This window comes from Camarhynchus parvulus, chromosome 5 (genome assembly GCF_901933205.1).
Source record: "Camarhynchus parvulus chromosome 5, STF_HiC, whole genome shotgun sequence".
Taxonomy (NCBI): Eukaryota; Metazoa; Chordata; class Aves; order Passeriformes; family Thraupidae; genus Camarhynchus; species Camarhynchus parvulus.
Window position 1 is genome coordinate 34,009,391 of NC_044575.1, and position 144,179 is coordinate 34,153,569.

Here is a 144,179-nt window from a genome sequence, read left to right on the forward strand (position 1 = left end):
GGCGGCTGGCCCTGGGAAAAGCTCCCAAGCTGAGCATTTCTGTTGTGTGAAGTGCCCGCATTAGCAGCCCGAACACGTAGGGAAAGGCTGACATCTGCGATTTGGTACGAGGCACCCGAGAAATGACAGACCTCCCGGTTCAGAGGGGCGCCCCCGCCTCGGCTCCCGGCGGGGGAGGGACCCACCGAGCCCCGGCGGCGCCTGCGGGAGAGGCTTGCCCCAGGGAAGGAAACCTCCTCTCCTGAGCTTTCCTCAAATCTGAAAACAGCTATACGACAATCTCTAGATTTGGAACGTTCACGGTCAATGCCCAGAAGTGAAAAGATAGAAGGGGACCTTCAGTATAAACTTTGAGCCTGATTCCTGTAGAAGTACAAATAACAATATTTTCCAGGCTTTTGTCCCCGGTTTACAAAATAACACGTAAAATCGAGGTTGCACCGTGGGTCATTTTCCTCAGCCTTTGTTCCAACGCACCTCTGCTTTTGACTCCCCAGTGTATAGTTTATACACCATCCCCCTACCACTCTCCCAAATTTTTCAAAGCCCATTCACGTCACTGATCTGAAGTAGAAAGAAATCAGAGCTACTTTCTTTTACAAGTGCTGGCGAAAGCCGCCTGGGCTGGAGAGACCCTTGGGAGCCGGCAGTGAAGGCGCGGTGGGACCGAGCTGCCCTCTCCTCACGGCAGGAGGGACCCGCTGGGATCGGCGTGGGGTCCGCCCCGCTGTGAGCATGCACACACACACCAGGAGCAGAAATTTGAAGACTTGTCGGGGCAGGGGAGTGAATAAAATTTGAAAATAAGAAAAGAAAAAAAGAAAAAATCGTTCGGGGTTAAACCCGAAAATAGCAATTTTTAAAAGCCCCCTGAGAGGAGTCCTGAAAGTTTCTGCTAGCTGTCTTCGTATTTTCTGTAGTCTGTAGTTTGTACTGGGCTGTTGGAGTCGCGTCATGGAGGACATATGCCATTCCCATGGATCTGTGTTTGTGTGGTCAAAATAGCAAAGGACACTCTTGTTACTTCGATAGGTTTCCGAGGGCTTGCCGGGCTACGGCTAAATGGCACATTTAAGTACCGAGATACGGGGCAAAGGATGCATTGTAAGAACGGATGGGAGTATGCTTGGCATAGCTGACATTTATTGAACTATCCAAAATTAAGTAAGTTAGATACAGATAAAGAAATGTTAGGTATTCCATGACACAATTGTTGCACGAACTGCCTTCAATTAAGTTGTTTTGTTTTCAGGGCTGTTCTGCAAGCATCTTCCACAAGGTTGGTGGAAAGATCTCATGGGTTGTTCTGCATTTTCAGAGACGATCAAGTCAGTCCTAAGGGGGAAGTCGCTTTAGAAGGAGAAAAACTGCTGCTTCGGAGAGTTCAATGAATTATTTTAAATGCCGTATCTCAGAGAAAAGGCCTCCTATAACAGATTCCTAGATCGTGTCAAACTATAATGAATTGAATCACAAGAAGCAATTACAAAGCAAATATTGTGATCGGTGTTGTGGGTAAAATCGGAGCCGGATTTATAGAGGAATATTAACTCAGATTTTTTTTTTTTTAAATCAACATTGATTAGAATGGTGTTAAGCCTAGAGACCTCTTCCTGTAGATGGCGTCCTTTGGGTACTGAGTAATCAATAATAGTACTGTCATACTCAGGAGACTTTATTAAGCTTTGGATAGTAAAATAATTAATATATTTTTAGTTATATTTTTATTGAAAGTTAAAACCCCTGGATTTATCGTAAGCAAAAGTGTGTTTCTCCTTCACGTGGATGCAAATAAAAACTGTTTGAATAAATAAGTTCTTTCTGAACATTTTGTTGTCAAAGTGTTAAATGTCCCCGTCATTTTTATTCAAACACTAACATGATTACAGCCAATTATATATTCACCACTGTTCTTTATTTTAGAGTAATTGTACTTGTCACTAATAAAACAGAGACATAATGGATCGCTACTGTTCTGAATTTTAAAGCAATTTTCTGTAATTTGATTGAATTATACATCATCTCCACTACTTTTTTATTTCTATATTTTGAAATCCTATTTTCTTGAAAATTGCAGTTCTATTCCTGTTTTGTTGATCCTGAAGTAACAAAACCTCCTGTAACATTTATAAATAGAGCCTCGTCCCTTTTGAAATGTGGAAAATCATTATTTCAGTCCCAACATACTGAAAGCTTTAGATTGAAAATCTGAAAGTCCAGAGAAGTGCCTAAACCAGACCGTTGGCTCAACACGCTGTCCTTGGAAATGAGAAGCAGAACAAGCAGTGAGGAAAAATTCTCCAGTGTGCATAGGAAGGATTGATGAGTTTACTGCAATGATTTGAGTTTCTTGGGGCTCAAACATAGAAACATATCAAGACAAGCAGTTCAGTTGCTAGTATTTACCACGGAAGAAAAAAGACACGGGGAAAATACACCCCAATTACATTCCTCAGGAAATTTAGAGCCACTATACTGTCCATATGTTCTTTTAGGTAGGGGGTTATAGGTGAGAAGCCCAGGATTGACTTGTCTGTCTTTAAGAACAGACAATAGAGAGGCAGAATGATACAGAAGTATATGGAGATCCCGTAAACACATACAAAACACTGCGGTGGGTTATTCTACTGCTCCTCGGGTTGTTTCACTGAGAATGAGCTCTCAGAGGGCTGGAGTTCTGTGGTTGTTTTCCAGAGCCGAAAGCATGCCTTTAATTTAGCAATTGTATCAACCATCAACGCGGAGAGGTATGATCTACGTTGTCGACAAACACAAATCAAAAAAATGATACAAAGGCTTTCACAAGTTAATTTCATCTGACAAAACACGTGCCCACCACAACAGATAAAGTTGAACTATCGTTTGCAAACCGTGCGATTGCATAAAAAGGTGTTTTTTAAGTACAGACAAACACGAACGTTTTCTCCATTATTGTGTAAGGTACAGCTAAGGGAAGGCGCAGCAATGAGCGGGTGGCTCACTGTGAAATGCTTTTAGTGAAGCTCTAGCGGGACACGATACCGACCTTCAGTGAGAACCACGCTTGTTGCTTTTGCGGATTCCCTCTTTAATATAGCCAAAGAAATTAGCTTGAAGTCACCTTGGAAGGCAGAAAAATAATAATAAAAAGAGCTATTTTTCGTTTAATTAATTCCAAAGTGTACAAAGACTTGAGAGACTTTTCTTTGCCCTTTCATTGGTGTTTTGAAATGAATACGAAAATAAAGTGTAATGTCACCCTCTGCAATATTCTGCTAGAAGACAAATGGAAATTACTTATTTGTTGGAGTTTCCGTAGCTACGACATGGCATTTCATTACTCGGTGGCATGTATAGCTCCATTATAATAAACATTGTTTTCTAAAAACTCATAGGAAACATAACCTCAGTGTGTGTGTCTATGCGAGTGCCTCATCTAAAAGATGGAGAGAAGAAATCACACCAGGGGGATGCATTCCGGGAGAAATCTTTCTACATTTTTCTTCTCCGCATTGTCAATGCCGGGAGAGTCTGTCTGCAGCCACTTCATTTTCTTGGTCATATTATTAGCGAGGCAAAACTACAAGCTCCTGGCTTTAGCGAGGCATGGTCCGTGCTCGGTGGGAGGGACACAAATGGGATTTAACTTGTTGCCAGTCATTTTTGTGTGTTTGTTTGTTTGTGCTGGTGCTTTAAAAGCGAAACAAATTCCAGAAACAAAGCGGGGGGGGAAGGGGAGGCCGGGGAGAGAGGGAGGAGGAAAACAAGCTCTATATAAAAGGCATATCATATTAAAATAATACATGGACACACCCACTGGTATCAAGGGTACGATATCAGCCCTTCCCCAAGAAACTTATTTCTAAGTGGTAGCGGTTGTAATCATCCAACAAGCCCCTTGCCATCATTCCCCCCTCCCTCCGCTAAAGAAAGGAAGAATGAAAGAAAGAAAACATGGAGACCACCCTGCCCGATATAAAAAGTGTTCAGAACAAGCTACACAAAGAGGCAGATCCTGCGAGCCCTTCTTGTGCCAGGACACCAAGGAGCGAGCAGGGTCCGCTTCCCGAGCAGCCTCATTGGCGCTAGCGCCAGCCCCACCATCCCGACACCCGCCAAGCGCGGGTCCGACCGCGAGCGAGAGCGGCACCTCGCTCCGACACCGCCTGACGCCTGAACCCCGGCACGGGCAAAGCCAACAGCATCCTTACTCCGGGGCCGCCGAACGCCTACCCTAGAGCGGCGTACGGTCGATTGTGCCTTTCTTTCTACATCGGGCATTTTGCTGTGGTTAGAAGGGAACCCCGGGGTGGGGGAAGATAGGAGGATGGGGAGGATGACGCGCTTTTGTAGGCCCTAAAATATGGATCCGCAGCTGACCCGGCCGAGTCCGAGACCCCGCCGAGCCGAGGGCTGCGGCGGAGGCGCGGTGCGGGGACTGGGCCGCGGAGCACGGAGCAGCGGCGAGTGGGCAGCGGCGGGCGCGGCACGGCCAGGTAGGACGGGCGGATGGGCACCCCCGGGCACCGGCGCCCCCCCGCGCCCGGATGCCTTTGGCGGAGCGAGGGAATGGGAACAGTGCTGGGAGAGAGACCCTATCTGTCCTTCTGCTGAGGAAGGGGTGGAAGCCGGGGAAGGGGGGCGGGTGGAGGGGGGGAAAGGGCGTCTTTTCTCTCGAGTCACCGAAAAACTGCAAAGCCAGATTCATGTGTCATTTGCCAAAGATTACGTTTATAGGAGGCTGAAGAGCTTTAGAACACCATGAAAATATTCCAGCAACAGTTTCTTAGAAGTCAAAGAGCAGCTAGAGGTCTTCTTCAAGCACTACTTGGGGTTTGTTTTGTTGTTTTTCTTTTTTCTCCCCAGGTCCCCCGTATTTTATTTCACATTCTTTGCTTCAATATCACAACGCCGACAAAAGCACCGGCCTAGAACATTTTAACAGTAAACCCAACAGAATATAAAATTATATATTTAGACCTCGAGAACAGAACAAGGTTTTTAACCTGTTCATTTCTCCCTTGCATTTTATTAGTGTTGTCTGCATAACACTGTGGATAACTCCTAAAGGACATTTTATATTTTTGTTTGCTTTCTGAATTAAGGAGAGCTTTCATTACACAGATAGACCTATTGCCTATGCAGGTGTACACCTCTTTTCTGCACACTGGCATATAAAATAATAGCGATATTAAGGATCTAAAAACCCGCAGGTCTTCAAGTTGGCAGTGTGTATAAAAATATTCTGTTCTGAAAAATTCTGGCAGTGGTAGCTGAACACAACAAATCCAGTGGATGCTCTACACCCCCTAGATAGGCTTTCTGCGGATAGCATTCTACAGCTACAGGAATAAATAAATAAAATCTTCAGCTTTTAATTAAGGCAATTTAATTCAGACCTCTCCACTCCGCGTAGTCGCCGTGGGAAATGTATACTCCAATGTTTACTCGGATCTCTTTCTGTCACTATTCTGTCTTGTTTTACACTTACGACATCAGCAAAGCTTTCTGGCCCCTACAGCCATTGTTCCCCACTTCCACGTTCTGCGTTCAACCTCTGCCCGCCCAAGAAACTTCCTAAAGTTCAACAGGAGGGGAACTCAGTGCACTTAGTTTATTAATGTCACTGTTTTAACGCTACCTCTCCTCTGGTTGCTCAGGCTTCTCTAAGGTATACAGTGCCCCGCTGGCCGTTCCTTATGGTACAGTGCAGCTTCTCAAAAGATCATCGGATGGAGAAATTTAGCTCTTTTTGAAACATTTAAGTAACTGAGCAATTACTTCTGAATGGGGTGGGGGGAGGGAAAACTAGAGAGCTTAAATAAGGAGGGTAGGGGGGAGAGACACAATACAGCTAGCCCAAAAACAACAGGGATGTGTACGCATGGGAGGGAAACTTAAAAGGTTTGTATTTAAAGTGTGCTTGCAAGGTCTTCTGCACAATATGTGCCACTCTCCTTAAAGGGGCACCGAGTGCCAATAACCATTAGTCATCCAGTAGGGACCTTTCATTACAGATTTATCTTTCGGGGGAGTTCCCCAAAGGGAACATAGCTGCGGATTTCAAACCCGGTCCAGTTCCAGTTACACAGTGCGTACCTGCTTCAATAGAAGGGAGAGATACTTACCAGAGTTTCGGGAGTGCGCGGATAGCACCAAGGTCTCTGCAGTGTTCCTTTCCTCTGCGGAATACTATCTTGCATCCGAGGCAGTTCCCAGTCTATATTTGATATTAACAGCCTCAAATACGAGGCTCTCCCATAGACATTTTTTTTCCAGGGTTTTCAAGCAAATTTCTCGGTGCCACAATGTTATGATGGAAGGATGCTGAAATGACAGGCCTCGTAGACGCTTGTCTTAATCATCGGCTTCTTAATTTAGTTTTAGTGCTGTGGTTTTGTGTGTGTGCGCGTGTGTGTCTGCGCTTGTGTGCGCGCAAGAGAAGCCTCTGACAACCTGCAGCTTCCTAATGACTGACGAGGCAGGGCTGCTGCAGCAAAGTAACACTTCCCTGGTGTGAAGACCTCTTACTGGGAAGTTTAGTTCACTACTGTTCTCGCAATCCTAATCGTATAACTTGTAACTAAAACCCAAGGAAGTAGGATATAGCATGCTAAATAGACTAACTTCTAATCACTAGAAGCTGTTGAGGATTAACTGGAAGCTGGCTAGAGGTGGACACCTAAACTTAAATCTACAAATTCAGAGAGAAGTCTGGACCATTGAATGCTTCTTCCTCTCCCTCTTTGCCTCCATTCATCCATCCACCTTCAGTCCCATTCACCCCTCTTCAAAATGTTTGACTACCTCTTTCTCTTTGTTAGCGCACTGCTCCGTCCCCATTCGCCATGCCTTAGGAGCAGGGTATCAGTATCTGCTGAGCAGTCCTTACCTTAATTGCCCAGGTAACCTGGAATAAATAAGGCAAGCTTATAGTCAAGGGGGAATAGAATTATATAAGCGTACATGGAGGCATTTACTGTACCGAATGTGATATTACTGATTGTTAAATCAGTGTCCGGACTTGTTTCATGGAAGCATGATGCCATCGAAGCGTGGTTACTAAATACCCTTTCTTCATGGCTGAAAAAAATCTCATTCATTTCTTAAGCTGTCAGTACATTTTAGCAGCTTAACCGCCTTGAAAGAGCCCGAGAGTAGAGCCACTATACCCGTGTGAAGGGGGATTGAAGGTTGAAGCTGAGGCGGGGGGTGGTGCAGGGGAAGTACGCTATATGCATTAAGTGTATATTGGAGAGGGTCTTTTCTTCCTTTGGCCTTAAATTTAAAAACTAAATAAAAATTAAAATTAAAAAAAAAAAAGGTAGGGGGGAGGGCAGGGGCAGAAAAGTATGTGGTTGAAACACTATCCCTATGAGTTATACCCAAGAGCTGCACCGAGATCGCTGTTGAATGGCACTTCAGCCAGGACGTTTCAGCTCAGCTATTCAGCCCCATCCTGACCCCGGAGCTGGATACTCTCAGTCCATCCCCACCGCTCGGTTCGGTGCATCCGCAGCGTCGACGAACGCGCAGGTGAGACACCATTCACACTCTGCAGAGAGCCGGCTCCCCTCTGCACACCCACCCGTATTTCACAGGTCTGGGGCTGTGTGCCTCCGTTCCACGCACCAGCTTCTACTCCAAACACTCCACAAAACCTTCCCTGTTAGAAAATGCTGCCATGAGGGACTTTCTTAAGAGAATTCGGGTTTAGCCAGAGTTGAGCGGCCAAACCTGCCGCTCATGCAGTGCCCCGATGCACAAAGGTACCACTGAAGTGGAGTCGCTTTCGGGCCAGAACTCAGGAAGGAACTGGCGTTAGACTCCCGCATTTCCAAAGTAAATAGTTTTATAAACGGTGCCTTTTCTAATGAAGGAAAAAAAAAAAAGATTCGAAAGTTTAAGTCCAGCAGAAATTATAATTGACGTGGCTTCTCTCACATATCTTTTTTTCTACCGTAAACAATGAATTAATCTTCATGGACGTAGAAAGACATATACCACATATTGGACAAAACATTTCCTTTTTTGGTAGAACTGTATATCCACAGCATTAAAATATATGTATATAAAAATCCTAAGTTTATGCACAGAGTTTTATTCTGCACCCGTGACAAATGACCAAATGTTAAATCTAGATCATCAAATGTTTTTAAAGTGTGCTTCTTGCGGTGTTAGCCTTTTGCTCAGAAATGCAAAAAAGATAAAACTTCATTTTCTTCCCTGCTATATTTTCATGCCTGAGCATAACACAAAGTAAACTCAGCTTTGACCTAAGAAACACCTCAAGGCATTAAAATTTCAACAGGCAATGTCAGTGTTACATTAAACAAGAACTCCTCCAGTTCGCTACAGAGCTGGGATTTGAATAAAACGTTCAATGTTAACAAACAATACACACGTTTGGCACTTTGTGTATTAAATGGATCAAAGAGATTTGATAAGGCACAATACACCATTTGTACAGACCTGATTGAGTTAATATAATATCAGCAAATTTTACAACGAAATGAATCTGTTTCTTCTCTTTGTGTTTAAAACCAGCACAGATTACAAATTTTAATGATCTGAAAATGTTTGGTATACAAAATCATGCTTATTTCAGTATTAGCAAAAACACAAGAAATTTTTCAACACAAACACCCAGCTGTGTCTATTTTAAAAGCAGTTCAATGACAGCTTGCACTTATGAGCATGCAATCAGCTAATTTCGCTTTTTTTTTTCTTCTGTGTTAATCAACACTTTCCTTCCTGCATATCAGAGTACAAATAGTATAGTTACTCCACATCAGTAAATGTTTACGTAACCTGTCCTTTCTCAAGAATCTGGTTACACCGAATCATTACATGCTAGACCGAGTAGGAAAACGCACTGGGCCCAGCTACCCTAATGGGATCCTAGTGCACCATAATGACACATATTAGTTAATGATCATCATAATCATAATAATATGCAGGAAGCTTACCTTTTCTCTTACCCCTTGCCATGGTAGAGTCATATAATATCCTCCTCATTTCACTCTTCGTCAAGAAATCCCATACATTGACTTCAGTGTTGAGAAACGAAATAATTACAAATTGTCATGGTTAAAAAAAAAACAAAAACCAAAACAAACAACCTGAATTTCTAAAAAAAACCCCAAAATCTAAAACTACACCACAAACAAAGGAAAAAAGAGCGGTTGTTGATCATTAACTTGTGTGTGTGTGTCAGTAGCAACCTGTTATGAAATTGGTTAAATAAATACAATTGTGGTAAGGTCATTCGAGGTTAATCCAATGCCCAGAGTTCATGCCATCCCCAATTGCAATTGTTTATTACCGGTCCATTTTACTTGTCCTCGTTATTTACTCTCTCTTTCCCACACTCGCTTTTCCTCCCTCCCTCCTACCAGACACACACAAACACATATATAAAACGCACGTCTGCACAGAACTACGTTCATTGCATTGTGCTCTAACCTGAATTTCCTTAGGATAAGTTGTTTTAGCTGGGGTTGAGCTGCACGTATTGTTTCTACAGAGCATCTTTTCCTCCAGCACAAACGTGAAGCAGCTTAACGCGCTGCTAGAGGTTTACCACAGCTTTGGTCTGAATGCGATCAGCACGCTCTCTGTCCATTACATTTCCCCTTCTCCTTTCCGAGTAAGAAAGCTGCGCGATGTATTTCACTTTGTTTTCCGCTTGATTTTTTTTTTTTTTTTGTTCCCGTGCTGACAGTAAAAAACGATATGCTGTGGACAATTAATACCCAACCCTTTGCTCCCGGCAAAGCGAAACCGTAAGCCCGAGCCTGTATCACCGCGTCTACTTGTGGAAAGCGGCGGTGCCAGACCCTTTCCCTGCCCCAGGAGAACCCGGCCCGCTGCTGCCCGCCCTATCCCTTCTCCCAGCAAAACTAAACCCCGCGGAACTCAGACCCCGCGGCCGGGCCCACGGGCCGAGCCGGCAGGAAACTGCAGTGTCCATTTCATGGGCTACCAATGCTAACATTTATTTTGTACGCCTGGCGCGCGGCCTGCGCTCGGCTGGCTCCGTCCCCCGGCAGCGCGGAGGAGGAGGCGGACGGAGCCGGACGCCTCCCGCCCGGCTCTGGCGGCCGCGCAAGGGAAGCGGCATCCGAGCGGGAGCGGCGCGGGGCTGAGAGGGCGGCGGCGGGCAGGGAAGCGCGAAGCCCGGCTCCGGCCCCGGTGACACGGGGCGAGCGCAGGGGAGGAGATGGGCCGCTCGTTCCCGAGCCTCCCCACTCACAGTCCGGAGAGCGGCGGGCACGGCCCAAGCGGGCCGGAGCAGACCCCGTCTTCCCCCAGCAGGCCGCGGGCAGCGGCGTCCGGCTGCCACAGGCCGGGCCCATCCCGCCGCCTGCGTCCCCTCCGGACGATTGTTTTGTTTTCTGCCTCGGCAAAATAACAAACAGAAATAACCGGGCCTGGGAAAATAAACTCGCCCAGCGACTTCGGCGGATCCGCAAAGTAGTACCTCCGCCGCCACCGGTGTGCCGCGGCAGCTTCACCCACCCGGCCTCCCACCCCGCCTCCTTCGTCGCCAGAGGAAGGGGCAAAGCGGCTCGTGGCAACTTGAGTCCGCCGGAAGAACTAGGGGAGCGGGCGGCCGGGCCAGGCCGGGCCCGCCACCGCGGGACGGGCGCGACTTGTTCGGCGCGGGGGGATTTGTGCTCGCGGCGGCGGCCGGGGGGGCACGGGGCGGGGGGCGCGCGCACCGCGCGGTGATGCGCCTCTGCGCCGGTATCCCTGCGCCGCGGGAGCCGCGGCGGCGGCGAGGGCGGGGCGCGCGGGGCGGGGCGGGGCGGGGCGGCGCGCCGCCATTGGCCGGCGGGCGGGCAGACGCGCGGGCACGCCGCCGGCCCTGATTGGGCGGCCGGTGGGAAAGGTTAAACCAAAAAATGTTTTACAGCCCCGGTGCGTGCCGGCAGCTCTGAAATTAATTGCGGCCGGGGCGGGCTGTATCGCCCGTCTGCCTCGCTCCGCGCCGGCCCGCGGCGGCTGCTGCTCCCTCCTGCCTCCCCCTGCGCTGCCGTGCCGGGGGAACCGGGCACCATGAAGTAGCTTTTTTTTTTTGTGTGTCTGTGTTTGTGTGTTGTTGCCTTTTTTTTTTTTTGTTTTGTTTTTTTTAGGTTTCAGAAGGGTTTTTTCCCTTTTTCACCTTTTTTTTTCTTTCCTCCGCTGCGACTCTGTTCGATTTTTCTCTGATCGGTGATTATTATTACTATTATTTTTTCCCTCCCCGGCGGTTCCTGTCCGTGCTACATGACTTGCCAGCGCTCGAGACTGCGGTCCAACTGCGCTGCCGCCGCCGCCGCCGCCGCCGCCGGTGGTGCCGCCGCCGCCTCGGCCACCGCCACTGCTTCGGCCGCCGCCTCCGCCGCCGCCCCGCGCGCAGCTCCCTCAGCCGCCGCAACTTTCCCCCTCAGACTAGTGTGTGATGTTGGACATGGGAGATAGGAAGGAAGTGAAAATGCTGCCGAAATCCTCCTTTAGCATAAACAGCCTGGTGCCCGAAGCCGTCCAGAGCGACAACAACCACAGCAGCCACAGCCACCACAACAGCCACCACCCCCATCACCACCACCATCACCACCACCACCACCACCACCCGCCGCCGCAGCAGCCCCAGCGAGCGGCCGCAGCCGAGGAGGAGGACGAGGAGAAGGGGCAGCACCTCCTGCCGCCCCCCACCGCCGCCGCCTCCGGCGCCCTGGAGGTGGCCAAGGCGGACATGCTGGCGGGCAAAGGCGAAGCGGGCGCGGCGGCAGCGGCGGCGGAGCTGGAGGAGAAGGAGAAAGCGGCCGAGGAGAAGAAGGGGGCGGCGGAGGGGGCCAAGGACGGGGAGAGCGGGAAGGAGGGGGAGAAGAAGAACGGCAAGTACGAGAAGCCGCCGTTCAGCTACAACGCGCTCATCATGATGGCCATCCGGCAGAGCCCCGAGAAGCGCCTCACGCTCAATGGCATCTACGAGTTCATCATGAAGAACTTCCCCTACTACCGGGAGAACAAGCAGGGCTGGCAGAACTCCATTCGGCACAACCTCTCGCTCAATAAGTGCTTCGTCAAGGTGCCCCGCCACTACGACGACCCGGGCAAAGGGAACTACTGGATGCTGGACCCCTCCAGTGACGACGTCTTCATCGGGGGCACCACCGGCAAGCTCCGCCGGCGCTCCACCACCTCTCGGGCCAAGCTGGCCTTCAAGCGGGGCGCGCGGCTCACCTCTACCGGACTGACATTCATGGATAGGGCAGGATCCTTGTACTGGCCTATGTCCCCCTTCCTCTCCCTGCACCACCCCCGGGCCAGCAGCACTTTGAGTTACAATGGGACCACGTCCGCCTACCCCAGCCACCCCATGCCCTACAGCTCAGTGTTGACTCAAAACTCCTTGGGAAACAACCACTCCTTTTCCACGTCTAATGGGTTAAGTGTTGATAGACTAGTCAATGGAGAGATACCTTATGCCACTCATCACCTCACAGCAGCAGCTCTGGCCGCCTCAGTGCCGTGTGGCTTGTCAGTTCCCTGCTCCGGCACCTATTCCCTAAACCCCTGCTCTGTAAATCTCCTAGCAGGACAGACGAGTTACTTTTTCCCCCATGTTCCTCACCCTTCAATGACTTCTCAAAGCAGCACTTCAATGACGGCCAGGGCAGCCTCCTCCTCCACGTCGCCACAGGCGCCCTCCACTCTCCCCTGTGAGTCCTTAAGACCTTCTTTGCCAAGTTTTACAACGGGACTTTCCGGAGGACTTTCTGATTATTTCACACATCAAAATCAGGGGTCTTCTTCAAACCCTTTAATACATTAACATCCATGGGATCAGACTGTAAGTGAACATTTTACACACATTTGCATTGTAAATGATAATTAAAAGGAAAAAAAAAAGCAAAACAAAAAAGTCCAGGTATTTTTTATTAAGTCCCCCATTTTCTGTACGTTTGTTCAGTCTTTAGGGTTGTTTATTATTCCACCAAGGTGAGGAGTGTCAGCAAGGTGCAATGAGGGGAGATTGCATTGTAGACTATGAAGTTTGGAAGACAAAATTATAGTAGAATGTGTATCTAAATAGTGACTGCTTTTGCAATTTTTTACTCAAATATGATAAGTCTATTACTAAAAGCCGCCCGATTCTCCATGTTTGCAGTATTATAAGTTATCATGGATATGTCGGTGGGTGCAGACCTTGAAAGAAAAAAAAAAAAGCCAAACCACTAAATTTATGAAAACTATAAGAAAACCTTAAAAGATAATTTGTATTTAAGCAGAATTAATACTGAAAAATGCCCAAGATCTACTTTTGGCCATTTGTTATTTTATTATTTTCTTTACCGAATTGCTTTTTTTTTTTTTTGTTCATTTGTTTGTTTGTTTACTTTTAGACCAAAGATTGGGTTTTAGAAAATGCACTCAGTGTACGAAGTAATTTAAAAAAACAGCAACATTATTTCAGTTTTCAGCACTGCCCGTTCAAATTAATCAGAAGGGGACAAAATTAATGATTGCCTTCAGTTTGTGTTGTGTATATTTTGATGTATGTGGTCACTAACAGGTCACCTTTATTTTTTTTCTAAATGTAGTGAAATGTTAATACCTATTGTACTTATAGGTAAACCTTGCAAATATGTAACCTGTGTTGCGCAGAAGCCGCATAAATTTGAGTGATTGTTAATGTCGTCTTAAAATTTCTTGATTGTGATACTGTGGTCATATGCCCGTGTTTGTCACTTACAAAAATGTTTACTATGAACACACAGAAATAAAAAAATAGGCTAAATTCATATATACTTGATAGTTTTTTTGTCTCTTTTATTAACCCTAATGTGGCAGAGGCTTTAAAGTTACAGTGAGATCAGAGCGCTGCTTATTGCACAGTCCACCATTTTTCACATGCTCCTTTCTTTCTCCCCCCGCCCCCTCCCATGCTGTCTTTAACTGCAGTATTTTCAAATGTAAAGGATCAGGATATTTAATCAAACAGCATGGCCACCATTTCGATGTCCATTTTGGGGCAGAACTCTTATAAAGTCTGCTTAAAAATTGTTAGTTGGAGGTATGGTGTTTTACTAAAATCTGACTTAGGCTGAAAATGCTTAACATTGCATATGTATGCAAATATACACACATACATATACAATTTAAGTATATAAGCACACATTGGGAAAAAGGCCAAGGTGCATTATCGTATAGGCACGTGTTCTTCCTGCAATCTCTGAAATGCATTCAAAGACATATTGTACCGAAAGAAATTAATTTCGTCTCTATAATGACTCGAGATATATTAGCAAAGGATGTGTATGTGTGTGTATATACGCACACATATCAGCTATCATATGATCGTTTGACCAAATTTAGCAAGCTATGGTATGTGTGTGTATAAAATATAACCCTTATCTTAAAGGAGCGCTCTTCCGGAAGTACCTAGGCTGTATGTATTTATATACTTTTGGTGCTGCAGACACTTTGGCTGTAGGTGCTGTGAAAGTAGCAGTGTTTTTTGGCAGGCAGCTCTCTGCTGTGCCCCTTGGGCCGGGCAGGGGGGGCAGGAGCCGAGCGCGGCGAGGTGAAGGCGCAGTCCACGGCAGGGAGGCAGGGCGCCGGGGCTCACGTGACACCCTGCCTTGCATACCGATGTTTAAACGTTTTAGGGGGTAAAAACAACCGACCAACCAGACAAACAAAGAAAAAGAATCAACAAACCAAACCTATATGGATGCGCTTACATGTAAAGTTTTGAAAACGAGCTCTTTTTTTCTCTCGGCGCCTGCTGAAGCCCAGTAACTCACGCGGGCGTCCCTAAGAAAGCTGCGTTGCCCGGAGAATCGATCCATTAGTTTTGAGGGGGCAACGCTGCTAGTAATTTTAAGAAGCATTTAATCCTTGAAAGAATTGGTGCCTTGATGAGTTTAGGGAAGCCTATAAAGGCCACAACTCTTGAAAATAATTAGAAAACTTGTGCAAAAGGTTTAGGAACTAATTGGATCCCGCGGTGAGTCCGCAGAGGACAAGTTGTTCATTTGTTACGTTTGTAGCCCAAACTGAGCTCTGCAGCAGCGCAATAAATCGGCGACTTCCTACAATAGGCCGAATGAAAAATAATCTCTAGGTCGGAGATGTTATCGCAAACGCTTTAAAGAGCTTATCTTAGAAAGACAGAAAAGAGGAAGAAAAAGAAAAAAAATGCCGGGGTTGAATAATGAAGCAGTGGAAAATCTGAATTCTTGCAAACTGTGTATTTGTCGTGCTGAAAGAATAAGGGGAGGAAGAGGGAATCTCCCGAAAATAAGTAATATATAAACAGATGCAAAGAGATCTACAGGAAAGAGAGGGAAGTGAAAGGTTATGGATGAGAGATGGGACACCCAGCTTTGCACTGTGTGGGGGAGAAGGAGAGAACTCTCTGATATTCTTAGCTTTCACTCTCACTCCTGCAATTCAAAATTAATCATCACTATGAGAAAACGATTGCTTTGTTTAGGGATGGAGAGATGATACCACCACTTGGAAGCTCCTACCCTCCCCCATTTTCTTGACTCTATTGTCATTAAAACAAGTGATGCAAAAATACAAAAAAAAAAAAGAAAAATCTCTTTTTCAACAAAACTATTGGAAATAATAAAATACAATAGGTGTGATTTAAATTCGTGAAGCTTAGAGACCCCATTCTGTGTACTAGTCCTAAACAACTTAAAAGAGCAGCATCTGCCGCAGCTGACAAAGAAAATGATTTATTATTTACCACTTGCAACTGATTGTATGCTGTAGGAAATCCAATAGCACATACGTAAAGTATTATTTTGTTTGCAATGTAAAAAAAAAAAATCTGCTGTCAGTGTACAGCAGGGAGGAAAGAGACAGATCAGGTTGGAGGAAAGCACAATCTCACCATGTCAGAGTTTGAGGTTGGCTAATAAGCATTAATTAGATAAGCGTGATGCATAATAATTCCTGAAAAGGGTAGCCTTGATGTATGTCTCTCCAGACTTAGTTTAAGCCAACACTCGCTCCCAGAGCTCTCCTTTAGGCTCGGTGCTGCAAAGTATTGCCTAAGGAGTTCAGGTGCCACAGACTTTTCCCTCTTTCTCTTATACCAGGCGCAGGGGTGGTTGCTGAGCTGGTAATTTATTCACGTTTACCATACACGTTACCAGGAATCAGACTAATTTTGTAAAGGAAAAAAAAATAAGTACAACCCAAAACAAAAATAAAATAGCACCAGCAAATCGAGAAAGTTGTCATGGATTGTGTCAGGACTGCTAAGGCCCCAAATATGTCTTTACCTCTGCCTGCTCCTCAGACAGAGAAACCCTTTTGTTCGCTCAGGCTGATCTTTGCCCAGGCTCGTTCGGCACTGAATTCGAGGTGCTGGTTTGTTTGTTTTTCTTTTTGTTGTTGCTTTATTATTGGGGGGTTGGTGGTTTTTTTTGGTGGTGATAGGTTTTTTTGTGGTTTGGTTGGGTTTTTTTTAGGGGGGGTGGTTTAGCATACAGTATTTCTGTTATCTGATACTTGTTTCTGCGGTGGTTTATATGTCAAATCCTCAAGTTAAGCCTTTAGGATTTTTTAAACATGTACATTTCTAGGATGATGCAGTGTCTTAGCGTCGTTTCTTTAGCGCTTCCTAATTTAGAGTGTTTATGGGGGACGGGCGGTCTTTATGGAATTAAGGAGCTATTGTTATATTCTTAGTTGATGTTGGAGGTGATTAACTTTGCTCGCGTAGATCGTAGGAGAAGAAATCTGCTCATCAAGAAACATCCAATTACGACTTTAAGTGTGCCTTCGCAAACATGTTTGAAGCATAATAAACAGTAACTCGAATTCTCAACGCGATATTTGGCCAACAAATTTTTGTCATATTTTAGATATCTTTCTTTTGTTACAGTAAAATATCCCTTATATGGAATGTATTCTTACAAAAGGGTTTAAAAGAAAATGAACAAAAATGTAATTTGGCTTAAATGGCACAAAACTTCTGCTTGGGGGAGTGACATTTTTTAAATCTGATACTTGAAAAAAATAGTTTAACTGGGACGTCATTTTGCTCTTTATAACTTCTTCTGATGATTATTAAGATTTATGTCAGAAATTATGATTCAGGTACACACCCACTCACCACTTGTGTTAATATGAGGTCTCAATCACCATGTATTCAGTATTCACTCAAGCAAAACTCCCACTGAACTCCAGTTACGTTTTGACTGAACCACATCAGAGTTTTGCTTAAGAAAGAACACTGAGCAATACTCCTTTTATTAGCGACTTTATTCTTTAATTGTTGTACTTTCCCTTAGGATGGGAGATAAACAAACAAACAAACAAAAAAGTCTGCCTGTAGATAATCACCGCTATTGCACTTAATTGTGTGATCGCGAATAATACACCCGCCCGAGAAAGTGTATGCGCATACATCTTACGCGACTACAAAATCAGCGATTGGCAATAAATATGTATACACACATAGAGACACACACAGACTGCAGAGGTGTCTATCCATTGCACTAGTGTCTGTAGCAGCTTCTCTGCTTTTCTGTGCACTGAAGTGCTCTTGTTTTTATTAACCCCCCCCTTCCGCCCCGTGGTGAAGGTGCCTGGGTAAATGGGTCAAAAACTGGTGGGCAAATGGGTTAGGAAGAGGTGAAGGTGAAGATCAATAGAGGTTTTAGGGCTGGCTGTATCTGTTGTGCTGGGTCTGTGTGACTGTGCCCAGAGGGCGGAGTTCCTGCACATTCCTACCTCACCGGAGAACCTGCCCTCAACTCCACTTCAGCTACTCCAGAGAGATGGGACCCTCCAGAAGAAACCTGCCCAGCAATCCTTCCCGCCAGAAGGGTAGGTGCACTTCAAGAAAATCTTCCCTACCTCTTATCCCCACAGGCAGATCCATGTGATACGAATGAATGGAGATGACAGACTTCTGTCTAAACGCACAGTTTCCCCATGGCCCCCGATAAGCAGGTCGCCCATGCAACCGAAGCACAGTTTCAAAGCACCGGTTACACCAAAACTGCGTGTGCCTAATGTCAGGATTTTCGCTCTCTCTCTCTTTTTTTTTTCTTTTCGGTCTCTTCCTCAAAGTGTTTCCTCCCCCGGCCTTCCCCCTCCCCCTCGGGCTCTTTCGTTTCAATAGGTAAGTTGGAAGTTTCTTCGCCGATTTAGCAGTTCTTGTGGTTAATCTGTAGATATTTTAGCTTGTTTTGTTAGCGTGCTCTTTGTTTGCTTGTTTACCACCAATGTCAGAGAAAGTCACACAGGCGCAATGTTGTGTTTGCCTTTTTTAAAGATGCCAGGAGAAACTGCCTCTACCTGCAAGAAAGGCGCACGATGGCATTTGGGAATAGGAGTCCTCCGACGGCACCGGGTGAGTGCGGATTTTACTCCTCTTTTACACTCAGGTATCAAGTAACTTCACGCGCGATTTTTGTCCTTTGGTACCAGAAGGAGAGAGAGCGCCATTCCCGCAGATCCCCGAGCGTGCTCTGCCTTTTTGAAATATTACGGGGGCTAGGCAAAATTCCCCTCCACCACTCATGTCGGGAGGAAATTTAGTCCTTTATCCATCTCTGCTATATGAAAGACGATTTTAGCATGGCGAGTATAGGCGGACTCTGTAATGAATTATTTCTAAAAATTCTGAGCTTGTCATTTGAGAAGAAGCTACAGGCTTATCGCACCTTTCGGGGTTGTGTAAAGAGTGCTAATATCCCTAAATTTCCAGGAAAGCGACTCAATGCCAAAAATTTGGGGAGATCGAGGAAAGAGACCTTGTAAAGAGCCTTACTGAGCTGAATTTTGCTATGAGTGCTACAATGGAGAAAATGCGCCCTTAAAAGGGATCACGGGCAGCGTTCATGTCCATGAGAGAGCTGCAGGCACTCTCCCTTTGTCTTCCCACTCTCCAAATTCCACGACTAAGTTCTGTGTACGTTGAGATTTACTCGTCGAAATCTCGGAATAGGGGCAGAAGTTTAAATGACTGATAAAACTGATGTGCTCAGTGTGCTCGTCCTTGCGGGTGGGGGCAGGCGCGCTGCCGCGTGGGCAGGACCCGGGATGGGGCCCTCCGTGGACCGACTTGCTCTTCTTTTGCTCTCCTGATGCGGCGGAGGGGAAGAGCCGCGGCTGGTGTCCCACCCGGCGGATGGCTTTGACCCCTTTACTCCTGCCGTTTTTGACCTCATGAAAATAATTAAATTTTTTAATATACAGCAAGTTGAGTTTTCCGTGACGCTATGCTCGGGACACCTCAGCGCAAGGGGCAGCGGTACTGAGCGCCTGTCTCTTTCGCATCGCAGAAACAGACGCAGGTGCAGGGAGACGAGCGCCCGCACACGCACAGCACACGCCGGCGGTGACTTGTGATAGATCCGCCGGCGGTTGTGTGCCCGGTGCAGACCTGTCCGGGGATGGCCCCGTGGGTGCCGCGGGGCACCGGCGGAGCCGCCCACGCCCTGCGCCGCGGAGAGCGGCATCCGCACTCGCGTATCCTCGGGACGGCAGGGACCGGCGCCGCCGGCCCCCGGCGCCTTCCCGGCTCAAGCGAGCGGCCGTGCCCGCACACGCGTGTCCCGCGGGGCGCGGCGGGGCCCGGCGCGGCGGCGGCGCTGCGCCTCCGGCGGGCTGGGGGCGCTCTCGGCCCGCGGGAGAGCCGCCCCGCCGGGCCCGGGCACCGGCCGCGCTGCGCCTCGCAAACCGCGGCGGCCGCTCCGCGCCTCTCCCGCCGCCCGGCAACCCCCGCCCGGCCGTAAAAGGGCGGCTTGCAGGCGGCGTTTGTGCTCGCAGGGCCTGGGCCCGTGCCGCCTCGCTCCCCTCAGAAAGGAGGAGAGATGTGAAGCGTCCTTCTCCATGCAGACTCAGCGTTGCGTTCTTCTAGTTACCAACAGACAGATGTTGCCCTAGGGAAAGGCGTTTAAAGTCCTCTTCCCAAGAACTAGCCCAGGATGCTTCGATCTAGGAATGGAATTGTTAAACTCACCTCTCGCCCCACTGTAGCAAAACAAATCAGGGAAAACTTGAAAAACAAACAAACAAACAAAAATTAATTAAACTGCCAAAATAAACAAATAACCAAAGCAGCTACCAGCAACCTCCCCTCCTCCCCCGCTTCAATACTGTGTAACAGAATACAGTATCAGGCTAGCGAATTAGACTCAAAGCGAGCGGATTTACTGCTCTCAGTCGAGGAAATGAATGCAAAGTCCATTTCAAAGAATTATCTCTAGGGAGTCCTTCAAGTGTATTTGGGGTTATCCGTGATTTGAGAGGAAAGACTAAACGAGAGGGGGTCTGAGAAAAGCCTGCCATTGTCACCCTACCCTAAGGTGAGTAAAGCATCCCTGTAAAGTTAGCTGCAAAGAACTGCTTAACCTAAGCCCGAGAGGTGAAACCTCTCCTCGCCCGGAGCCGCCTGACCAGGGAGCCTGAATTTCGAACTACAAAGGCGGCACGAAGCCTGGGCTCTCTTGGGTTGATTTTTATTTTTTTCCCCGCGGTGGGGAATTCAGAGCTCTTTACAAATGGTTTAGCAGGGGCATCTTTTACAGAAAAGTAGAAACACGTGAAAGGAGCTCTTCCCCTTCGGGGCGCTCCCGGCAGCTCTCCCTTGACGGTGGCGGAGGAGCCGGGTTTGCCTCGGCCGGCCCGCGGGGGAGACCTCGCCGAGATCCCCATTAACTTGGAGGCCCTCCAGGCTAAGTGTTTGCCCTGCACTGTTCTGTAGTGGAAGGAAAAGAACCCCTCTCCGTCGCCTCTCGATCCCACACCCCACCTCGCTTTCTTTTACTCAGAAATTCTCTCATCTCAAGTATTTAATATTAGCTAGTCTACTAAGTTAGTTATATCCAAGAAGAGACACATACCTGCTGAAGCCTGACTATAGAGTAAAAAATCTCACCGAAGCCTGACTAGAGAGTAAAAAAGAGGAATCCTTTTTCAGCCTCAGAACACAACCAAAAGGAAAAAAAAAAAAAAAAAAAAAAAAAAAAAAAAAGAAAAAAAAAGAGAGAGAGAAAGCATTATCATAAAAAAAAAAAAGCATAATCTCATTGTGAAGCATTGCATGTCTCAAAACGATGCAATCCTTTTATAAATTAAGGAAGGGTAATATCCACTGGTTACCAAACTGTTCTTTTGAATCAAAAATCTTGGCGATGCTATACTATAAGTTGCGTTTCAAATCTTTCTATGATGCTTGCACGCCCAAACACACTTTCATCCCCACACCAACATATTTTCTAATGGGGGTGATGGCTCCGATTAGACTTTTCACTAGACCCCAAACAAAGCAAAGCTGGGACAGATTATTAGAGAGCTCTGCGCCTGGGTAAGGTTAAGCATATCACATAATCGCTTATATATTTAATGCTGTGGCTCATAGGTAACTTCGCAACACGCTGGTGATAAGTAAATCTCCCTTTAGATTTCTGAACTGCAGTTCTGATGGCGAGTGCATCTAGAGGGCTCTAAATGCAGTCTAGAGTTTGTACCACAGTGGTACAAAATGCCAAGTGTGTTTTTATTAGCATATAGTATAAACACACTCATATGGGTTTATGAGAAAACAGATGAGAATTCTGCAAATAAAAATGGCATTGTTGTTTCATCAATGAACATTTCCCTCTATATTTATCTTTCTATAGCTATACATATACACGAGTATACACGTGTGTGTATATGCACGTATATATTTGCCCGATCTTTTCTGACTGTGAAGGTGTCATCTAGCATTCATCAGAAAAGGCAGCTCTTTTCTTGCTTGCTTGTTTATTCTGTTTGAGCAAAGTTGTTTGTTTTGCTGGGAAGCATAAGTTGCTTTAGTTATGTCATCACTATCATTTGTATTTAGATGGAAGGGTAGGACTTATTACCTCTATTTTTATTACTAAATCAGTGGAGGTAAAAGTACTAATAATTAAATACAGATCTCTGATTGCGGGTTGGAACAGCAAAATCGATTGTCTCTTCATCAATAAGACAAGTGTTGAGTAGCTTGCTATTGATTAGTATGTTTATTTATGCAGATCTTTAGGTATTTGCTTACATATTTCGGGTTCTTTGTCTGCTAATTATTATACCAGATTGGCTTGAAAGAAAGAGCTTAGACTGGGAAACACACTTGACAGATCCATTCTTAGCTAACCTGATAGTGGATTATTGCAATCCAATAAGTTTAACAAATTACTTATACGTGCTTGCCTTTCGAGCAATTAGGAAACCGTTTCAGATTAAAATCCCTTGTTGCATTCGGGGTCGGTTCATTTAAATAAAGGGGCATTATGTTTAGATATCTTCCAAATGAAAAATGGGTTTCTGGATCTGCAGAGGCTGAACAGGAGTTGATGTGTGCCTCGCCTTCCGGGCCCTTAGGTTCCTTTGTAAGTGTAAAACACCTTCCCAGCAACAGAGTGGCCCCTGGGGTTTCCTCATAGATGGAAGGTAATCTGAATATCGAAATCAGAAATCGATATATTAAAAGAAAAAAGCCTACCAAAGCAAACCAAACAAAACAAAACAGAGGGATCGGCATCCAAATATCAGAGTGCTCAAAGCAGGCGGTATTTTGTGTTGCTGTTTCGGTTTAATGATTTAATCGGCCCAAAAGGAATCGCCCCAACCTCTCTGCTAAACGGTGTGTTTTCCAGCCATCCCCTGTCAGGACCCCAGAAGGCTGACATTTTGAACTATATTTTAAACACACTTTTCCAGCCGACACCCGCATTTTCTTTCGCAGCCGTTCTGGGGAGGGCTCTGCTTTATCAATACCTTCCCCGCACCGCTTCGGCTGTGCCGGCACAGGCACCTCGGGGCGGGGAGCGAGCTCGGAGCAGGGCTGGCAGGCGGGGGCCGGTGCGAAGCCAGGTGCAGGGAGGGGAGGCCGCTCCGCAGGCCCCGCGCTGCCCCGCGGGGCGCGGCCCCCGCCGTCCCGGCCGCCGCTTGCCCGGGGAGCGGCGCGGCGGGAGCCCGAGCCACGGGCTGGGCAGCGAGAACAGGACCCGCGCGCGGTGCTGAGCCGTGTTGAGCCCACTTCACTTATCTTCCTCGTCTTTTGCTTTCGGCAAGTTTTGTTGGCGGGGGGGAGGGTTTTTTTCCCCTCTTTCTTTTACCTCCAGGAACTGCTGCTTTACAACCTGTAGAGATAAGACAGCCTCGCATCAGATGATCACAGAGATAAGTAATCTCTCCCCTCGGCCAGTGGTATAGCTGACCGTATGCTCTTGAATCTTAGAGCGCTAAGTCTTTCCTGTGAATGAACGAGAAAACACTCGACAGGTCGTGAATAATCGTTTTAATGAGTGTGTAAAAGCGTGCGACGGGGTGCACGGAGCTGTCGGGTTAAACAAACAACTTGTACCCTGACGAAATCCGATTGTTAAAGTGCAAAGTGGTGTCAGTCCAATTTCCATCCCAGTTCTAAAAACCACAGATCTAAGTCGCGGGAGTCCAATTTTCCCCATTAAGAAAAATAACAATATTTTCTGAACGTAAGTGCGATCGTCCCTAATGTTAGCCTTTGGCGAAAAAAGACCAGTTGCATATCAGAGGTACCGAAGCTATTTTTATTATTTTTTGTTATATTTAAAGACGATAGTTAAAAAGTGTGTATTTGACATTTTTCCTACATATTATCAGATCAATGCGGTAAATATTTTCCTTTTTTATGTGTCCGTCGCCTCCCTCTCCGTATGTTTTTTTTTTTTTTTTTTCACAGATCACTGGAGGCAAACATCGAATTAATTGGATCTCAATGACTGAGGTTGGTAACTTTGTATTGAACTAAGGTTATCTCTGTCATAGTGTTCAGGTGTTTACAAGACATTTTAGGGGTTTCTAGAAAAGGTAAATCCAGACAATACATACGATAAAACTAAAAGGGTGTTACAATATTGTATACTTCAAATCCGAGTTATACTACCCATGTGTAGGGAGATAACATTCTACGGGTCTGTAATAATCTATCCAGAGATTATAAATTTTAAAAAATTGAGGTGGTTTTTGGTTTTTCTTTCTTTTTTTTTAAGCCTGACATCAGAATAGCCATGTCTGTTTCCTGTACAACTAGAGGGCCTTCCTTGCAGTATTTTGTAAACGCAAATACCACTCTTCTAAGCCCAGTGATTATTTTTTCAAGGTTAGTAATGACGCATATTCCTAATGTTTATTGTTGCTAAAGACTTTCAGACTGACTGCAGGTCTGGCACTTTCTATGAAGAGTCATTTTCAGATGTGTCCTCCCTTTCTTTGAAAGTACCGGCTTGAGCAAAGTGAGGTGAGGCAAGGCAACCCCAGCTGGAAACCAACGCTTTTCAAAGTTTCTCTGCTCTTCCAATTAATACTCGATTTTTCACAAATAATATGACATTGGAAAATGAACGATATGACAAGATATATTATTAGGCTATAGACATAATGGGGACCCAATGCACTGGCATGAATGTGAAATTTACTTTTGATACTTGTGGAAGTTGAATCTGGCCGCTCATGAACTAGATAGTAGTGTCCATATGGTGTTGGTCTCAAACTGATTTCCAGTGTTCATAGCATTTTGAGTTAAAAGATGGGTTTGGTGTTTTGGGTTTGGTGTGGGGTTGGGTGTTTGGGTTTTGTTTTGGTTTTGATTTTTTTGGGTGGGTTTTTTGTTTTGTTTTGATTTTTTTTTTTTTTTGGTTGGTTGGTTGGTTGGTTTTGGTGGTTTTTTTTCCTCACAAAGACAGTTTTGTGTTGTGCTTTACAAACGACATAGGCATTAAGAACAGATATCAGTGAATTTCGTGTTCCCAAGCGCAGCAGAATCGTCTTTGTATACCTTCCTCTGAGATCAGCAATAGAAAGCAAAGCGAGAAAGAGGCAAAGAGAGGAAGAGAGGGAAAGAAGTGGAAAAAGACAATTCAACCCCGCTGGATTAGGTAGCAAATCTATAACTAATGAACCATGCAATCATATAACAGTATTTAACAAGCATCTGACAAATGTTCTGGGCAATTTCAAACATGGCTTTGTTCAGACTATATGATTTGAAACACATCATTGCCTGGATGAGCGTGAACGGTGGAGACTCAAACCCAAAATATTCCCACCCTTTTCTTCAACTCCCTACGTGGGAAGAAAAGGGACATAGGCTCAATCCCAGGGAGAAAAGAGAGAGGAGAACGAAAGACAAAGCACAAGGAAGTGTGCCTCCGGAGCACAAGAGCACAGAAGTCTGCGCCCTGAGAACCAGGGAACATTTCTCATCCCTCTGAAAGACTAATGCCCTCCTCCTGCAACTGCAATTTCCTTTGCAACAAAACCGTGCATTAAATGGGCATGGTGGATAGTAAGGACCTATCAGTTTCTTGCAGTAGTTCTGCTAATAAATAAAATTCTAAATGTTCAAAACACTCTATCTGTCACATCCACAAGATAGGTACTGTAAATTCCTGTTGAAAATATACAAACAGAGATCCAAGAGGTTGCCTCTGTTTTTGTATCTCTCTCTCACAAGAAATGCACTATCAAAACATTAATTATATTTGAAAGGGAACAGATTATTTGTTTGAGAAAGAATTACATTCTTGAATTTATTTTCCACGCAGACCTCTCCTCCTGTCTGCTGAGAGGGTTGAACTGTAAATCTGTCTCAAATTATTTACCCCTAAAATGTAAGTAGGTGTGTCACATTAGAGTAGTAGAGAGATGAGAGATAATCTGTAGGTGCTTTTAGACACCTCTGTGGGATGGGTCGTTAGGGAATGTCGAAATGAACACGAAATTGCAAATCTAACATGTGAAGAACATACACGCTTATTCTTTGACAATGAAAATACAAACGCACGTAGAGATGCAGAGTTGAATCTAGTTAGTTATTAAACACGATGACTCACGGGAGTTTGGGCCCGCAGTTTCTTTTTGTTTAGTTGGTTTTGCTTTGGTGTTTCTTTCTGTTTTTGTTGGTTTGGGGATTTTTTTTGTTTGTTTTGGTTTTTAATGCTTTCATGCGCATCTTGTGGTAGCCGATAGTTGAAAAGCTATTAACCGTGTGAAGAGTCATCATTTAAGTCAAGAGAAATCTCCTAAGGATTGTACCTTTTTTCATGTTTTTAAAAACATTAATAAAAGCGCTAAATAGGTGCCCTCATACCTTTACCTTTCTTCTGAGGAGAATAGTGGGACTTTATTAGGAGCTCTTGAAAAACTCTCCTCGATGTCTGCTTTTTGCACTCTCCGCTAACCAGACCTTCAGCGTTTCCTAACCTACCTCCAGACGTCGTTAGCTATCTCAGCAGCATCGTTCTCCAGCATTGCTAGTGTTTTGGCAGGAATTGATGTGCACAGTCCGTTCAGAAAGTTTTGGGTGCTGTCGCGTCATGTTTGGGGAAATTTGTCACTGAATCGGTACCCTTAGCTTGGGACTGGGGAAGCTGTGTTAGCACCAGGTCCTGCAGAGCTGAGCCCTTTTCTCTATTCCTGTATTTTTTGAGCCCTGGGAAACCGAAGCCATGGGGCCTGAAGGGCGGTCGCAGGGAGCACGGGAAGGTGGGGGTGGGCGGACTTTTCTGCCTTGGATGTGCCTGGGATGTGCTCTCTCCCTGATTAGGTATCTGTGGAGGAAGAAGGTGACGTGACGAGAAAAACCTGACAGCCAAAGTGGGAACTGTCCAGGAGAAGGATCCGTGATGAATGAGGTCTGCGAAGTCATGATGCACAAGCAGCCCAGGACAGTGTGTTGGCATCAAATGCCGGTTTTTGTTCTCTAGAACCATAAAGAAAAGTGGGAAGGGGGCGGAGGGGGGGGGGGGGTGGGGGGGAGAGATGAAGGCGAGGTGGGGGAGGGGGGATCCTGGGGAGGGGGTCAGTGAGGACTGGGAGTGAGAGATCGGAGAAATCAGTGGCTGAAATGTTAGCATGAGTTCATCGTCTCCCCGGGAGAAGGAGAAGCTGCGTTTGTCAAACGGGCTAGAGCGCTGACGGGAGGCAGAGGCGCCATCGGAGCGCTCCGAGATGCGGCTGTGAAATGCGGATCCCGACCAACTCGAGGGACAGCACTTTGTGTTATAATTATGTTGTATCTATCCCAAAATCTTCCAGGCAGGTGTACAAGGTTAAGTCAGGGTCTTCGATAATCGCCGACTCATCGTAGAGAACAAGTTCTGCCCCGGGGTAGGGGATAGGATGGGAAAAGCGGTTGTGAAGTCGGAAAGACATTACAGCATAAACTAAAATCCTACTAAAATGCAAGCATTATTTTATTCCTGGAGTAATTCGTGCAGGACTGTAGCTTCTTCTTCGGGTTAGGCGGGAAGGGCTGCCCTGGACAAGCCTGTAACTTCTTGAATTGTTTTTGACCGTGCACTGTATTGCCGTAATGCCAATAAACGCTTTAAACGCGTCCTGCTAGCGGCCATCAGACGCCCCGGCCCCTCAGGCCCGGTCTAAAGGAGATCTGGCTCGGTTCGGGACTGCTGGGTCACTCCACACCTTCGGGTGCTCTTGGTGCTCCGGGAAAATGTGGCTGGGTGAGCTGGGGTCTGTTACACTGACCTCCGGGTTTTCTTTCCTCGGAGGGGCCAGTCTTGGCTTGCGAAGGGTCGCAGAGGCAAGCGCTCCCTTCGTGTCAGCGGGTTCAGGATTTCAGGACTTTGAGTTTAGCGGCCGGAGACAACCCTGCCTGATTTGTGCCGGACTTGGTGTCTGCCTGCGAGGAGACACAACTCTCCCAGGCACGGATTCCCTGGGGGGTAGCATGGCCCATATCGCTCACCCTTTCAGTGAATGCCAGCAGATGGATGCAATTAAGCCTCGGCTGTGCTCCCTGGCTGGACACCGATCCAGGGTGTGAGAGGCTTGGCCATTATGCAGCGCCTATGGGCTGGTGTTCACCGCCGACAGCTGTAACAGGGAGGAGGAACGAATCATGGGTGCTCCCAACTTTCCCGTCTCACGGCAGCGACGGGAGCACGGCAGGACCCCAAGGGCTCTTGAGAGAAAAAGCCAGAAAAAAAAAAAAAAGAAAAGAAAAAGAAAAAAAGAAAGCGCTACACACCTATTGGGAGAATTCAAATATCTATGTAATGTTATTAAAAATAATAAAATCCCAGCAAAACAAGGGCTCTCTTTTAAAGGAAATCTGAGGAGCGCAGCGAGCTAAGTGAAAGCTCTGTTTTCAAGGCAAGGCAGGATTAGTTCCCTGCACATAATAGCCAGTGTGTAGGAATTGCAAATGAACATCACCAGCAGTGCTGGAGTTACCCTCTTTAAATTAATATCGAGCTGGCTTCCCTGCACAACGTGTAAATAACAGACATTTCTCAGCTTTCGAGGCGAATGAAGATTGAAACAAATGTATATTTATATTTCCCCGTAGTTTAATCCGAGAAACTCCTTTCCCGGGGTAGCCAGTCAGCAGTGGAGGAATTTGGGGCAACGCCCCCCCGACCTGTTTTGCGGGTTAAAAACCCCATCAACAGAGCAGCACCAGAGCCCCGAGCCGCGCCCGACGGCCGCACAGACAGGGCTAAGGCCGATCCCCGGCTCGGCGGCGGCGGCTCCTGGCCTCGGACGGCCCCGCCGCGGGGAAGCTCCGCGGGCCGGGCGCCGCTGCCTGCCCGGGGCTCCCGCGCTGAGCGGGGCCCCCTGGGCTGCGGGCCGGGCCCCCGCACCCGCTGGACCCGCTCCTCCATCCCGGCATCAGGCGTGCGAGAAGGGAAGGTAATACATCTGATCTCCCGCCGTAAAGAGGGGAGAGAGAGAATGCTGTGAGCTCCAGGGCTCTCAGACACTTCAGAAATTAATGGGGGAGGGGAAGGGGCTAGGAAGGATAGATGCATTGGAAACGGTAAAATAAAAACATGATGTGAAGATATATTTACTGTCAGCTCAGAGCCAAAACATTTATGCTCCCACGCCTTTTTTTTTTCTTTTTCCTTTCTTTTTTTTTTAGCATATCGGAACTTAAGTGATGCATTTTAATTATTTTAGGAAAATAAGCAAGAAGGTTTTTTTTCAGAGTCTAAATAAATAGCAGAGTGTTCTGTGCTGATGATGTCTCCAGCTCGTGATGGCCTCATCTATCCAGCCACTACTGTGAGCTCTGAAAACCGAGGAAGAATGGTGTGTTACTGGCAATTTCTGAAAGGAACTATCCATTATTTTTAGGGTTTTCTGAAACAGAAAATGCAAAGAATTTTCTGATCGTCTGAGAGGTGAAAAGGGAGCAATATTTTCCTAACGCTTCAGCTCAGTATTGCTTAGGCCTTATGGGAATAACAATTTTCCTTATTTTTCAAATAGTTATTTAAACTCCTTGCAAGTAGTAGGAAAAAAGTACACATTGCCCTAAGAGAGAAGGCACTGGATGCCTTGCAGTCTCTGAGATCATCTCAGTGATTTCTTTTTCTCCCCACTCCCCTGTCCCTCGCCAATCCTCAATTTTGATCTAAACCCTGCCAACTTTCTTCCTGCATACGTGTCCCTAATCTTCAAGAGATTGCAGAGATCTTCCTAAAGGAGAGTGATACTCCAAAGAGCCACTTTCTAACTTGGGGAGAGGGGACGAGGATAACCCTACTTCACCTAGAAGTAGTTTGCATTTGATTGTAATTGGAAAAAAACCCAAAGCCCAAAACCCACACCCCAAATCCCAAACCAAGAAAACCAAGCACAAACCAAATCCCAAAGCAAGTGAGAATGCAGTAAAAGTGAGCCTCTTTATGTTAACATTTAAAAAAATAATGAATCAGTGTAGTACAATTGTAGGGAACATCAAAACACACAAGCAGAAAATATCAGTCATAATCTCTGTGGTTAATAAAAATTGAATCAATGATCGGTTTCAGTTCTCTGCAGGAACACCTAAAATATTTATGACCAGCAGGGCTTATTCCACAGTTTTCTTTCCAAAGAGGATATATTTTCTCATCTTTAGTAAAGATTTTCATAATGTTTCTCTTGCTCCTCTCCTCTACACTGACTTCCATTTAGGGTAAATGCTGTCACTCAAACATAGCGTCCTGTTCCTGTCAGCTCAAATGAACTCAGTGAGAAGTTCAGAGTACCTACAGGCAAACTCCTTTTTTTCTCTTCGTGGTGTGTTTGCATCTTCAAGATTCATCTATGGAAAGCCCAGAATTGTGACTTTGGACTCTGTGCCATCACTCTGAGTGGTGCAGAAACTGTAAAAAAAGGGGAGAGCTAGAAAAGTCACAAGTTTTTGTTCCTGATTCAAGCAGAACAGCAGCAACAGCAACACTGAGACTCTATCAAGGAAATAAAGATAGAAGGAAGAAGAAAGAAAGTCTAACAGCAGTGAAAGAAAGCAAGTTGAAGCATTTTGCAGAACAGAATGGTACTACTGATTTCCAGCCTACATGATTCTTACCCCAAAAACAGAACAGACCACAGCTTGCAGTACCCTAAAAGGTGACAAGAGAAAGTAGTGTAGGTCTTTGGGTGTCTGGTCAGTCTGTTTTGCAGCACATGAACCCATCTTTGTTAATGTCTCTAAGAGTTTTTTGACACATGCCCCCACAAGGAAAGCAGAAAAGTGCTCCCTGACTTGTTTTCTTGTAGATCCTGAGGATATCCAGACTTTCTCTGTAAAATTCCACCATGATCCCCATTGAAACTATGACATAGTGTTGTTGGTTTACAGGAAGAAACTTGGGCATCAGGACTTGTATAAGCAGGTGTGTACAAGCAAGCCTGTGTGAGACCTACCTGCCTTATTCCCTCTGAAGAACCACCTCTCTCTCTTCCTACAACACAATAGAATTCCTGACATTTCCATTTTCACTCCTGTTCTGCCAGAGTCCATTGAATCTTTGCCTCCTTGCCTGTTGACCCAGAAATATCACTGCAAGAAGCAGACTAACAATAAAAGCTGTAAAAAAAAAAAAAAGTTTTACATGTACTTGAAATGTTCCTGATTGATGGAAACAGGTGGAAAAGATTTTTGAGATTATTTATGTAAATGTTGGAAGCCCCATGGATCTAATCATTCAGTGCCAAGTTTGCAAAAAACCCCAGAGATTAATGTAATCTGAGCAATGTCCTTTCATTGAAAGAAAATAGATGAACTTCTTCTGTAGATCTTTCTTCTGTAAATTTTTAGAATTGATACTTTCACAAAAACATAAGCCAAGTTATATACTATCTTGGTATGCTCATTTAAAAAAATCAAATATTTCAGATTTATTGGTGGAGCTGGACCTGAAAAAGAAGTATCAAAACCAATGTTGATGATGCTGAACAATGTTGATTTACAGTGTTATCATTACACTTCAGAAATAACAGAGTACTGCCAAGAAAAGTAGTTTTTCAATCTTCCTTTAGGTCTATTGATAGGGAATGACTTTGAAACTTCCTTCTGGCACCTAAAATTCATTCACTCCTATTGAAAACCTGCCTGAAGTTTGGAGGAGCTGAAAATCTCACAATTAATTAATTAATTAGTAATGAACTAGAAGGAACTGCATAAATTACTGAAGTCACGAGACAATCTATTTTTTTTCTTTTTAAGATGTTGATCTAGTATTGAAATATCACGAAAAACACTGTTCTCTTTGCTCATACCAATCTTCATGAAAATAATCCTCAAGTCTGGATGTATGTATTTGGGTTTTATTTATTAGGGATGGGAACTTCTATCCAATTCTATAATTTGTTTTGGTTATTTGCTCATTGATAACAGTAAGTCTTCTGGGGCAGTTTTTGCAAGATACTTGAACTCAGCGCCTTGTAGGAATTTCAGATATTGTCTGGGTATATTATGTGCCTGGTGGGAACTGGTCCTATGTACTGATTAAAAAGTACACTTCAATAACTTGGCCAATGATTTAGAGAATGTTCTGTATAACTGAGTATTTTTCCATAAGTGGGACCACTCTCCATGCCATGTAGAGACTTGATTTCCACACGCGCACTGTGGAACAGGAAGTCTGATGTAAGAATCTATGACACTCCTGTACACAGAAAGAGGAAGAAAATCTGCTCCTGGTGTGTGGCAGTTCTTTAAGACATATATTTTTTGAGGATGAGGAAGATGATCCTGATTTACTACTCTGCACTGAAGTAAAGCCCATGCTATCAGCATGTGGGCTCCACGCCAAGCCCAATCTCAGGCTTGCAGTTTTGCTTTACTGCTCTGCTACTGCAAAGTAAGTTCTTCTGCTCTGGGACTGTGTGTGAAGAAGCAGCCATGTTGAGGCCAATTCTCTTGGAACATGGGCTTGAATTAGCTTTCAGAGCTATTTCAGAAGTAACGTGTCAGGCTAGAGTTTCCAATGTTTAATTTTATCAATGTTTTTCTTCTTGAAGGCATGATTAGGAAAGGACAATTGAAATACTTTATGTCCAGAATACTGCAGAATGTTGCAGCCTAGAAAGCCAACCATTTCAAATCTTCTAAAGCAGAATGTGAAGGTTGAGGGAAGTGATACTGCCCCTCTACCCTGCTTTGGTGAGACCTCAACTTGAGTACTGTATCCATCTCTGGAGTCCCCAGTCCAGGAAACACATTGACCTTTGAGAGCAGGTTCACAGCAAGGTGATTAGAGGGATGGGCACCTATCCAATGTGGAAAGGCTGAGAGAACTTGTTTTTTTTAAGCCTGGAGAAGAGAAAGGTTCAGGGTGACCTAATTGTAGATTTCCAGTACCTGAAGGGAGCCTACAAGAAAACTGGAGGGGGAGGTTTTATGTAAGCATGTAGTGACAGGACAAGGGGAAATGGCTTCAGACTGAATGAGATTAGGACCTCTTTGAACCCAAATCATTCTATGATTCTATTAAGTCCTAAACAATTTTCTGCTGTGATGAATTACTGTAGAAAAGATAGTGTGTCTTAAAAACAAGGCAACAGAGGGAATTCACCATTGCTGGTCTTGTAAATAGGGACCAGAGACCATGACATGGTAGCTCTCCTTTACTGAGCAATCCCCAGATGTGCAGGGCACAGCATTTGTTTTTATTTCAGGTTTTCAAGTTTTGCATGGTCAGTTCACATGGTGAACTTCTCTTCTGGATCTGTAAGTATCTAATATATTTATCTGCAATTTATCTATGAGTGCTCTAACTTGGACTGGTATTTGTCATCCAAAATCCAAACTCCAGTTGTAGGTTGAAGGTTCAGACCTAGAAGTAAAAAACGGACGGCCTGGTGTCTCACTCTAAGAGTTATTTTCACATGTGCACAATACTATTGGCTAAATGGACAAAGAAGCATCTCTGCCTAGGACTTGTATAAAGCTGGCTGGGATGGTCTGCTTTAGGCTGCTGCGTATTTTAGACACTAAACTAGGAGAAGAAGCTTCCAATTTAATAAAAAGTGATTTGAAAGTTGCTAAGCAACTTCTAGAAATCTTGCTTTTTAAGAAGTCCATTTGTTTGCTTAATTTCAGGAAAAGGTTGCATGTTATTATCTAAGTTGCATAAATCAACTCTTCTCAAAAGAGAAAAGCAAAAAGGAAATGTAATAGGACATTTTCTTTGTTTTCTGTCCTTTGCAATTAAAACCCTTTTAATTGTCTTGTGGGGTTTCATCAGCTATTCAACAAATGTTATTTATGTATAAAACTTCAACAATTTATTGACTATGCAAGAACCAAAGGAAAAAAATTAAACAGGTTTGTCATATGGTATGTGTTTATCTTAACCTTTCTTCTTCAAAAATCTTATCTACTAAGTACTTTTATCAGACACTAATTATACTCCCTCTGAAAAGAATTTCTCCAACACCCTTCAGTGCCTACACCCTTTAATCATATCTCATTACATCTACCTAATCCATCTCTTTCTCGCATTGCCAGGGCTCATTAATAGTTTTAAAAGCCAGTCCTGGATATTATCTTTCCTTTCTGTAGAAATATAAATAATACCAGTGCTGTTTTATTCCTAGATTTCATAGCCATTTGTAATTAGATCAAAAATTATTTGAAAATATTGAGATTTTTTTCAGAAAATAACTCTAAAATATGTGACAGAACATCAGTAGAATAAGTCTTTTTGCAATTTTTTATAAGCTATTTTAACAGTGACCACTTTGAAAGGAAGTGATTTTTGACTAAAATTTAACAGATATTGCACTTCGCAGATATTTTATAGGTGAGATATCACATTGTAAACAAAGTGGATGACCCAAAGGGTTTCTACATGATTGTGAAAGTAAAAATAAAAAGAAACTATGAGGACAACAAAAGGCCTTCCATTATTTGTTTGCGCATGCTTTACATCAGTGCTGTTTGAAAAGCTTATGTAGAATGTCTCCAGTGTAGTGTCAGCTGAAGTGAACTGATTGACACAGAATGAATCATTGGTCAGATTTTGTTTTTTTCTGTTCCTCAATTGTTTGCAAACAGGCTACAAAATTCTTTACTACTGTTACACTTCAAAATTATTTGTAAATCACTTCAGTGGGTAATCCTCAATCTATAGACCCTCCTGTTTGTTGTGAGTTTTGACAATTTGTAATCTACATTTTATTAATTCTTTAAGTAACCTAGGTGAATTAGTGCTCCTATTTTCAGGATAGATAAGTCTACATTATGCCAGCTTGCCTTGGCTGAAAATCTGAGCAGAGTACCAGTTAATTTTCAGAAGTTAACATGTCATGATCATGGCTTTGAGGTAAAACCAGCTGCCAAATTTCAACTAGGAAGATTGTTTTCCCCCAGATCTGATTAGAAGAACCACTAAGAGGTTATTTTAATCTCCTTTTGTAATGAATAATATTATAGTGTTCTATGGATTATCTGACAGTTTTATTCAATATATTGCAATTATAATTTCAAGAACCCGTCACATTTGTTCTCATCCTCTGATACACCTTAATTCTAGCTTTTGACTAAATCCTAAATTAAGTTAATACCATGATTAAGGAAGTGATTATTTGTTGTTTGTTTGTTTTTTTGAGAACCATGGTCACAGAATATACATCCATTCACACTGGATTCCTTGGAGGTAGGAAGAGCAAGCATGATTTCCTGAATTTCAGGAAACTTGGGTTGACCAAGGCAATTTTGTATAACTGTTGCATCTATTTAATGCCTAACTGTGGCTATAGGGCAGCCTTATGGATCCTTTCAGCCCCATCTTCTTATCCAGCAATGGAAAATTCAGAATTTATATTTTACTGTGAAATTAAAATATGTTCGCAGGCAATACAACTGGTACATCATACAAATACATTCAGAATAACTGACATTATTCGCAAAGCAAATTAATATAATCTGGAGTGTCATCTGTAAATATGGTACTGGTTTGCTATGTTTGTAATTACTGCTTCTTTTCACTGAAGAGCTGATTTATGTAGGTCAACACAACATATGAAAAAATTGTAGATATAAAAGTTACAGTCAACTGAAACTTGCTTTTGGAACTACTAATGAATTAGAGCTGAAAAATATTTTTGTAAGTATTCCTTATTACAGAACTATTGTATTGCTTTCAGGAAGCAAACAGAAAATGTCATACCTTGAATGAACCTAAGGGCAATGTGTTATTTCCCAATCTGTGAAAATATGTATGGTTTGAGATGTCTTTTTGTTTCACACTGAAAATAAAACAAAACTCTTTGGAGCACTTTTATGTAATAAAATTGCATACATCTGTTTTGGGATCAAACAATTTTTTTTTTTTGTTTGTGTGCATTTCTCTTTCCAATCCTTTGTTTCACTCTCTCATTAGGAAATTACTAAATTGACAAGCCAGGATATTTAGAACATTCCCATTGTAAACATCATTAAATCTGAAACATTTTTATGGAACATTTTGGCTTTAGTGGAAAGCTATATTTAGATGAGAAAAAAAGTCAAATAAATATAAGCGGTTATAGATCCAGTCAAACTGATATTCCTATTCAAATTTGAACTAATATTTACATGATATTTTTTCCAAAGATTCTTCAGACCAAATAATTTGAGTAGACCTGGGTTATGCTAACAGCTCTCTACCCAGGTATCTTGCTGTAAGATAGGTTTGGACTTCACAGGGAACAGGGAGCTGGGAATGTTTCCAATGTGCTCTCTTGTCCATCCAGTCTCTGCCATTGGAGTCACCTTATTGTGGTCACCTCAGTGTCTGTACCTAAATGTTGTTACTGAAGTTTACTAGGGATAGAATTCCTTCACAGTTCACATTGGTGCTTTTCTTTCATTAGCTATCTATTATGTTTTTCTGGTTTTGCTATAGCTAAGCCTAATGTTAACACTGTTTCAGAAAAGTGGAAAACAGTGCATTTTTTTCTTCTAGTCCTGCTTTGATAAGTGTTCGTCAGGGCTCAGAATCTAGCACAGAATCTAGATTTCATTATGGCCGGTGGGATTGTTTAGTGGCCACAGGATTGCTATGGACATCATTATTGTCAGAAATCAGTGCAACGTGTTTACAGTTAGCTTCCTATTTGCTTAGCTGTAGGTGTGGGACACAGAAAATGGCCCATACAGCAGTAATAAATAATTTGGAAATCCTCTCCTTCTAAAATAAGCCATTTTTTGGCAATGGAAGCCTGTGTTAAATAAATGAAAATACTGACCTGTAACAAGGAACCTTTATCCTTACATATTCCAGTAGAGAGCATCTTACCCTCTCCACATTTAGAAATCAAAGACAATCCCTGCTTTTAGGAGAGCATGCTCTACCAACATGAGTGGAATCTTGAATTAAAGAAACATTCCTTATATGTAATTTTTGCAATTTCAGAACAATCACATTTTGTTTTAGACATCAATATTTCTAAAGGATAGCATAAAACATTAGAGCCTAAGCAGAAAAATGATCATTATGTCCAAGATAAAAGCTGAAGTTATAATGTTATGCCAAAGATCTGATTCCACAGTCATTCAGTATTTAGGAGGGTTAAGAAGGCATTCTACTTTTACACAATTATTTGCCTGCTTGCTCTTCAGACACAGGATGAATCAGCCCAGGGACTTGAAAAGTGGAGTTGTCAGATTTGTGAGTGCTGCAGATTACCAGATATTATGTCCATCTTCATTATCTACATCTATTTTCATAGAACAAAGTTATTGGATTTTAGAGTACAGGTTGAAACAGATACAGAATTGTCATGTTTCTTGGAAATGACATTTGCTCAGATGCAAACTAACATTTGGAATGACATATATTGGTTTATTTGGGTTGAAGTAAAGAGGAGAGGTGAAGTAAAGGGATGGAAATTATGGCAGTAGAAGTAGAGTCATTAGTTAAAAGTATTCCTTGAATCAGCAAAGCATTTTACAGATTTAATGGAAGATATTTCTAACTAGAAAGCTACATTGCAGTGAAATATCACAAGTCTACCATGAAAACTCTGGCTGTAAGTTTTGTTGTCTTTTCAATCCCCTGGAAGCCAGTTGTTTTCATTTATCTGTTTAATCCTGTGCATCTGCTCAGATCTCTACAGCAACACAGTAATAAAGTCTGCTTGCCTTTCTGTTCAACAAACTTCACAGCAGACATTAAAAATGTGAGTAGTTGCTTTTGATTTCTTTATATCCCTTGTAGAATGATAAATCTTGATGAGATATGTCACGGAAGACTCTAAGGAAATCATCTATTATCAGGAAAATGAAAAACTCATCTTTGTTAATCCATATACATTTTTCCTCCCAAGTAAATTAACAATTCAAAATCTTGCACTAAACTTCATTAATTTTCTTCATGAATAATTCCACTTACATCTCAGCAATTTCTGTATGAGAGGGTGAGAAGGCTTGTCCTTTTGTATTGCACTTGCTTGTATAAATATAAATAAATCAGAAGCAGCTAGTCTACTGTCCACATTTGACAAAGGAACATAATACTCTTGATGTTTATTGAAGTTTTTAGGTTACTTGAACAATGTTCCTGTTCAACTTAATTGTGACTGTAAATATTCTTAATGAGCATCCTACAAACTGTTATATATATGTTGGATAATGATACACAGAACTGGTATAATATCCTCAAATTAAATCCCCAAGGAGTCTCATTAGCTGCAATAGGAACAAAATACCAAGATTTTGTAAAAGAAGAGAAATACTCCAGTCTCAGACAGTGACATTTTTGCACTTCAGCATAAGCTTCATTTTAAGTCAGTAGTTGAGAAAAAAAAAATCAAGTCTTTAATGATCACAACTTGCCAGTGGACATTACTTAACCCTCGGCTTAATCTCTAGTTATCATAAACCATCTCAAATACCAATACAAGTTGAGAAATACTTATTTGTCAAAACTGTATCTGTTAATGTTTGTTCTTTGGTCATGCACCAGCCAAATAAGCAAGTGTTTTCTTTAGCGCATGAAGTCATGTCATGGGTAACTTCAAAGCTAATTAACATTCATTGGCAAGCCATTTAAAATTGCATGTATGTTGACATAAAGAAATTTTTTCCAAAAAGTTGTTACATTTTTTCCATGTTGCTGCATTGTGGATTTTGTGCTTAGTATCTGACATGTTTTCTCAACTACTGCTTTTTAATGAAAACACGAAAGCACTCAGGGGAATGTGATAAAAGCAAAAATTCTATGATCTCTGCAAGGTAAATGACAGCATGGAATTTGTCACATCTGGATCAAAAATATTTCATCTATTTACCTAAATAAGCATAGCTAAACATGGGTAATTAGGATTGTAATACAATACAAATTTCCTTTAACAGCTTCTCCATTTTCACTGATAATTCCATTTGCTCATAAGCATTTAAACAATGTATGACTTTCTTTTCTCTGTTTCAGATAAATAAAAGATGATTTGAAAAAATTACTTTTTGTGTCTCATCCCTTTTCCTATTAACACTTTGTAACTTATTTTTCTCTTCACAGGAAATCATCATAACTTAAATTTTAAAATTGTATAAATGTAGAAAATAACATAAACTATTTTTGAGACAACAGGATAAAAATCAGAAGCAATGTTGATGGTACTGAAACTTCAAAACCATTTTTTGTTCATGATAGGTGAAATTTTGTTCCTTACTCACACTGGTAAAATCACTTATACTAAATGGACTTCTTATATGAACAAGCCATGTGAGCTTAAGCATTGCTTCTGTATCTAGCTACAAGAATTACCTTATAAATATACAGCAGATTTGCTATCATGCATATGTAGAAACATAGTATTTTAATTCAAAATACTAGTAAGCATGTTAAAACTGGTTCATTTAAAATACACTTCATCAGAGAAATCAATTGGTCTAGGACTTTTATTTAATTGATTTCATTTTTTTAGCCAGCTAATGATTTGAAAGAAGAGTTTTTATGGAAAGATACTTTTTAAATTGCATTTATTCCCTTTGTTTTTCAATGAAACTATTTTTTAATAACTGTAAAGACAGAGACAAACATTTTGTTTCAGTTCTAGTCACACGTCTTGCTTTGAAATTAAGATAATCATACCTCCTTGTTAAGCTGAAAATGTTTTCTTTAAATTTGGTCATAGGTCCTACTATTCAATTAATATAATCATACCTTCTGCTGCTGCTGAAAATAAAGCAGTTGTTTAATTAAACATGCCAGTTGTTTGTAATATAATGTTACAGAAATACTTGTTTGAAAGAAAGGCTAAAGATTTATATCAAACATTTCAATCTGACAAGTAAATTACATTTCCTCTACCATAAAGAAAGGTAAGGCAGGAAAATAGTTTCAATATAAGAGTAACTAAGGTTGTTGCGCTGAGGAAAAGAACACTTGTTCTCATTACTTGGAGATATGATAGTCATCAGTCTACAAAGGTGACCTTTTCCACTCTGGAGATTAAAGCTGAACATTTTACCTTCTTAAAATAAGGAAATAGACATTATTTTGAAATTGTAATTATATTTTAATAGCTAATCAGCTCAGAGATGAGAGAAAAAGTGTGAGACTCTAAATCTAAAAAGTGAACAGAATGAACCTGAAGAGTATCCGTACCAACATCTTTAATAAAAGCAAGAATTAAGTTTTCTCTGAGGGTTTAAAAAGGTCTACTTATCCTCACTTGCTTTCCCAATCTCAAATTATGACATTGTGGGTCTAAGACCTAAAAGATACAGGCAGCAAGAGTGGTCTCTCCAGTACTGAAGCTGGCAGAAGTTGCAGCTTATTCACCCCTGCAGGCAGGTTTTCCCATTGGAAGCTCTGATGCTGGAAATGAAGCACTTCACGGTCTTCAGGATTTTATTGAAGGGGTTCAGTGGTTCTTTAAGTTGACCATATGTGAATTTAATTTTTTAGAAACTAAAATGTGTTTTTGAAGGGAAAAAGATTTTAAGTGATCTCTGTTATTATTATGAGCAGTCAGAGCTTGATGTCTGCCTGTCTGAAATCAGAAAACATCTCTGCTAATAAATGGATCATTTGAAGAGAAGGAGGCAACAGTATCCACCTGTCATATGAATCTTTTTCAAATCCTGAAAGACTACTGCAGTGTGCTTTCATAAACCAGCCTAGGCAAAATGCAAACTTTCTCTTGGTATCTGAAGAAAAAGAAAGCTTAGCTGCTTCCATCAAGTAGGGGCTGAGATAGAAGAGTAAAAAAGTTAGCTGAAATGATGCTTATGCCTAGTCTTCAGCATTCCATGGGCATGGGGAGCTTTTATTTATCCTCATGGGTCACAAGAATGAAGATGGGTATGATTTTTGCAAGGGTGAAATAGGTTGTCTGTCAATTGGGTTTAGGCGACAGTCTGTCTGCAGGCCGTAAGATGATCTGCATAGTGCCAGAGGAAAGCAGGCAGAATTCCTGGCTTGCAAGCACAGATATTGATCTACCTTAGCCACCTAAACAATGCCTCACCTGTTTGCCTTGTCCATACCTTATTTTACGCAGTCTAATGCTTGTTTTGTTTGACTTTTCTTTTATTTCTGTGGATCTGAGCTTTGATACACTTTGGGGAGTACATAAACACAGTGTTGTACTTGAACATCACCATCCTGCAGAGTAATCTAGTGGCTCTGGACCACCCCTCCCTGCATGAGAACAGCAGTGTTATTGAAAATTATGAGTGAGCAACTAAGTAAGTAGGCCACATACACAAGTGTTTGATCTATCGGACTAGTGTCCAATGACATTGAATGTGAGATGCTACTAATTACTGCACTATGTACTCCCAGTTAAAATTTCTTAAATTGGAGCTACTAAAAGGGTCTATTTTTATCATTATTTTTTTTCAGCTGATGGTTACAAGATAAGCCACCACAGAGTTTAGAATCCTATCTACTTATTTTGAAAACAACTATGTTATTGTGTACTGTCTCAAGCAGGAATGAAATAGAAAACGGCATTCATTTTCCCAGTAAAGTATAACATAAATATTTTACCACCATTTATTATTAGTTTGCCATTTCCTGCTGACAGCAATTCCAACTTTGCCAGCAGGCTCTGTGTCTCACAATCATATTATGTTTGGAACAAATTAAGACAAACACAATTTCTTATAAAATAAATGAACAAAATTTGCTACAAAAACCTCTTCTGAAGCTAAATGAGCATTTCTTTTAAGTGCTGACACTTGGTATTATTTAATTTGCATACAGCACATTTCACTTTTACTGGAAAACAATGGAGTTAACGAAGAACTAAGTCATCTGTACTTTCGGGGATAATTGAACATTGCTCGATTTAGAACTGTTTTATATTAATGCTGTGAAGGAGCAGCCTACATCATGGTAAGTTTGTCAGCAGTTTCAAACGCAAGCATACTTTTGGCCCAGTGACATATGAAGTGGATGGATCAAAATGGAATAAGAAATAGATTGTAATGACACTTAATTTGAGCTGATATAGAAATAGTTTAAATACAGGGAGTGACACTGAGCCTTTTTCTTCCTGTGAGACATAATCCTCACTTCATAAGATTAGTTGATGGTTTAAGGTTAATAAAGAGAGAAAATCTTTATTTCTTATAAATGCGCTCTTGTCTCTGTACTTTCTCTTAGGCATTAAAGTGTTTTCCTGGATGAAGCAGGACAAATAAAGAAAGTGATTTATGCTGGGATTGCCTTCCAGTTTTTGTTACAGGTGTGGGAAGGTGCAGTGAACCCATGACTTGGCTTACTCCCCAAAGGCTTTGAAGACACACTCTACCTGTAGTACCTATGGTACTGATCTTGAGAGTGTGAGTTGTTTGACCTTTTTTAGACTTACAGAGTAGAAATAGATAATACCCTTGGATTTCTGGTGTAGAAAATTACAAATAAAACTAATTGCCCAGAAATAAAAAACTTCAGATGTAGAACTGTAATCAGAGGTAGGAATTGGTCCAACTAATTTATGCCTCACTTGAACTTTGATATAGAAGTGCAAACTTTGAACTGTACATTCCCTTTTTGATTTTCCCCCTCTTCGCTGAGTTCACTCTTACTAAAGGCACCCAACTGATAGCATAGATATCAATAATCTTCAGATTTCTATGGACTACATGCAGCATTTCTAAAAGAAATTCCCTGTAAAATTCTGTAGATGTGCTCCAAACTTTAGCTCAAGTAGCCCACCCTTACAGATGAAAGACTGGTTTAACCTCTCCCTGCTGATTCATTCTTTGGCCTCTCAGCTGGGAATATCAATTGTGATAGTAATTTTTCTTCTTTAAATAATTTGGAAGGGTGACAAATTATAGCTGCCTCAGAAATTTTGCAGTCAGGAAAAAAGCACAATTTTAAAATACATTCCTTCAAAAAATTTAAATAAGCAATACAATTAGCCAAGCACTTACATTTTATTAGCAATAGCAAGTAAAATTAATAAGTAAATTCAATGAAAAAATGATTATGTGTCACAGTATATAGTTTTTACATTGACATTTCACATAATCTGACTTTGCTGAGAGGAGAAATCACTCGTCTGTTAAAATTACTTTTTAAAAGCTGTCAAAATTGGAAAACCTGCTGTCAAAAATATGATGAGAAAAGTTTAAAAATGGTAAAGTATGTTGACTTAGACAAAAAATATTACCTTTAGAGTGGAAAACTTGAATATTGTATCATTATCTTCTACACAGAGGAAAAGCGTTATCTTTTTCCAAGCCATCCTTTTTTTTTAACATTTTAAATTTATGTTTTGCATTTACATTTCAATATGAATGGGACTTCAGCCAATTTATGCTGCAGCAGAAGCTGAAAGTAGCAGGTATTTGGACATTTATATTTTAATTGTATGCTTGCATTTTACGATTTTAAAAAATGACAAGATCCACAGGCCTCTAAGGGTGAAGTCCACTGTTCATCTACTCTCTGGTGCTGCAAACCTCTGTGTGCAAGGGCCCGTGGAATGGAGCTTGGCTGCTGGCTGGCTGGCAGTCTGCTAGCAGAGAGAGGTCCATCCTGCTTTCAGTCAGCATTTTGGCATCACCAGTGGTCACATACCCTGCTTCTGCAGCCTGTCTCCACTGTGTTTAAGAAGGACAGTTTCAGAAAAGGTGAAAATTCAGTCTCCACGCACATTCAGTCTTTGGCCTTTTTGTTGAGACTGCCAGCAAGGATGCCAATTAGAGCCATTCAAAAAAGCCCAGATATGCTGTGGTAATAATGAAGTACAGATTTAGAGGGATACAATCCAAAATCATAATTAAATGTAAATGAGAAAAAAACAGAATTTGAAATAAGATTTGACTAAAAGCTACAGAAGTATATCTTCTCTAAGTACATCCCATTTTTGCCAGTTACTTTTTCAGCCATTGCTGCCCTTAATACTATACAGCCCTTAATAATAAATTTTCTGTAAATTGCTGTCCCTGCATGCATGCAGGTAAGACTGACTACATGTGAAGCAGTGAGAGTCACTATGAAAGAAGAGTGCACATGGCAGTAGAAGCTGACTGTGATGCCTTAACCACAGTTATAAACACATACTTCTCAGAAGTCATTAAACTGGACCTGGGGGGTGGAAAGTAATAAAAAGATTATTTTGTTTTTGCTTCACTGGTACTTCACGTGTTCTGGCATTATGTCTGTGATGTCCTTTCACTCTCATTTTTTGCAAAGGGAGTAAAGTACTTTTGCCTTCTAACGCTATTCCTTAAAGTACAGCCTGATTTAATCTTGCTGTTCATCCTGCATTTAATACATCTTGAAATGTACTAATTTTTTCCAGTTTGGAGAATGGCTACTGAAAACTGTTAACGGCAACATGACAAAACATACAGGGAAGCCATTCATACAAATGATATTTCTGCTCAGGTCATGAATCTGAGCAGTCCATGGTGTCTGTTTTGTTTCCTCCAGATCTGAGCAATTCTTTACCTTTCCACATCCAGGTGCCCTTGAAAGATTCTTCTTCCCAGGTTTTCTACACAAATGATGTTTTGCATCTTTTCTCATAGAGTTTTTCTGGCCCACTTGTCTGCTTCTGCTGCTTAGACACGTTGATTCATGTCCTTTTAAAATTAATTTGCACTCTGATGGCTCAAAAAATCTTTTCCAACCTAATCCAGTAAGCAGTATTGTCTGAAGGCTTGAGCATACTTTGCTCTGTCTCACACTGACCACAGAAATGTTTAACAGTCTTTAAATGAATTTGATCAAATGAAAAAATTTTGTTAGCAGAACAAATGGGAATTTAGAGTCAGATGTGGGAGGCTGCATCTCTTGCATTTTATAATCAGCCTGACTCACTTCAGGCTGTGTGGGGGCTGCTCTTTCAGCTCATGAATACCACCACATCAACACAAGATTCTTTGAGGTCCATTTATCTGTCTGTCTATCTGAACTCCCACATTGTTTCTTGAGTGCCTCTGGTGCATGTTGTCCAAGCTCTTGGCACTCATTTACTGCTTTAGGTTGCAGCAAAGGAAGGAGGAATAATTTCACCATAGCCTAACACACCTAACAAGGACTCTACTTTTGATTCTGCTTTGAATTCTAATGATGATAAAAACAGAGATAACTTACCTCTAGTAGTTACTTTGGTGCAATACAAAATGATATGTCATTGCTCCAGGGAAGACAAGGAGATATACAATTTGATGAAAATTATGTGAATCTATTCTGAAGAGAAGTCACAAGGGAAGTATATATAAGGACATAAGGCATTTTGGACGACTAATAAAATTACTGCAAAATCTGACCATACATGGCAAGATAAAACATTAGGATCTGAAGCTGAGACAGGATAAGAAAGGAAATTAATCAAAATCAAGAGACAAATGAGGAAACATTCTTTGTAAACTGAGAATAATTGGATTTCTTTGGAGGAGGTTGTCCAGTATTTAAAGAGCATGTGTATAGCACTCTTTTATTAGAAACCTAGTGAACCCTTCCCTTATATCAGAGCTGATCAGGTATCAGAAGAGTCTCAAGTACCCCTGTGCAAAATAACAATCTTGCTAGTGATTCTTTGGAAGGGTTGGGCTATGCTGAATATAATTCTAGTGAGCCATGAAAAAAGGCATATACAGGTACAAGAAGATATTGGAAAATATGATTGAGAGGCTCTTATGTGATTGGAATAATTTGTTGAGGAGGCAAACAGATGAAAATAGAGGATAAAAGGAAAATTTCACACAGGCTTCTGAAACTCACCCCTGCCCTTTGTAGCTGGCCTTTATGTGGCAAAAATACAGATTTTAATACAACTTTTCCATAGTAGAAGACTTAGTGATTAATTTATATAATCTCTTTTGTTAATTTAAACAGCTGATTGTAGCCATCTTCTATAACTAACTGCTGAGATTTAAATTAAGATTACTTTAGTTAGGGAGCTATTAGAGACAAAAACACCATTAGTGTCTCTAAATCTGACAGTTTGGAGAAATAAAGGAGTTTATTCTAATGTGTCTATATTATTGCTATTACTATTATTACCACCTTCCATCAGATTTCATTTACCTGAGAGCCATATCAGCAGACTGCAGGTTCTGTTTTTTCATCATCCTGATCAGCCATCATATACAGCAAGAAAGAGGAATTCATGCTTATAAAGCCAGTCTGTACTCTCAGTAGAGTAGACCATCAGATTAGCCAGAAAGCACTTCTAAAGAGTAGAGAAGCTAATTAAGAAACAAGTAAGATCTATAGTACCTCCATGGAAACTCAGGCTCATTTATGAACTGCTGCTGTTTTTATGCTTGTTATGTGTTTTAGGTTAAACAGTGTTTTTAATGGCAGGTTTGTTCATCACGGAGGAAATTGCACAGACTCATCAGCATTAACGCACCAAGGAAGAAAATACGGGCAGAAATGTAGTATGAATGTATTGCCAAAATATGAAAAAAGCATTCTTAGAGACAGAAATAAAACACACATGCTCAGCTAAAAGTGACATCTCAAACAGTTTCATATAGTGTACAAAGAAGCTGGTCTTTGGCCTGACCATTCTGTGTCAAACCAAGGTATGTAAAGGCTGAGAAATCCCTGATCCCCTAGATTATGTGGCACCAAGGAAGTTGATGGAAGGCATACAGCAAATCATTTTCCTTTCTGGCACAAATGATGCTAAACAGTACTTGTGGTGTTCACATAACTTTCTTTTACTTTAAACGCTTGAGCGGAAGTAATTTTGCAATACAATTAGCATAATTATTGATTTATCATGCATCAGCTGCTCCAGGTTAAACGTTTGAGCCTTGACGTTTACTGTGAAGTTAATTCAAAGTACCTCATGATCTTTATCATGTATGCTGTGGGATTTCTCAGACAATCTTTGCCACAGAGCAGAGCATATCTGATAACTCATTACTCTGTAATAATTTTTTGTGTTTCAAAGTCCTTTGGATTCAGAAGTATTACGCAAATATTTGAAATATTCAAGAGCTATGTAGTGGGTGCATAAATCATGACATTGCCTTAAAAACTGAGACATACTTGAACAGAGTGAGAAAGAATGGAGACATAACTAGAGAGAAAGGTAGTAATAGAGGCAGGGGCAGACACAGAATTAGAGGTAGATATATTTATGGTTCTTTTTGCTCACATTGATTCAGGCCTAATTTTCCAGATCTTTCACCCAACTATTTTCATAGAATATAGATGTGAATTTTAAAAAAATAAATAAGATTTAATTAAATTAATAACTTTAATTCTCATTTCTAATAAACCATGAAATTGTCTTGACTGTTTGCAACAAAATTACAGCATTCAGCAATTCTGTGTTTTTTTTACACAACAGGTCTTCAGATTGCTCTTGACTCTAAAACTGACTTCATGTTTAACATGTTTTGAAAAATGAAGGCTGTTTTGCACAGATTCTTTGAGAATGGAATCTTCCTCTAAGCAGCATTGCAACAAACCTACTGTTGATGGAAAGAATTATTTTCATCTCACCTTCCCATATGGTGCTCAAAAAGAAACTCGATAATCCAATCTTAAAAGAGAATTCTCTACATTCAGATATTAAAAATATAAAAATGGTGTGGAATAGAGGATGGGGCTCGCCATTGGAATGATTAGAACATGTGTAAACATTGTTTTTCTTGTAAGAGATATGAAAAAAGGAGGTTGAATTGATCTGAAAGATTTTAAGATAGAAGAGTTCAATAAGTAATACACTGAAGAAAATTGATAACAGTAGTTTAAAATCAAACTGTAAATGAACTGCAGCTACTAAAGAATGTGTTGCTTATTTGTTTCTCTAAAATAGCATGCCCAGCTCCTAATCCCTGGTGTACTCTAATAATGACAGAGACCCTGTCTGCTGGGTAAGCTTATGACTCCAATTCACCAATTTCAATACATTTGTATGTTCATACATTTTTCTGCATGTGTTCCTTTTGCTCTGTCTTTAATTATAATCAGAAATGAGAGTAGGCTGTGGAGCTGAAACCAGGGAAGCAGGGATCTTGGAGCTTTCTGCTTTATGGAACCAAGAGAAAAATGTTAAACTACCAAAAAATAGTTATACTCTTCTGACAGCTTGTCCTGGACAGATTCTGATCATACCTCCTGTAAATCTCCATACCAACCTGAAGTGCTGAACTTAAAATCTCAAATTTTTCTAAGCTCATAGAGTCCCTAGATCTTCCCGAATAAGACTGTACTTACATTTAGATGAAATTCTTAAAGTGCAATTTCTCTCAGCTCTACAGTGACAGTAGCAGTGACATACCAAAGTCATAATCAGTTCATAGCACGATGCATAACCCACTCTTCCAACTTTGCTATCATGAACTTTTGTGTAGGAGGATCAAATGTTGGTTATTAATGGTTTCTGGAAGAGGCAAATGAAAAGAAGAAATAGGACAATCCTCTCTGTATCCCTCTTAAGAGGAAATCATCAAAAGGAGAGCCTTTTGGTCAAAATGAATACTTCGGCACTTTAAAAAGTCATGTGCAATAAAGCATTTCTGAAATGTCCTCGTAGCGAAAGGATTTTAACAAATGAAACAAGAAATTATAATTCCATATCAAAAATCTGAAGAGGGAGGGAATATTTTTGCTGTGTGCAAGCTGAATCAAGTTAATGAGGCATCTAACACTGCGAAAAGAGCGTTCTCTATAAATAAATCCCGTCTGATTGGGATATATTAGTCTTCTGATAACACTCTATAGCATACAGATGCTTTGAATAGAACGTGTATGTGTGCAAATACTCAGATCTATTGGAGTTACTGTTCTCCAAGTCCTTGTCCATGATGCATATTGCAGTCATTTTCATATTTAAGCACTGAATAAAACCTCAGTCTCACTCCACTGCCCGGTTTGAATAGGTAGGTTTAGCAGCTAGGCTCCGTGAAAGCTGTGGAGATCGTATTTCACACACAAGGATGTGGCTAAAGAGCAGCTGTGTAGCCTGTCAGTGGAGGACTCTTCATCTGCTTGCCCCTCTGGTGAGCTCTCCCAACACTTTGCTAGCACTTTGCCAACACTTTGGTAATGCTTGTGCTTTCAAGAGCTTTAAAGGATCAAGGGGTGAGGCCTCGTGTCACAGAGTACTTTCCCCTGTCACTATCCTGGCTCTACGCTTCGATGTCATTGAGACTGTGGTGACTCTGAAGGCAGCATGGGTAAACAACCAGGAGAAAAATTATATGAAGTTACAGTGTCTGGTAGCTTTCTCAGAAGTCATTGTGTGTTTACCTTCAAAATCTCTAGTAAGAGGGCCAATTTGTAGGGGCTTTTTTGCTGGTTGTTGATTATTTTTGTGAGGGAAAGGATTTAGAAAGTTCCTTTGAAAAAAGTTTTCTCTTTTTTTGTTTGTTTGTATGCTTGTTTTTGTTTCATCCTCCAGGAAATTGAAAGGTCTTTCTTTGTGAAGTATCATACCCTTATTTTTCCTTGAAATTGTGCTATGCTCTGTGTTTTCACATTTTTCTAATGAATTTTCTCCTTTGGAAATATTATTTATTCTCCCCCCCAATTTGAGAACTAAGAGAGGGTGTTCATGCTGCTTTGTTGTGGTCAGAAAAGGTAACCTTGAGTTTTGGGAATATTGTGGAGGAATTCAGAAACTTTAGGAGTATTTATTGTGTGTAACTCAGAATAAAATAAGTAAATACCCAACACTTCAGTTCCAGGGAAGACTGGGAATCAATAGAGCATAATTAACATGCAATCCTTAGAAAAAAATTTATAAAATACCTATTTTCTTGTATATTTCCTTCAAATATAGTAAGGTGTCAGGGCTTAGTGCACAGCCTTTTTTTTGTCCTGAAGACTGGGCAGGAGCAGGTTTAATTTTCTTTTCTACATAAGAATGCTTAGTGGGGAATTTAGCTTTTGAATTAAAATGCAAAACTTATGATGAGCTATCAGTTAGTTATTAAGACATTGCCTATTTGAGATCGCAGGAATTTAGGGCACAGCTTTTTGAAGTCAAGTACCCCTCCATGCCTTTTGAGGATCTAGATCATTGGACTCAGAATGATAAGACTAAGAGTGAGTAGTGATATATTTAAAAGTGTACCAACAAGTCTAGTTAGGAAAAAACACTTGTTTTGTAGCTCAGGATAATTCAGTGTGGCTTTATAAGAATAATGCATAAAATTAATGTTTAGAGATACACTTCATCTTTGCTTGTTTTATTTGTGCTCAATTTTTATGGTATACAAACTTGAATCAAAACGCTTTTTAATAAATCAAATCTCAAAACTCTATGATCACTGACATTATGCTTTTTGGAGAGGAAGACCTCCCTGAAAAGCTGATATCAATCATTCTTGTCTGAGGTCTGAAGCAAATGTAACCTGCAAAGGCTGGTAGCTGGGCTATCTGCCATCATTGCTGGCAGCATAAAGGCTCCGGATACAGTGTTCTAATAGAAGGAATATGGAGAGAAATCTGTCTGGTTTTAATGTGTGTTAAGTTTTTGAAATTAACTCATGTTTTTATGTATGGAAACAGTGATCTAGATTTCAGGGTCTGTGGATGGCCTTCCATTGCTGCGCCCTCTGGACAGTTTGCTGCCCAGTCTACTATTCTAGTTTTCTACTTTATGTAAGACCATCCCTGTTTTTGAGGAATGACCTGGGACAATAATTGGTCCAATATCAAAAGGTACAGAAATCTTGGACAGAGATGTTTGCTTTGCTATATGAATGTACAGTGCTAGTAAAATAGAGCCACAATGAAGACAGTGCTCAAATTAAATGAAGCCAGGGTTGAAACTGCTTCATTATGGCACAAATGGACAGTTAACAGTCATGCAAAATAAGGAGTGCTGAATACTTAACACTCAGGATTTAGCTACAGAACTTATAATTACCAGAATCTTCCAGGACATTTTTAGATTTCGTTTCTGTAAATGAAGGGATTGTACAAATTGCTAATCACTGGATAAAAAATATTTAAAGGGAATACACCGTTAATATCACTTATGACGTAAACACAAACCCTCATTTTAAGTGATGATTGGAAAATAGAAATAATAGCATGTGAACAAGAATAATTATTTTAACCCAGCTTTTATACATGCATAAAAATGTTAGCATTATGGCACTCTTCAAAACAACCTATAATAGAAAAATATAAAGGTCCTTCTCTTTTTCAGCTAATAAGTAGTAGTCCAAAAACCCCAACCTTCAGAAAAAATATACAAAAATGTTTTTCCTCTGAATACATATTTAAAATGAAGACATGATGACAGCTTTCATTTGAGCACTGGACAATTTTTTTTCAGAGTTTGCTGCTGTTCATGCAAAATAAGTTGCTGTGATTGCAACATATGTATTATATGGCACATATGCTACCTCTTAGATAAAAGTGTAACTCTTGTGGTTCCTAGCATTTTTCTAAGGACATACAGTGTTTAACAGTAACAGATCTTTTTATAATACTTTTGCCATGTTTTTGGCAACTAAATATTTTTTCTTTAACCTTTCTCATTCATAAGTTAAATTTGTTGTTAGAGAAAAATGGAGTGTGGAGGTAGAAAGCAACAGTGTGAATAAGAGAGCAAGAGTGTTTTGACTGGCAGCTTTCTCTTTGGCTACCATTTTGTGTTTCTTTGTTGTAATGCAGAAGGGCAATAAATTGCCAGCTGCAAACAAGGGTCTGTTTAGCTGTGCACAGACAATCATATACAATCAATGGCGGGTTAAAATGCTGGTGTGGCACTTTAGAAATTAGGAAAAAGAACCACTCCTAAGAAAATGCGGATTTATTGTATAATTTCTGACATATACAGTAAAATACATATTTTTTTCTATCTATTTGTTTGATTGTGTTCAGTCCTTAAACCCTTCTAAGGGTGTGGGCTTTGAATTATGGTATATTGAAACATATTTTCACACACATGATAATGAATCACAGCAATAAGACAAATAATCAAAACTCCACCCACAGTATCAATGATTAAGTGTTTCTTCTTGAGAATATTCCCATGAAACCAGTGGAACAAACCATCTGAAGGATTTTTACTACATGTGAGTGAGGAAGACAGCGGGCCCTTCTTTAGGGTTGTACATGAAGGAAGCTTTCCTGAAAGGACAGCATTATTTGTTCCCTACCTAAATCCTCAGTAAATGAAAGTGGACCATCCGTCTTCTCCCTCTTACTCCCAGAAATGATCCCATTATACTGGTAGTTCATAAATATGCAGCAAGGCCCATCTGTTCTATCTTGTGATTTAAGATAGCATCCTGTAATTCTTTGTGATGTCTGGATCTGATCACAAAGGTAGCAGAGGCAGTGCTGAAGGCACCGTTACTCTTAGGTGTGTTGGCTCAGGGTTCCTGGGGGGCTCTGACATGACTATTAGTCTCTATCAGAAGGGATCTTGTGTCCCCATCTGCTGCCCATGGTTCAGGAGAGTGCTCTGCTCACAGAGCACTTCTGGACATGGGGCTACCTGCGCTCCTGGAGGAGGGGCCTGTTGTGAATCTCTGGAGCACTTGCCTAGGGATGCTTTCCCCAGATCAGGCACACCGTTACACTGTCAGGCTCTGTCTTCAGATGGAGATGAATTTTTAGGCAATCTGTAGATCTGAGCTTACTGTCAGAATTATGAAAAGCCTTGGAAGGAATTCCATAAACGTTCAAAAATAGCTATTCATAAGAAACAACAGAATAGAAGTAACAGTTTGAGAGATTTTTTAACTCAATTACTTGTACATATTTATACAATATAGTGCCTGTCACAGATAATGTACAGCAGATTTATCATGCTTTATTATTTTAAAGAAGAGTTTATTCTCTGAATGACGTATGAAATAAATTGCAAATAAACAAGATGCTGCTTAATAAAACAATTAGTTCTCTGCAGGCTCTGGCAGTGTTTTCTGAATTCTTATCAGCCCTGGTTTACAGCTGTAACTTCAGGATATAATAGGAGATTGAATCGTATACAGGCAGCAAAACAGATGATCAAATTCACAAGGGATCATATCAGGCTTTTTCCAGTACCAAAGAAACATATTAATCCTTGTCACTGTTTTTTGAAACGCTGTGACAGAAATAAACCTGTACTGTAACTTGGCCCTTTTAATGAGCTTCTGGAGTGTGGGCCTTCCACTCAGCACCTGAAAAACACAACAAAACACCTTTTACATTAAAGATGTGAGGTTTGCTGCTGGCTAAATTTGTACACAGAAGTCTATAAACCAGTGCTCAGCCAGCTGGGAAGCAAGAAAGCAAATTCAGATTCTGTCATGAACTTCACAGACCAATTATCTACTTGGAATCATGGGAGTTTAACAAACAAATACCAGCCCCTGCTGAGCCTTTTCAGTCCAGCAGCTTATGGGTGATTCAGTTGCATCAGAGGCTTTTAGACTGATCAATTCTTAATCACAAAGCACAAAAATTATTCTCAGACTCATGTCAGTTTCTTTGGACACCTTTGTTAACAATCTGCTTCAAATCATTTTTTTAAAGAACTGCAGACACTGTTTTTATTGACTTGCCACTTGTAAAATGTTTATAGCTTGTTAATTTATATTTACCCCTTTACTTTTGCCTGCAAATCAACATCACTTAGCACAGTTTGGTTACACTTTGTCCAAAGGAAATTACAGAAGCCTGCTATGGGGCTAAAATGAAGGAAAGCTGAGGAAAATCAATACACTGATGATTAAACAGATCGTAGCAAATTCACGGTTGTAAGCTACAGCCTGGAGACATCAGTGTGATGCCTATCTAGCGGTTAATGTCCCTTCAGCCAGTGGAAGAAAATTTTACAACAAGGCACAATGTAACAGAAAAAATATAAGCTACTACAGAGCAATCCTGTTTTTGCTCTGTAGGAACAGTCCTGTTATTCAAATTTTATTTTGTTATTTGTCTTCACAGTAACTGTAGAAAAGGTTTAGATTTAAGAAAAAGAAAATCTATTTTATGAGAAAATTTGCAGTGGGAGTTTTAAAGAACTCTTTGACTTGCAGTATCATTCACATCTACTGTAAAAGCTCTGTATTTACTGTTATTTTAAACCACTCTTTTCTGTCAGTGAAGTTCAAGTGTGAGAATTTCTATTTTAATCTTCCTTTTGCTTTAATTAGAAGACAAAAAGGTATAAGCCTGTTTCTAAACAAGTATCCTAACAAGAATGAAAATATTTAGTGTAAATTGTATATTGTTTAACAAAGTGAGAATCTGTCACTGCTCATTTTAATAGAGAAAATTTAGACTAAAAATAGGTAAATGGGGTTTTTTGCACATTCAATTCTTGTTTACATTTAAAAGCAAGGACAAAGTATTCAAGAAATTGACATGGAAGGAGGAGAACAGCCTTGGGAATAATACGCAAACACCAGTACAAGAATAAAGCAAGGATCCTGAGTGAGTCCAGAGACTTCAAATTTGTAGACACCTCCAACTTATGCACAGGACAGGTTTTCTCTCTACTACCCACTGCAGTGCCTCCACAGCACAATGTGACCCTGTGTGGTGTAGGTTTACTAACCAGTAGCCATATACAATAGATTATGTATAATGAACTCGAAGTGCTAGGCTAAAATTATCACTATTGATAGGAACAGGGATGTCAGAGAAGAATTGGTTGCAAACAGACGGAACAGAACAACTCTGACTCGAGCTTTTGCATATCAGCATATGCCCATTTCAGGGGGTTTCAAAGGATGGTGTAAGAGGATGGCCCACAGAGATGGCCTCATTCCCTCCCAAGAAAGGATATTCAGGGAGCAAAGGAGATTATTTCTCTCTCACACACAGCTTGAGGATGTGCAGAAAATGTTCACCCTGGTGAAGGAACATTGCCGACCTACTCCTTGGTTTTCCTGCCAGCCTGGAGCCTTTCAGTCACCTTGCCCTGCAGGTGCTGCCGTGGTGGCGCAGCGTGGGCAGAGCTGGTGGATCCAGGAGGGGCAGCAGTGTCCGTGTGCTGCCAACTCTTCTGACCACATCCCTCAGCACTCCTCAGAGGCTCCATGAGTCACCAGGAAAGCACAGCTGCATTCAGCTTCCTCTTGCTGGTCTCTCCTCTGTTTATCCAGAATTGTGCATGTTTATAGGCTCACTCAAAAATCAGTAGAAGAAAATACTTGGGCCTTACTTCTGAACTCTAATGCGATAAGGCGGCTCTTCACAGATGCATACCACCTTTCTTTTGACAATTTCCAGAAGAACCATGGTTTTATACTTGAAAAATAATCCTGAAATTCTTTATTTTAATTAGAAGAAGCATCATAAGGAGAACATGAAGTGCCAGAAACTTTATCTGTGTGCTAAGCTACATTCTGCTGCTGATTTATTTATATGATGGACTGTCTTTATTTAGCTGATAATTTTATCCTTTATCCGCTCTTAAAAAATCTGCTGTTTTTCTAAGAGGTTCTGCACCAAAAAAGATTTTTGTTTTGGTTTGAAGCAGGTAAATGCATAATTGCTTTAATAAATAGTATTTAATTAGTCAAAAAACAAATAAGCTGTAACTAATTTTTCTGAATGATAGCATCTTGTAACCTGTAGTGTCATCTGGGGAGCTATAGATTCAGCAGTATTTTAAGATGTTTAAAAATTCCCAGTAAAATATAGACAGAAATATTCTCAATACTAAAAAAGCTAGAACTATAAATACACAGAAATAAATTCTAAAGAAAAAATAATCTACTCTGAACTCAACCTGTGTAAAAATCCAGCCACATTTAATATTTTCATTTCAAGTTAAGTTGCAAATTCAGTACAAGGATGAAGAAAATTAAAAGAAAATGCAAATATGACAGATATTAAATGTGTCATGTAAAAGAAAATTAAGATAAAATATGTTATTAACTGAAGATTTGTTGCTTCCACAATTCCATGGCAGTTTAAAGTAAAATTTCAACTAAAATGTTTTAAAAAGTTTTAGTGATGTTTTCCGTCATCGGAATCATAAACGTGAATTAGAAACTTACCTTTGAAAAGATTTACTTCTAATGAACTGTGTAATAGACTGATAATTTTACTGAAAGATTTAACTTCTCCTGTGTTTTTCTGCAATTCTTTATCTAGACCTGTAATGAATAGGAGAAAATAACTGATAGAGTTGTAGTAAAACATGTCTGCATGAAGTTGATAGATTAAAAAGTGAAAAAAAAAACCTACTGGAAAATGTGGGAAAAGATCCATGCCAGAATCCTCTTGGGTTTGCCACTTTAATTGTGCTCTTGGGTATGTAGTTTTCGAGATTTTCTTCAGTTGTGGCATTGAAGGAAAAGTAAAATGAAGTGACAGAACAGATTAGAAGGCGATAATGGAAGGGAAAGTGAATAAACCAAGTGTAAACTTTTGAGAAGAAACACTAGTGTAAAGACCACTAGTTATGCGCTACTTTTTAAAAAATTTTTGTAGCTCCAACACTTTGATGAAGATGACTAATGAACTTTTTTATTAAGGAGTGATCCCTATTCAAGAGAAAATATGGACGTGTTACCAAAATATCCTTTTTCAAGGATATTTGAAGTTACTAATAATCTTTGCTATTTATATTAAAATTACGCTATAAGTTTATTCTGAAAAAAATATTCTGCTACTATTCAGTTGCTTACACTAATTCCCACTGGACTATGCTATGCTATTTATGAATGGAATTCTTGCTAATTTTGGCGTATATAATTTATGTAATTATAGAAAGTATATAATTAAAAGAAAGTATAGCCATAATAAATGTTAAGAGTTTTTTGATAGCAAAAAAACCAAATGCAAAGTAGTATATTATGATGTTTGATGAAACTCTCTATCAGCAATAAAATTTATCGAAAGCCTCTGAACAATGCATTTTTTTTAACTTTGTTGAGCTGATTAGCTTGCTAAAGATCCGATCATTAAGAGTTTAGATTGTTTCTCTGTTAAATCAGATATGCCTCCTACAATTTTTACAATACTTCCTTTATAAATTAATTGTTCTGTGGTTATTTGTTAAAGAATCTCCCCTACGTGAAAAAGGAAAATCTCAGTAGATGCGGATTTTACACTGCACTAGATCAATCCCAATACCAGTAAATGGATATTATTAAACAGCATGGGGTAGTGCAAACTGGGAAAGAAAACTTGTAGTGTGCTGCCTTTGAGCAGACCTGGCTTGCATGCTGTGACAGGGCAATTGTCGACATGCTTTTTCATGCCAATCTGCAGCTTTTTCAACTCTAGATGCTATGGCAACCAGGGTTTAACAGACTAAGCAGCTAACAAGCTTCCCTGATGGAATTGTCTGGTTGTATGATTGCCTTGTCTTAGTGAAAATATAAAATAGACCAAAGACACTTGTGGACATTTGTCAAACTGATTATAATCTGGACACTCAGCTCATAATTATCTGTTATATATTGCATAGTATTGACCGTCAGTGTTTTCCATGCTGTCTGTAGAGAGCCCAAGTGCTTTTCTGTACACCGTTTCCTGTGGAAAGAACGCGTTTTGGATAGGCTGAGTTGGTCAACATGGCATTTAAAATTACATGGATATAGAAAATAAATGCTGCTAGTTTAAAGGTTTCTTCCTCCTCTTTCTGTTTTTGTTTTTGTTTTTGTTTTTTCTTTTGGTTTTGTTTTGTTTTTTTTTTAGTTTGCTATAGGATAAAAGAAAGGGAACAAAAGAAAATGTTAAAGTAACATGATCCTTTACAAACATATAAAATTGAAAAAACCTGCATTTTCAGGAAAAGGTTTTAAAAATCTGTAAGTTTCTTATGTTGATTTATCAGGTAGTTGAGTTCTTTTTGGCCCCAAGGAACGGTTTGTGTTTCTTACTTGCTTGTTTGCTATTTTTTAATTTATTCTCAGAAGAAAAGGGCATTCACCATAAAACACGGGCCTAAGACTACATGTTTCCCAGCACCTTTTACAAGCTGAAATCTGTGGAGCTCATTACTTTGCAAAGACTGCTTGGCCATTTGTAAAACACTGCTTTATTGTTTTGAATCTCTTTCAATTCTATTAAAAGCTAAGCAGAATGTTTTTACTGTGGTATTTTCTTGTTGTTGTTGATTGGTTGTTTGATTTGTTTGTTTGCTTTTGTCCTGAGGAGGGAAATTCAGAATTCATACTTTTCTACGTGGATTTATTTGTGGCATTTTTACTCATACTGCATTTTGAGGTGAACTATAGTAGGCTACAAGAAGACCCATAGGATGCAGATAAAGTTTGAGTTCGCAAGTGGAACTTTTGTCTTTGGCAGTTTGACTCTTGGAATTATGTCACTGCAGATGATCCTGACTAAAGGTATCCTCTCCATGATCCTATTTTAGGGATGTTGTCTGGTACTGTATCTCTATGAGGCCAGCAAATACTCAGCTAATTCATTCTTTCCTGTAGGCAGCAGAATTCCTTATCCAGTTGTGCAGGTCGTCCTCAAGGCCTCATGAGTTAATGTTACAAATGTGCAGTGTTTTTTTCGTGAAGGAGAAGGTGAATGTCATGGACAGGCTATTTGGAATCAGGCATTCTTCTTGCAAATGTGAGGAGTTCATTGAGTTCCAAAGTGAAAGAACAGTGTATTGTTAAGTAAGTAAGGAAAAAAATTTAACAAAGAATGTATAGACTTGTTAAATGTTCTGATATTTAAGATGCTGAATTCATGTGTGGCTCATAAGTGTGCCCACATGCTCAAGAAGGACAATGGCATCCTGGCCTGCATCAGCAATATTGAGGCCAGCAGGGGCAGGGCAGTGATTGTACCCCTGTACTCAGCACTGGTGAGGCTGCCCCTTGAGTCCTGTGTTTGGCTCTGGGCCCCTCACTACACAAAAGTCATTGGGACATCATATCCAGAGAAGGTCAGTGGAGCTGGGGAAGGGTCTAGAGTGTAAGCCACAGGAGAGTGGCTGAGGGAGCTGTGGTTATTTGGCTTGGAGAAAAGGAGGCTCAGGAGAGACCTTATTGGTCTTTACAACTGCCTGATAGGATGCTGTAGTGAGGTGGAAATTGGCCTCTTTCCCCAGGCAGCTAATGATAAGACAGAGCAAATGGCCTCAAGCAGCTCTAGGGGAGGTTCAGGTTTGACATTGGGAAGACTTTCTTCACTGAAAGGGTGGGTAAGCATTGAAAAGGCCATCCAGGGAAGTGGTGGAGCTGTTGCGCATGGAAATGTTCAAAAAATGATTTGGTGTTGCACTTAGTGCTATAGTGGTCAAAAGCTGGGCTCAATCATCTTGAAAGTATTTTCCAACTTTAATGATTCTGTGACTTTACAACTGGTTAGTTTCTGTTTCCAGTTTGTATTGATGAAGAGTCATAAATGCATCTTTGATAAGAGGATGTCCATAAAAGGCTTAGTCTTTTACCAGCTTGGGAAACCTTGAAAAAACAACTTTCTGTATAGATTTGGAGACATCCAGCAAAAACCAATACCTTCTTTTAAACCACTCATCTAGATTTCTACTCGCCTGGCAAGCAAGATAAGGCCATAGTCTTTGCTTGACTGTATAAACCCCAAATCAACCTTTGTAGGCTACTCTTCCAAAGAATCACTGTGTTCATCATGTTTTATTTTCAAAAATATAAATATTTTGGTATGACATAATATTATGTCATAAAATTTTATTTATATTTTACATCTTTAGTTGCACAGACTTCGAAATGTTTTGAAAAGGACTTTTGTTATTTTTGTTGACTGAATGGGAAAAATATCATGGTGTTAACACTCCATGATATAAGAATACTCCAGTGTCCAAATAATTAACTTTGGCTGTGGGAAACAGTAACTGTGACCTGTGGTGCCTTTGGTCACTGTCTCATATATGGGACTTCCAGGTCTCAGCCACCATCTAACCATAGTGCAAGTCATTAGCCTCTTTTTGGCCAACTGACTTGGTGCATGCACCATTCACACTGTTTGAAGTTCATTGTACCTTAAAACAGAAAATACATGTTTGCCAGGAAATCTTTTTATATGAGTTTAAATCACAGATTACAATTAGAAAGAGATGTGAAGAAAATTTAAAAATCCTACCCCAAACCTTCAATCAATGTAGGTGTCATATTTACACCCTTCTGCAAGTGTCCTTGCTAATGGCAGTGGGTTAGAACTGGATGATCTTTGATGTCCCTTCAAACCCAAACCATTAAATAATTCAGTCATTTTTTCCTTTCTATTAATGTACACATTCAGATAGCATATAGCTGGCCCTTAACTTTGAAAATCAGATTGTCAGGAGGCAAAAAAAAAACCCAAATAAGTTGTTTTCCTATTTTTTCTCCTGACATCCCAGTTTAAAACAAAATTAAGCAAAAACCATTGGTTTTGGTCCTGTTAGGATAAGCAGAGGTCTGGTAGATTTTGAACTGTGATGAGACTTCATCTTTTTGTGAATATTTACCTATTTAGTCTTAGAAGAATGCGAGATTAAATTTTCTAACTATATTTACATATAGAATTTACCCATAGAAAACACAGATTTGTCTTGAAGGAAAAGCTGAAAGGACATCAAGGAAGGTCCTGTAAGGTACTCCTAAAAAACATCATCAAAAAGCATTTAGAACACTGGAAAAGTGAGCAACACATCAGCAAGGCATAACCAATATACAAAGGAACTTCGGCAATATTTTGCAATAGAACAGAAACATGGTGGGGGTTTTTTGGTGGCTTTTTTTTTTTTTACATTGAACATTATGGAGTTTCCTGTTAAACTGATCACATTAAAACTGAGCACTGTCTGCTACAAGTTTCCTTTATATAAACATAAACATAGAAAACACCTGGCTACAACCTAAATAAAGGAGTGTAGCATCGGAATGTAACTGCCAGTGATCAGAATAAAGCAGTTAAACATGTATATTGCCTTCACTTCTGTAATTAATATGTGGGACTGGCTAAGATTATCTTCATAGAATCCAACTCTGCTCTAGGATCTAGTCAATTTTTATGGTATACAAGTAGTACAATGAAGAAAGTGAAAAGAATTCCCAGTAAATGTCATTCAGTAAAAACCAACCAGCCAATCCCTATTTACAGAAAAAGAAGTAGTATCTTTTATAACAAAATTTCAGTTCGGACAAAAATTGAATTTTTGGTATGCAACTTATCCTTACAGTGCCTGAATTGTTAACACTAAAGGGAAAGCATTTTAAAGAAGCTAAAATTTTCAAATTATAGATAAGACTAACATTTTTTTCTTCTTTTCAACTGTGTTGAATCTCAAGTTATGTGCCTTATTCTAAACAGGTATGGGAATACATATAACTGACTAGAAATTATATCACAACTGAAAATGTTATTTTATACATATAGACTTGCAGATAAATGTGCATATAAGACCTTAAAAAATCTCACCAAACACTAAAGACAATCTGAGAATTTAAAGCTTTCTAATTAGATATTAGAATATTTTGTTCTTTTAAGTGTATCCACGTATGCATTAATATATGAGTACATACTAATTATGCTATTTTTTTCATAGTGGGCAAATAGATTTTTTACTTGGTGATCAGATTTCTGATCTTTGCAATAGGGATAAAGGTGCTAACAAATGGATTGCAATTGCTTATTTAGAGTTTTTAACTGAAAACATTGCTTCATCCAAGTTACTCCATTTCCCCTGTGATATCCACGTAATTCTGATTTCCATCTTTTGCCTTTATCTGCCTGCTTGGTGACTTAATGAATGGCTGCTTCTCACGCTAGAATTAAAACAGTTAACTTTTGCAGAGAAGAGGTAGTGTCAGTGCTCATTTTGCTTGAAATGCTGGCAATATAAAAAAAAAACCAGTAGCAATGTAATATGTCCTGTGCATTGTATAAGAGAGAGTAATGCTTCCTTATTATGAGAGAACATTAAAAGACTTTCCTACAAAGGTTTAGCTTCTATAAAAGAGTAATTTTCAGGAGCTTGAAATGGTTGGCTGAAGAACACATCAATTTGTTTGCTATTTCTAGAATATATTTTATCAACACCTTTTCTCTACAATTTACATTTTTCAAAATGTCACTGTTTCTGTGTGAGATACTAAGTATGGACCAATTAACTATTGATGCTTTCTGCCAAGAATAAATGTTGCAATATAGCAGATATACAGGACAGAATAAATATTCTGTGATGGAAATGCAGAAATTACCAGGCTACTGGTGAGTAATGCATCTTGAATATTACCTGAAGCCATGAGTCAGATGCTAATTATTAATGTAGAATCTGTTATAGCAATAGTTGAAAATGGGGAGAAAAAGAAGGAACATAAAGTCACCTAACATTATAGTTTTTATCTTTTCTAGGGGAAAAAAACAGTTTACCTAACCTGTTTTGAAAATGTATTCAGCTAGGAAATTTTTTAAATATGGTTTATACAGCCAGAATGGTTTCAGCACAATCAGACTAAAAGCCTCTTAGAAAATCCCTACACAGAAGGAAGTTGGTGTCTGAAAAAATTAAATCTTTTCTGGAGCAACACTGAGGCTACTCTATCCAGGTGAAGATGTGATAGAAAATAGAAGGGGTCTTTTAGAAACTATCTTATCCTCAAAAGTATTTCTTGTTCTTTTTAAGTGATCTGAAGAGAAGAATAACAATTTGAAGTCCTGTGGATCCTTTCAGTTTTTTTTTTTTTTCTGGTGACTCTAAAGTAGGGACTGAGGAATGTCAGAACATCTGGAGCTGAAAGCAGTTCATAGGTGCTTGCTGGTGGTTCCTATGTTCCCTGTTCTTAGATAACTGGCTATTAGTCCAGAAATCACAGGGTTTGGCAGTAACTCAAAATACTAGTAGATACATATTGGTAGAGAATGGTTGGGCAGAAAGATTCTTCTTAAAATAATTGGTAAAATTTTGGTTATTGTCACCAGTTTTTATTTACCACCATGTGGCATCACTGGATGATGAGTCAATCTATAGTAATTTAGAAAAGATTAATTGTTATGGCAGCTGTATCTGCATATTATTTCATTCCAAAATGAGGTGATGTCTCTGTAAATACACACCCATTAAAAATGGTCAGGTTTAGATGTTTTATATAACCTTAAGGCAGCTGCTGGGTCTCAAGAACCTCTGTAGGAAACAGAAAAAGAAAGTGGGAGCTTGTAGTTACATATGTTTTTTTTCCCAGAGCTGAAGTTTCTGAGGTCTTAGTCTCCTGACAATCACAAAGATGAGATGTAGCCATAAGTGCAATCTTGTGCTGCCAGAATTCATGACACTAGCCGGCTGCATCAAAGGAAGAGATTCTTTTAGAGTGAGTGACTATTAAGGAATTTGGGTGATGACATGTAATCTTTCACAAAGATGCTTATTGAAAAACTGTCCCTCATATAGGCACAACCTCTTCTGGAGATCCTTGCCTTCAGCCCACTTCAGTAAAATTCAGAACTTCTGCCTGTGCTCAGTTGCATATTTTGTCCTGTAGGACTATTTGTGAGAGTAAACCACCAAGGCTATGTTCATTCACATAAGTAAGCATGATTTTGAAAGATAAAACCTTGTTTCATGTGGGTAAAGCGGCACATGTTTGCACATGCTTGGATTCTCTGAAAAGAGAACTCCACTTTCTCCCATCACATTTGGACACACTTCTGCCGGCTTTACTCATATCCAAGTTTTAAATAATGTTTCATAAGGTAAAACTTCTGAGAATAAATGGGTAGTCAGACTGTTACCTCTTCTTTGGAGTATCTGCTTCAACCATTTCCTTTGGCAAGCCCTAAGTTCTGTTTTATACTTTGCAGATTTTTCAAATTTCATGGTGTTTGAGTAGAGCAGAACTGCAATATTAATTAAGATATTCACTTTGGATAAATGTTTGAACTAGTCCTCAAGATACCATGTGTTCTGAAAGTTAAGTGGACAGAATTTTTAAAATAGTTGTACTGCCATCAGAGCTCTTTTCTCCTGCACAGGGACCTTCTATTACTATTGGGTAATGATGTATATAACATAATACATTAATGTTGCTTTAATGTGTTCAATAGTACAGAAGAATGTAGTAATTAGGCACTAAGGGATTCTTTTTGCTATGATTTGATGAGGTGGTCAATTACCTGTGCTGTACGACAGCAAGTGGTACAATTGGTTTTACTTAATAAGTACATTGACAAAAAGGGCCACTGTGATGTACATTAGTTGCACTTAAAAGGTTCCTTTGAGTTATTACCAAAGTAATACCTCAAATATAAATTAATTTAATTTGTTTAGAACAGTTTACACTTTACACATCATTAAATCTTTTTCTATCACAGATTGTACAATACATTAGGTAAATTATAAATGTCTAACCAAAAAGTGACTATTTGACCATAATGGCTACTTAGAAAAGATAAAAGGTAACAATTTAAGTAGAACTTGCCTTTAACTGAAGCTCTTAAACTAAGATTGATAGAAAACAGTTTTTGAGAAGAAATAATGCATACTGATTTATATAAAATGCTGTTCATTGTATTTTCCTTTTTGTATTAAACTTAATGAATAGATATACCTTTTTTATTTTGTGGTACCCTACCATTAAATGATACCATCTTTTTTTTCCTGCCTAAATAAATTCTAATTCTTGTCACCTACTATCTGTACAGGAAGATTTGAGACATTATTCCTAATTGAGATTTTTACTGAATATCTTTTAAAGATAAATTTGTTTTATTCTTTCACCCACTATTTAAAAGGATTTTTCACATTTTTATCTTCTAAAGGAATTGTCAATGAGAAACTAAAACTGCATAGACTATACATTAAAATCACTTTAGTTTTTAAGCTGTCATGAACTGTTTCAAAAAATGCTAAGTTGCTATTGTTTAATGTCTGTCATTTTATAATGCTTTAGAAGTTATCTATCCTGTAAAATTATTAACTGATGCTAAAATTGCCTTGTAAGTATTAGGACAATAGCAATTTTGTAACAGCTGGGACACTGCCAATGTAAGATAAGTACATTTTGCTCTGTAGATTCATAAAGTGCTTTGAAATGGTTTGTAACTGATGGATGGATGCATTTTCTAAGTGTAGAAAGCAATATTTTGTAGAGGGAAATGACTTGAAAGCTGACACACATGCATGCAAATGCCATTCTCTTCAGTAAGTAATTTGCTTTTTCTTTCAAAAGCATAAATGGCATAGTTAGACACATTATTTTGTATATTGCACATAACAATACAAGATGCACAAAAACAGCAAGTACAAAACATTTCATATTGATAGAGGAACCCATGGCTGTAGTATATGATTAGCATAAATGTATACACACTGAAGAAATGCCTTCAGGATTAAAAAGTAAGGCTGAAAACAGGAAAAGTTCTTCTAACTTCAAGAAAAGAAAATATTCAGAATATACTTTTTACTTGTAGAGTTGTGGCTTTTAAAAATAATTAAGGTGCATAGACCCTGACTCAGATCATGCGCTCAGTATTGCATCTGACCCAACGGCCTCATATTGGGCTTTCATTCTGAAGACAAATCATTTAAATTAATCCTCCAAGTGTTTGTATCTCAATGACAAAAAGCCAGGAGAATACTACTCTGGAATATATGTAGGCATAGATAGTCTCAAAATTTAAGAACCTTTTAATGCCAAAACTGATTTCTGATTTATATAATTGTTTCCTATTTGTGGTTTATATCCTTATATTATTTAGGCCATCTGCATTTTCATGGCTACTCACACTAGCCATGAAAACTTCTGGCCAGCTTTTGTAATGATTTTTCATGTTAACTTGATGCTTTAGGTCCTTGCTCTTGGAAATTTCCATGCCCACTGAGCTATCCAACAGGGATGAATCCCAGCCTCACTGAGCAACTGAGAATAATACAGCTAAGCCTATACTGAGTAAGTGAAGTCTTAGTCTGGAAAATGGTCCCCAATGAAATCTTTGGAATATCAACTTCAGTAGGTCTACTCAATATGATTAGTGTCAACATATGGCCTTTTTGTTTAAAGGAAGGAACATTTCCTTCATAGAATCTTGTTAAATCTCTCATTCTACAATTATTGTAATCATGACCTCTATTGTTCATCATTTCCACTAAAATTTTTGCTTCTACATCAGCTTCTTAAGATATATATTCCCATTAGATACAAAACAGCCATTAATCTTAATGGAAGCTATGCTCAGAAATGGAGTTGGAAAGATACCCAGGAGGTTTTGTCATATCTTTAAATTCAGTAACAAAAAAATTGATTTGAGCAAAATTCTGATAATGAATGCACATTGTTGAAGAATTAAAATTTAAAATATATTTACATACGTCCTGAATTTATATTAAGAAGAATTGAAACAATACTTCTACTGGATTATGTGGCAGAATTCATGCTGATTTCATCCTAAGAAAAGCTGTTCATTTTGTTATACTGCAGGAAAGAGAGTGAATAGCTCATAAGAACAGCTTATCTGACAGTCTGGGTCTTAATATGCTTGATCCTTGCTTGTGAACAGATGATATTATTTTAAGAAGTATATAGTTTTTTTACAATATAAACTCATTTTATTTATTGTTTGTCCCACAACTTTATATTTAAAATCCAAACTTGGAACAGCAAAGTTTGTTATTCACCACATGGCTTTCACTCTTTTTCTGAACTTGATATCTGTAAAATGCATGAAAAAACCACTTGAAAATTATTATTTTTTCTTGGGAATAAGCTCCTTAAAAACATCCTGAAGATTGTTTATATTTTTGAAGTATTTGAAAATGTCTTTTTAGAATTAATTTTCAGTTTTTTTGACTGCAAAATCGTGGCAAAATTATAATACAAGGACTGATAAGAAGAATAAACCCACAATCAAAATAAAAAATTCAGTCATGATTAGTTTCTTTCAGAGGACATAGCTATCCCTATGTGTATTAAAATAGAATAAACTTATTAATAATAGGAATATATTGTTTTTAATGGAAAATCCTAATTGCAGTTCTTTAGAAGATTGTCATAATACCTCTTTGTTTTGAAGGGTCAGTTTGTAGCAGGGAATGTGAGAAAAACATTTAATCAGAAACTGGCAAACAGTCAGCAGAGTGGCAAGAATTTGATGGTAAACAATACTTCTCCATAAAATTGCCAGATTGAAAGGATCTGATGACTCCCACTTCTAGGAGCTACTTGGAAAAGTCACAACTATTTTTATCTGCATGTGTTTTTAGAAACACGTTGCAAAAAAGAATCACAAAAATCATTCTATGAGAGTAGGTTAGGTGTTTATCTGTATTGTATCTGCCCTAAGGAGAAATTTCAGCACATGGGGTATGTTTGTCACTTGAGATTATGGCTATAACACATCAAAACCTTCTGCTATTTTGATAGCTGCTGTGACTGGAGCCCATAGGTTGAAACTGAGCCTTGGAAGAAAAAATTTTTTTAATCTATAATATATGCGACATTTGAAACACCACCAGAGATGAGTTGAAAATACAACTGATTCAATAAATCAATAAACTGAAGAAAAGTATTGTATTTCCACTGTATTACAGCTCGACTAACATTATAGTTTTCCTGAAAGCAGTATTAAAATACAATGATCTATGGTTTTGCTTTACAAAAAAAAATAGGTATTTAGTTTGTTTTTGAACAAAAATTAAAATGCTGTGCTTCGGGGGAAAAACGCATGAGAAAATTAAAAACAGAGGGATTGTAAATACTACTTCTAGAAGGTATAGTTTAAGTTTTCTTTCCCTTAAGTGAAAGCATAATTAATTATTAAGAAAATGAGAAAAATATGTTCATTATTATTTTTTCCATTTCTCTTAAGTTTTCCTTAAATGATGTCACATAATTTCCCTGGATGTTTAAATCATTCTTTGTAAGAAAACCCATAGACAAAAAAAACCCTCCCTAAACCAGACAAAAAATTAAAGTCTTTTAATTAAAGTCTTGATTTCCCCACTTTGTCATTCTTCTAGAAACTGTGTGTGTGTGTGTGTGTGCATAGCACACAACCTTGTGTCAGTCCTTCCTATTGCTAAGCAATGAATATAAAAAAGTTCTTCAGGAACCAACTGTTCTTAATGTTCTTCAAAAATTATGCTGAAGCATTTGTGAATAACATGAAATCAGATTATGTTTTATTTGAAGAAATAAGTAATATGAACAAATATTTTGAGTACTGTGCTTTCCCAGAGTGTGCATATTGACAGTGTTTAGTTACCATATGCAGTACAGTGCAGGAAAAGTACATCTTTCGTTTTAAGATGATGAAATTACTACTTCACTAAGTAATGCTAATTAGAGGCAGAAACTAGACATCACACTAGACAAAAGGAATTCTGTTGTCCCAGCTTTCCAATCAAAACCACTGGAAATTCTTTTGCTTAATCTCATAAGGAGCTTGAAATATCTGTATACTGCAAAAGCCTTCAGACTCCTAAATTGGGATTTTTTTAGAACAGCCATAATGTTTGGATTAAAACTGCCTTTATATCTTTTGAAAAAGAAAAAAAAAAAAGAAGAAAAAGTGTCTTAATGGAAATAATATAAATAACTGAGACTTACTGCGCCTTAGGAAAAAAAACTGTTTATGAAGAAAATGCTTAGTGAGAGTTTGGCCATGATTTAGGCACTACTTTAAATTCTTCAGTTTGGCCTATTGTGAAGCAGATGGGATCATTTTCTTCTATACAGTTTCTGCAATTCCATCTCACTCTTATTTTAGCACATAATTAGGTGTCAAGCATTCTGAGCAGGTTATACAGAAGAATATATACACCAGTGATTTGAATAGGTTTTATGTACTCTAGCTATCAAGACACATTAACCTTTAATCATAACAAGGCCTGAAGTCAGAAGAAACTTGGTGAGAGGTTCAAAATCCTTGCTTGCCACACTCGTAAGTCCATCATTCCCTTTGCTACTTACAGGCTGTGACTCAATAGCTAGTATTATGAGGCTGAGATGAAACAGTAAGATAGTTGTAAATAAATCATTACACCCAAAATGTTTTATTTTCAGAATGCAATGGTCCTGGCAACAAAAAGATTTACTTCCAGTGAATCACTGGCAGGTACTTTCACATTTTAAAATTATAAAATATGTGAGATTCTGGCAGGTTCACTTACCTCCTCAAATTGTCTTTTATAACATTTTGCACATCTGTCACACTTTTTAACAACTTCTCTTTTTTTTAAACCATTTTGCATGTATTAAGGAATTGAGTATGAGCATTCTCCAAATAGGTCAATGCCTAATGTCATCGTCTTTTTTACTGGACAAAGAAGAAGACAAAGGTTTAGTGCTGATTATTTATGCACCATCTGTAAAATGATGAACCCCTTTAGCTTCTATTAATTTATATACATGCATTCATATATGCATATATGATACATAATGCATTCATATGTGTGAATTGACATAAATGAAGATTGAGATGGGTCTTATTCAAGATGAAATAACACATCAGTGATACAGTTCTGATATAGTCTGCGGTGGTAGAGCCTAGATATTTGAGGCAGCAGGAACCACTTACCTTTTGTAGTGAGGCAGAAAAAGTTCAGAGGCTGCTTAGAAGTTCCTCTAACTTAAAATAATGAATAAAATAAAGAGCCTGTGCTCTTTCATTGGCTCAGCCATCATCAGAGGCAATAGATCACCTGTGATTGCTTTTCAGGGACTATGAACTTTATTGCATATGAAGTCACAAAGCACAACACGTTATTGATTTCAAGGCTTTTCTGAGCTTGTCAGGATAATCTTCACATGGTTCTTCACATACAAAAATTTCCTTCCTTCCTTCCTTCCTTCCTTCCTTCCTTCCTTCCTTCCTTCCTTCCTTCCTTCCTTCCTTCCTTCCTTCCTTCCTTCCTTCCTTCCTTCCTTCCTTCCTTCCTTCCTTCCTTCCTTCCTTCCTTCCTTCCTTCCTTCCTTCCTTCCTCCCTCCCTCCCTCCCTCCCTCCCTCCCCCCCCCTCCCTCCCCAGTGCTTGTTTTTTCCCTTGCTAGTTTTAAATGTACATATTTACTATTTCACTCCTCGGTCAGCTATTTTCCTTCTGGCTTGCTAAAATAAGTGTTTTTTGCTGACCAAAGGATATGTAATTTACATCTTATAGATGGTTTATTAATAAGTTCTTATAGTTTAATTTCAGACCTATCGCTTACAGGTAGCATGATTTTAAAAGTTACTGAAAAGGGAAGGAGATAAAAACATTTTTGGGGTAAGATAAATGATGAAATAATCTATATTTACATGAGAGTGTTATAAGTATTTGCATAGTGTATATTTTTACATTACTAAATTGAATTTTTTTAAAAGTAGAGAATATTTGTTCTTGTAAATAAAGAAATAATCTCAATTCTGATATTTTTGTAAAAGTGAAATCTGTCAGGTATTTCACTGTACTGTGTACCTGATGCATCTATACTGAACAGTAAAACAACTTTACAGCACCACCTTTGAGAGTCTGCCATGATCTCTGATGTCCTTATGATGAAAGGGACTGAATAAAAGAAAAGGATTCCATAAATCTCATTTCCCCACTGAAATGTCCCATTTGTGTCAGCAGATCATATGGGTCTTCCTGGCCTGGGGCTTATCATCTGAGAGGCAGCAGAGTGATCTGGAAGTAAAATCGTGACAAAATTGAACTGCTGTGTTAGGTGGCATCAACAAGAGAATAGGCTTCAAGTAGAGCTCCTCCTGATTGACTGCCAGGCAGAGGAATCTTAATTTCACTATAGTTAAGAGGGAAATGAAGAACATGTAAAGATGAACATGAAGAACAATGAAGAAAAGAAGAATGAATATTCTGGACCATTAAGAAAATCACTCTTAGAATTCAAGGATGCATGGCTGTGTATTTTATTTATGGTTTTCAAAAGTGTAGTTATCAAATGCCTTTCACTTCCTGCAAATTAGAGGTCTGAGTTGCTGAACCTGACACCATGAAAATGCAAAAAAATCACTAGGAATATTTTTTGTTGTTGTTTATCTGAGAATTGGACTAGTTTAGATTTTTTTTTCTGATTAGTTTAATTTTTTCCCAGATATTCAGTGATATTTTACATATCTATAATCAGAAATTGTCTTGCAGTTGGAATGCTACTGCTGAAGGGCAACACAAAGACTCCTGTGTGACTATGGAATTGCCAGTAGCATTACAGCCCCATGTAGGTAGAGTAAGTGAAAAACCCACATGTATAAGTCCAAAGTTTTCAGTTTTATTGAATGGTAGTTACAGTAAGTAGAGCATCCTCCTATCCATCTTATTAAGCCAATACCATTGTAAAAGCCATCAACAGATTAAGAATTTCTCATTTCCTTGCATCTCAGTCAGCATCTTCATAAAGTCTCATGGTCACAGATTCTTTCAGTTATATAAATTGAGCTAAATAGTTAATATTTTCTGAATCCTTTCCTAATTCTGCTACTGGAACAACTTGTTCCCCCACCACCCATGTATTTCCCTCCTACACACTACTTCCATTCAATTCCTCTGACAAAGTCTTATCAGATTGCATGTACCCCTGTGCCTGGCAATTTTTCTTAAGGTTTCTGCATCTGAAACATATCCAGATTTACAAGAAGGAAAATTAACTCTGAATCCCTAGAGTAATAAAAACTTCTGGACAGCTGTTCCCGTAAGGAACAGAGATTATTTCTCAGAAACATACAGTGATGGGGGCTTCATTACCTCCACATGTAAATTATATCTTTATAGCTTATATGTGATATTGTATAATATTTATATATAAATATACATTTATTATGTATAACATATAATATGTATCACACATATATGCTAATGTTTTTAAGTTCACTTAATATGCTGAGGAACTTCAATTCTTTCTGTTTCTGTCAAAGTCAAGCTTAGGTTTCTCATGAGTATAGAGAAGCCAATCTAAACACTTTCTGGTCTGTTCAGAATCAAGGACAACTCTTCCTTCAGAACTGCTCAGTTTGGACAGCATTCATAAGCTAGACAGCCTTTCAGCCACTCATCCTGTGGTGTGCAACTGCTTTTTGATGTGTGTTAAGTTCATGTTTGTCTTGAGAACTGGGATTTTTTGTTTCATTTTATCATTTTCAGTTTTGCTTCCAAAAGGGCACAATAAGCAAGATCCATTCAGTGTTATGATTGCCTGCTGAAAGGATTTTTGTGCCATCAGACTCAGAGGTGGATCTTTATTTTGTGCAGAAAAACATCAATATAATCCTTTGATTTTGTGAAAAGTTGTAAGGGAGAGCAAGGTGGGAGGAGATTGCTTTATTCATGTGTTCTCAAATTTTGAATGGGAAACCACATGAGGATTCCAAGCTGTAAGGCAATCCACTATAGTATGTGAACTTTAGAGCAGTTAAAAAGTCAACCTTGTAAAAAGAACTAAGTTCTCAACATTACCTCTGATAGCGATAGTGTTCTGCTGTCACAATGCAGGCCAGACTAGGCCGCCTAAGCTGGTATAAGAATCCAGAGAAGGAATAAAGTACCAGACATAGTGCAGCAGCAGGTGAGAGACTATTATAAAGCAATTTTCATGATATTTATTATAGACCTCTAGACTAAAAAAAATCAGTGAAAGATAGAAAGGCGCTTTACAACAGGTTCTCTATTGTGGGTTATTGTGTTTTCAGCTGCAATGAACCTGATAATGAAGTCATCTGAGCAAGAGCATAAAGGTCTCACATTGACAAGAAAAAGACATCCCCAAGAATAAGGCAACAGAAATGTCTTAACATTTACTACAAGTACAGTAATATAGAATAGAGTGTTACTAGTGCCACTGAAAAAAATAATCCAGTAAGCAAAAATAATGTTTACGCTCCAAATAAAGGTTCCTGGTGTCTCTGAGAGGGCAAATAAGTAGCGAATTTAAGTGTAGGATTCTGAAAGAGTAATAGGGATTATCAGAAAGTAAATGCTTTGCTGAATTACAGCATGCTGACACAAAACCCAACAGAGACAAACACTATTTTATCTGGTTCCAAACTGCATTAGCAATGATGGGACGGAGAGGGAACAGCCTGGTTGTTACCACAGGGAGATTAGACTGGAAAATTTTTGTTGTCTTTAGCCATCATTGAAGGCCAATTTTCACACAGATAAAGTCAACATTTCATTAAGGTAAAAATATTCAAGCCTGTGGCCTGTGTCTGTGACTTAAGTTACTTTGGAATCAGCGCCTCGGATGAGGCTGGAGGACTAAGGCCCTTGTGTCCAGCTGGGACTCTGAACTGCATGAATTTGAAGCTGGACTTCATCAGTGAATCTGAGAAATACTTAGTAAGGGCTTTTGAAGCCTTTAAAACATTTTTTTTCTTTAATCAAAAGTACTTTCTACCTCGTATCTTTCTGTCTACAGGAGAACAATACAACAGTTTTAAAAGCAATATGGTACACTTCCAACTCTCCTAGAAGTTGTTGTAACCCCAAGATTAATCTTTATGACATGGCAATCCCATGCCCAAAAGGATCTAATTGAGATTAAAAAACATAATTTTTTTCTCCTGCACTCCACCAATTATGGATCTGGTACATTATGTGTTGCATATACACATATTATTGGACATAATAGTCCAGTCATTATGAGCTTCTTTATTAGGTTGGTAACACCTCTTTGTCAGGGACACAATCCATTCTTGTGGCACAATGACTCCAGGAAGCTTCTGATGGGAATTAATTTCCCTGTGTAGCAGCTGAAGAATCATTTGCTTCTGTCAGTTGCCATCACTCCTCTTTGCTGCACATAATAAAGCTGTAGGGCTTCTGCATTATCAGCAGAAGCACCTTTGCCTGCCCTCAGCTATCCTCAGCAGAGTGATACTCATGATCCTTTCAGGGTAGATACAATACACACTGGAGCACACCTGCCACACATAGCAGGCGTGCTCTGAGCTCACCTCATGTTAAAGGAATGGTTTGGGCATCGAGTGAATGCCATCGTAGTTTTCCCAGAACACAGTGACTGGCACTGCTAAGGGGATTTTGCAACAGTTTCAGGGCTAAAGCTCTTACTCAGAAACGATCTGATAGAAGCAACCTGTCCCACCCTCCAGACATGTATAAAGCAGTGCTGGGGAAATGATCCCGTTATGTCTTTATTTATGAACCTAGGCCACTGGATTGAGATCAATTGTGCCACTGTAAGGAAAAGGAAAAATCACAATGCTGGAAAAAACAAGTAAGGAGGAAAGAATGTGGTTGCATGGCAAATTGTGTTTCAATTCCTGAAGTTTAATTTCTTATCTTTTTATGAATGATATAATTAAAATGCAGGTGCTAGGTGAGCATTATCAGACTTTGAGATTTGCTTTTCTAGGAAAATACCTATTGACTGAGTTATAAAACTGTGTTATTTATGGCCTCATTCCTTTTTCTAGAGGCGAGCCTCTAGTACCAAGAGTTTGCCATGCACCAGAAGAAGAAATGTGATTGAGCAAGGTCTCCTGTTTATACATGGTACTGCTCTAGTTCTTATGCATTTATACAAACACAGGCTGGGATCTGGCCCATTTCAAATGGCAAAGCATTGCACGTATCCCAGCTCCATGAGTGGGCCAAGATTATGTACATATGAGTGAAAAGCATCCTTGTCGTGTACTGAATTAGGTAACTAAGCCTTGGAGAGGGTTAGAAGTTCAAGACAGCCTCGTGTTGAAAGTTTTGTGTTTAAGTATTTTGGTTGAAATGTAATTTATAGATTAGACATTATAAATTGAATGCTGCAGTGTGCATATTTTTAAAATAAAATTTAGACCTTGTCTGTCTCAAAAATATTTTTAACATTTTAATTACTTATTTTGTGTCATATCAGAAATAATTACTTTCTTCACTTTTAATTTACTTCTCCTAACAGCTCTTTGAAACAGGAGATAGCAGGCTATGTCTGAATTCTACCCTGGGACTGAATGTAGAATTTAGGCAGGATGAACACTTTTAATATAATGAAAAGATGCTAAAACATGGTAATACTTCAAGCCTCATGTGCAAAACAAAGAAGCTATGTAATTTCAATTTTCAAGCCACTAAAATTTGTCTCTGAGAATCCCAAATAAATAAAAATAAAAAGCAAATTATGCAATCAGGCAACTAGATCCCCATTTAAACCTGATCACTAGAAAATTCTTTTGATATGATGAAACTGCTTATTTTTACCTCACGTCTGTGTTGGACATCAGTCACAATTTTCAGATCTTTTATATCTTTAAAAAAATTCTTAAGGAATGAATGATAATTAACAAATTCTACTTGTATTGGACTATTCTACCAATAATTTTTCCCTAAGATTTTTAACCTTTTATTTATTAAATTCCCTCCATATCTAAGGAAAAAACGGTTTTATTCTGTTAATATTAGAAGTTTCATAGATATTTTTGATTTATAAAAAAATTCTCGAGGGATTTGACTTCAGTGCTGAGAAAATGCAGCAAAACTACTTCATAATTGGATATCTTTGAGTAGGAGTTTGAAATAGTAATTCACTTTTTTAAATTTTAATTTTGTAAAATTTTTCTTCTCAGGCTAAACAGAAATCATATCTATGAATCCCACACACTACTTTCACCAACCAAAAGGATGGATTTTTACTGTTTAACAGTCCATGGTGCCACATTCAAAAACGTGAACAATTTAAGCACATGCAAGCATGAGAGCCTGCAAAAGAATATAACAAAATGATATAATAATATAATAATTTTAAGTGGACTTTTTTAGCAAGACAGTCCACAGCTTAGTCTTTGTTAGTAATTCATTATTATTCACCAGAGAAGCATCTTGTCCTAAGGCAAAAGGCTGACTTAGTTAAAGTCAGTAGCAAAACTCCCACCTACTTCAGTGAGATAGAGATAATATCTCTGGAGCAATGTTCATTAAATTATTTTTTTAAGAATAATAAAAAATAATCATAGTTTATTTCCAATGAAATTTACCCCCAGAAGGCAGTTAATTGCTTTACTGACTAGAGGAATTTTAAGTTTCAAGGCTGTATACCATAAAAAAGATTGAAACTTCAATGTGAAATAAGTGATTACATAGTTTGGCATAATTGCAATATGTCACAAAAAGACAAGCTGTTAAAAACTGCATTAGAGCTGGCAAAGTGAACACCTCTGAAGTACAACCAACGTGGTGTCATGCTTGGAACAGCAACACATATGTTCCAGAACATAGATTGCATCAGAATAGAAGAGGAGTTTCTTTGTCAAAGAAAGATATCATCTGATATTCTACTGACACACAACAAAAATTGTCTATATTTATTATTGGTTATGATATTTGTGTTAAGTACTTTCAGCAGAGGAGAGTTCATGGTGACATAGATCTCACAAAAATAAAAGGCAGCAAACAATAAGAAGCAATATTTGACCTGTGACTGATTTCAGAAAACAACTGTGTTTTGTGTAGCTGGTTACTGCACTGTACATCGCTCTTATAAAAACATTTTTTCATTGGTACATCAGCCTGTAAGCAATAGGGGAGTGATGAGTGTCATTTGGAAACACTGCTTCCACTGGTGTCTCTTGAACTCTTTTTGTACTATTACCTATATTTATATAAAATTCCTTTGACTAAACAAATTAGCTTAAAAATTAATTGATCTTTCCTAGAGTCATGACTTCACCAGCAACTCACCCTACAATAGCTCTCACTCTCTCAAATCTTCATGATCAGTTCTTAAACAAAGACCATGCTTGAGAGGTCTATTCCACTACTGTGGCTGAAGATATTCTGAATATATGAGATTGTTTCAGAGCATTTACTTCCTTGATGACAGGTCATACAAGGACCACAGACTGTGAAAAATCATCTTACATGATTTTATTTATATAAATGTAATTTCTGTTCAATGTAGTCTAACCATCTCACTATTGGTGCTTATCAAGTGACTCTCAGTGGTGATACTCAACCTATGCTTTTTCAGACAACATATGTGCACCAATTTCATGTCCTGTTTAGCTTTTAGGGTTCCAGAGGTATCCCAGGTGACCTTGCTGCCTTTCACATTTGCCTGTGGATAATATCTAGATGTGTCTACAGAAAGGCGTATCTAGAATGATGCAAAATAGACCTCTCATTTCCTTGTTAACCTTTTCTATCTGTACTCTCCTGAGTGTCTAGAAGCAACCTACTATGTACGCTGAAGAAACCTGGTTATTAGCCAGCGCTTTCAGACATGAATGTGCCAATTCTGGTTACTGTAAATAACACATAATTACTATAGCATTTCAGATAGCACACCATATTGGCTGACTTCTAAAACTGACTGGGAAACAGCACGACAGGAAGCGGTTGCAACATGCCTCATACACCACAGCTCATCTGAAATAGACTTTGAGGATTTGCAAGGCTGGGCATTCAAAGGAGCTTAAGGCCTTGCATTCATCTGACCAGACCTCTCAATGAAGTTACATTCAAGTCTTAAACTGAATTAATGTTAATCTAAATTAACACTAAGCGGGATGAAAATTCAATTGAACAGTGTTTTTACGCAAAAACTACATCAGGATGGTTTTGAAGCTAAGAAAGTTTCTTTAAGAACATAGATCTTCATAGGAGTTTTACTTGAGATGAGAAAAAAAACTTTGAATAAAAGTTATATCTTCTACATTCATTGAATCATCTGCCATTTCCACTATACATATGTGAATAACTTCCCCCCAGCTTTATGATGCTATGGGAAGGCTGTAGCTGTAGAGCAAAATTATGTGTAAGTTAAGTTGCAACTTTCCAGTATTTCTGACAGTGTGCTCCTGAATTCAACAGCTAACTCCTCTTCATCTTTCTCAGAGCACCTTATTTGCGCATAAATAAATGTCTGTTCATTTAGAAACAGCTTCATAGAGCACTTCTGTGACATCATAGCAATGTCCCCTCTGGTTGCAGGATAAAGCCAGTACATATTTTACTAGCAGTTTCTCAGTTTCAAAAGGCTTAGGAAGGTGATATTCAGCACGATGATCAAATGGGCAGATAAAAATAAGTGGAATACCATTATGCATGATATGCTGGCTGAGAAGTACATTATTAGACTTTCATGTCACAGTATATATCTCAAACAATGAGTTAAGAACTGTATTGAGGAACCTCATCATTTCATTGGTGACAAGAAGGAAACATGCTGGGAGGCCACACAAAAGGTGGTGAAATCAGTGTTCTATGTAAGCCAAGGGGAACCTATTGACAAAGTCTTCCTGCTCCAGCTGCAGGAATCATTGCACTCTCAGGCTTTCATTCTGCAACAACAGCAACAGATGAGGAGCAGGCTGAAGTACCCAACAGTTTTTACCTCTCTTCCCAAACCTCTTAAGTGGATGGACAGCAGGATGAGGACTGGGGGAGCAAAGCTCCTCTGACTGTGAGTAAAGAGCAGGTACATGACTACCTGAGGAACCTTAAATAAGCACTGTGAGACCTGATGGAATGCATCCCAAAGTCCTGAAGGAATAGGCTGAAGTAGTTGCCAAGCCATTCTCCATGATATTTGAAAAGATATCATGGCAGTCAGGGGAAGTCCCAGACGACTGGAAAAAGGGAAACATTGTACCTATCTTAAAAACGTATAAGAAAGAGGATCTTGGGAACTAGCAACCTGTCAGCCTCACCTCTGTGCCTGGGAAGGTCATGGAACAGATCATCCTAGAAGCTGTGCTAAGGCACATGGAGGACAGGGAGGTGGTTTGGGACAGCCAGCATGGCTTCATCCGTGGCAAACCCTGCCTGACCAAGTGGCCTTCTGTGATAGAGTGACTCCATCAATGAGCAAGGGAAGGGCTACAGATGTCATTTACCTCGACTTCTGTAAAGCCTTTGACAGGGTCCTTCCCAACCCTCTTCTCTCCAAATCAAAGAGAGAAGGATTTGATGGGACTATTAGATGGATTAGGAATTGGTTTCATGGTCGCATGTAGGGGGTAGTGGTCAATAGCTCAGAGTCCTGATGGACATCAGTGACAAGTGATCTGTACTGGGACCAGTGTCATTTAATATCTTCATCAATGGCATAGACAAAGTGATTGAGTGCACCTTCAGCAAGTTTGCGGACGACACCAAGCTGAGTGGTGCCATTAACACATCTGAGGGATGAAAGGCCATTCAGAGGCACCTGGACTGGATCAAGAAATGGGCCCAAGAAGTTTAACAAGACCAAGTAGAAAGTGCTGAGGAAAACCCTGGTATCGGTACAGATAGGGGGATGAAGCACCCCTGTTGAGAAAGACTTGGGGTGCTGGTGGGTGAGGGGCTGAACATGGGTTGGCAATGTGCACTTGAAGCCCAGAAAGCCAAAGCACAGTGTAGTGTCCCAGGCTGCATCCAAAGCAGCGTGGCCAGCAGGGTGAGCAATGGGGTTCTGTCCCTCTATTCTGCTTTTATAAAGCCCCACCTGCAGTGCTGCATCCAGCTGTGGGGAGACCAGCACAAGGAGGACATGGACCTGTTGGTGTGAATCCAGAGGAGGAACACCAAGGTGATTAGATGGATGGAGCATCTCTCCTACAATGGAAGACTGAGAGAACTGGGATTGTTCAGCCTGGAAAAGAGAAGTCTTCTACATGACCTAATTGCAGCCTTCCAGTGCTCTGCTCACAAGGGCATGTAGTGACAGGACAATGGGGAATGGCTTCAAACTGAAAGACAACAGGTTTGCATTAGATATTAGAAACAAAATCTTTACTGTGAGGGTGATGAGGCACTGTAACAGGTTGCCTAGAGAATCTGTGACTGTCCCATCCCTGGAAGTGTTTAAGGTCAGATTGGATGCAACTCTTAACAACCTGACCTAGTGAAAGTTACACCTGTCCAAAACGGGGGGGTTGGAACTAGATGATTTTTAATATCCCTTCCAATCTAGGCCATTCTATGATTCTGTGAATAAAAATACTTTTCATACTCGATGGAGGCATTTCCAACTTGAAAATATTGGGTGTACCGTTGCTACATATTGGCATCCTATCACATTCAGTATTCAAAAAATGATGAATAGTTACTGCATTTACATCCGTATCAATTAACAACACAGACCAGTGGCCCTATACTTTAGATATTTGAAATTACAAATTGCTAATACAGGTAAGAGAGCATAATTGGAACATTCCTTGGTGTGAAATGGTGATGTCTTCCTTTTTAGTTGCTTGTACCTGTAAATCATTCCACATAACACATCTTAAAACTGAAGTGACAGGACTGACGAACAAATTCACACAGACTTCGTGTAACACTTCACACTATATCCCATTGAGTGTTGCAATATATGTCAATTAATATTGCTTCTTTACCTTACAATAGTTTGAACACATTTGGTTCCTTCCAAATTATCTTGGGAATTCTTTTATTTAATAGAAATAAAAATCTGAGACTCTCAGTTGTCTTTTACATTTCTAGTATGAGGTAATAACTTATCCAGGTGTCAATTCTGAGATTTTCCAAAATAGTTTTTCTAAAATAAGTAGGATATAAAGGACAGGTTGGTTCATTACAGTTTTTAAAGAAGACTATTGTAGCAGTTAAAAGAACTTGCTTTTCTTTTCTCTCAGTATATATTTAAGTATTTTATATAATACTTTTTTTTTTTAGCTTCAAACTGATATTCACTAACTGCTGTAAAAGCATTGGTAGACCGTGATTTGCAAATCTGAACACTCCATAATTGGCATATAAAATTCTCAGCAACGACTTAATAGAAGACACTTGTAATGTGGTTTCTTCTTATGTGGATCCCCTTTCCTTAAAATCACAAAAATCACTAATATAGAAAGAAATGTTGTAAAAGTGTAACTCACTTTATTAAATAATAGCTAATTAGCAAAATGGAGTACATTAAAATTAGTTATTTACTTACTAATTTTCAAGGCTGTAAATTTTCTCCTCAAAAGAATGGATGCATGGAAGAAAGGCAAAATATTTAAATTCTATTTAAGAGCTTAAAATAACACTAAATATCTGCAGGAGTTATGAGAACTATTAACAGTCTACTTCATTAGAATTATTGATCCTCAGTTATATTCTAGTATTATTTCAATCCCCAGAGCTCCCTGTTCCTAAGATCATCTCAGGGTTTTTCTCTGTAAAAACTGGTTTTACAATCCCACAAATATTTGCTAGCCAAGATCACGTTATGCAATGCATAATTATTATAAGTGATTTCTAAGGACAGATAGCTGAATGATAGGACATTTAAGAAGTGGATACAATTACAACAACTACAGCAATATCTAACTGAGGATAAATAATTTTTTCAGGCTACAGAAGCAAAGAGAAAATATCAGGAGCAAAGGTGTGCACTGGGCACTCTCTCCAGAAGAAATCAGCAGAGCTTTACCTCAACATCTGGGCAAAATCTTTAAACCATAACATGTAGTACCACTCATTGGAGCATATAGTCTGCAGGTTAACTCTCATCCTGTGTACACAGGATAACACACAGGAAATTGAGTGTATTATTAATACAACTTAATAAGTGAATGTCATAAAAAACACTGAGAAGATTTCCTCATTAGCTTACTTGAAAATATTTTTAACATGCAATGCATAAATAAAGTATTTTTCCCTATTTCTTAATTTTCAATATTTAAAATACTAATTATTTTAAATGAAGATGAGTACTTTCAACCTTTTTTTATAACTGATTGATGATAAATTCTATCATGAAATGGCATTTCCTATTTTAATACTTTTAAACATTGGTTGCTTAACATTGCTTCTATGTTTGCAAAAAACCAACACTTTTTTGCACAAAAATACTTCTATTAATTCTATTGACTTATCATTTTTGCAGCTGTGATTGACACTGACTTGCTCTACAGCTTTGATTTTTCAGTGTCTCATGGTTCTAATGATAACCAGAGGGACTAATTTGAGCAACAGTTTTAAATTAGTAGAAACATTCCATGCTAAGTAAGCAATTAATAGAAATATTCTCCTCCTATAATACATAGTATTAACCATTCTAAAAATTCTCAGCATGTATAAACAGCAAAGGAAAAAGTATTTTGATAGCTTTAAAAGTGCTTTAAAATGCATTTCTCTGAAATTGTTTCACAAATAATAATGGTTTGAATAAATATTAAGATACTATAATAATTAAAGTGATAATATTGAATATACATATAATGTTAAATGTTAAGCTACAGTTCAAACATTACCACATGCTGCATAATCCAAAATTTCATACTCATCTGATCTCAGTCCCTCATATATTAACTTTCACATGACTGTATATGTCATCTTTTGAACACAAACACTGAAAAATAAGGAAATGAAAAATTAAATACTTATTTGGTTTTTGATTTTGTTTTCCTTCATTAGAAGGTGCACATATTCTGTCCAAAATAGTATTTCCTCCCTGCTCAGGAGCTGTTAATATATTATGGTACATAATATATTATCTGTGCACAGAAGGAAAGTTGAACAGTCAGTGGAAAGATGGAATCCCTTGAGTAGCACAATTAAGGGTGCAAAAAGTTCTAGAATAACTTTTAAGTTTGATGATGGGTGACTCCTTAACCTGTCAAGACCATATAACATTGGTAATGTGAGCTAATATCTATTTCTGGTATCCATCTAACCACAGAACTCTTGGTAAGACAGAAGATTATATTTACAGTGATAGCTCTTTAACTCCTGAGAACAGCTCAATATTTGGTCTTGAGAGTGCTGCCAATCAAATATAAAAAAGGCTGCCTTCAAGACAGCTGGGTACCATTTCTAAAGAGGCTAAAAGAAAACACTGTAAATACTGTTATCAAAATAGATGAGTATGCTCTACACTCTGTGAGAAAAAAATATGAAGGAATAATCTTTGCTACAGCCCTTGGCTGAGATTCAAGGAAGAATGATTTGGTGTCTCTATGTTTGGGTCCCTGCAATTTAGTGTTTAGCAGGAAGCAGATATCACCTTTCCTCAAAATTGCAGGTCTCTGACCATGGCTCCTCCGATCTGCGAAGAAAGTCTGGCTGCTCCTCAGGAGCACCTCACAGAGACCCCTCTCTGAGAACAAGCAGTCTTTTCATGCCTTTCTACTGTGGGTCCACTGCATTTTTTCAGACTTCTGTCTTCTGGGAAAGAGTGCACAAAGGAGGAAAAAACTAGTGGACAGCGCACCAGCCGTCTTGAACGTGTAGTGCAAAACCCTGTTTCTCATAACATACACAGAATGCAAGGCGTTATTAATCTGAATATAAGCAAATGTTTCTGAGATAGTTGTTAATAGAGACTTTTATGGTTTGTACATGTTTCCTGATGTGCTGGAGCCAGACAAAAATTCTATGTAAGCATTTAAGAGCTCTCATATCTACCTTGTTTGTATAAAATGAAGAGATATCTTGCTAATTGGCATTACTTTCTTTTTAAGTATTTGAAATGGGAGCATACCCTTCCTTAATTATTACAAATGAAGCTTCTGTTCATTAAGCATAATATTAATATTTTCCTTTTCTTTTCACTCATTACTTCCTCTCAAATATTTGCCACCTTGAAATTTTGTTCAAGTTATACACTTTAAAATTACGAGCAATTTTTTGTGTACTTAATGTTCCATATTAAGCAAGTGGAATTTAAATTCTCGTTTCCTTGATGTTCTGTTTTATGTTAAACAAATTGAGGATTATGCATTGATGGTATAAATATACATATAATCACTTCTTTAATTATGCATATGATTGCTGCCTAACTTCGTAATATGTTCCTACAGTTACTGCAGAACTAAAATATTTTAATTTTCAAACTGTTTTTCAAAATGTTAATTTGCTTTCATTCCAGGGCTTTCTATTAAATGTATTTAAGAGAAGAACTACAATGGCCTTGATATTCACTTATTTGCATATTAATTGATTTATTTTTCTGTTTTCTTTAACTTTTTTTTTAATGACAATTTTTAACTTCTTCAAAGGATGGAAATGTAATTTAGAGATAGTATTTAATATATCTTCTGTTCTGTAAATACTGGAAGAGGGGACTTGCAGTGTCATAATGATTATTTCTCTGTACCACAGTTAAAAGATTTTATATTTAATATTTTATATGAAAAAACACTCGCTACAAAAGCATCTTCAGATTTTCAAACCTGACAAAGGAGATCACTTAGGAGCGCTTGTTCTCTGTCCCATTCGTTGGCCAGTTCTGAACTGAACGGAAGTGTTCTTCAACCAGGAAAACTCAAGGCAGCCAATAAATGGTGGCAATGAGTGTTTTAAGTTCCTGTGTAGCAGGGACCACGCCTTCTGTGTGAGAAGGACCGTGCCTTCACAGAGCAGCTCCACAGTCCCTCTCCTGGGGCATCAGGAGCTGGGGGCAGCTGCAGCTGGAGGGGGAAGTGGAACGTGGAGCACGGGGCGCTAGAGGGAGGGACAGGAGGTGTTACAGGGAGGGCAGGCTGCCCTGGGAGGGGTGAACGGCGGCCATGCCAGTTCCTTTGGCTCTCAGCAGTGGAGGGCTTCTGACCCTCGTGCTACAAGGGACTGAAGGCTACAGAGAGTAAGTAGGTCTTGCAGCAGAAGGCTTAGTGATGGAGCTTGAACTGTGGTGTCCCAGCAGATATGGTGAATCTTAATTGCTCCTATTTCAGTTGAGGAGTGCTGGACAATAAGTTGTAGCCTGTTAAGACTAGCAGGCACTAAGCTGAAGGGTGCTGTTAGTCCCAAAAGAAAAAGCTGTCAGCTGGGTAGGTAGAACCACATCCTTCTTGGCTTGTTTTCCCTTTGAAAGCTGGCCAGCTGCCAGCTAGGTGGCTGGGAGTGCACTGGGATGAGATGGCTGAGCTGACTTGCCTGCTCGCTGTTGCTGAAAGGGCAGCACTCTGTACCCACTTCTCCAGTCTGTGCATTTCCCCTGCTTCTTCTTTGTTGCCTGCTGCTTCTCTGACCTCTCTCTGAGCCAATTCAGTTCATTAAACCGTGGGTAAACTAACCCAACCAATAGAGGAAATAGCTTTTGGTCGGAATAATGAGTCTGTTTGCTGAGGGGTCAGATACATGCCAGAGATGGAATGCAAGGCAGAGGAGAATGGGACTGCTCCTTTTGGCATCAGAAAGCTGTTAAGCCTGCTCAGTTGTTCCTGGAGCACACACCTCCAACCACAGCCTGACAATGCAGATAAGGCCAATGAAAAGGCTAACCCCTGCTGAAAGGGATGTTCCCACTTCCTTCCTCTCCAGCCTGGCTTTGTGATTCTCCTGGCACTAATGCTTATTTAATCCTACCACCAGCTAGTTTGGGGGGAAGATTACTGCATTCTTTTGTTTGTTGGGGTGGCTTTCTAACCTACTTGCTGAGGGGTCAGGTGGTGGTAGGAGAGAGGTGGGAGTGCATGGCTGGACTTCCTCTTAGCGTGCCAGTTGGCCTTTGAACTGCACTAACTGCTTTGTTAGGCTGTGATCTGCAGTTCTGTTGGCTAATTATTGGGAGTAGCTAAACCCCAGAGTAAGATAAAAGCAAAGTGTGCAGGCCTGTAGGCTCAGAGAACTGTTTATCTGTAGATTGCTGACAACCAGTGATGACTTGGATGGTCCTCCAGCCAGATTGAGGAGTTTCAGGAGAGAAAAATCTCTAAACTGGGTGACTGAAAGCTGGTAGAAGGAGGTCATGCAGCTGAAATGACAGCTGCTGTAATGGATGAGTGGCTTCATTCTCAGCAGCTGTTGTGTGGTAGCAATAACTCACTCAAGTGAAGTATGATTGATTTGTGAAGCTGGCATTAGTACAAGTTTGTGTGTGTACACAAGTGATATATGCATACAAGGAACCCATGACCAGAGTCCCAAACTGAGTGTCAGCAGTAATGAAAACTGCAAACATGGGTGAGCAATGAGCTGAGTCTCATCTATGTGGAACTACCTTTCTAACTCAGAGTTGTTTACAGACTTCTCTTCGGTCAAAACATCAGTTTAAATTATTTGACTATAAATGAAGAAAAGCCTTGTGTTTGCATTCAAAGATCACAGTGAGGCTAGGAACAGTGCTGAGCTTATGTCCACCCAAGCTTTGCTTTGGAGCTATGTGTAGGCACATATCCACAAAACTTTATTATTTTTCCCAAGATATTCCTGTTGTCAGAGCACCTAAATTTTTTTCCCCAGAGGTTGTTTTTCTCCTCTGATCATGTACTGCATAATCCACAACATTTTCTTTGTTTGTCAGACAGGGTGGGCCTAATTTCCGCTACTCATGTAATAACTGGCCAAGTTAAGGAATCAGGTGTGTATAGCACATGGAATAAAAATGATCTTGAGTTTCTTTTTATCTCTGATAATTAGTTATAAAGCAAAGTTTATGAATAATTTTAATGGTGGGTGAGATTTCAGATAACTTGTAGTAAGGCTATAGATCATAATAAGCAGTTCCTTCCCTAGATAAGTTACAGTAGGATAGGGTAGTTCTCCACACTTAATCTGTGATGACTGGCATTTAAAAGGAGAAGCTCAACCTGGTGAGCAGCAGCTCTGTAAAAAAGATGCTGACAGCACAAGGCCCACTTCTGCTCTTGCAGGCTCACAGCTCACTGCAGAATGGATGAGCGAGACTGAACTGTTGACCTCAAGCAACTGGCAAGTGTTTTTTCAGACCTGTGAGAATGCTGACCCTAGAAAAAAGAAGTACTGCACGCTAACTTTGGATTAATTATTTCCTTAGGATTCTGGAAAGGTAAAACTCCTAATAGCTGTGCTGAAGGACAGACTTACCACTCTGACTAGTGAAGACAGACTTGATAACAAGCACTGAAGTAAGTAAGCAGGCCAAGCACCCCCCAAGAGGGTGTTAGAAGAGTCTTGTGTCAATATTCTTGTTAATTTTTGAGACAGATGTATTGGGGGTGGGTGTTCTGGGGATAGGTTAATTTACGTTGGGGTCAGGTAAAGACCCTTAATGAGGATAGATATGTAGAAAATAAAAGCAGACCTAAAGTGGTTCACTTAGTTGCCACTCTGGCGTGCACAATCTGCACAGATTTAAATAATTAACACATTTAAAGTCCCTGTATCCAGTACATTTGCAGAGATCAACAAATTGATTATTTTTGTAGCAAATTGATTTGAATTCTGTTGGTTCTTCTGTGATGAAAATTGGTTTATGTCAATGTAGTGGTTCTGAGCCATAAGGGCCTTTTGGGTAGTATCATGGTGAAAAGTGAATGTGTGTATGACATACTCAGCATATATAGAAAGTGCTTTTCAGATTTACTGAGACTGAGCATGATAGCAGAATAAGAAGTAAAAAAGAAAAATCAAGGTCTGTGATTTGGCTAGCTATCAATGTAACACAAGTAATTGAAATTGGAAACTAGGAAAGTAATTTTAGCCTCTACAGAATGAGACTTTCTTTGGAAGCTACTTTGCTCAATTAATATATGATATATCACCTTTTATTCTGAAATTTCATTGATGTGGTTGGAAAAGTTAAACAATCAGCACAGGCTAACAATTACAAATGTTACCAGTCCCTGTAACAGAAGTGTGACGAGTTCTTGCTCCACTTGCACTAAAGGATGTACTTGTTTCATTACTCAGGTAGCCGCTTCTGAAACCTGCAAGGATAGTTTGTGTTTTTCATTAGTGGGCAGAGGAAACTGGAAGCACATTTGAGGCACTGGATGAACCCTTGCCAATGCAGCTCACATTAGAACTGGAAAGATTCCAGAAATAAAAAATGTAGAAATTTCATCTTCCCCAAACTTCTGTGACATACAGACTGTAAAATAAGTTGCTGGAGAACACAGGACTCTCACATGTTTCACCAAATACTTGATAATGAAAATTTATCAAACAGTTTAAAATGTGCACTTAGCAAATATATGTGATAACTGTAAGAAGTCTCTTTTGTTCAGAGCTAAAATAAATCCATATTTTTTGATAGGCAAGATATTTAGTATTTATTTCAACACTCTTTTGTTTGCCTTTTATACTGCTCCCACAAGACCGATATACTTGCCACATAATAATAATAATAGAACAGATTTCTTAAAAGAAAAGAAAGAAAAGGAAGAAATGGCATCACTATTTTCATGGTTACAGAGTGTTTGCATATATTACCTGTGAATGACCAGGGAAATCCTAGGTAAAATCAGATGCTGGAATTTAGAAAAAATGCTGAGAAGAGGAATGCAAAAAATAGGGCCATAAGAATGCAAAGAATGTGACAAATAAAAATTATGGATGAAAAACAAATGTAGCTTGGTAGATGCATATATGCAGTTTCTAAAATTCATGTTAAAACATTGCAAAAAATTGATTTTCAGGTTATCAGTCAAAATTCAAAACCAAGTATTTTATTCAAGGGCTGAGATCATTAATATTTGGTTTTACGGAAAAAAAAAGTATTTTTAAAAGAACTAACTGTGTTTATTAAGATTTCCAGAATTTATGTTTCAGTGTGCTCGCAGCACTACCAAAAAGAAATACTTAATTCCACAGCAGGAAGAGATGCTTTCCCTTTTGCTTTGTAGTTCAGTAATGCTACCGCTTTTGAAGCGATAAATGTCTGATAAAATTCCTCTAAATGGGTACTAACTGTAACTATTGGAAGTGATGGAGACTTGGATTCTTATTTCAGGTCTAGCAAATACCTGCCTACATGACTTCCTAAAGAAAAGATTGAGAAGTATTCAGGACACTTCTGTAGTCTGATGACCTGGGTAGCCTGCCCCATGGGGCCTGTTTTGTTTCAGACTTGCTGCTCTGAATAGAGTGGACTACTTAGTTGTGTTTCCCATTTTACAGGGAGGACTTTGTTGTGAAGGGGGAAGGTTTGGAGAGAGGATTATGAATACCAGGAAATTCTTCTGTCTCTTCTGATGAAGCTGTCACCCTTTTCTAAAGCACATATTGAAGCTGAATCTAGAAGCAGATTACCTGTTTCTAATAAATGATTCATGACCTCAGGCATCCTACAATCTGTAAGGGAAAAAAAAACCCCTATGTCTGTTGATTTTCAGTCTAGGTCTTAATTTCCTTATCTTATGCACTGGAGGCAAAATAGCAAATTAGACCAGATAAATGTCTTTTATCACTGTTATTCTGATTGAAGCTATCAAGGAGCCCCTTGGAGTTTTGCCTCGCTGCTGTGAAGCAGGGCAATGGCACAGTGTAACTGGGGCTCCGACGGCAGCGCCATGGCAGTGGGGCACAGCATCAAATTGAACAAAGCATATGTTCCCTCTACAGCCTATGCAGCTGAGTTTTGGTGGGTGCTATGATGTAATTCATGGGTCTGCAGATGCAATGGGTGCCCTACAGGGACTAAGCCCAGTGAGTTTCAGGTGTTCCCATGGGGAGAGTAGCTGGAGCCTGAAAGCTCAGACAGCAGCCACTGCAGAGAGCCTCCTTTGCCTAATTGCAAGTTGCTGGGAAGTATCTCCGGGCTGTGTTTTTGAGCATCAGTTCTAAACGTGATGTTATTTTCATGCATTTTTTAAAAACACTAGTAAATGAAGAATTTCTTCAGTCTATCAACTTAAAAACTTAAAAAAAAGATTTCTGGTTTGAAACAGAATAAACTTTCATACTGTGACTTATCATTTTCAGAATACCTTGCCCAGAGGTTATCCTAAAAAATGGATAATTTTTAAAAATCATATTCGAATGAACAAATTTTTCAGAAAGCATTTAGATGTTTTGGGGAGGGAAGTGACTGGGGCAAGCAAATATTTTTCAAGATGTGCAGGTGTGTAATTGTAATGAACATTTATGGGAAACATACACTTCAATGATAATTATTTTTGAGAAAACAAATTTTTTTGGGAAAAAACCCTAACACAGTATTTCCTGGCATCGTTATATAAAAAAAAGGCCAGATCTTGAGAGTTCATTATGTTAATATGCAGATTTTGTTTTATGGTTCTATTTTTATTCTAATGTGTCATATTCAGGAAAAATATATGGTTAATTAAGAGTATGTTGTAAGGTAATTTTATGTCAAGAGGACGGTTTATCTATTATAATTTATTGTGTATGATGCTTTTATTTTTCTAAAGCCAGGTAGATATCAGTATATATCTTTCACCTATTTCTTTTTAAAAGTGAGAGTAATTGCAATTTGTTGCAGGCATAATAAATGCTTTATATGCAGCAACTCTTGCAAATACTTCCACTTCCTTAGAATTTTTTTCTCTTGTTCTAGAAATTTGAGCAACTTATCATTTGCTTGCAAAAACCATGCTGAAGTTCACTTGCATTTAAATTTTCTATTTTAGTTCTGTAAAATAGTGAGGGGGTGGTTTATATTTGCACTCTCAATTCCATTTTTATTTGTTTCTTTGAAGGACAAATGACTTGTCGATAAAAATATTTGCTACAAGTAGTCACTTACATGTGTACTTAGAAACCAGCAAAAAATCCAAGTCTCTATACTTAGTGACAATAGTAAAATTGTTTCATATTAAATAGTCCCTTAAAATGAAATAAAAATCTGTATAGATGTGTCAATTCAGTTAAACAATCATTTTCTTAAACTCCAGTAAGGGTTAGTATTTTTTTTCTGTTCAGAAATTATGAGCTTAATAGATGAATATAATAAGCTTTAAGGTTAGTCATGTTCTAAATAGTCTACAAGGAGAAACATGTCAGAAATGTAGTTACTTGCATGGTGAGTTGGTCTGTGTGAAGACTGTTATGGATGGATAATAATTTTGTAAATGTTATGGAAACACAAGGCATGAAATTATAAATTAATGTCGTGTCAAAACAAGCTTGAATAATGGAGCAATGACAGAAGGAGCAAATGTAAAATTGATGATCTTGTAAAGCATCCCAATGAACAGCCTTAAAAGAGCTGAAATACTTCCGTGCCACACCACAAGCATCCTTAAAACTTACAAAGAGCAGCTCAGTTCTTGGGTTTACAAATGAAGGCAGGTTGCTGTGTTGTTTTCCCAAGGCAATGGGCAATCTCTGCCCCGGTGCCTGTCCCCATTTCCTCTGGTTTCACGTCCTGCTGTTCTTCCAGTGCAGCTTCAGCACTGCAGGGAGACGTGGTGGATGCAGCGTGGGCCTCTTTCAGTGAGCAGAAAGAGCTAAACCCAAAACAACCAACATAAACCAGCTAACAAAAGCACCAGAAAATTACTAAACCCAGGCTTTTAGGATCTGGGGAAACAATGTCCAGCTGAGTACCTCAGGTTTAAGGGCTTTGTGTTTTGTACTCTTTGCTGTGGTGCTCCATCTCCAAATGACAGAGTGCTGTGTGACTCAGGGCTTCAGATCCTGGGAGCCTGAAGATGTATTCTAAGCAAGAAATCCCTGCTTTTCTGGAAAAGTCTTGAAATATTAATGCCTACATTTTAAAATGAGGCAATGAGAATTTTGGGGTTGTATCTGGAGAGTTAAGGAGCTAAGAAAGCAAATTTCTTCTCTTTTACAGAAACACTAATCACAAACATTTTAATTTCTCTCAAATAACAGCTTTATTGCAAAATGTCTGCCTTCCGAATTGTAATGAAGAAAAGTTTTGAATCTCTCAGTAGCAGTGATCCTAGGTTTGGTTGTTTTCTGTAGTTATGTTTCCACCTTAAAATCTGGACAAGAAGGAGGCTTGAAATTACGTTTGTGAACTTCATTCTTTTTTTTCCTCCATAGTCTGGTTTGCAAGTAAGGGAACACTGATGCCAGTGAACCAGCTCTGAGATCAGTCTGGCTCACTATTTACTGATAAGGTAAGAAGAGACTTGACAAATCTGAAGATGGCATTGTATCAAAATAATGTTTCAATTAAATGCTTCTTAGCTTGATGTTTAAGAAAGTTTTCACAGCATGGCTGTAAGATACTAGAATTTAAACACACCTGAAGTTCAAAAGTCTCAAACATCTGAGAATTGCTGTTCCATTTCAAGCAGAAAAATTTGTGTTAAATGACATTTCTGCTCTTACAACACAGTTACTAAGAATGGTACACTAAATATATTTGACTAAGCTCCATTTTGTTTATGCTATTTTTGCTGGTTTAATGTTTTAATAGGAGAAAAAAGTTTATACTACTGCTGCAGCTTTAGTTGCATTTTAAGCCAGAGTTCTACATTTTCAATCAACAATTGGTTGCTTGAGTTCCTAATTTCAAACACTGCAAGCAGTCCATTATAAAATCTGCCCCCTCTCAACTGGCCTTGCTTAACACATAAAACCTAGGGGGCTAGATTATTATAAAGATACCTCCTCAAGACCTGGCTCCTTCTAGAGTAGGCTCTTAGCTGGTGCATGTAACAGTGCAACTGTTTGTGCAATGCTTAGGCTTGGTCTTGTGTTAGGGGTTCTCTTGCTCTTGGCTCTCTGTGCCAAGAAACTGCCCAAGCTAATCTGCCACTTCTGTCTGTTGCTTCAGTGCTGCTTAGAAGATTCAATTTGGTACACCTTCGAGTGCCATTTCTGTGAACAGCAAAATACTTGATGCCAGTAGCTGGTGCTCCAGAGTACACCACTGGCATCCCAGGCTTTTGCAAAGCTGGTTAACTTCTGCCATGCCCAGAAAATGGTGCTCTTTGTGGAGCACTCTCAGAAATGTCCACAGATTCCGTGCATTTACTTGAAAATTTATTTCAATGTAGATTTCTGCTTTTGCAGAGGTTCACCAAATGCTTCTATTTTAGTTGGTTTTCAAGTCCTTTTTGTTCACTGCATTCTGTGCCTGAAATGGAACCCATCTTAGTAGGGGCAGCAATAATACTCAAACCAAGGTGTCTGAGTCTGGTTAGGCACCTCATGTTTATTGAAATGAAATTTCCATTTGTAAAAGCAGTACTTGGACATCTTAAGTGCAGATGGTTTATTTTCTTACCTTGCCTTGAGGACTTACCAGTTGTGGTCAGAGGTACCTAATTTAACTTACAACTCTTGGAAATTTATTTCTGCAAAAAAACCCATAACATGAGAAAAGCTAGACAAGATTATTCCTAAGGATCTGTTAATGGGCTAAAAATGAGGACTAGGGCTCAGTGAACTAACTGGGAAATAAGAGGTATTGATATTTGATAGATACTCTTCTCCACAGTAAATTAAAAAGAATGTGCATTAAACATTAAGAAAAATAGGATGTTTTCCTGAAAAAAGCACTTTAAAACATGAAAACTGATTCAGCCGGAGTGTAATAAATGTTAACTAGTTTTAGCTAAGTCTTTCTACATGTTCTTCCTGATAGCATTAAAACCTAAACATGATAATTCCCATTCCAGTCAGACTCTAGTGTGAGGAATGTACAGAGATTGTAGCCATGTAATTCCCACTAACTTCAATGATGGTATTTGCTATGTAGCATTATTAAGAGACCAAGAATTTAACTAAACATATTGGCTGATGTGATCTATGCTATGAATGAGATGAAAATTAAACTGAATCATGTTCATTTAACAGCCATAATTTTAGGCTCTAACTGTATGCTTACATATGTCTGTCATGTTGCAGTATGCTAAAGGCTCTAAACAATCCTTAATTGCATATGAAGAACTGGGGATAGCTGCTATCCTAGACCAAGTACTGTCCCCATAGCCTGCTGAGGGTTTTAAGAAAGGATAGCCTAAAAGAATTTGTGTTTTGCAGAGGCATCAATTACTTTCCTGGATGTGCAAAACCAGAATTATAAATGCACACCAAGAGTTTTACACTCTCTAATTTCTACTGGGGAGAGTGGGGGAGCAACTACTTTCTGAATTCTTTTTTGCTCTCCATAATTAGTACTCAGATTTTAGAATAATTTGAGAGCATCACAGAATTTTTTTTGTTAACAGTTTTTCATGATAATTTAGAATTTGTATATCACAAAGGATCCTCTTGCTTTTTGGTGGAAAAAAGAGTGCAAAAGTAAGTATTTGTATGTAGTCTTATTTTTTAGGATTGTGAAGAAAAATGAAAAAATGGAATTTGCCTACAGTATTTTTCAAAATACTCTAACTCAAATTTTTACTAGTCTGCCACAATAAAATGTAAACAATGCAGACAAGGGCTAGTGATATCATTCAAGGAAGTTTTCTCAAGCTCTTAGTCCATTTGGTGAAGTGAAGACATGGCAGGGTAGATGATTAAGTATTCTGGTTTGCTAGCATAGCAGATACTCTGGATCTTATATTAAGTTTGTGAAAATGACTCATATTTTTGACTGCAGTGAAGCTAGATCAGTGGCACAGATCCAATCCTCTCTCCCTATATATATATATCTTACATTGCTTACTAGTTATATTAAAATTCTAGGGAGTGTTTTGAGAAATGGTAGTGGTGTTCTTAGTCTAGATACATATTACTGTTTTGTAGGTATTCATTTAGAACAATAACACAGAACTAAGAATGCTTCATGCTGCAACATGGGAGCTAATTTATACAATTTTTTAAAATTTAGAATCAACATTTAAAACTCTATGTTTCTTCATGTTTAACATCCTATTTGAATTGGTTCCCTCTTTCTAATTTGTGCCAATGATAATTTTCATTAAGACACAGGAAGGTTAGAGGGTTTTCTGTTTGAAGTGATAACAATTTACATGCTTCTGCCACAGCAGTGGGAGAAAGAAGGATCTGTCCTTCAGTCTGTTCATGGTATAGTTACAAAAAAAGAGAAAAGTATAAACACTGAATTCCCGAGCTTGCTGTGAGATGGAAGGTCATTAACAGGGCACTTGAGCAGATTGGTATTACAGTCAATTGAGACGCTGAAACATCCTAAATGGCCTAATGCAGCAACTAAGTGCTTCTTAAATTCCAGAACTTTTACTTGAGCAGAGTATTCATGTCTAAAGTGAATTTCCATTTCCTTTAGTAAATGCTGTTTTTATATAGTCATAGTTGAAGAGGCAACATAGTGTAAACACAGCAGTTTGATTCTATCTCCACAGCAGCACTAAACTAATTTGTCAAGTTATAAACATGAAATCTGAGTCTCTGCTAAAAATGTATTTTCCACATTGAATTAATAGAAGTGTCAGGAGTTTGTGTGTTAATATATACATGCACTGTCAATATAGCCCTGTCAGACTAATCAGCATTCAAATAGGAATGGTTTAATCCTTTGGGAAGTCTTGCCATTATCCAATCAATTCAGCACTATAGAAAGAGCAAATTAGAATTCACTTAACTTTATGTAAATTTTTCAGGAAAGAGGAAAATACATGGTATTTTATTTTGTTTATAGCTGGTCTAGTAATAAATTTTCTGTAGATCTAGCTGTACTTTGTTTAAGTCAACATTAAGATATTGTTTGTAGTTCTGTCTGTGTCATTCAAAAGTTGTTAGAACTTTATTTTAGAGACAATAGAGAAAGTCTCACCATGTGTAAATTCCTATATGAAAGATGATATCTTCATGATTCTTCATAGTAAATAAGAGGTCATGTAGTTTTAATTTTGAAGACTGCAGGTGGAAGAAAAGGGTATCTAATATAGGGGGGAAAAATCAACAAGCCTTTTTGACTGTTTTTTGTGGACAGATCACACCAAATGCAGCAGCTGCTGAGTGATAACAATAGCAAAGTCTGAAGTTTTCAGAATGTTAGCACTCTATTTGGCAATACTGGATGTACTGGCATGCTTGCATAGGAATCATATTTCCATCAATTAAAAATATGTTCTTTTAAAAGTTTAAACAGTCTGTGAACCAATATGAAAAAATATCCTAAGGTAGGCCTAGGATATCTAGCCTACCTTATGTCTACCAAATGTCATTTCCTGAGTCTTTCTGTAGATATTTTTCTATTGCTAGCTCATTCCTTTAGCCAAGGTTATAGTTTTTGTAACAGAAGACAAAAGAGAATATATGGCTATGCCCCAGCTGTCCCAGTTTACTTAATTTAAACACCTTTTGAGACTGGGCTAGCACTAAGGCTGTGATTTGAAGTTGCTGAGAGCAGCATCCCTTTTGCTGACTGTGATAGAAGGCTATCTCAGAGGAGGGATAGCTATCAAACATCCAGGAAAAAGCAGAAAAGCTGGTTTATCTTAGTGTCAGTTCTTTGCCTATTTGTGTGAGTCAGAGAGCTCATTCAGTGTTTCAGGCATTACCGCTTAGGTGTGTAAAAGATTCCCATGTTGTATTTTGTGCAACAATGCAGAACTTAGTGAATGACTGAAACTGTGATCTGTTCCTTTCCTCCAAGTGAATCTTTAACAAGTTTTTCCTAATTTCAACCAGCAGGTTCTAAACTAGGTAGGTTTCCCTTTTGGCTGCTTACCCTCCCAAAGTCTGTTGCTGTTAAAGACTTCACAACAATGGCCTAAACAATTTGAAAAATGAAAGGTTCTCATGCTTTAAGGACCAAAGCACAAATCCAGTGATGCACTCAGGTGTGTTAAGGCCACTCACAGGCATACCTAGGGGTAGTGCTGTCAGTCAGACCCTGCTCAGATGTATTGCTCTTATCTGAGGCCATATGTTGCACTAATTCTGTGTAAAGGCCAAGACTAGGGCAGAGTCAGCTGTTGTTAATAGCATTCCCTTTTTGCCTTTCTTTCCAATAGTGCTGCTTCACTTGGGAAAGGCAGAGAAAAGGAGCAAGGAGGAATATCTGTCTATATAGTAAATCAATTGAAGGAAAATAAAGAAGAACATTTTGAAACAATGAGATTTTTAAAAAGGGTTTCAAATGAAGGATAAACAGATACGTATATGTATACAAAACTCCATCTGATAACTTTTGAATACTTGAAGCTCCTTCATATTTTGAAATAGAAAAACAAGTTCAATTGCTTTACTGCACATTTTAAACGTGAAATCAATGTATTTAGTAGAAGAGTCTTTGATTTCTAAATTTTACTGTACCTGGATAGGTAATTTTGGCTACTTGATTATCTGAATGTGAGCGCATTTTCCAACTGGTAAGACCGAAATCACGTTTCAGTTAACTTTGTCTTTTCTTTAATAGTTTGGTGTTCTGAGGTATTGAATTCCAAAGATTCTTTTCTAGCTTCCAGTTATGCACTCTTATCGGTATGTTTTTGTACTACAAATGATGATTTCAGTTTCTCAGACTAACATATTAGCCATCATTTTACCTTTCCAGAGCAGTGTTTCCCTTTTCTGGGAAGCCAGAGACAGCATGTGTTTGTATGCACAGCAAGGCTGATGTGCGCTGGATTTATGGCACAGAATGGATGTCCAATGTTTCCAGACTCTACACCAGAGGTACATCACATATACTGTGTCATCAAAACAGGATAAAGTGGTCCCTTACTCTGCTGTTTGAACACCTTAAAATTTGACCAAAGATTCTTGTACCCATGACAGGAAGTGTAAAACTGTAATTACTAAAGCAAAATACAAAAAAGCAAGTATGTGGTAAATGACATCTGAAAACCATATGTTCAGATTAAAACTCAGACTCAGGGCTTGTTTGGGTGTTTTGTTGTGGTTTGTTTTCCTGGGTTTTCTTGCGGTTTTGTTTTTGTTGTGTTTTGGTTGTTTTTTTTTTTGTAATTTAGACTCTTGTCTAATAATAGACACAAATAAAATCCTACCTAAAATGCTTGTGGTTGTACCTGTGCAAGATTGGTGGCCACTCCTAAAAATAGACATGATTAAAAAAAATTTATATCTTTTTGGCTGTTCTCTAAAAGCTGAGGGAGAAAAGACAGATACCCAGAGTAAGAAAAGTTCTATGTCAAAACAGGAAATACTCTTTATTATATTTGTTTTGTCTCAGTGGAAAGAAGTCTGTGGAGGAAGGGGAGTTTTTTAAGGTACCTCTCAAACCAGTAGCCATGTCTGAGGATAGTGCTGTCGTTTGCTGTTTACCAGCATTTTTCACTTTGTACATCTTGAGTCTAAAATTGTATTAAAGTTAGTCTCAAATCACATTGATCTGCTGGCATATTATGGTGCAAAATTAATTTCTCAGAGGATCTCATTTCAGCTATCATGTAACATTCTGCTTATCTACTGATCTTTTTAACTTTTGGGTCTCTGCATTTCTTCCCCTACCATGGTTTTGTTGCCACGTATTACAGCTGCAATAACACAGTTTACTGCTAACAGTTTGTTATCTTCAGTAACAGATGATATGCCTTGAAGAAACATTATCTTCTTCCAGTAGTTTCTCTAATGTCTTTTAATTTATATCTTCTTCATCTTTTACTATATGTATTTTTAAACCAGTAGATATGCTACATGAGTTTACTTGAAATTTGATTTGGATAAGCACTTCAAGACTTTAAAAAATGTTTAATAAATAAATAAAAAAGTAAATAATAAGATCTTGAATATGTCTGCATGTCAGTAGAAATATTCCAATTATCCTTAAAAAATGGTTTCTGAACCACTAATAAGCTGTCATATGACAAGAAAATAGACAGAAAAAAGGCTGGTGCAAAAACTGGTGAATAAAAATTCAAGATGAATTACAGGAAAACATTTAAAAAGATTATTAAATGTCTTAACTATGGCCTCTTACAGTTATTCTTAAAAGACAAGTAATTTCTGGATTTCTAGTTCTGCACGGGGGTGGGGGCGGTGAAGAGCAGACTTTAGTTCATCTGACAACAGCAGTGTTTTCAAACCCTAACAGGAAAATAAAAAAAAACTTCCCAAATTGCATTAAATCCTATCCCTTGGATGTCCTTTTATGAAATATGGTAAAAAAAAAGTACCAAATACAAAGACTAGTCTGCTTTTTGGCCAGGTATGAGGAATTGAAAATGTTTACTACTGGAGTCCATGCATTACACTTATTACCAATTATTAAAAAAAAAAGGAAAAAATTTCCAAGTATTTTTTAAAAACAATATATTTTCTTCATACTTAACTAGCTAATTTTCAGTAACTTGCTTGTTATTGCCTGTATGCAGCACAGATGACTCAAAAGGGTGCTTAATTTATATCCAATGAACATTTTACTACTGTGTCTTTTTATAGGGAGAGATGAGGAAGAGCTGTGGATGGGTAGGAGAACCTTTTCTGATAGAACCTAGGGGCAGTATTATCAGGAAGCAAGTGGTTGTAAAATCTTTTAGGGCTACTCTGGTTTATTTTTTGAAGAAAACTGTGTTTCTGTTTTGCAGAGGGAAAAAGATAAAAAATTTGAGGGCTCTCCTGTGACTACATCATTACTACAAAGTAAATGGACTTTTTTCTGCTGGATGGTAAACTTATGTTGAGAACAGTCATAGCCAGCAAGAAAAGTCTGGAGATCAACTCTTATATCTCATTTTATCTCATCTCATCTCATCTCATCTCTGTCTCTGCAGAGTGAAATTAGCACGTTGTAACCAATTCTCATAATGGTATAGGTAATAAGAATAAGGTTGAAATTGCAAAATTTTGTAACATGCCACATTTTGCATGTCCATTTTTCTTCTCTAACTGACTTTCTAATCCTTAAAGCACAGCAGAACAAATATATGGCTGCCAGCTAACCGGACTAGTTAACCAAGCCTGCCTTAGTTCAAGAAGTGTTTGGACAACTCTCTGAGACACAGGGTGTGTGATTCGTGGGACTCTCCTGTGCAGGGCCAGGAGCTGGACTTTGATGGTCCTTATGGGTCCCTTCCGACTCAGGATATTCCATGAGTTTAATCTAGGGTTTGATGAGTAGTAGTATCTCCTCTTATAGACCCCACAGTGCAGGGTGCAGGGATTACACTCCCAGTTTCACAACACATCAAAATAGGACTATAATGTTCCTTCTCACATGATATTGGATAATGCAACCACTTAAAAAATACCTTAGTGGTTTCATAGAACCAAAAGACTTGTGAAAACACCAGTAAAACAAAACAGATTAGCATTTTTTTAAAATTAAGCACCAATCATACCTCGATTTGGTTTTATTGGCATAGGAGCAAGTATATTCAAAATTAACTATTCCTGATGAATTTTTGTACTATAAAATTTTACATTGATTTGAATGAAGTACTACTAATATTCCTATTTAATAAAATCTAGGATGAAAAATATCTCATGAGGGATTGTAATAGGTCTCAGTCATTCATTGTCTGATACAATTATCAAAATTCAAAGTAAGTTTCAGAATTTGAAAAAAAGCAACAGAAAAATAGCATTAGTAAATTTTTTTCCAGGGATGAGGAATTCATAGCCATTAAGTTTATCACTTGAAGTCACACACACACACACACACAAAAAAAAAAAAGAACTGAGAAAGAATTTTATTTCCTTGTGGATTAAAACGTTATTCATAAAAATTTATGAGACACACAATTTGTATGAAAATTATGTGACTGAGACAGGAATGAACAATTTAAAACAAATGAGTTGGAATAAATAGCTTTTATAGAATCTCAGAATGGTGTAGGTTGGGAGGACCACTGGAGGTCATCTAGTGCAAGGCAACTCAAGCAGGGCCACCTAGAGCTGGTTGCCCAGGACCACATCCCCATGGCCTTTGAGTACCTCCAGGAAGAGCCCACAACTTCCTTGAGCAACTTCAGTCATCCTCAGAGTTAAAATGTGTTCCCCAATCAGAGGGACTCTCCCTCAGTTTGTGCTCATTGCCTCTTGTTCTGTCGCGGGGCACCGCTGAAAAGTGCCTGGCTCTGTCTGCTTTGTGCTTTTCAGCCAGGTATTTATAGACACTGATAAGATTCCAAAAGAAATTAGATAAATTACATGAGAAAAATGATATAGTAATTAAATAGATAAACACATATCAATTTCTCACTGCATTGAAGATAAATTTATGGACTAATTTAATGTTTTTATTTTGTTCTGAAAACTTCCCAGAATATTCAATTGCTTCTAACACTCTTAAATATCCTCCTCCCAAACTTATAAAATGTGGATCACAGTAACAAATCTAGTGTCAACAAAGCAGGTTTTGAGCTATATTTCTCAACAGAGCATCAAGAAAAGACACTATGCAATTGATGAAGTAGAATGGTCATGTATCATAAAACCAGTTCATCTGTAATGCTTCTTACCTTAGCACCCCTGGAAAGAGACTGAAGTCATTATACTCAGGCTTTTGTACACTGGTGAGTACATAGCCTTTCTGAAATCAAGGGTGTCACTTCTGTATTCATTTAGCTCTTTTGTTGGACCTTTAAAAAGTGATTTTAATGGCTCTTTGAAGACTAAAAAGGAATAAAACTGGTAAAAAATGTACATTTTAAAACATTTAAATGGGTCATACACTGAGCAAACTGTTCCTAAGTGAATTATGAATTTAGCAAATTTTCCTTTCTCCCAAGCCCACGTAGATTCTGTCAGGAATATCCATGAATAGACTTTAAGTAGTTCATTATTTTTAATTTAATTTCAATACTTGCAAGGGTGTCATGTACATATATCATCAGACTGCTGCAAATTTACAGGCTGCTTGGAATATAGAATCCTTTTCCATCTCTGAGAGATTAAGACATTTTTTGTTCTTTGAAACTAGTCTGCCTTGGCCCCTGGAAAATCATTGTTTTAGGGGGCCTATGTGGAAGGAAAGCTCATCTAGAAGTCAAAAGCCTTAGTTTGTCTACTTTGACTATTTAAAGCCTATCTTAAATATCTATGGGATATCCTGATACACTAAAAAAAAAATCTAACTTATTGTCTTGGGCTTTTGCTGAAGAACCCTTCTTGATTAGGCTCTCTCCCCCTTTTTTGTTCCCCTCTATCCACGTCTTTTATTCACTTCAAGGTCTGTGAAGAATTAATTGGGACTTTTTTTTTTTTGTCACTGTGGCACAGATTGTAGCCAAAATCAGTTTTTTGTCCTCCTTTAATGGCTCCCAGCTTTTTACAAAACAGATATAAGATCTGCAGTTCTGATCAGTGGTTATTTGTTTCTTCCCTAAGGTATCATTCGTCCTGTTAGCATTCCTAAAACATGAATGAAAGAAGAATAAAGGTTAAAGAGCTTTCAGGATGGCTGCAAAAGGCAAGCTCTTGCCCACATATAGCAATGCATCAGATTATTAAAGAACTTGCTCTCCATTGGTATTTGTACCCAGATACAAAACCCTTCCTGAATTTCTACTGAGCAATTACTCAGAGCAACAAATGCCATTAATGCAAAACTGTGGTTCTCAACGCAGAGCTCATCTAAATCAGCTGGTGGTCAAAGCAAGATGGTGAGATCAAAAAAGGGCCTACAGGGATTTTACAGGGATTCTCGAGAAAAAATTCCCTTTCATGTTATTATTTCTCATAATGATTGTGTATTCTCAAAATGTAACAGCTTCTTGAAAGGTAATGTTCTCCCCTTTAGCACCTTTCTTTAAAAACAAAACAAAGAAATTATGGGGGCAGGGGAAAAAGCCAGCAAGAAGTTGTGAAATCTGTTTTGTGGTGAAGTACATTGTTGGATAAACCCCTGTGCATGTGGCATTGTTATAGTGCCTATTATTTGTTCTGTAGAAACTAGCAGCACTGTATTTACGAAATATATAGTTATGGACTTTGGAACATTTATTTACTTGGATGTCCATAATGGGTCTGAATAAACTGCTGTGTAAGCAAGCATTCAAGCGTTTTTAAAAAATGCATATTATTTACTTCATTGACCATACACAAAACCATGATGGAAGCACTATTGTTTAGCCAATACTGTTTTGAGGCCATGCCAGACTAATAAGTGAATAGGCATTCATAAGTGTTTCTAAAACATATATCATTTACCTGGTATTAGGAGTGTAGCTTTTCAGAAGTGCTCTAAAGTGTACATTACTAATGTATTTTCCCAATAGTGATTATAGTTAAACACTTGGGATTTTTTTTTTATCTTTAAGAAAAAGTACCTCTGAAAGTGCCTTGAAAATTTTTACAGCTTTACTGTGAATACAAAAATAGGAACTGCTGTATCCAATAAGATGAATGTTGTTGTTATTACTATTAAGAGCAATAGTACAGTAGTGTTTAGAGGCTGCAGGTGATATTAGGGTCCACTCTGGTATGCGCTGTGCAAATATGCAGTTGCAGTACTTGCAGTTTCTGAGCTGATCTTTACAAACACCATTTAGTTAACTGACTTTCCTACCATAAAAAGGTTTAGTCTATCTATCTGCTTATATTTACAACAGAAAAGAATAATTCTTAAATATTTTTAAGAATCTGTTTAGCACACCCTAGCTTAATCTCTAATGTAGGTTTTCATTATTAATTTTGCAGTAATATATGTAAAGATGAGCATAATTTCTCCTCAAGAAATTAGTCTTACCCTGAAGAAGAAAAATAATTGCAGTATATCCATATTCTGACATACTAAAATAGCTTCATATTTACTGAAATTAATTAAGTGTTGATCAGATGGTGGCATTTTCTCGTGTTTTCTTATCACTAGAACCTTCAATCTAAATGGTTTTTTTACTCCAGCCCAATGTAAGTATACTGGAATATTGTTGTTTGGACTTACAAATGTCTTCAATAAGTAGTTCTTAAGTAGTTCTTCAATAAGTAACTCTAACAATTCCATCACAAATCTTTTCTTTTTATCTAATCACAATTTTTCCTATTGCACTTCAGCTTTTGCTTTTATTAGTCACATTAAAAAATCTTTTTTCTTTGGCATTGCACTTCAGAATATAAGAAAAATTATCTCTGCTCTCGCAGCTACACCTAAACCACGTAATTTATACTTTCCTTTCAAAATCTCCAACTGGCCATTTTGTTTGGAGAATACTGCATAACATTCATCCAACATTTTCAAGAGAAAATCTTTCACACTAGTGCTCTGCTTCTTTGATTCTATAACTGCCTTCTACAAATTTTACCCTTTTTGCCTAAAGACAGTTGCAAGTGCACCAAACTCAAATACATTTCACTTTGTAAGGGTATGTGTGCAGCTTGTATCAGTTCTAGTAACAATATGCAGCCACAGGTTATCCATTTTAAAGTGATACAGGTTTCTTTTGTGTTCATCACATTTTCTTTAAGAATATATACCTTTCAGTGTTTGACCCTTATGTTGCAATCACAGGAGCAAAACTCAGCAAAAATAATGTCAATGGATTCATAGCTGATTAAGCAAAAATAAGTTTTCTGTTTAGTCATTTTTGCTAAAGGTGGAGCTGTAAATGTAGGTAGAACTTTTCTATGAAGCTCCAATTTAGTATTTTCTGTTTCTCCAGGCTTTTGATTCTTGACAGGGAGTGTCTTGAACCAATGCTCCTTATTTAAGCAGAGGTGATTGTGCATAAGAGCTATCATTTATTGGAGGTACTTTTCTGAGTATATAAACAGTGCCTTTCTTTTGGACTAGTGCTCCTTCAATGTTTAAGCCATTACACAGGTAAAGGTGTGATCACCTTCATGCCGCCTCTAATGAGTGCTGCTAACTTTTACATTTTCCCTTCTGTTCTTACATCTCATCCTGGAGACTAAGGAGACTAGGACCTTCAAAAGAACTTACCTTCTGACTACAGTCTGCATTTCATATGACTTGTCATTTTTTTGTTTTCTAATAGTTTTGCAGAGGAATCCATTGCAGTAGTTTACAATTCATGAAAGGCAGTAAAGTATATATAGAAGCATGGCAAATATGATACTGTTGCTTAAAATGTGTGGATCTTTATTTGAATGTTTTGTTTATTAGTCATCACCACAAATTGCTGCAGAAACCATAAACTAAACAAACAGACACAGGTATATCAAGTAATTAATTTTCATCCTTACTGTTAAATGGCTGCTTATTCATGCCAAATGGTTTAGTTATTAAGTGCAATTCCAGAATAAAATATCAAGAGACATATCAGCTACCTTAAATTAATTTACTCTGGATTTCTGCATGATGTTAGAAAATATTTAGTTTACAAGTATAAAAACACATATAACTTTGTTTTATACAGACAGTATTTGATTAAGACAGTTACTGATTTACGTCTTTACTTTTCCAATAATAAGAACTTCTAAAGGTGAAAAATTGTAACCATAAACCTGCTCAATTGGGTGAATATTTTTTTCTTAAAGGTTGTTGGTCTAGAAGTAAATTTGTTAATTATCCTTGGGAATGGTGAACTTGCCTTATGGGAGGCTTGAGTGATGGCAGAGAGCTTATTGGGGGTGTCTTGAGAGCCACTTCCTTGACTTCTCCTGTCTCTCTCCAAAGACATCTTGGCAGTGATGAAATACTGGCAGTTTGTGATGATAGTCTTATGAAATGAAGTTATAGTACACACAGTATGGTTCCTTAGTGTTTTGTTGCTAAGTAGTGCTTGTGCATGTTTAATCCTTTCCTTGAAATTTCCAAAATAGAAAATAGACACCTGGAGGGAAGGAAAACTATTCATCTCCGACCTGAAATATGTTTTCTTACATTGCTAAATAAAGGACTACACAAATTCCCTTATTTACACACCCACATTATGCCAACGTACATGTTAACCTTTACAGTTGGCAGAAATTGGGAGACTGGCTGCCAGTTTCTGTTTTGTATAGATTGATGTAATCAAGCATGGCATTGCAGTATGAAATATGTAACAAATGATGTTAGAGTATATCTCACAAACCTGCAGTGAGCATGAAAGGAGTGTTTTAGAAAGACAGCAAAGGGCTTATCTTGCACCTTGCTTTGTCTTATGTACTGGGGAAGAATGTGAACAAGCAATATTGTTTCTGTAGTGGCACAAGAGTCTGCAAATGAGATCTGCAGATAAATAAAAAGATTATAGAGGAAGAATCCCTAAAAGAGGGAGAATTAGTTATTTTGAGGTCACTTATGTAGATATGTATTATACCAGTAGAACTAAAACAGGAATGATGTTCTGCCCCTGCTGGAACCAGTGGGACAAAATTCCACTCAAATGTCTTTAATGGGATGCAGTCCTAAAGACAATTTTCCTCAAGACACTTTATATCCATTCTAGTATTCTTGCTGCCAGCAAAACAGCTTTACTCCACAGTGCAGATAACTTTTCAGATCTGTCCTTAACACAAGATATTTGAGACAGCCTCTGTTGCTAACCTGCTGTAGTGGTGCTAAATTCCAGAGGAAAAGACTCAGCAATCAGTTTAACAAGGTGCTGGCATAAGCACAGTTTCCAGTGCAAAGTAGAAGGAAAGAGAACAGATAATCTTAGAAAGAACAAAACTGTAGAAAATGGCTTAGAAAGATGGCTTTGCACTACTTAATTTCCTTTTGTTACGGGAAAGTATTTTTTCAGTACAGGAGAAGAGATAAGACAAAAATTTGGAAGAGATGTGCATTTCTACCCGACTGAAAGGAGAAAAAAAAGCCAAGATTGATACTTGGAGGAAAAAAAAAAGAGAAATATTCTCTTTACACTGACATAATGGCTGTATGAGAAGCTTTGGAGACCATCAGCTATCAGCTCTGATAGTCTAAAGTTGTCCATCCAAAATGTTTTCTCAGAAACCAGATTTTCAAATCTGAGCCATTTAGGAAAGTGAGGAAGCTGAGATTTAAGAACATTTGTATTTAAAGATGGTCTAATTTGAAAAGTTGGTCTACTTATTCTTTTTCATATTTTAATGTTTTCCAACAATGCAAGAGGAACTTCAAGAATGTGTTTCACACAGTGAAGTTGTGTTTCCAGAAAATGTTGTTCCTTGTATGATAATTTATAAGGATGTAAAAGTGAACTTTAAATTTAAAGGTCAGTTTTCCTCTCACTGTGGTTCAAAATGGCCACTGTGTAAATAGTAAGACTTAAATTTGAGTTGTCTATTATTTCCCATTCAGCTTGTGGCACCATTGCTCTCAGAGGTTTAGGTTTTTAATTTTTTGGCATTTCTAAAATAGCTGTGTTCTGTGACTTGTTCTTGTTTCAGGAAAAGACTGATGCTGTTCTCCCCCTAAGCTGTTTAGTGCAGCATGAGCCTGGAGGAGCAAGCAGAAGACAACAAGCTTTTGCAATCCATTTTAGAGAGTAGTTGAAATATATTCCCTGAAATTGGCAGCTATGTGCCGGCCCCTTCCATCTGCAGGCACTGGTACAGTTGGCAGTTTCCACCCTGCAAAATCAATCATGCCCCTTCCAGATTAAAGACCTAAATAATGTTCATGCATTTTAAGAGCATTTTTTAATTTCCTGATATTTATAACAACACTTGGGGAAACTTGACACCGAAATCTGTTTCCCAACTGCATTTGTTTTTCCCTCATGTGTGCACACTGATTCGCTATTGCAAGATTGCTCATCAGTGCTGGGCTTTTTTTGTTTTAGGGTTTTGCTTAGTTTTAAGATGAAGGATTAAAGCACTCATTGTGAAAACAAATGTGTGTATATATATATATTTTTTTTTATATAAGATTAGATTTAGGAAACACTGAATCAGTGCTAATGATTTCTTTCAGCTTTCCAATACCATGTTTTCAAAAGTGCCTTAAAATGCTAACTCTAGCTCTTCTTTTGTTACACACAGCGAGTGAAAAATGAAACTGAAGAAGGAGGTTTTGTGCTGACCTTAGACCAGACATCTGCCAGAGGAGTCACCTCGTACAAGCCCCAACCCCATGCGCATAGTTGAAAATGCTTTGGAAAGAAAAGTGATAAATTGGTTCTGGGTCACGGGATGATTTTCCTCATTGTTATGATCTGTTAGGTATACTTTGCATCAGCAGTATTGTACAGGATGTTGGGATCTGGTCAGCCTCTTCAAGAGAGGAAAAAACCTGTATACCTGAAAAAAGCTTGACCTATGTAACCAATTTCAACTAATGGAGATTTAGGATTTAGATCTTCACTGGAAGTTCTTCTTGTTGCATTGATATTCAGCAAACATGTGACAAATATTTAAGTTAATACCCTGATTTATGCAATTTCTACAGAAATTAATTTGAAATATCAATTGCAAGATTACTTACCCACCTGCTATCTTACTGCTTGAGGATAATGTTTATGTTCACTTCGGTCAGATTCTTCCCTCTCTGGAGAGAATATGTTGTAACTTCCAGATTGATTATCAATTAAACTGGAACTAAAGAGCATTTCTTGCATTTATAATTGGCCTTCTTGTGTTGATTTTTGCATATTTTTACCCCAACTTTAATCCCTCGGCTACTTTTGGTACTTGGCAGCAGTGCCTTATCACCTATGCACTGCATATTCAGTCCCATTCCATGTGGAATAAATTCTCATGTTTCCTTCAGTGCCAAGTTCTGTTAAGTGATGGTGCCTTTGGTAGCTCAAAATAAGCAATTTCTTTCTAGCTGGATGTGTGGTTCAGGTAATAAGTAAGTAGAAGCGCATCTGGATGATCTTATGTCCGTGTAGCCAACTTTGTAGTTTAATTTAAAGAAAATAGTTTTATTTCCTTCATGAGTTTGCTTTATCTTGCTGAAACAATGTTACATGTTGAGGAGTTCAGGATTAGACTCCTATTTACCTATGCATTTCAAACAGTCCTGAGACTGTTGTAGAGTAAGCTGCAAAAATGTTTCTGAAGCCCTACTTATTCAGGAATATCTGAGGTGTTAATTATCCTGCTCTAAAATAGGTGTATGCAAATACAGGGAGGATTATATATGTTCCAGATGCACTATACCAACTGTGCATGCACTAGGTTATGTACTTGCCAAACTGAATAATTTTCCTGTAAAGTTGAGAACTCTTCTACAACATGATTCATGCCTTTTGGAAGGCTAAGGGTCGGCAGCTTGTGTTTGGACCTGTTTGGTGAGCTGTAATTCTGCAAAATAATGCCGAGTATAAATCTTAGAGGGTTTGAATTGTGTATTCATAAAACCTGCATACATGATAGCTCTATTACATGATTGTTTAAGAAGCAGTAGATGATGTGCTCCAAGATTGGCTAGGTGAGATTATATTGTCAGGTTATTAAATGGTACAAAGGAACTTTGTTTTCAAGTACACCTAGGTAAAACTTGGATAATGCCATAGGTGAAAGCACAGGTTGTTTTAGTCTGAATTTTGTCTGATTTTTCAATTACTTTTAGATTGTTATGATTTATTTGCTGCTCTAGGGTTTGAGTGCATGTCCTTACATGGTTGAAAGGTGTCTACTTTGATCAAGAGAATGCCATTTGGAAAATCATACAACAAAGAATAGGAGAAAATAGAGAAGGATAATTGACAGTAGTTCATTATTAGCTTCTATTTGCTCCATATTTGCATACACATTCACCCTTATGACTGTAGAGTCCTTCCTGGCCCTGTGTGTACAAATTTCAAAGAAATCTTACATAAACTCAAATTCCACTGAATTTGGTGGAGTGGGGAAAGATGAGATTGTGTTCCACTTGTCACAGCTTCAAAAGTAGTTGGTATTAGAGGCATAAGCTGCTAAATTCAGTAAATTATTTCTAATTACCACAAATTTAGTTATGAAACATGCTTAGAGTCTTCGGTGAGAAGAGACCTGAGCCTTTATCTACCGATTCTCATCTCCCTGGAGGACAACATAATTTCTGCTGGAGTAACACTAAAATTGATTTCTCAAGAGAAGCATCATAAGTCAAACTTTGAAATTTTGGGTCTAATAATAAATACAAAAACAATCACAATGTTGGTGAAATAAAATGCCTTTTGGGGTTTTTTTGGGGTTTGGGTTTTTTTTTTTTTTGTTTGTTTGTTTGTTTTTTTTTTTTTTTTTTTTTGTTTTTTTTGGTTTATTTTTTTTTTGGTAACTATACTTGGGAATATATGGCTGGCTTAATCCATCTTCAGGATCTTTGGTAGCATTTTCAGATTTATTTACCTAGTCCTGCTGCTGATCCTAAGTGGTTGCATCTGGTCAGACCAAAAGTTTTCTGTACCAAGGAACTGTCTTCAATTTGTTAAAAGAGCAAGTTGTTTTTTAATTTTTATGATCCTTAGTAAGGTTTTGTTTTGCCCATTTGTCCAGTTATTATCTACCTGCACGCTCATTTATAGGAAAGGTAATTATTTTATTACCTTCTTTTTAGAAGAGTTTTGCATGTTTCATTCTTTTTGCACTTAAAGGCTCCCCTTCTATTTATATGTTCCTCAAAGATTACCTTGCAGTGTTGCTGATACTGATCTTACTGAGCTCTTAAAAAGCATTCATATAATATTCCCAGTTACATGAACTATCTGGGTTTTTTTCCTATTTGATCTTGGGCCTTTTACTCCTCAAGAAAAACACATGTTGTCACCTATGAACAAAAAAAAAAGGTTTTTTTTTCCTTATTAATTATTTAAATTATTTTATGCTTTAAGGTCTTTTCAGCCTTCATTTAAAGCTCTCTAAGACTGGAAGTTTCTACCTAGTACTTATTTCTTACCCCTTAACGCCAGACAATGAAATACAGGAGGCAAATAGGGCAGGGGTTAGGGAGAATTGGGGCACCAATTTGTAAATGGTCTTATTTCTGACAGAAATGTTGATAGGTCTTTTGCCAGCCTTGAGAGCCAGTTGTTGTGGTGGCTCCAGTTGTCTTGCCTGTGCACTTATGAGTGTCTGTCAGTCACTAAGATGATACATTTCTTTATCATGTGTGTGATTATAAACCATTATTTTGTGAGAGAGGCTCCCTATGCTTTTCCTAGTGTCTCAGCTGCTCTTTATAAAAGTTCTTCTGTCAAGGAATTCTTCAGCCTTGTACAATAATGTATCAAGGTGGTAAACTCTGACAGCTTCAAAAGCTAGGTTTCATTTCATAAGGGCTTTTAAGCTGTCTTGGATATGTACCTGGCAGACGTTTCAGTCACTGTCTCTCTACTGTTTTCCTCTTGTTTCTTTCTCACATGCCATGAAAATATTTTCCTTTAAGTATTTACATAGTAACAGTCTTCCATGTGATTTTTTTTTTGTTAGAAACAGCATTTTAATGGGTAATTGAGAAGGAACACTTCCTTTCTCATTAGACACTGAATAATTTGATCTCTGGCTAATGTATTTGAAAAATAATGTTTCACTGTGTCATGATAATAATAAAGTATATTTTTTCTTCCACAAGGTTACAGTTGTTTACACATTTTACTATCTCTTGAGTAGTGTGATACAAAGTCTTTTTATTGCAGTTTTGTTTGAGAAGAGTTGAGCATGTGAAGGAGCTGTCAATCAGCATTTAGTCATACAGTATCTATTTCTGTCCCTGTTCCTCCTAACACAGAGGGCTATTATAGTCTACATTACGGCATAGGTACTTTGGATACAGATATCCTTGAGGGGCAGGATTTATTATGAAAGCGGAGAATCAACATAACATGAGACATAGTTTAAATAGCTAAATTTATTTACAAATTCTGAAAGCTAAGTTAAGCAGAGGTTGCTTTTACACATTGAATTTTTCTGTCTACCAAGACATTTCTTCTGTTTTATACCTGAATTTCCAAGCAAGGCACTTCAAATGAGACTATCAATAACTTTTATAATTGACAGGATTTAAGGAAATGTTGACGTTATGTTCTTTGTTTCCAAGGCTGAGTCTTTGCCTGGCTGAGGTTTTGCCTTTCAGCTTAGTTTACATACTCCATCTGGCACAAAGCACTTTCATATTTGTGCTGTGGTGTGTAATTTGTGTACTCCAATGATATCTACAACAACTGGGAACCTATTCCTGAGAAAACTCCTCCACTTCCATCCTGGAAATTACAAATATTAAATTAAGCACCTAATGCATTCTTCTGAAAAAAAAATTAAACTGAACAAAAATTAAAGACATCTCTATTGTTTTACTTCTGTCTTAGGGAAAAAAAAGGAATTAAATGTTTAAAAATTGAATATATTAGTATATATATTCATAACATATTAGTATGACATTTGTAGCTTCATATACACATAAATTCCTGCATGTGGATGTTTGTGTAGGTTTGTATTGGTTAAATAGAGTGAATGCACTTTCTCAGTGTGAGAGACTGGTTCCTGACTTTTGGACTCTGAACAAAATACCGAAAAAACATGACAGCCACAGCAAGAACAACAACACTATCACAAGTTGTGAATTTGCCTAACACTAATGAGTCTGAGAAAGTGGAAAAAAATAAGTGTATGGAGGTATTACTCACTAACTTCCTTAAAAATATATGAGAAAATTGGAGAAAATTACTTTGAATATCGAAGTGTCCATAAATGCTTTCTTCTGTTTAAGTAATAAATGACCTTAATCTGTTGCTTAATCTGTTAGAAATGGAATTACTTTAGCAGAAGTAGGTAAGTTTACTATCAACCACAAAATTAAGCAGAATGCATTCTGCTATGTATATGTATTATTAGTTATGTTGCATCACAGCAGTCAGAAAGGCAACATTTTCCAGATTCTCTTTTTGAAGGTAAAGATATGCATTCAATGAAAAAGGCATAATATTACTCATAGGAGGTTTAGCCAAGAAGGAATAGCCCTTGTAAAATCTGTCCCTGACTTAACTACAGATTTACAGCCACCATTTTCTGAAACACTGATACTGTCTTTTTCCTTCTGTTTCTATGCATCACTTTATAGATCTACTTACTAAATATTCTCTTTGGAGCTGTAAATGCAAAAAATTTCTAACTGTGATAATGATGTGCACTAACTTAAAAAACTTTTTAGTCTGGCTATGTTAGCAGTAATGTGCATATAGAATATTGCAAAGTAAAATTTAATTTTTTTTCTTTTAAATCTATCTTTTGACTGCATCCCAGACTGCTGAGATGCAGAGTGTCATAAAAGACCTTAGTCAGGTACTTGGATTTACTATTCTAAAAAGCAACCTATATCTCCCAAAAATTAAAATTTCCCTTGCTTCAGAAGATACTGTATGGGGAAACAGCTTTTTATTACACAGGAGTTTTATTGCACTCCTCTCCCAAGCTACTGGTAGCAAGGATCCCTTCTCCTGAGATTTGAGGCAAGGGCAGTTCATGTGCCACAGGGTTGCTGAGTTGTTCAGATTGTTAGTTTTGCTCCAGTGATGTCATCCATTTGCTTCTCTGGTGAATGTGGGACTGACACAGGTATTTCTTTTCACAAAAGCCTCTATTTTGCTGCCATTACTATAGAGACCCACACCTACCACCAAGTATTTGTTCAGGCCATATACAGTGAGGATTTGACTGCCTTGTGGTTTGCCAGGGTTTAATTAGTGGCTTCTAATCTTTGTGGTACTCTTTGATTTCCTCTCCAAAGCAAGAAAACTGTTTTGAAAGTCACACCTTTTTCCTTGTTACAGAAGAACATCATTCGCTGCACACTTTGCAGTGTGTTGAAGAATGCAGAGAGAGACAAAACCTTGCTTTTTGTCTTGGAATGTGCACTGGTGAAACTGCTATACAATTTCCAATGGCTTTTGCTGTGTAGAACAGAGGGAAGTTCTTCTCCTCTTCCCCCTATTGTCTTTAACACCTAAGGCAATGGATGACTGTGTTTATTATACATAGTGAAACTAGTCATCAGATGTTGGGAAACATAACAAGTGCTACTAAAACACTATTGCATAAGACTCACAGGGCTCTTTGAGAGCTGTTTCAGAATTGTGACATGACCTTGCTTTCTCTATGTAGTATTATGTAGAGTATATGTTTTAATATTTACTATTATTAGTGTTTTTTAGAGTTTTATATATATATATTTCTATGTATTCAAAACTCTAATGTATTATCTCAAGATGCACTATGCAACCTTAATCTCTATAGTTTAGAGTTGAATTGAGAATGTTAATGGTATAAATATCATGAAAGGCCTTGCTTACTTCTGTTTATTTTACAGAGAGAAATTACAGTATATTCATGTCAGCTAATTCTGAGTTACCATAGCAGCTTATGAAAAAAGTATAGGGGATAGTAATACTATATTTCTGTAGTATATACTGAAAATAGCAGAAAAGTTTTTTGAGACTTGTGTTTGCTACTAAATGGCTCTAATATGCTACTAAATATCTGTATGAATAGACCAATTGTTTAACCAAACATAACTTCTACTAAAGGTGAGTTGCTGGTGTGAGTATTGCCACTTGAAAATATTTTACTGTTCAGTTTTCTGTACCCATTTCACAGATGAAAAGATATTCCTCAAGATAAACAAAGTTTGTAGGATACAATTTGAAGTGTTTATACTTTTATTTGTGACAATAAGAGCTCTATCATTCTTAAGGTGTATTTCAGTGTATTAATCTGAGGAAAATCAGTTATAGATATTTTATATTTTTGACAGTGAGTAAAGGAATACCACACAAACAGCAGCTAATACATCAACTGGAATCAATTTTCAAAAGAGAATGGCTTTGAGTTGGAAATAAAGATTTTCATCAAATTCTGTTATTGCTTACAACATTTCAGCCACACTTTCTCTCTTCCAGGAAGGGAACATACCACAAAACCAATGAAACTTCAACACTTCTTCAAACTGAGAAATGCTTATTTCTCAGGTCAGTGTAGTCCTTTGGTCAGCTCAGAGACAACCTTAGTGTTTAAATGATTGGGACAAATCTGAAGAAATGGCCCGGCTCCTACTGTAAGTTGCAGAGGTATATGCGAGTAATTTCTGAAGTCTTGGGTTTTTAAAGTTGGCCAGGAAGGTAGCCATTGTTTCCATAAATGTTTGTGATATGTGACTGTCATTTATTTGGCATTTGTTATTGCTGGTAATGCCAGTGGCTCCAAAGATGGTAGAAATCAGCTTCATGCTGGATTTGAATTGGTTTGGAAAGGTCTGGATTGGGTCATGACACTTCTAAGTTTACATTTTCCCCTGTAAGATTATGTTTAACTTTCCTTTCTGTATTGATCCTGAAAAATTGCCTTTGTTTTACAGATGTGGCTCCATATCCAAAATTAAAATTCTCCTGTCACTTTCACAATTCCTCTAAAATGCTGCAAGCCTAGAGAAACTAGCACAGAGCCCTTAATTACTCCTGTCTCACACTTCTTTTTGATAACTGGGAAACATTTGCTGTCCTGCCTGTCACTGAAGCCTGTAACCGCATTCAATTTGATTCTCCCTTAAACACCATTAATATTTTATGTGACAATATCAGTTGATGCAGTCGATGATTCTAATCTTTTTGTTAACCTAGCTTTTTGAACATGCATGTTCTTTTCTCCTGTTTTTGCACTACATTTACAAAACCCTCTTTCCTCCTTTGAAGTTTCATTGACCATGCCTCATTTATTTGTTATAGTCCATAGCAAAATATTAAAAATACTTCTGGTACTTTTGTATAGTCACTACTCTGTTAAGCCATCTATCCATCTACAGCCACTTTATTTTTCATTTGCATGAAGTGTTTGGATATTGCCAGCTCCACATGACAGCAGAGCAGCCAGTAGTTAAGTTGCAATGACTGACTGCTGCTCAGAAGATCTATTGCAGGTTAATGCTGTTGTCTTGGAGTTTGCATTCATGCCTTGAGTTGATTCCTGCTTTAGTTCCTGAATATTTTCTCAGTATGTTTTTCTTCTTTCAATTATGCCCAATTGATACATTTGCCTGACTGGAGTGTTGTACCTGTTTGGACTGGCCTTTGATCTTAAATCTTGGGACCTAGGCTCGCCAAACAACTGTGCCTCATCTTATCAAGGATTTTAGGGCTGGTTTTTTTTTCCTATTAGAGGAAGACACCTGACAGACATTTACATGTCATTTTCACATATACTTGATATAAGTGAAATAACTGTGAACAATTATTGAAGGTCTACTTAAACAATTGAGAATACTATTACAAACTAGTTTTTTGACCCACCTCTTGGGAGTGGGGAGAAGGGGATTTGCACAATAAAATAATATGATGGTTTCCTGTCACCTCTGATGAGTGTACTGTTTAGTGTATTACATTAAAATGGTGTCAAATTTACTGCTGCTGCAGATTTCACCTTTACGGATTTTTTTTCACTGTTGGAAAAAAGAATGGATTTGATAATGTGTCTGCATATTGAATGACTAGAAATGTCTTACTGTTTGTCCAAACAGCGAAAATGCAGTAGATGATTGAAAATGAAGCTTTTCTCATTGACTTGCTGCATATTTGATTGACTTGCTGGACAACTGTTTGATAGAAGAGGATATAATATATCATCACTCTTACAAGTGGGTCTGAAATTTTGCAAGAATGACAGGTGCTGGCAAAATGGCTTTACTAATCAGACCTGCACAATAAGAGCAACAAAAATGCACTATGCTTTTCAGTTTCAATAGAACAGACTTTTTCCTGAATGAATGTTATGGGAATTCATTCACGTCTGGAGTTTTTGTGAAAGACAGAGACCTTGCTGCAATCTCTGAAAAAGCAGTAAGCCAAAAAGAAGGGAGCGTAAGGTCTGTAAGGGGTGTAATGATTCTCAGTGAAAGCAATACTTACGTAGCTTATGGAAAATGTGGGTTTAAATAAGTTACGATCAAGAATAGTATGACTCTACAAACCAGATTGCCAGAAGGCAAAACTGAGAGGCAACTGAGATCCATAGAACTGCATCTATGCATTTCCTTATTTTGGGTGTTCTGCTTTTTTTTTTCTCCTTGTTTGACTGCTTTCACACTCCTACAAACCAGAATACAAAAACCACATTATTAAAAAAAAGTATTTGCCTCAATCCTTAAATATTTTTTAAAAGAAATGGCATGTTGTTTTTATTTTTCTGGGGAATAAAAACAGATGCCTATGGGAAGAAATATTTGAAAATAAACTAGAATTTTTGTTTTCCATCTTCCCTCCTGATCATAATTTTTAAAGGAAGAAAACAGGAATAAGAGCCTACAGAGATCCTTTGCAACTGCAAAAGAGTTTTTAAATTTTCAAAATAAGAAATTTGATATTTTTCATAATTATATTAGAAAAAGTTAGTATTTTAATTTTGAGATGTGAAGCTTCTCATAAGCTTTTAGGAAGCCCTTTTGCTTTGACTGGGTATGACCAGGATGTCTAGATAAACTATGGATTTGCTGAGAAGAGCTAAATGCTAAAGACTGTAACATATTGCTGAAGTCAGCACATTCCTCATTGAGAACCAGTGCTCGGAACTTTCATAATTTGAAAATGTAAATGTTTGTGTTCCATCCTAACTCCTCATTAAGTAAGGTCTGTGCACTGACTTTTCTCATGCCTTCCAGTATCAGTATTCCCTCCGGCATTTCTTTTTGGCATAAAACACACGTTAGGCATTTAGGCACAGAACAGTGCAGCTGGGAGTCTTGCCTGCTTCCATAATGACAAGTTATTGCAGTCTTTAATTTTCAAAGTTTACCTTTTCTCAAGAATATTGGCACTGATAGAAGAAGGATGTTATACTGCAAAACAAAAACCAAACTATGAACCGATTGTGAAATATTTTAACAAAAGTCCTTTAGTCACCAGTACCTGAGAGGAGGGTGTAATATTCTGGCTTCATTTTGTTTTCAACTGATTACAGACGGACACAGCTTTCCCCTGCAGGAACTGACCTTGTACCAGTGACATCAATGGAAACATTGCCATTGACATTATAGGGAATTGGATCAGATGCACAGTTTGCGCCAGTCATGTGATAGCTGTAGGTAATGATATTTTTCTTATCACATTTAGTACTTTCAAGAGTAAAGTACCTGTTAAGATTTCAGTTGTTTCTCACAATGGATGTGGTGAGCCAGTATTGAAATATGATGATCAATAATTTTGTTCCTTTGAGAAAGTCTAGTCAGTGATTTTTTTCTGAACTTAATTGGACTAGAAGAAAGCAATCTAGCAGAGCTGATAGCAATCAATGCAGTTAAAAATGAAACTGCATAAAAATGGCTGAATACATTTATGCAAATAGCTGTTTTTTCACAGTCACAATCTTCAAATGGCACGATGCTAGACTTAATAGCTACATACTTTGACAAAACAGTTCAAGCAGCAAACCAAGAAATGCCTTTTTTTTACATGTGAGCTTTGAACAAATCATTGAAATGGTTTCTGAACTAAAGCAAAACCTATTTCTGGCATCAAGTTTCAGAACAACATCTGGAATCCAGCTCGACATGAACTGCCTAATATCTTCAGGTACTGAGAAAAAGTTATGCCAGAGTTTATTGCTGGAACCCAAGTGCTCTCACATAAATTTGAAGACTATTTCAGTCTGATGTAGTGGTATTATTAATTTATGTTTAATTAAGGATCTTGACTGGTTTTTCAGCCAAACTAAATCCTTTCATTTTTACATCACCCCATGCACATTCTTCCTTTTGCCTCTGGGTAATTACATTGCAATTCTCAATTTTCTACAAGATTATACTGGTATGTAAATATGAAATATTCTGTGTTATTAGCCAAAAAATGCATTCAGATTCAACTTGTTTTCTGTCCTATTTTTTACCTTGTTTTATTTGCATTGATAAGACTAACTGAATGAGTGATTCAATTGCCCATGCTACTTGGCCACCTGTTTGAGTTGCACATTGGAAAATTCTACAGTGATATTTTTTTTTGATGGATGCAAATGTAATTTGTTGCTTACCCAGGAAAGATCTGGAAATAAAAAAAATACTTAATCACTAGGTTGTGCTGACAAAACTTTTAAAAAAAATAGTTTCTATCACTTCATAAACATAAAAGAAAAGGCTGATTTCTCCTTTCATCTTAAAATCTCTTATCACTGGACTGGGAAGTTTCTGTACTTTGGATAACAGTGACAATGCATTATTTGACAGAGGGGAAGTTTGCCTGCTGCCATTCTGTTTTCTAATTGTCCACTTGAAAATAATAATTTTTGGGAGAAGGGGAAGTATCGCATTTCAGTCCTCTCCTGAGAAAACGTTTGTAGACCACTGTTTGTCAAGTATCAGAAAAGCATTTATATGAAAAAGATATTAAATTTTCACTGTCCAACAGGTATTTATTAGTATTTTTTAGCCCCTCTTCTTCTGGTTTTGGTGCTGACTGGTGCAAGGTGCAGGTATGCTCAGGTATTTGCACTCATTTTAAGAATGGTTTCACAGTGGCAAAAAAGGAGCTATGTTAACAGTTTTTCTGTTGGGAAGGTTGAGAATAGTGTAGAAAGCACACAGATTAAACTCCACTCTTAAAAATGAATGAACAAATTCTCCCCCACTGGAAGGTGAAAAATAAGTGAGTTTTGAGTGATGTGAGTTTCATAGGTGATCTATATCTATTTTTCTGAAGTCAATTTTTCATAATTCATTATTTACGAGTCTGTATACTTCTGTACGCTTTTTTTAATATGTACTTTTACATTTTAGATTAAGATATTGTAACTGTATTTTAATGAAATTTTGCATTACTTATACTATACTACTTTTGCCAAATGCACTGTTGACCATTTACAAGCATACTATGAAGTAGCATCCTAACAAAATTATGCTTCTCAAATAAATGAATACAGTGCATTTTAAGATACATTACTTTGTTTTTAATTGTATTGTCTTACTACTGTACTGCATAAAATCATAAAATACAGAAATATGTGATGGAACTTCCAACACAGCCAGTAGGAATTACTACATTTTTACTGTACACATTTTATGAGATTTTGTTATTATTGTTTTTTGAAACTCAGCCATTAAAGGCTTTGGTAATAACAGGAAAAATACATTAATGTCTAAGTTTCCTTTAGAATAAAATTTAGCTTATTTTCTGGTCGTGGACAAAGAGTTGTGTTTCTTATTTTTTCACATCTTATAACTCATCAATTCAAGTGTTTGATCTTGATCAACTTAATATTATGGATATATAATGTCTCAGTGAAATAATGAATATATGTTGTCATAAGTAATAAAAGAGGAATTTGAAAGATACTGTTCGTTGGAAGGCAAGATCTAGTCTGCAAGACCATTCTTTTATGTTCTTGATTTTATGATCTTAATTTTTTTCTACATTAACATTAAACACCTGTGATTATAGAATAAAATGCTAGAAACTATTCAGCAGAAAGCCTGAGCGAGCATCTCATTCCAACAAACTGGTTTGCTGATCTTAAGTATGATTCTAATGAGCATGAATGAATTTCTCAGAAAACTAGGAGCAAGTATGCTAAAAAATGTAACAAGTTGATGAATACTCTTATTCAAGGAATATGGTTGGTTTTGGAGGTTTTTTTGTACTTTTTTGTTCTTTTTTCTTTTACTGGAAAGAAGATAACTGGTTACTTGTACACATATGATAATAGACTGTTTAGCAAGTTTTGAGAGTGTCTCTGCCATTTGATAGTGACTACTCCATCAGAACTGTATGTAGATGAAATAACTAATTCATTAAAAAATTAACATTGAAAATCTAAGCAAGTGATTAAAGTTCATAGAGTTAAAGTATCACCAATGCAAAATGATTCAATTGCAACTACACAGTCCTGGTATAAAAGGCTGGAAGTATCCTGAATGGGACATTAACCAAAGGAGAAAAATGCCTTCTCTGGAAGAGCAGCTTCAGAGCTCTTAACCAGCTTTTGGCCCATGGTCCTTTCTCTTCCTAAATAGAATTTTTGTTTAAAAACTTTGAATTTTCATGTTAGGAACTCAGTGAAGCCCATTTGCCTTGTGCATGCAAAAGTTCCCTTGTGCAGGGCAGAACATAAAATAGGTAGTTTAGTATCTATGGAATGACACATTGCTCTGTGCAATGTAAACAACAGATGATTGTAAGAAGATAATTGTGATCCATAGTGATGCTGTTCTTACTAGCCAGAGACAAGCATATTCATTAACCTTGAAAAAGCACTGCTAAATGACATCTTGAATTTGTCTGCCAATATGGTCTACAATTATCAAATCAATTGGCTTTACAGAAAATCAGTTCCTATTCTTCTACATGGCTCTTTTCTGTTGGCACTACCTGTGCAATTTTGGTCTTGCCAAATCCTTCTTTGATGGGGGAGCTCCCTATATTTTATAAAGCCAGTATTTTCAGAAATGTGGCTTGAAAACAACGATCTCAAAATAAAGAAAACACTACTACAAAATAAAAACTTAGTTCAATATTCAGATGCACAATTCCTAGCATCAGTTGCTATTTTGCATAGTTAATTTCTGTACATGAAGAATGAAAACTTTATTAATGACCTGGAAAATAATGAGGTTGGACAGAAAGGATTTGCCCCTCCTAAACAGAATTGTAAACAGTTACAATTGTTTCTTAGAATGATAATTTTATACTTTCGTGACAGGATGTACAGGTCTGCAGCTGTTACTATATGTATGCATATATTTATTACAAATTAAATTCTGCATATATTTTACATATAAACTAAGTAATAGACTATGAAAGTGAACACTATTCACCGTCTCATAGCAATGGATAGCATTGCTGTTATTCAAGGAAATTAGTTATAATATCAGATAGTCATTACTGAAGCTACATGCTGCTATAAACATCCATTCATGAATGAACTCTTAAATGGTTGCAATATATTTACTTACTCACTCTCTTGTTTGTTTAAAACCCTATTTGATGTACAATACTGAGAAGAAAATCATGAAACATATCCTTGTTATTTTAGTCATTGTCATTGGAGAAAGTTCAGCTGGGGTAATAGAATTCTTTTATTTTGTTCTGTAAATGCCAATCTCAGATCAATGAGTTTATTTGAGCACTTTTGTTTGAGCATGATTTTTTCTTCCTGATTAATCTTTGAATATCTTTTGAAAAGGCATTTAACACTCATATTGAAATTTTTAGACTTCCCTTGACTGCTATCAGAAACCTGACTGCCCTCCATGGTGCTCAGTCAGCATTTTCAGATTCAGCACTTTCTGTCATTGATTGATAGAAGACACTTCTTCCCCAGCTACTGAGTCAGACACATCAGGCAGAGACAGACAGGCTGCAGAAGAAAATTTAATCAAGTAGAAGTAATTTGTAACAGATTTTAGTATTGAAATAGATAGAATATAAGGAATATAAAACTTTAAAATACTGCATAGTTGATAACAGGTGTTTAGTGCATAAATTTAAATGAGAGTACACCTTTTTAAGAAAGGTCACACAGCCTACAAAACAAAACAGTAAATCACAGGGACTGGATTTATTGTCATTATATTAAAAAGTACCTTTTTTTTGCCATATTGTAACTAGGGATGCCAACAGTGAATTTAGTACACAGTACACATTCTTCTCTTTGTGCATGGCTTTTAACAAATGAGTTAATGAACTTCATCCAGGTTTTAGCAGAAGCATGTTTCATTAACCCAGTGGTACAACACAAAAATGTGGGTAAGAACCTGTGATAGAACTCCCTTCTCAATGTAAAGGATACATTTCATTGAAAAGGTGAGTTCAGGGTTTGCACCTAACTCACTGGGGAAAGGGAGAGGGAAAGAAAAGACTAGTGATGACTGCAGCTAAATTATTACTACCAAGCTACTACAGTTCTGCAAATGCCACCATCCCTTAACAGGTCACCGGAGAATAGTTTTTTTTGAAGGAAACCCTAAATTAAATTACATTCTAAAACATTTAAAAAACCCATTTATTCACTATATTGGTAAGAAAACAGTATTATACTTTTCTCAAACATATGCTCAGAAAAGGAAACTTCTCAGTCCTGTCTAATATGCACTGTTAAATTGTATACTGTTCTCAATTCTTAGGCCATAATATTTTCTTAGGTGTAAGAGCAGTGGGTCACATTTTTATACTAATTGACAAAACTTTCCATGACTTTTAGCATCAAGGAAAGCATTGAGGGAGATCAAGAGTTAAAAACAATTTATTTTTCTGTGAGATTATGGGAAATACTGAGGGTTTTTTTCTAATTTAGTAATGTTAAATTCTTGAAAGCTATTTCTGTTGTTCCATTTTCTCCCTATGCAAGATCAATATGGATTTCAGTACTGTTCTAATTTCATTAATATTTCTACTATACTACCTTGAGACCACAAGACAGTGAGTTTTTTGTAAAAAAAATAAAATCTTTGTTTATGCTTAATTCTCTGTGGATACAGGCTTGTTGGCTGTGTTTAGATTGACAATTGGCTTTAAGATAATACTTTCACTTTTCAAATAGCTCTCAGCAGATATATGCATGTAGATCTGCCAAAGAATCTATATTTGTCTTGTTTTATGTTGGCAATATGACTCCCAATTATTTTTAAAATGTCCATTACAGCATGTTTCCAAGGGACTTTGAAATATGTTATCTATCTTCAAAGCAGTGTCTTCATAGACATGTTCAAGTTGGAAACTGCACAGAGAAAAAAGAAATTAACCCTTTGTGTTCTTCTAAAAATCCATATAGGACACCTACTAAGAAAAGAATTGATGCTTGAACTAAACCAGCAAAGAAGAGTTTGGCATAGTTTTACTTGACAGACAAAAAATAGCTTAGGCTAAATTGCCAGATTCTTTGTCTTTCAAATACCTAAAGTCTGCCAGATTCAGCATAAATGAAGAGATTTGTCATCACTGAGAACTTTTCAGGAACAGGATTTAAGATTACAGAGGGTCAGATTCTGTTGATTCTATCTGAATTATTCTCAGTGCTTTCCTGAGTCCATGTGAGTTGCTTACTATCCATGTACATGAATGTTAATGTTCCTAGAAACTGTTCTGACTGACGTTATAATCTTTCTATCCTGGTAGATTATTTAGATGCAGTGTTCATCAACAAGTACAGTCTTGTCGCTTAGCCAAGTGTGCTATGAGGTCCTTTGGGCAGCATGGTAGATTTCAGATGTAAAGTTGTTAAGAAAAAAAAGCAAGATATGAAGACCTTCACGGCAATACAAATTCACTTCTTATAAACACATTTGCAGTAAAATACACAATAAACTCAAACCACAATAGGCGTAAAATGCAACAAAATACTCAAAAACAAAATCAATAAAAATAAACAAGCTAAGCAACAAAATGAGTAAACAACAATTACAGCATTTAACAAGCAGGGATAGATAGTCTGAGTTCCTAAGCTTTATATTAGGCAATGATAATTTGAGTTTTTGTATGCATTCATCTTCCTGCTCCTTCCAATTTTGGGGCGGAATTGTACATTACATTAAAATTTATCTTGTGAGATAGCACTCACCATGTGGATTTTTAAAAATAAAATCATGGATAAACCCTTTTCAGCTCCTTGAGTTTTTATCTTTCCAAGTATATTGACCAAAATCATGCCCATCTCCTTCATCTAGATGGTTTCATATGATGATTTCTCCAACTTAATTTCTTCAAATCACCTCATTAACTGTACTGTACCTCCCCCTCTGTATCAAATGTAACACCATTTTAAAATATTTATTATTTGAAACACAACAAAATGTAAGGGATGGTATTTTCCAAATGTATTGAATCAAGATATACTGCTCATTTAGATTATATCTGGTGATATAAGCCTGGTCTTTCTGAGGTGCCTTAGTAATGAAAACATTCTCATCAATGTTAGTCACTGGTCTTGTGTCACAGCATCCTGTCCCTCCATTTCATAAAGCTCTATGGTCCTGCCAGTATCTTGACACTGTCTGCTAACAGAGAAGAAGAAAAACAAGAGCCAAGTGCAAGAGTCATGGAGATAAATATCACACAGGTGTGCTTCAAGTGACATAACAAGTTTTGTATATTACTTTACCTTCATGTTTTGTCATTAAATGACTTTGACATACATAAAGTAAAGCTTGTATGAGTAATTTAGATTTATTATCTTTCACCTTTAGTGTCTGATTATACAAACTTGATTAGGCAGACTGGATGGGATAATGTGGATTTATCTTTCAGATAATAAAAAATGTGATAAACTGATTAAAAAGTGCAGTGGTTAGTACCAGGAATTGCAGTGGATACTGAATATAATTTTCTACTTTCTGTATTTAAAAGTTTTGTTCAAAATGCAACTATATTTATTTCATTCACAACTACATCTTATTTTCCTGGTTTTGCATTAAAATAATAGTGTTTTATAACCTGTTGGAAATATTCAGACTGCATCATTTCACCTACAAGGTCTTAAGAAATCACCCATAAAAGGCCATTATGTGTGGCCTGATTATTGATCCTATTGACATGGGACAAAATGGACATTTATCAATGTGATCAGTGACACTGGTTTCCTATGACATCATACTATTAGTATTTTTTGTAGATAAAACATAAATTGTCATGAAAGATTTGCTTAGATACCTTTATAATAACTCTGCACTTTATCTTGCACTTCTGTTTTCAGTGAGAAATACTTGCTGTTATTTTCATGGTACTTTGTCCCAATATAAGTCAATAATTTTCCATTCTTGTATTTTCTCCATTTTTGTATTAGCTGTTTTTCTTCCACAAATAGGGACAATGAAGACATAGAAATTGTTACATTTGGTTTTTCACTACTCTTCCAGTTTATTATGATCCCTTTGAATTCTAAATTTGACCTTCAGAATTGTTCCAACTCTCCCCAGCTTGCTATTAGAAATGAACATTGTGTTCTCTTTCTTTGTCATGTTTGGTAAATAACAACTGAATAAAAACAGCTTGACAATCAGTAGGAATATGGGGTTGTGTATTAACTAGATAAACAGGTTATTTGGCACGTATCTTGTATTGTATATCAAGGATGTTTCTGATTTCATATTGCTTTATATGACAGAATCATAGACTGGTTTGTGTTGGAACTTAAATATCTTCTAGCTCCAAACACCTGCCATGGGCAGGGACATCTTCTGCTAGAGCCGATCACTCACAACTCCATCCAACCTGACCTTGAACACTCCCGGGGATGGGGCAGCCACAGCTCCTCTGGGAAAGCTTCCTTTCTCACTTTAAAGCCATTCCTATCACAACAAGCCCCAGTAAACAGTCCCTCTCCTGCTTTAAGTACTGGATAGCTGCTATAAGGTCTGTCTGGTTCCTTCTCTGTCTCTTCCCTGTGATCATTTCAGGGCCCTCCTCTTGACTTTCTCCGTCAGGTCCACGTCCTTCTTATGCTGCAGGCCACAAAACTGTAAGAAAATATTCAAGATGTGCTATTATGTCAGTATCAAGATGTGTTCATGACTGCAAACACTGAGGCAGAGAAACAATATTAAAATATTTTCAGAAGTTCAGCAGGAACTTATAAATTAACTAGGTATCTTGTCTTTGATTTATGCAGGGTTTTAAATATTTGAATAACAAAATAATGTTACAGTTACCCTTAAATTCTTCTTTAAAGCCTTTTTATTGCTACTTATATGCTTCTTTAAGTAGTGAGCTGTCAAAAGCTCAGCAGTTTGTGTCTTGTCACAAATTTGATATGATTTAGGTAAAAATTGTCATTTTAAGAATTAAGAATGCTTTTATTCTCCATGTATTTCAAACAACTTTACCTCTAGAACTGCAGATGTAGATTTAAGTTTATTTTAATGGAATTTAAATTGTCATTTAGGGAATTTTTGTACATATTTTTCTTGTCATGCAGAGGATATCCATGTTCAGCAGCAACTAGGATCATGAGCACATAAAATAAAGTAAGGCACAAAAAATCTGTCAAATGTATTCACACTGCTGTTAAGAGTCTGGGTCTAAACTTTCCCCAGGCAGATGTGTTTTGAAGAAGAACTTAAAATAACATCTCTATCTGCAAAAAGAAAAAAAAGAGGATTTACTAAGGGTTATCAAAATTTCTTAATATCATGAACAGTAATCAGACAACAAGTATATTTAAAAGGACAACAAGTCATTTTAAAAGGTCATATTTCCTGTGAAAATAGACTGTCTCAGTCTTAAAATTGTCTGGTAAGAAAAGAGTGGCTTGAGGTATAAGTCATGTGGGGCATTTATCTGTCATTTTTCTCTCCCTAAATTACATGGGCAGGCTCAGTAAATAGCAACTCTTTCCTGATATATAATACATTTCAACCAGTTACTACTTGAAACTTGCTTTTTCTTAGAGGAACTTCCAGGTTTTCTTCTGGTTAGGTCAGAACACAGTAGATGATATTGATAAAGAGATAAAAGGACATGTCCTCTGAATTTCTAGCAGGTTCTCTGTTTATCATTGTTTTAGTCAAACTACAGCAATATTTAGTGAATCCAACATGAACCCATGCTTAAGCAGATAAAAAATTAAGGTACAATGTAAGGAAGTTCACTTAAAAAAAGTTTAACTCATATTTTAGTTCAGTACGGTTATACTGAACTAACTATGTGGTTATAGCATACACATATTCATGTAATATATACATATCCAGTATATATTAGTTCAGTAGGTTAAGATGCCTCTAAAATATGGGTTCAGAAATATTTTAGAAGCTAAAAAAAGCCAGTCCTTTGGCTGGAGATAGTTTATGAGAACTTGAGCTAAAGGACAGTTTTATTCTCATTGTCAGATTGTCATAATCAGATCCATTGTTTAAAAATCCAAACAAAACAAACAAAACATCCCTCAAAAATCTTTTGACTAGTGTCATTGTAGTGTCTCACCAAATAAATGCTTTATATTTGTGTTTTTTTTCAAAAAGGAATTACAAATATTATAGAGGGATAATTAATTCAATAATGAATGTTCAATAGTTAATATTCATTATTGATTCCAAGTTATAAAGCAAAGGTTTGTAGTAATACTGTTACTAATTAGATTATAATTAATAATTTCAACCTTGTAACATTAAAAAATAAGTAGGCAAATCATCACTAGCCAACCTACATTTTAGTTACGATTTTAGCCTTCATTATATTCAGTAATAATTCTTGTGTGGCCATAAGCCTCTGCAAATTTGACCTGAGATTTCAGCTGAAATTTTTCAGCTTTATGCATATTTATATATTTCATTTTAAGAATAAATTATTCTTGCATTGGGTAAAATTGTAATTATTCATAATCTTTTGAATTTAATCTAAAATCCTTTAAATAGAACTACTTTAGGTCCAATTTAAAGTAAAGCTTAGATTAATAATCTGCATTTCAAGGAAAAAAAACCCAAAGCACAGCACTGTGACTATCTCTTGTTTCAGTATATATATTTTTGGAGTGATTAATTGAGGATATATTCTTGGAAGATATGATATTTTATACGCAGTATTGTATTTTTAACATTTCAAGTACGGTAGAAGTATGAATGCTTAAAATCACTGTGGAACTTCCCTTTGCCATCATAAACCTGCCATCAGGTATCACAGTAATCTTTTCAAATCAAAAGGAGTTTTTTTCAGAGAAACACATAATTAAAAATTTATTAGCGTTGGGAGGGACTTCTGAAGATCATCTAGTCCAAACAATCCAGGTTCAGCTACATCAGGTTGCACAGGACCATGTCTAGTAAGGTTTTGAATATCTCCAGAAGAGATTACACAACCTCACTGGACAGTTTGCTCCAGTGTTCTGTCAGCTGCAAAATCTAGAAATTTCAGATTCCTATGTTTCAGTTTGCACTTGTTGTCTTTTGTCTGTCATTGACAAGGGTTTGCTCTGGTCTTCTTGACCCCTACCCTTCAGTTATTTGAATGCATTGATAAATTATTCTCCTTTACCCATTTCAAAGTACATATAAATAGTGAAAAGAAAACCCTCATTGCAGCATTATTCTGCTGATGTGTATTTTATAACTTCTACCATTACAAAATCTGCATTTTTTCCCTTTCAGTTGTCACACTTCTAAAAACCACAGATTTATGTTTATTTTTGTCATAAGAATTTATGTTCTGCTGTTAGGATTAGAGTAAGGACACTTATTATACCTTAGTTTCCAGCTGCAAAAACCCACTATAATTATCATTGTGTGCAGATCTCTCTGGTCCTCCAAGGGTTTTTCTATAATATGGTTGAAGTACATTGCATTTAATGAATACCCTAGTTTTTCAGAGTGTCATCTAAGATGGATTTAATGCAAGTTGTAGGCTTTCATTTGGTTATTCAAATAGCTTTTTATGTTCTACTGACATACTGCATTGAACAGTGGAATGAGACTCCTATAAAAATGGGATTATTCTGTTGCATTGCTTATGCTAGTTATCACAGTCAAAACCTGGTAAATAAGTTTAGTATATGCAATTTTATAACGTTATTTAAAATCCCTGTTCTCTTCAGCATGTTTAAGCTTTGAAAACTCTGTGCAATCATTTTATTTCATGGAATAGTGGATATTGTTGTGGAAGTATACAGCACAGATCCTTCTGTGTGCTGTATTCTTAAGTGTGTATCCTAGAAAATTCTAACTTTTCGATTGTCCTTGCTCTAAATATTATATTTCTATAAAGAAAAAAGGGTTCCAAATGTAATATTGCCTAAGGACACTAGAGTCATTAAGAGTTATTTTTATCACATAAAAATATTTTTTAAACTGTGGAAGTTGTACAACAGATTAAAAGAAAAAAAAAAAGAAAAAAGGAGAACAAATGCACCTAGGTCTAAAGCTGTGATTCTGAGTCTTCTTTAGAGAGTGCCTAACTTATACCCTAATTAATTTATCTTATTTTAAATTCATTTGTTCTCCCCATTTATAAATACTTCTCTGAAGATTTTGTGAAAAATCTTTCTAAATTCTTGATAAATGCTGGTGAGAGAAGATAAAACAGCATTTTTCTGATAACATAAGTCTTCTGTACTTAAATAAATCAAGAGCATTAAATTAAAATAACACAAGTTGCAAAAGCCCGTATACTTGTTTTTGTTTTATATGTTCTCTATTTCTCATTGTTAAGCATTCATTGGCAAAGAGCAACTCTGCTTTTTGACAATATACTGGGAGCTGGAAATCTTGTGGTCAACAAAGAAATAAAGTCAAGAAATTATAATGAAACTTTCAAGGTCTAGATTTTTGGTGCGGTTCTGAATAATTTTCTATAGATGCAGTTCTAGGTGTGGAGAACAGAGTGCCAACTGGAAAAATGGATACCAGTCTTTGGACTACTATGGGTAATTTAGCAGTAGGCATCTCTCTAGTCCCCTGCTCTGTCTACCTACTCCAAGCTTGCTTAGATTTACAGAGAGACGATAATGGAACTATAACAACTGCAGATCACTACAGCCAGTGATCAGTATAGCTGTCATCACCATGAAAAAAAAATTGGTGATGTATATAATGGTGAACTTTTGGCCTGAAAAATTGCAGATCCAATTTGATCTGACGGTTGGAGTCACGTATGGAACTATTCAAATGAAATCATTAAAACATTCTTAAAAGAATTTGCAAAAATTCCCCTGAGAAATTGAGTGGCTGTGGAAGAATTCTTAATGGAAAAATGTTTTAGTGCCTGAAAAATTATAGCTATTTTTCTATAGCATAGAGCTATTTTTGTTGAAAAAATGATCTATCAACTTTCTTATCTGAACTTTCTTTAAATAATTGCCTAAAGAAGTCTACTTAAATTTTTTTTCTTTGCCTTTAATTGTCAAGAAAGGCTGGTAATACATGAAGAAGAACATTTAGGTGTGAGAAAGACCCAAGTATGTGAAAATATACTTACTCATGCAATATAATGAATATCATGGGTAATTGTGCATGTACACAGCTGAATTGAGTTGCATGCACAAAGGCAGTGAAAATAGGTAGTCAGATGTTCATGTACACCTCAGATAGTTGCAGATCTCTCTCCGCTTCCACAACAGATAAGTTTCAGTTCAGTTATTATAATATATAAGCAAAATATGGAATACTTTTATCAAAAAATGGATTAATTTGGTGAGGCTGTCTTTGTATCACAACTGTGCTCACAAAGAAGCAGAGAAGCAATTTAATCATTTGTCTAGCAGAACAACATTTTTTTAATCTATATTTTGTCTTTTTAAATTACCTGGTTCTCTCTCTGTTAAGGCATTGCAAGGAATGCTTATTTTTTCTTTCTTCTGCAAGAAGTTTTTTGCATCCTTCAGAAAATGGTCAGTTTGTATCAAGGAATACACACACCTGACTAGCAGTTCTATGAGTCAGTCTGCTTTCAAAATACTTTAATTCAAAACATCAAATGCTCTAACTTCTGCCTCTTTTTGAAAGACTATGGAAAAATATACAGAGTTTAATTCTAGCATAGCCCTATCTTTTCCTGTGCTTCGTTTTATTTTTTAAATAATGGTCTATTGAGGATTGCAGAAGGAATGGAGTTTAAATTTACTAATGCCTACCTCAGTGTTGGGGAGAAAGGGAAGCCCATGAGGATTTTTTCTGCTGTTATTGGGTTCTCTCAATGGTGCTATACCCAAGCAGTTGTGATGCAAACACATGCAACAAAAAAATTTTGAAAAACAGATACGTACCTGGGGTGACCTTAGTTAAAATTTTTGAAATTTATTCTCAATGTGAGTAGTCCTAAGTGCATGAAATAAAAAGTTTCCTTATTTTGCACATATCTGTGGAAAAAGAATTGAGCAAATGAGTTTCCTGCAATTCTTGTTAATTCTTTGGTGTAAGAGACCATGATTTTACTGTGTGGTTTGCAAAGTCCATGGTAAGCAGAGCTCCTCATGTATGTCCAACCCTTCAAGATGCCTTTGCAAAATGAATTATTTAACACTAAGAATTTTGTACATGTTGGTTGTTAAGAAGAGTTTATAATCATAGTGCATTTAAGAGGAACAATTCCTAATCTTCTTTGCTTCAACTCAAAAGTTTTAATTTTGCTTTAAGATAGGGTCTTCATGTGGAAAAATGCCAGGAGAGTTAAAGTTTATGGGCCTGTTTCACTGAAATGAAATTAAACCTAAGTTGAAATGAAATAGTAAACTTAGAATTAGTGCTGAGAATAGAGATCAGATGTTGAGTTTAAGTGATACCTTTTTATGCAGTGTACAGTCATGTTTTGAGTTCTATCTGGAACAGTCCTGACAGATCGTTCCAAACTAAATTTTGTCTCTTTTATTATTGCATCATTTCACACCTCATTTTTCTTGCTTATATTTTCCTGGTTTTGTATTTCTATTTCACAGCACTGAGGTTTTACATGTTATGCTGTATTTATTAAAAATAATTAAGCACCAAATAAAGGCTTTGATAGCATCATTATATATCAGATGAGGTGTTAACATGCAACTTTGAAAATGCTTGAAGTGATTGGTTTGGCTGCCGTAGAAAGAAAAAAATTAAATAAAACTGAACAGAGAACAATACATTTTCTCTGAATATTTGTGTTACTGAGGAAGAAAGCAATGTTCTGTACACATCACTCAGTGGAAGACTTCCAGTACTGAAAAAAGATTTAACTGTATTGAGAAGATATCTCTGCAATGAAGGCAGAATGAGAGGTTTTCTTAAATCTGTCAGTATATTGATTTATTACACACACTCTGTAAAGAGCATAAGAATAGATCCTTAGCTATAGTGATTTATCAAAGCTCATTGTCATGGGATATCAATCTTCTGAAGCAGCGTAGGAATTCTGGTTTCAATTATTGTTTTCTGAAATTTTTATGCTAATCTCTGACAACTTTTATCTCACTTCTCTCAAATTTGAAGTGAGATCCAAGTCTTCAAATTGGACATTTAGACTTAGCAATGCAGTTCCTATGAAAATGAAAAAGGTAAACTTCTGGATCATACATTACAACCCAGCTTTCCCTGTAAAGGTCAATCAGACCCTTAAGGTGTGTTCTGCGCCACAGGATAAGCCAAGCTGTCTCCCTGAGAGTCTCTGTGAGATGGAGCCTGCTGCATTCTAGTGTGTTAGACAACATTGAGGAAGCTCATTTTATTAATTATATATGCTTAAATACTTTAGAATTATGGGAGCAAAATCCCCTGTGTTTCTGTCTGCACAATGAAGGAAATATCTGTCCTGAGCTTCCTGAATGTTTGGAATCCCTCATGCCCAAGGTAAATACCAGTGATCCCCCTGAGAGTCCAATTTAGTAAGGAAGCTCAGCAATACTCAGCTTTCTGTGATAGGAGCAGGTTCCACATCAGATGTACTACCCAGCGCAAAAACAGCTAAACTGCAGTGGTAAGGTCCTATATTTCAGGTACTTGGAGTTACAGTAAAATCTCACTGCTCTTGGTGCTTTTCTCATGTTACAGTTTTGTGAGCCTTGTTAATATTTATATAGTCTTTGCATAATGGCCTCTTAGGAAAATATCCAGGCAGAAGCCTGACTTGTAAAGTGACTAAGTGATGGAAAGGAACAGTGTTCATGACATAACCTTGTTCTTAGAAATTCCATATTAATTTCTTGTAGGCAGCTTCCTGATCAGCATAGTTGATTCCTTTGAATTTTGGTTTAGTGCCATAAAACCTTCAGTGACCCTCAACATTTAATTCAGGGTTTCACATAAGTCAAGATTTCTACAACTATTTCCCATACAATAATTAGCAATTATTTTCTGTTGATCAGCTGGAGGTGAATGTACCCCCCCTGACCTGCCAGGGGGTATGCTACAGACATTTAAAAGCTTATATTCATATATAAAATTATGAAAATAGACTACTGAAAATCATCACGTTATGAATTTATATAGTACCACTCATCACAAAAGATGGACCAAAATGCTTAAGCATATATGTATCTTTTAAGTTTTTCACAACTATAATAAAGAATATAATTTAACTCTTCTGTAGTTTCACTGTGGAATTTGCATAAACTTATAATTAAGCAAGTGCTTAAACACTTTGCTGGATCTTGGCCTAAGAGCTTAATGATTATTTTACAATATAATGACATGTCCAGTATGAAGGGAAACAAAACCTCTGTCTATGGGACTCATTTGCCATGAAAATGTCTGTCGGTATGTTGCATGATAATCAGTTCAGTTCAATGTACAGTAAATTGGATCATTATTATTAATTTTCTCATCTCCCAAGCAATTCATGAACCATTTTTAGAATTTCAGCAGTTCATGAATCAGACAAAAATGAATTAAATAAGAACCCAGCCCACAATGGGATGATGAGTCAGAGTTCTTTTCTGTATCAGTGTCGACCAAAGTAAATCTGAAATCTAATGAGGATTGGCACTGTGGCAGAAAAGGCCATAATGAACATGAAACAATATGTTGAATTTACATGTTAAGACTTTTTGTTGATTTTGGCAATTTCACTGAAGATTATGTGAAAAATCCATAAACATCTGGATGAGAAGAGTGGGGGGTATCACTTTATATTAAAATGATGGAGTTTATATTGGGATACAATACTATAAATGGAAGAGGAAAGTAGTTTCTTGCACAGCTGTTTCCAATTTTGCTAATCTATATTTCAGGCCAAATTCACGATGGAATTAAATCACAAATTTACATTGATATGTATGTGTCTGAATTAAAGATACAGGGGAAAAAACTTTTGAAGATCACTAAATCTCAGTAATACTCTGGAGGTATTTAGTCAGCTTTATTTTCAGAAGACAAAATTAGCACATACAGCTGCTATTTGTGGGCCTGTAGCTTTTGAAAGTGGAGGACTAAGTTTACAAAAGGACATGTGCACATTTTTAGGGCCTGAAACATGGGTGCAAAAAATGCTGTTTAGAATCAAAGCTTACGTTTCAGTCTGAGATCAAAAAGTTTTGCTCTAAAGGTTCTGTGTAAACATTTCAACTTGAAGATGCTGAGTATCTACAAATTTTAATAGTAGTTTTTAACAACAAATTCTTATATATATATATTTGTGTGTGTGGGTATATATCTATATATAGACCATAGAATTCAACAATGGCTCTGTTCTAAACACATGAGAGTATGTGTGTCTGCATCTTTTTGTAAAACACTAACCAATGAATAGCCTATTTTCAACTTTTCTCTGTTTTAAGGAAACAAACTGAACTCATAAGCCAAAACCAGTATGTGTTCTGGTTCAGTAAAAAGGAAAGAGTGAAGAGACCAGAGGCAGAGAACAGTGTTTGACAAAAGGTCATGACAAAACTCCTAAAATGGGATCTGGGTGCCCAGGTTCATAACTATTTGTGGTTTTCTGTCTTTTGCTCTTCTTGTCTTAATCCTCTCTTCATGGAACATTTTAGGTAATGCAATGTCTTAATGTTTTAAAGACTTCTAAGTTGAATTGACTAAGTTTATGCTAAGTTAATACTAAGTATTAATGCTACAATAGGGAATTTGTATTGAATTCAGTACTGTATTATGTCCTGTACCAAAGTTTCTTGATTTTTTAATATTTTTGCTAGCAAATCTGTGTGAATTTCACCTCTTGAGAGTAGTGTGAATTTCTTCATTGTGCTAAAACAGAATGATGGAACCTTGAGTTTAACCCCTGAATTTAAGGATCTGGGGTGTAGCAGACAGTAAAGACAGTATATTTTGTTTAGGCCAGATAGTAAACATGAGTAAAAGTGTGGTGGTTTAACCCCAGCCAGAAACTTAACTGTTGACCACTCCAAAAATTGGACATTTGTTGGTGCAAGAAATAAAAATACCATTTTAATTATAAAGGAAATTTGGAGGGAAGTTACCACAATTTTAGTGCAGCTAATAACTTTTGAATGTTGCATACAGATATTTACTATTAAAAAAAGAAGAAATTGTTACTATAGAAACTACTAAATCACATAATTTACATGCTATTTGGAACAGATAGTCTTTCTTAGCTGATATATCATTGAAATTGTGAAGTTTAGAGGTTTATATCTCTAACATTCGAATGTCAACAACAGATTACCATGGATTTTAAGTAAAGGACGTTGCTTAATTCAAAGAAATAATGACAAACTATTTTTAAAACTAGGGGCTATCATATATTTTTCTCTAAATCTCTTAGATGGTTTCCATTTAGAAATGCTGTGTTCTAATTGATTATACTTTGGGGCTAAGCATTCTTTCATTTTAAAAATGAAATAAAAAATTGCTGCTCCTCTGTTCCGAATGACTTCTGATAGGTTTATGACCTCAAGCTTTAAAGGATGATCTAAAAAGAAATAAGCTGGGAAACAAATTTAGTAAAATAATAATTTTCTGGATGCAAGAGATCTATAAAGAATTGAATTGTTAAAGAGTTAATACCAAAATGAAGAAGCAAGAAGAAGAATTAAAAAAAGTTTATGGGATGTAGAGAAGCTGGAAATTTTCTGAAGAGCAAAGTAGTATTCCTCAGAAACTGGGAATCTGATCCAAAGAAGCAGTATCTACATAAGTGCTAAGGCTGAAAAGCATCAGGGGTAATAAGGAAACTCGTCTGAAGATTTACAGTCTGATTAGAATTCTAGTAATTTTAAAATGGTTTCAGATCTTGTGTCTGAGCCTAGCTTTAACTGCCAGCTGTAACTCATGTTGCCAGGTCAGTATTTTTTCCTACTGTCAGGGTCAGTCATGTGTCTCTGACCATTCCTGAAAATAATAATGCACTAAATAGTTGGAATAATGCTTCTCATTAACAAAACACACCTTGCTGAAATAATTTGCTGCCATTTTAGGACAATTCCAGTGAATGAAAAGGGCATCTTTAAGTATTTCATCTACTCAGTGAAGAATGACAAGGACAAACCTAAAGATGGACAGTGGGATTCATTAGGTGAAAAAGATTGGGACTGGGACTCAGGTTACAAATCAAAAGACTCAGGTTTTGTTGGTGGGCAGAAGCTTTCTTTGTAACTTTTTCTCCTGAGACGATGTGTCTCTGTTTTATTTTTCATAACCTTGCTGATTTGTTTGAAAACCATCTCCGATAAAAAAATTTCCTCAGCAAAAGTATTTTAAATAAGTATGACTGATATTGTTCCTCAGGTGTGTGTGTGTTTAATGAGTTGCACCCTGAAACTGATCATTCAACATATTCTTTAAGCGTATGATTCCCAGCTGTCTCTGGAGAGCTTCAGGCTTGAAGTGATTTTATCCTTGCAGCAGGGACACACAAGAAGGCGGCCATCATTGCTACCTTTGCCTCCATTTTCTCCTTAAGTTACAGTGAGGCCAATATTCCCCCCCTTCTTTTTTCAGCCTTTATCATGCTGTTCTAGTAGTGTGCTTATGCACTGTTGTTACTTCTTAAGCTCATTTTCTATTCAGCTTTGTCTGATGGATAATATAGAATCATATGGAAATGCAGAAGAACATGGCCAGAAGAGAAGGCTGATTAAACAGTGGGTAAAACCTTGAACCGAGTTGTGGCTGAACATGTATTATGCACACAGCTTCAATACTTGCTATTGAAAATCCCTAGAAGTTACTTTTTGGGATATGTTGTTGAAGGAGTTCAGCCTTTACTTGATCTCTTGCAGGAACAAAGTGACATTTTCCTTCACACAACTTCTACATTGTAGTATCAGAAAAAGTGTGTGAAACTATTGTGTGAATTGTAACGATAACAATGCTGCAATAAATTGGGGCAAAAATATATATTCAAATTTTATGACATCCTTCTGTGTATTCTCTCCTTTAGATGGTAAGGTTTACATAAATATCTTTAAAAATCTGCCTGTTGTTATTCTGCAAGTTAACAAATCTGTGTAACTATTATATTCTAGAATATGTTTTAAATATTTGTTAGCCAATTACAGCGAAGTCTTTCATTCAAATTCAATGGAGTTTAGTAGGTCTGTAAATATACATATGCTTTCTGTAATTTTTTTGTATATGGATGTCTTAAACCTCATAGTGTGTGCATACATTGGGGTAGGTGTCATGAAAAACAAAATGCTGGTTTTTAAAAGCATCCTCTATTATGGGCATGTTATTTTTGTTTCAAGTCAGCTAGATGATCCCAGTTTGTAGGCATTTTTGACAGGCAGCTGACACCTTCTCTAAACATTTGAACCATAGATGTGATATTCAAAAGCTAAATATGTCTGCATGGTCCTCAGATCTCATCTGGGAAATTCAGGATCCCAGATCTGGATGTAAATCTCAGGATGCATCTTAACTCGTTTGATAGGATGTTCATATTTTCCATCCTTTCTTTGTCTTTTATAAACTCCAGGTGAATGAGCAGTTGCATGTTGAATCTTGTCCCAGATTTTAAATATAGCCTAAGTGAACTCTTACTTACAAGAGGGCTGTGCAACTTCTTGCTAAGGGGGTTGTAGTTGCAAGACATAAGAAAAAAAATGAGAAGTGCTTGAAAAAGAGCAGGTTTGCATTTCTCAGTATCTGGGTGCACAAATACCTACATCTGAACCATCAATACACTGTGCTCATGTAAAAAGGTTTGGGCTAAACAGTTTATGGAATTAAGGCACAGTGTTCATGCTTTTGTTCATATGTGCTCCTCTGAAATTCTATGTAATAGTTATTGTATTGCTACTGAAGAGGCTGTCTCATTTCCCTGAAATAAATGGGAACATTTGATGAGAGCAGTGGACTTTATGAGGAGGCAATTCCACCCTTCATTTTGCTTGTCTTTTTGAAAAGGCATTAGAGTCCTGGTAAAGATTTCATGTTGTGACTTTGTTAAAAAAGGTGTTACAGGACCTGGCACTCACCAGTACAGATGAGCTCATGAAAGGAGTTAAGATTATGGCAGCCTGGGATGACATGACGTGCCCTGGATGAGTTTGTGATCTGAAGTGTGGCCTGATGAGGAGCAAAGTCAGGACTCCAAAATTTGTGAGACCAAAATTCTGGCTGTTTAAGGAGTTGGTGAATGAGATCCCCTGGGTAACTGTTCTTATGAACAGAGGGGCTGACCACAGATGGCAACACTCAGATTTTCTTAGAGCACAGCAGCTCTTCATCCTGGTGTGCAGGAAATCAAGCAAGGCAGGCAGGAAACCAGAAGGAGCAAGGATCTGCTCCTTAAATTGAGGAGTAAGAAAAAAATGCACAGCCAGGGGGAGAACGGACAGGTTACCTGGGGAGCAGACTGGGATACTGTTCAAGTATGTAGGGATGGGGTCAGGAAAACCAAGGTAAAGCTAGAACAGGACTTGACAAGGGATGTGAAGAATAACAGGAAGGGATTCTAGAAGTACTTAGGTCATATAAGAAAGGACAAGTAGAGTGTACTCCCCCTCAGAAGCAAGAAGAGTGACTTGATGGCAATGGAGAAGGCTGAGGTACTCAGCACTTTGCCTCAGTCTTCACTGGCAGTGAGGCTTCCCACTTGTCTCAAGTCTCTGAGTTTCTGGGTGGGTGTGTGGGGGGTGGAAGCCTTGCCACTGTAAGCAAAGAGCAGGTTCTGAACCACACCATGAAGCTAAGTAGTCATAAGTCTATGGTACTTGATGACATGCATCCCAGGATCCTGAGGGACCTGGGTTATATTTTTGCCAAGACGCTCCATCATATTTGAAATGTCAAGACAGTCAGGTGAAGTCTCTGGTAGCTGGAAAAAGGGAAACATCACTCACGTTTTTAAAAAGGGGAGAAAGGAAGTTCTGAGGAATTTCAGACTCATTGGTGAGCCTTAGCTCTGCCTGGGAAGGACTTAGAGCAAACTCCTAACAAATGTCCTAAGTCACATAAAAGACAAGGAGGTAATCTGAGGCAGACAGCACAGTTTCACTGAGGGCACATTGTACCCAACCAGTCTGGTGACCTTCTGTGGTGGAGAGACTACAGCAGCCATCAGGGGAAGACTGACAGATGTCATTTATCTAGACTTCTGTAATGCCTTAAATGCCACGACACCCTTTTCTTCAAATTACAGAGACATGGATTTGATGGATGGACTGTTCGGTGGTTAAGGAATGGGCTGGTTGGACAGAGAGTTATGGACAATGGTTCTATGTCCAGGTGGAGGCTGGGGATGAGTGGTGTCTCTCAGGGCTCTGTCTTAGGTCTGGTGGTCTTCAATATAGACAATGAGATCATGGAGTGCACCATCAGCACGTTTGCAGATGTCATGAAGCTGAAGTGCAGTTGACACAACAAAAAGGGTGTGGCCAACAGGTGGAGAGAGGGGATTTTACCCCTCTCCTCATGACACCTCACCTGGAGTGCTTCATTCTCATCTGGGATGCAGCACAAGAAAGATGGGAGCCTGGGGCAGCACGTCCAGAGGGCCATGAAGATCACTGAGGGCTGGAGTGCAGATACAAGCTGAGACAACAGATGCTCAGACTGGAAAAGAGAAGGCTTCAGGGAGCTTTCATTACAGCCTTCCATTTACCATAACAGGACTTATAGAAAGGAGGGAGAGGGAGGGACTTTTTATTCAGGCAGACAGTGACAGGACAGGGCACAATGGTTTTAAACTGCAAGAAGGCAGCTTTAGGTAGATGTTAGTAAGAAATTCTTTATTTTGAGGGTGTGGAAGCACCCTCAAACATAGATTGCCCAGAGCAGTTATAAAGGCCCATCCCTGGAAATATTCAAAGGCATGCTGGATGGGACTTTGAGCAACCTGATCTAGTGAGTGGCATCCTTGCCCTTTCCAGAGAGATTGGACCTAGATGACATTTTGGGTCCTTTCCAACCCTAGAATCATTCTATGATTCTATTCTACATTTGTTCTGTCGTATTGATTTATTAATGGAAGGTTAACCCTTATCTAGCTTTCTAGGTGAATTAGAAGCTGGACTTTGTAGCAAGTTGCTTTTTCTTGAGTAAATTATTTTGATTAAGCCATCTTCTGAATGAAATTGCTTGAATAAATGCTTTTGTATATAATATATACCATTTTTATTTCATATTATGCATGCTCTGTTTGTTGATTTCAGATTATTGCAATAAATCAGCTTTTTTAGAAACAGGCACAAATCCAGCATATCCTCATTAGATTACAATAATTTTGTAGAATGACATTTAACTCACGTTTTCATTAAAACTACTTTTTACTCATTTAATTTCTTTTAATTCAAAAATGAAAAAAAAAGCCCTTCCATCTGTTCTGCTCTATTTGCTTTCTTCTTTAAAACAATTTTGCCCTTCTGTTTTGCCAAAAATAGTTGTACTTAACTAACTAAAGTATGATTCTACGGTGCAACTCACCACATCTCTCATGAAATTGTTTACTGTTCTTGCTGTTACTACCAAGACATGAAGGAACTTTTGAATTCAGTGTTTTCTGCACTCCTAACAGAAGTGCTGTTTTGTGCATTTCAGGTATGATGTCTTGTTAATGAAAACTAGATCAGATTTTAACAGCACAGAAAACACCACCATTTAAAATATTATTATATTAGTTATTATTAATAAAAGCTCCATTCTCTATTTTAAACAATTTCAATAATACTTTTTGTCTTTGAAACAGAACTTCCTGTGATGAATGAGCTCTCTTTATGCTAATGGAATGATTAGAGGGTAAAACATAAAAATCTTACTCTCAAAGTCCATGAGGATTTTTCCCCCTGAAATCTAATTGTGAATAGTAATCAAATATTCACAGAAGCAATTGTAAACTCAATGAAACTTTTTGTTGGGAAAGAAAAATCTTCTAGTTGCCTTTCTTGTTGAATATCTGTTTTCAAAAGTACATATAATTTTATTTGCTAAAACAGAGTGTAAAGGCAGTGGTAGATATGATGAATCTTGACAAACTGATCATGACAAACTGAAGACTTTTTCTATATCTTAATAAACAAAACTGTTAAAGTATGGTGGTCTAAATGAAATCCTAAAATTGAGGCAGTTGAAAAACTTATGTAAACAGTATTTCTTAAAGGTTAAACAGTCAAACTCATTAGACACTTCATGAGGTTTCCATTACAAATCATTCCATAGTCCCGTCCAACTTTGTACTTTCATGGATGATTTGAGTGATGGGATAGGAAGAATGCAAATTTTAAAATCACACAAAGCTAAGAGGGTCTGCAAACCTGTCAGAAGTCAAGATTCAAATTTGAAATGAACCTAAATAGTGATAAACCATTTAAAATAAATGACTGCAAATAAATTAAGAGAAGTGTGAGATTTTTATTTAGGAAAATTCAATTCCCTAAGTGCAAAGTTAAGATTACTGGTATACTGGTATTTTTATGGAGGAGGATCTAGGGATGCTGAGTACAACATCATGCTGTGATGGAAAAGAACTTTTATAATGGGCTACACAAATAAAAATATTTTATTTAAATACTTTTATATTTAAAAAATATTTTCTCTCTTCAGTTCAAATGATACCTTGAGCTGAAAAGGAAGAAGACAAAGAAAAAAATAAAACTGGAGCACACTACTACGCGCTATTTATACAGTAATTTTTGAAGAACATGGGTATGCTCAATCTAGAGAAAAAATCACACAGAAATACCAAGACACTTAAATGTTCAAAGTTCTTGAAACCCCTGAGGAGGAAGAACAGTTCTTTATGTTTGTTCAGGATAGGATGAGAAGAACTTAGGTTTAAACTGCCTAAGCTTAAAAAGTCACATATTAAGAAAAAACTCTGACTTTAGGAAAGTAATGCATTCAATGAGATTATTTAGAGAAATTTTGAAACACTTGTTGGACATTTTTAGACAGCACGAACACATGCAAAAATGTGAAGAATTATTGAAGTCATATTGCTGCAGGCAAGACAATCTCTTCAGTGTGCTTTCCACTCGGTACAATTCTCAAAAATCCTATTCACATGGAATACTCATAAGTTCAAGTCATAAAAATAGACTCAGAGCCATAAAAACTACTCTGTTTTTTAGCTGTTGAAAAACATAGGACATAAAACATGATCAATAATACAGAAAGATTCTGTATTATTGTCCATTTTACCTCTTCTTAGGTTAAATCATTTTAATTGGAACGGGAGGCAAGATTGAGGTTTATAATGTAAATCAGCTCAAATACCAATACCCTATATACCATTCTAAAGTGGGTAAGCTAGGTGAGATACATAATTATTTCATTCTGCATAAATAAGTAACATGGTGAAAAGACAACTTAAAAAATTAATAGAAAAATATGCACTGATTTCTGAAACAGTTGCATGCCTATTATCTTCTACTTAGTGAATACTGATTTTGAAGATCTCTGATGACAAATGGTCTTCACTATAGTGATCCAGGTGAAGAAATACCTGGGAGTTTCTCCATACTCTGAATGTTCTGAAGCTGTGCTGCTGGTTCTGTAGCTGTGCTAAGTCAGTATTCTCAAATCATTAAATCCAAAAACTGAAAAGGATTCAGAACTCAAATTGCAAGAACTATAGTAAATCTGATGAAGAGTGGCCATCTTATTAATATTTTTTTTCTCATTTCTAAAATATGTTTGCAACTATTTCAGATAGACACTACCCTGAAATTATAGCTGGTATTAACTTTAGTTCCTAGAATTTTGTGCTCTGGATGCTGTGTTGAAATGTCTTCAAGTGCTATCAGCATATTAGCATGTTATTGCATAGCATTCACTCAGTCTCTTTAAATATCAAGAACTGGGTTTGTGTGCATTTTTATGCGTGTGTATTTATTACTTTTAAGTATATTAAAATATATGCATATATAGAATACCTGTGTGTGTGTGTGTGTGTGAATGCAGTCCCCATGATCACCTTTGGAGGCTGAATACACACTGTAAGCGGAAAAAGATTTTTTTCTGTTAAGACTGAACATATGTTGTAGTCTTCCTATAGAAAGATAATATCTTTCATATGTGAACCTTTAATGATGGACAAAATACAGTTTTAAATTTTACTTCAGTAAGAAATATGAGATATGTAAATCAGATCTGCAACCTTTTGAAAAGAAAGCCATCCCCAGGAAGGTTACTTTTGTTCACCATGCAGCAGTATCTGATGGAAGAGGATTAATAGAGTTATATTTTCTAAACCGTAATTGTTCAGAGGAATTATCCAGATGACTTGAAACTGATCACTGAACACTTAGTTTTTCAGTATGAGTGGGAGTCACAGAATCACAGAATGATTTATGTTGGAAAAGACTTCCAAGATCATCAGGTCCAACATTTGACTGATTGCCACCTTGCCAAATAAACCATAGAACTAATTGCCACGTTGAGTCATTTCTTGAACGCTTCTAGGGATGGTGACTCCATCAGCTTCCTGGGCAGTCAGCTCCAATGGGATATCCAACCAAAACCTCCTCAGGTGCAGCTTGAGGCTATTTCCTCCTGTCCTGTCACCAGTTGCCTAGGACAAGAGGTTGCCCCCCCCATTGCTACAATCTCCTTTCAGACAGTTGTGAAGTTTCCTCCTGAGCTTCCTTTTCTCCAGGCTCTCTCAGCCACTCCTCCTGTGGCTTACTCTCCAGACCATTCCCCAACTCCATTGACTTGCTCTGGGCATGATTGTGTCTCAATGTCTTTCTTGTAGTGAGTGGCCCAGAACTGAACGCAGCACTTTGAGGGGCAGCCTCACTAGTGCCAAGTACAGGGGGACAATCACTGACCTGGTCCTGCTGACCACACTATTGCTAATATAGAGCAGCATGCCATTGTCCTTCTCGGCCACCTGGGCACAGGCTGGCTCGTGTTCAGCAAGTCAAGGAACGAGGGAGTAATCATTATGCGTTGAAATTTGCATTCAGGTTCTAAAATAGCAGATTTTCAAATGTGCTGAATAAAACTGCTTAATTATCAAAAATTGCATACAATTAAAACTCTGTACAATGCTCACCTCTAACATATTTCAATTTCTGGTGCTCTGGGTCTGCCAAAGGAATAGGTAGATGCAACTGTGAGCTATTCTTCCCATGTAATAAATCTCAAGTCTGTGGTGGGCATCTGGGAGATTATATGAACATTTTACTGTTACAGAAAATTGACCAGAGTTACATCAGACAGTGTGTGGAACTGAGTTCGTTAAAGTAGATTTTTATGCTAGTGGAAAAAAGTCCACAAGAGTGGCATTTTTCTTTTTTAAAAATGTATGTCATAGTGTTGTACACTGTATCCTGTGCTTAGACTATGGCTGATTGAACAGTATATATTAAAGTTCTGTTTACATTGGTAGTAAGGTGAGACAGCTGCATGACCTTCATATGCACTGACAACTAAATTTGACCCTCCAAATTCTGCAGGTGCTATATCCAGAAAAAGTACGTGGAAAAAGCGTATTGACTACACACAATAAATGATTTCAAATTTTGTATTTCTTGGCAATATAAATGTTAGAAAACATATTCTTTCCATTCACCAATAGAGAAAATTGTGAGCAGATACAAGGAGAAAATAAAGATGCAACCCAACTAACATCACTTGATACTTGGGTTTTAAACTATAGCTGCAACACCATAAGACTTTATGCAAGCTATCTAAGCCTGAAAAAGGCAAGAATTATTGTACTTTTAGAGTGCTTTTTATTTTCAAATTGACCTATAAACA

General features: G+C 37.8%; 1 protein-coding gene across 1 annotated transcript; it reads left to right on the plus strand.

Annotated features, from left to right (window-relative positions):
* Nucleotides 1-10,894: 10,894 nt before the first annotated feature.
* On the plus strand, nt 10,895-13,778 carry FOXG1 (forkhead box G1). Its single transcript, XM_030950515.1, has one exon. It carries the CDS (start codon nt 11,426-11,428, stop codon nt 12,800-12,802), a length of 1,377 nt encoding a protein of 458 aa, XP_030806375.1. The 5' UTR covers nt 10,895-11,425; the 3' UTR covers nt 12,803-13,778.
* Nucleotides 13,779-144,179: the final 130,401 nt, after the last annotated feature.

Coding starts and splice junctions, on each gene's coding strand:
- FOXG1 (XM_030950515.1), top strand. CDS start 11,426: ATGTTGGACATGGGAGATAGGAAGGAAGTGAAAATGCTGCCGAAATCC.